This window comes from Ambystoma mexicanum, chromosome 11 (assembly GCF_040938575.1).
Source record: "Ambystoma mexicanum isolate Mex_15411 chromosome 11, UKY_AmexF1_1, whole genome shotgun sequence".
In the NCBI taxonomy this organism is placed as follows: Eukaryota; Metazoa; Chordata; class Amphibia; order Caudata; family Ambystomatidae; genus Ambystoma; species Ambystoma mexicanum.
The window spans coordinates 868,651,700-868,795,878 of record NC_090934.1 but is presented as its reverse complement, the minus strand read 5'-3'; the positions used below and the strand labels follow the sequence as shown (position 1 = coordinate 868,795,878).

General features: G+C 46.5%; 1 long non-coding RNA gene across 1 annotated transcript; it reads left to right on the top strand.

Moving 5' to 3' along the window:
- Positions 1-87,129: 87,129 nt before the first annotated feature.
- Positions 87,130-139,057, top strand: LOC138503858 (uncharacterized). The gene is made up of 2 exons (XR_011279723.1): positions 87,130-87,452; positions 135,830-139,057. It is a non-coding gene; the product is annotated as an uncharacterized lncRNA (long non-coding RNA).
- The last annotated feature ends 5,122 nt before the right edge of the window (positions 139,058-144,179 follow it).

Here is a 144,179-nt window from a genome sequence, read left to right as displayed (position 1 = left end):
GGGTACCGGGCTTGCAATCTCTCTCTGGTTCATTTGTGCTCTACCATCATTCATCTTGGGTAACAGGTTTATGGACTCTCTCTTATGCATTTGTTTTCCACCATCATTCCCCTTGGTTAGCGGGCTTGTGGTCTCTCTCTTGTCGATTGGTTCTTCACCCTAATTCTCCTTGGGGACTGTGAGGGGTCAACAATGTGAGCCAGACACAAAGTTGTTGTTTTCTCACTGTTTGCCATTTTATTACAATTAAAGAGGGGTGAAATAAATGCCCATCAGTCCCTATCCTAATGAGAGTGTTGCTACCTAGCAGACTAAAACTAAAGAAAGATGACCTAGTGACCCAAATGTATCTGACCCTCACACTAATACATATAACCAGTGTACAAGATAAATATATCTGATTTCAGTTTAACTAAATATTGCACAAGTTCAAACTTATAATTCCCCAAAGTACTCCTTGTGATCAAGATTTGGTTCCCTTCGCCTGGATCAATCCAGGAAGTCCTTTGCAAAGAGTTTGATTCAACAAAGTTTTATTCAGTTCAACGTCTTTGCCATTCAATGTGTCCTTCCACTTGGCAAAGTAACTGTCCCTTTCACAAAACACATGTTCAAAACCAAAGTAACTGTTTTCTCCACAAAGTGTTCTTCCCAGGATATAAAGCAGATATAAGGATACTACAATATTCTTCCAATGGAATACCTTTGTCAGGACAGCACAGCAAAAGTGTTTTGTTATGCAACAGTTTGTCAGAATGATGAAGTTAACAGTTTATTTCCAGACCTTTTTGCCACAACCACACTTCTTCAAAACAACTGTTTCTTGTCTGGTATACTCGTCTGCCAGGACTAACTACTACTGATCCCTTTCCTGGTTTACTCGCCTGCCAGGAAGAAAACCTCCTACAACTACAATTGGTCTTTTCTGTTAGTGGCAATATTTCTTCCAGGGTTCTCCATGTCAGAATCCCATGTGAGGGAAACTAAACAATGGCTCCCTCTCTTTATAGTCTCCTGACTCTTGGCAATGTGGGTTTCAGGTTTCCCCAAACTGGCATCGCCAGTAAGGAGAAATGCACCCATGTTGCCTCTTTACTGCTTCTTTATAGCCTCTTGGCTGTTGGCAATGTGAGTTACAGGTTTCCCCATGTTGATATCTCATAAAAGGAGAATTGTGCCCTTATTGCCTCATTACTCTACCTGTTTGGTATTCAAAATGATCTGTCACTGCAACATTTTCTGCTCGGAGCACCCCAGGGTTACCTTTTACTTCAGGCAACTCGCTGTTCTCCTTCAACATCTCTGTGTCCCTCCTTGCTGCTGCAGCAGACCTTCTGCAGTCTGACCATTCCATTGACAGCCCCCCGTACCTTCAGTGGACTGCAAAGCTCTTCTCTGGAGCTCTACAGGATCCGCTGGGTCTCTGTGTCCCCCTGCACACAAGAGCAACTCACGTCGGATTGGGAGCACATCTCCCACACGGCTCGGCTTCTCTCCTTGCTGCCTTCCATGACTCTGGTTCCTGCTGTGCATACTCTGCAAAACCGCACACCTTCTCTTCCCGCATCAGTTCCTGCTGGCACTCTTCCTTCTACTTCTGCGGCAACCACTTTTCAGCCGTCAGCGACCTTCCCAACTTCATTGGACTCTCTCCTGACTGCTTTGGCCTTTGCTACTCCTTCGCCCAGCTGTGCCTCATTTCCAAGTTTAAATGTCTCACTTAGGTGCCTTGGCCTCCAACAGCTAGACATCATATTCCTGTTAGAAGCACCTTTGATCCTCATTAACTGTATCCCACTTCATCGTCCCAGTACCAAAGGCATTATGGATCCTGAAGTCCCTAGCGTTTTGGTTCTTTTACATTTATTTAGTTCTGATTGATTTATGAACTGAGAGTTATCAGAGTTAGGATATGTTATATAAAAGGTTTGTGATTGTTTAGATTTTTCTTGGCCACGTGGGGGGAATCTCAGACTTACGTTTCCCCTGACGCTGACAAAACCAGTTATTGGACTCAGACAGGCAAAAAAAAAATCACACTTAGACCAATACTTATAGAAAATAAGTAAATGGCTCGTTATAGGCACTTTATTCACCTCTTACATATATACACATCACATAGATATATTATAGATTATACATAAAGAGAAATCATCATTATAATAGTTGCAGGAAGACAACTTCATCTTGGCCACCAGCAACACTGCTTAGTCCCAGAGCAGGTAGGCAGAGAGAGTCACGTGTTAACGGGACCTGGAGCAGAGCGTGTTCCCTCTCAGCGAGACTGCATCTCCTGGGGGTCCAAATTCTAACTCTCTTCTACAGAGGAAAACCTCTTCTCTTTATGTGGAAAGTCCCTGTCCTTTTAGTTATGACTGCCTTTGGCAGTTGGAGTGGAAAAAACCAGCCATAAGTGGAAAAACCCAACATCCCTCCCAGGACCCCCTATCACTGTATGTAAAGAGCGCTCATACTCCCTCTCTGGCTCGTCCTTCAGCGGACAATACAATAACTATTCTCCAGAGTAAGTCCACTCGGCAACAATATTTATGTGACCTTGCCTTGCCTTCACTGCCGAGATGCATGTTTATTTTACTAAGCTCACGAAAAATGGAGGCTTTCATTGCGGTGATGGAAGGTGAATGTCCAAGAATGCTGCGCACTGGCACCATGTTGTTTTAGCTCGTCTTTTCGCATAAGCATTACAATGATTTAAAAGTGGGATTAGGACTTCTGTCTAAGACAGAATCAATTACAGGATGTCACATTTGATTCATGAACTCCCAAGGTACAAACGTTATTCTGTCTGGAAGACTTTTCATAGAATGTTCTTTGGGTTGTTTCAAGGTATGAACTTGTACAGTGACATCATGCCATTCGGTATTTGGGGATTATTGGGTCATCATCCTCATAGGAAGATGAATGTTGCTTCTCTCCCAAAGGAGTCAGCACTTCCAATGGACATCCATCTCCTCCCATGTGATCCTCCCTCGTAATACCACCCCCATGGTAAGAAACAGGTAGCGGTGGCCTTCTCCTGACCACAAGGGAGGAGATTTTAGGCTGGGTTCAGTGATTACTCCACAGGATTCATCAAAGTACCGGGTGTTTGGTCTCTCTTTTAGCATCAGTTCTCCACCCTCATTTTCCTTGAGTACCATACTTCTGGCCTTTCCCATGTGCATTTGTTCTCTACACTCATTCCTCTTGGGTATCAGGTTTGCCGTCTCTCTCTTGGGCATTTGTTCTCCACCCTCACTCTACTTCGTTACTGGGCTTGTGTTCTCTCTCATGCATTTGTTCTCCACCCTCATTCTCCCTGGTTAGCAGGTTTCTGGTCTCTCTCTTGCGGATTGGTTCTCCACCCTCATTCTCCTTGGGTACTGGGCTTGTTGTCTCTCTGGTGTGCATTTGTTCTCCACCCTCATTCTTCTTGGTTACTGAGCTTGTGGTATCTTTCTTGTGTATTTGCTCTCCACCCTCATTCCTCCTGGATACCGGGCTTGTAGTCTCTCTGGTATGCATTTGTTCTTCACCTTCATTCTTCCTGGTTACTGGGCTTGTGGTCTCTCTGGTATGCATTTGTTCTCCACCTTCATTCTTCCTGGTTACTGAGCTTGTGGTCTCCCTCTTGTGCATTTGTTCTTCACCCTCATTTTCTGTGAGTACCAGACTTCCGATCTCTCGCTTGTGCACTTGTTCTCTACCCTCATTTGTTTTGGCTACCGAGCTTGTGATCTCTCTCTTGTGCATTTGTACCCCATCCTCTTTCTCTTTGTGTACTGGGCATGTGGTCTCTCTCTTGAGCATGTGTACTTCACCCTCATTCTCCTTGGCTTGCAGTCTCTCTCCAGTTTATTTGTTCCCACCCTTATTCTCCTTGGGTACAAGGCTTGTGTTCTCTCTCTGAAGCATTTGTTCTCCACCCTCATTCTCGTTGGGTACAGATGCTGTGGTCCCTCTCTCTTGTGCATTTGTACTCCACCCTAATCCACCTTGGATGCAGGGCTTATGGTCTCTTTCTTATGCATTTGTTCTTCGCCTTCACTCTCGTTAGGTTCTGTGCTTGTGGTCTGTCTCATGTGCATTTGCACTCCACCCCCATTCCTTTTGGGTACCAGGCTTGAGGTTTCTTTCTTATTCATTTGCTCTCCACCTTGATTCCTCTTGGGTCCTGGGCTTGTGGTCTCTCTCTTGTGCATTTGATTTCCACCCTTCTTATTCTCCATGGGTACAAGGCTTGTGGTCTCCCTCTCTGGTGCATTTGTACTTCACCCTCATTCTCCTTGGATACATGGCTTGTGGCCTCTCTCTTGTGCTTTTAATTTCCACCATCATTCTCCTTGAGTACCAGATTTCTGGTCTCTCTCTTGTGCACATGTCCTCTCCTCTCATTCTCTTTGGGTAACTGGCTTTTTGTAACTCTCTTGTGCATTTTGTTTTCCAGCCTCATTCTCCTTGGCTACCGGATTTATACTCTCTTTCTTGTGCATTTGTTCTCGACCCTAATTTTCCTTGTGTACCAGACTTCTGGTATCTTCCATGTGCCTTTGTTCTCCACCCTCATTCCTCTTGGGTACCGGACTTGTGGTCTCCCTCTTGTGCATTGTTTTATTTTTTTATTGTTGCGTCTATAGTTCACATAAAACCTTACACAACATTAAACAACATTGGCATTTATACAGAAACATTTAAAACAAGAACAATTTCTCAAAATAAACAGATAAAATATCTGTCTGATAACAATTTATAATCTCCATCTCTAAGAGGAATATTTTAAAATACATTCATCATATACAAATTTCTGATTCCATTTCATGCCTATATATTAATTTTTTTCCATTTCTTCCATAATATACTCTATCATTTTATATAGTGCCAAAATTAAAGAAATGTTAATGCCCCTCATTAGTCGACTCCAGAATAAATTGACTGACGAAACAAGGTCTCTATCAAATCTCCCTTCAAAACAAATTGCACGAATAGGCTCAAAAGAAGTGCAAAAAAGCACTAGATGTTTGAGTGTCTCTTTAGCAGCAGAATCCTTACAAAATCGACACCTCGTTTCCAGCAATCCCCCTCTGTTTCAGCTCTAGAAGACCAATATCTAGTCCTCTCCAAGGTTGGTATCTGATTCAATCTAAAACGCATGTATACTGATCTTACCCTCTCACATGGGAGACATTGGATATATAAGTGCAGACATTCTCTAGCATGGCCATGATGTGCATATTCCTTATAAGTAGAGAATTAATCAATCTTATTTGCAGTGCCTGCCCAATCCGCCCTCAGTAAGAACCTCTTCACCAACTCTGTGAGTTGGATAAGATCTTCAGATTTTAGACCCAAGGAGTCCACAATAAAATTAATTTTAAGGCTAAATTTCTTAATCGATGGGACCGTTTCTGTTCTTACCAACTTAGATAAAGTTTCGTACAATGAGTTATTGGGCGGAACCAAGATTTTTCTATATAACGACAACTGTTTCCATTTAAGTCTGGTTTCCAAGGAAATCAGACATAACTCGCTTCGAATAATAACATTGGGGATAGATCTTGATAAACCGAGTAAGTCCTTCCACAATTTCCCTCAAAGCGTATTCAGGACAGGACCCATTTCATGTGTACAGATGTCCAGGCCATACAGGAGTATTGGCTCACATTTAGCCAAGTAAAAACGCCTCAGGCGAAGAAGTGAAAATTTACATGTTCTTACTTTCAAAAATTTCATTTGTAACTTAAGATTATTCATTTTATCCTCGAGAATTTGTCTCCAGGTTTTAAAATTTACTTTATTAGTATGGTTATAACCTAAATAAGTAATGGCCTGGACCTGCTCCACCGGTTTTTCTCCCATAAACCAAGTATAATTTATTTTCTTTGTTTTTTTAGTAAATACCAATATTCGTGATTTCGAAGCATTCGGAGCCATTCAATGGCCACAGTACCCAGTCTAGCAGATGCAATAAGAGGACCACCCCAAATAACCTCCACATCACTGACGTACAAGTTAAAAATCAAAGGTGCCAATGAGAAACATTGCTTCATTCTTATGTAGGTGGGTATAATCCCTGATAGTGTGCCCTCCTTAGATAGACGAACCCTAATTGAAGTGTTAGTGTGAAGAAGTGCTAAAAGCTGTACAAGTTTACGAGGGCTGTTCATCTTCAGCATCTTTCTCCAGAGTCTCGATCTAATGACCCCATCAAAAGCGTTAGAAAGATCTAAAGATGCTAAAAATACCTCCCCTATGTTAAATTGATGGACATAATCTCTTAAGTGATCCAGTATCGTGCCGTTTAATTTTGTACCTAATTCTGCTCTAAAACCAACCTGAAATCTACTTAGGCAAGAATTTTCTCTCACTGTTTGATTAAGGTCTCTTAAGAGTAAAATACCAAAGACCTTACTTGCCGCGTCTAGGAGAACTATTGGTCTATAATTGTTAGGATTGATGATGTCACCCTTTTTGAAAACTGGAACTATAATACTTTGAGTCCACAATTTAGGTATAATGTGGGTCTCGGAAATAGAATCAAAGATAGGTTTTAACACTTTTACCCACAATTCAGGTTCAGCTTTCATAGCAAAAGGAGGAATACCGTCCGGGCCTGGTGCCCTTGACGGTTTAAGTTTATTAATCGCCCAAATGATGTTGTCCCGATCCCAGGGGCAACCACCCTTTTCTGGGATTCCCAAAAGTGTATCTGAACCTACAACGAAGACCGGTGATAGAGAACATTTTTTAAGAAAGTAAGCATACCAAACCTCCTCTGAAATAGGGCAATCTAGTTTATCTCTAGCAGGAGTTAACATCGAGTTTACTGATGCCCAAAATTTAGCCTCCTTTCCCTTACAAAGATTTTCAATCATGAGTTGATGGGCTTTTAAATAGTGGTCCATTTTCAGGGATTTAATAAAGTTTTTATGTCTCATGATGATTTTCTTTTTTTGAATCTGAAAAAGTTCATTCGGAAGGATAAGGCGGGTATGTTTTGCCAGTTCCCTTTGTTTGGTTCATTTAGAATAATGTATCGCAGAATCCCAGCTAACACTTTTTCTATTAAGCAACGTAGGCCTCGATACCTTGGTGATTTTATATGCACATGCTACCCTTATAAATCGAGTGTAAGACCTCAATTAGATGTTTCAAGATAAGAGAATTAAATTTTTTAACAGTATAATGGTTCCAAGTGACTGTTCTACCCTGATTAGATAAACCCAAGCCCATAAATTCAGGTCTTACATGTCTCACTTGTGTCTGCAACAAAAAAGGGAATAAAATAGGGATATGATCTCCCAAATCTGAATCTAAATGGAGCAAAGAACCCTTAGTTTGTTTCCAGGCATTAGAGACATAAAAAAGTCTATCCTCGAAGTCTTGTCCCCCCTCTCCCAGGTGTATTTAGGCAAGATGTAATTATCAGCATGGTCCACCAATCCCAAATTCCATGTTTCAAGGACATTTTCCCATTGAAACCCCTTCCTAACAGTTGGACAAATCTCATTAGGAATATCTCCCCTTTCGTTCCACCAGCTCCCTTCTGCACAGGAGGCATTGAAGTCCCCCCCTATCACAATACGGTTTCCCAAACCCTTCTCGTACCATTCCCCTAAAATCTCTCCCAATTTTTCTTCTACAATTTCAAAGGGAACTTTGCGCTCGTTCCAATAGAGGCTAAGAAGCAAGATCGAATCTAATTCACTACCATGCGACAGAACGATACCCAATAACCATTCACTAGAATGAAACACACTACAACAAAATCTGAGATTATAATCCACTGCTACAATCAGTCCTCCACTAGGCCTCCCTGTTATTCCCCTAGTAGCCGAGTGCGAGAAGATATGAAAACCTTCTATATCGCATTTTTCCATCAGCATGGTTTCTTGAAAAAGATAAATACGTGGAATCGTGTACAGGTTAATAGAACCACAAGAATTCCACAAAACCATCTTGATGTGAATACTGTTAGGGTCGCCCTGAAACCTGAGTGACCGTTTCCTGAGACGTTAAAGCAGGTTTAATCCAAAACCAATCCTGTCCATGATTTAAGAGATTAGATATCAAGGACATTATGATTTCAGTGTTCATATGTGGTTTTAACTCCGGATGATTGATATTTAGCATAGCAATATTATCGCCCTTAGACAATTCCTTATATGCTAAGAATATAGCCGCCTCATTTGAGTTGGGTATTCCAAATATTTTTCCTGAGCCCAAACCATATCGGCCGCCATATCTGAGTGGAAACTACTTACCATTCTATGGTTGTTATGTTCGGGAAGAGCTATAGCATCAAAATTTATAGCATCTATAGCATCAATATCGTCAGTGGATATCGAGCGAAGTAGGGGTATCTTTTTAAATAGATTTAAAAGATTAGTTCTATTTAATTTTGCAACTGAGTCCGCCTTATTGTTATTAATCCAACCTATAATTTTTCCCGATTTATTTGTTGAAACCTGCACTTTAGTCCCCTGATAATCTTTTTCCGACTCTACCGGAAGATTACCAACAATTTTTCCCTTGACATTTCGGAGTGTTAAGAGCCAATAAAGTATTCAAGAGTTTGGGGATATTTTGCGGTAGTATGGAAATAGATGGGTTAGTGGAATTATGTAGAGGCAAAGGGGCTGATTCATGGAATCTGTGCACCGAAAAACGGGGATTTGTGCGCCATTCTGCCCGCAAATCCCCATTTGTTAAACAGGGATTTGCGGGCAGAATGGCGCACAAATCCCTGTTTTTCGGCGCACAAATTCCATGAATCAGCCCAAATATGTTTTCAGAGTGGAACCCAATCTCAGAAGTACCCCTTAGTTGAGTCTCTTTAGTAGATGAAATAGTGGACTGCTTCACCTGGGATTCCCCACTTGTGGACGTGGGAATATTCCCATTTTGAGCCCCCAAAGATGTTCTAGCATGCTTGGTACTAACAATGTTCCTGAAAGCAGTGATTTTCGTCTCTTTCATTTGAACAAGGTCTAACCCTTCCCTAAAACGGTTACTCTCCCTAATTTCTTCGACGTTCACTCCTACTACCTTATTATGGGCCGAGTCAATACCCACTTTTCCAGTGAAAAGGGGATCTAAAATGTTGTTCTTGATGGCCCTCTCCTTACCCCCCGAATCCGTTTCATTAAGAGGAAGGTCTCTAATGTCTTTTAAATTGGAGTTCCTACCCGTAATTTTTATATCAGGCATATTTTTAGATTTCTTTGTCTTCTTACCCACTTGTTTCATCCTTTTACGTCATTTGACCAATGAGTTTGGGTTTTCGTTGATATTATAATTTGAAGTATCGTGCACAATTTCCCACTCCGTATGAATTTTACATACCTCCGATGTATCAACCTCTCTATGTGGCAATGATTTTTGTTGATATTTAGTTTTTTGTTTGCATTTCCATCCCTGTTTTTGTGGGATCATTTGAATGACAACCGAGTCATCACTACAGCTGTTCATTTCAACTTCCACCTGATTAAGTTCCCCCATCTGCCCTCCTTCCATTTGCTCTCCCATGTTCGTAAGAGCTTCTAGCAGTATCGTAGGACTGTCTGAGACACTTACTCTATTCTGATAGTCTTAGTTTGCTGACAACTTTCCATTTTGACCCCAGGATTCCCTATCACTTACTATACCCCCAGATGAGGAAGCACATTCCCCCGAGAGCACATATTCCAATAAGGTAGTAATTTTTGCGTCCATTGTTGACATCCTCAAGTTGTGTTCCTCTGTAAACTTCCCCCATCCAAACTTCCCGTTATTAGGAGAGTCCTGTTTTTTCCTCCCCTCAGTCAAACCTTCTAAAAATGCTAATCGCGCAGTTAATGCATTGAAGGCTGATTGTTGCCCCACCATAGCTCCACCCAACATTTCCTGTGTCTCTGCAAGAGTTTTAAGGGCTAAGTTCAAACTAACATGCAAGTTAGATAGAAGGGGTGTAATGTATTCGTCCTTATCCCCAGTACGAGTTGAAGTTTTTCCGGACATACCCCTTGTGATGAGGTTATTATCATTTTTATCCACCTGGGAGTCCGCAAATTTAATATGTAGCCTACCCACACCATCACCCCTTTCCCCTCCCTCTGTTTGGGAAAAGGCTTCTCCCCCCACCCCTAGATTTTAACCCCCCACTTCCTTGGGGCATATCTAACTCTATGATTTGCTTTAAAAGCTCACCCGTTGCATCTGCCATTTGAATGAAGGAATCATCCATTACCTCCCCATCCATCTCTTGATAAAGATTTTGTTCACATAACTTAACCCCTTCTCTAGGAGGAATATTGAGGGGACATACCTTGGCCATATCTAAGAAAGTCAAAGTACCTGCCTTGTTAGCCTGTTTATTCCCAAATACAAACACAGGGGGGACACTATATGTAGTAGCTGTTAATTTCTTAGATGTCCTGTCATTTCTGCCTACATATGTATGGGCCGAAAAGGAGTCTGAAAGGGGTCTATGCCTATGTTTGTTATTTTTTTCTCGAATAACCTCCTCCTGAAGAGGAGTAGAAGCATGAAAACGAACAACCCTTTTCAGAACATTCATACTCTCATGTAGACATTCAGCATCTGTAAGTTCATGTATACTAACCGATAACATATCTCTCAGAGAATCTCTTTCTATAAAAGAGGTGTTCACTTTTTCTAAATATGTGTCGTGTTCATTATGTGCAGATACAGACTTCTCAACCACTGATGACCCGCTCTCTATCCTCCTACTAAGTTGAGGTAGCTCGAAATTCTCAATCACTTCCAATATGGGTGCGTCATGTCCTGAACCAACTTGGTGTTCCCCTTCCCTTTCTCCCCTTATTTGCGAATTAAGCTGGGATATGTCTGTCCCCTTAGCCTCCCTGATCTCAGTCATACCAAGACCACTTCTCAGTACTCTTCTCTCCATATCCGTGAAAGGAAAAGAAGGGATCTACTCATTGTACACAGAAGATACCAGGACTAACTAAGGAGGCCTTATAAAAATACCAAGGTGTTAGTGTGAACCCCAGTGGCTCCCAAGAACACCCACTACAAAGGTTTTACAAATACACCACTAATAAGAGCAGTAACACTCTAAATAAAATTCATAAAATACTGCGAGTCTACAAAAATATCCCTTATAATACAGAAAGATGTTCTCCAACTTCCGCCGGGGGAGAGTTCCTGCTCGCAACCCCCGTAAAAGTGGGGTAGACAATCACTGGGGAGAGGCAACCTCGCAACCCCTTGGGATAGTGTATTACAAAGTTCAATCGTCTAAAAAAAAAATACAATAAAAAGAAACAACAAAACAGCTTCTTCGTACAACCAGGAGTTATTATCAAAATTATCCGAAACTTGATTGAAGTATGTAGTTCAACTAAAATTCCTCATAGAGATGGAACAACCCCAGGTCTAAAGTGCAAAATACGGAAGTCCGGAGCAAAGTTAAAGAAAAGTACTCTTGATCAAAAAATGTCCATCCTGGGCACGCCCGACAGCTTGGGGAGCTGCCTTAGTCCGTATCTCCCCCCAAGGACCGGTACCAAATTGATCACAATACACACTCTCCAAGGAGTTTCCAATCGTGCCGAGTTAGTAGAAATCTATATAAAGTCCGCCTCTAGATCTCTCGAGCAGACTTATACATGCAGCAGTAACGAACTCTGTTCTGCTATAATAATTAAAATTGGTAAATGCAAGAAACTCACAAGAGGGCAGGCTTCCCGACCTTCCCGCCGAACACCGCCAAACACAAGCACTTTCTTGTGCATTTGTTCTTCGCCAGCATTCTCCTTGAGAACCAGATTGCTGGCCACTCCGTTGTGCACTTGTCCTCTCCTCTCATTCTCTCTGAGTAACTGGATATTTGTAACTCTCTTGTGCATTTGTTTTACAGCCCCATTTTCCTTGTCTACCAGACTTGTGCTCTCTTTCTTGTGCATTTGTTCTCCACCCTCATTCTCCTTGGGTACAGTGCATGTGGTCTCTCTCTGGTGAACCAGTTCTCCACCCTCATTGTCCTTGGGTACTGGGCTTGCTGTCTCTCTGGTGTGCATTTGTCCTCCACCCTCATTCTTCTTGGTTACTGGGCTTGTGGTATCTTTCTTGTGTATTTGCTCTCAACCCTCATTCCTCCTGGATACCGGGCTTGTAGTCTCTCTGGTATGCATTTGTTCTCCACCTTCATTCTTCCTGGTTACCTGGCTTGTGGTCTCCCTCTTGTGCATTTGTTCTTCACCCTCATTTTCTGTGAGTACCAGACTTCTGGTCTCTTGCTTGTGCATTTGTTCTCTACCCTCATTTGTCTTGGCTACCGAGCTTGTGATCTCTCTCTTGTGCATTTATACCCCATCCTCATTCGCCTTGGGTACATGGCTTGTGGTCCCTCTCTGGAGCATTCGTTCTCCACCCTCATTCTCGTTGGGTACAGACTCCGTGGTCCCTCTCTCTGGTGCATTTGTACTCCACCCTAATTCACCTTGGGTGCAGGGCTTGTGGTCTCTTTCTTATGCATTTGTTCTCCGCCTTCACTCTCGTTAGGTTCTGTGCTTGTGGTCTGTCTCACGTGCATTTGTACTCCACCCTCATTCCTTTTGGTTTTGATTTCCACCCTTCTTATTCTCCATGGGTACAAGGCTTGTGGTCTCCCTCTTTGGTGCATTTGTACTTCACCCTCATTCTCCTTGGGTACATGCCATGTGGTCTCTCTCTTGTACATTTAATGTCCACCATCATTTTCCTTGAGTACCAGATTTCTGGTCTCTCTATTGCGCACATGTCCTCTCCCCTCATTCTTTTTGGGTAACTGGCTTTTTTGTAACTCCTTGTGCATTTGTTTCCCAGCCTCATTCTCCTTGGCTACTGGACGTGTGGTCTCTCTCTTGTGCATTTGTTCTTTGCCCTCATTCTCCTTGGGTACCAGTATTGTGTGCTCTCTTTCTTGTGCATTTGTTCTCCACCCTAATGTTCCTTGTGTACCAGACGTCTGGTATCTTCCATGTGCATTTGTTCTCCACCCTCATTCCTCTTGGGTACCGGACTTGTGGTCTCCCACTTGTGCATTTGTTCTTCGCCAGCATTCTCCTTGAGAACCAGATTGCTGGCCACTCTGTTGTGCACTTGTCCTCTCCTCTCATTCTCTCTGAGTAACTGGATATTTGTAACTCTCTTGTGCATTGGTTTTACAGCCCCATTCTCCTTGGCTACCAGACTTGTGCTCTCTTTCTTGCACATTTGTTCTCCACCCTAATTCTCCTTGTGTACCAGACTTCTGGTATCTTCCATGTGCATTTGTTCTTCACGCTCATTCCTCTTGGGTATCGGGCTTGTGGTCTCTTTCTTGTGCATTTGTTCTCCACCGTAATTCTTCTTGGTTACTGGGCTTTTGGTGTCCCTCTTGTGCTGGCACTCTCTTGTGCATTTGTTCTCCACCCTCACTTTCCTTGAGTACCGGTCTTGTGGTCTCTCTCTTATGCATTTGCTTTCTACCCTCATTCTCCTTGGTAACCGAGCATGTGGTCTCTCCCTTGTGCATTTGTTCTCCACCCTCATTCTTCTTGGGTACCGTGTTTGCAGTCTCTCACTGGTTCATTTGTACTCCACCCTCATTCTCGTTGGGTACCAATCTTGTGGTCTCTCTATCATGCATTTTTTCTTCCCTTTCATTCACATTGGTTACCGGGGTTGTGGTCTCTATCTCTTGTGCATTTGTTCTCCACCCATCTTCTTCTTGTTACTGTACTTGTGGTCTCTCTCTTGTGCATTTGTTCTGCACCGTCTTTTTCCTTGTGTACGGGGTTTGGGGTCTCTCTCTCGTGCATTTGTTTTCACCCTTCAGTCTCGTTGGGTACAGGGATTGGTTTCTCTTGCTTGTTCATTTGTTATCCCCATTCATTCCCCTTGGGTACTGGGCTTGTGCTCTCTTTATAGTGCATGTGTATTCAACCCTCATTCTCCTTGGATACTGGGCTTGCTCTCTCTCTCTGGTTCGTTTGTACTCCACCAACATTCTCCTTGGGTAACAGCTTTTGGACTCTCTCTTGAGCATTTGATCTCCACCATCATTCTCCTATAGTCCCAGATTTCTGGTCTCTTTCTTGTGCATTTGTCTTCTCAGCTCATTCTCTTTGGGTAACTGGATTTTTGTCTCTCTCTTGTGCAGCATTTGTTCTTCGCCCTCATTTTCCTTGCGTACCCGACTTATGGTCTCTCCGTTGTGCATTTGTTCTCCACTCTCATTCCTCTTGTGTACCGGGCTTGTGGTCTCTCTTTTCTGGATTGGTTCTCCACTCTCAAACGTGAGGGTACAGGGCTTGTGGTGTTTCTGTAGTGCATTGATTCTCCAGCCTCATTTTCCATAGGTACCAGGCCTGCAGTCTCGCTGGTGTGCATTTGTTCTCCACCCTCATTTCCCTTGAGTACAGGATTTCTGGTCTCTCCCTTGTGCATTTGTTCTCCATTCTAATTTCCCTTGAGTACCAGACTTCTGGTATCCACCATATGTATTTGTTCTCCACCCTCATTCCTCTTGGGTACAGGGTTTGTGGTCTCTTTCTTGTGCATTTGTTATCCATCCTCATTCTCGCTGGGTAACGGATTTGTGATCTCTCTCTTGTGCATTTGTTCTTCACCCTGAGTTTCCTTGCGTACCGGACTTCTGGTCTCTCCCTTGTGCATTTGTTCTCCACTCTCATTCCACATGTGTATCGGGATTGTGGTCTCTTTCTTGTGCATTTTTTCCTCACCCTCATTCTCCTTGGTTACCGGGCTTGTGTGGCCTCTCTCCCATGTGGATTGATTCTCCACTCACATTCTCCTTGGGTACCGGGCTTGTGGTGTTTCTCTTGTGCATTGATTCTCCACTCTAATTTTCCTTAGGTACCAGGTGTGTGGTCTCTCTGGTTTGCATTTGTTTTCCACCCTCATTCTCCTTGGGCACCGGGCGTGTGGTCTCTCTCTTGTGCATTTGTTCTCTGCACTCATTCTTCTTGGCTACCGGGTTTGCAGTCTCTCACTGGTTCATTTGTACTCCACCCTCTTTCTCGTTGGGTACTGGGCTTGTGGTCTCTCTCTCATGCATTAGTTCTCCCCCTTCATTCACGTTGGGTACTGGGCTTGTGGTCTCTGCCTTGTGAATTTGCTCTCCACCCTCCTTCTTCTTGTTTACATCACTAGTGGTTTCTTTCTTGTGCATTTGTTCTCCACCCTCATTTTCCTTGACTACCGAACATCTGATCTTTCCCATGTGCATTTATTCTCCACCCTCATTCGTCTAGGGTACCAGGCATGTGGTCTCTTTCTTGTGCATTTTTTCTCCACCCTTATTCTAGTTGAGTTCCAGATTTCAGGTTTCTCTCTTGTGCATTTGTCCTCTCTTCTCATTCTCCTTGGGTAACTGGCTTGTTGTATCTCTCTTGTGCATTTGTTCTTCACCCTCATTTTCCTTGCGTACCGAACTTCTGGTCTCTCTCTTGTGGATTGGTTCGCCTCTCTCATTCTCCTTCAGTACCAGATTTCTGGTCTCTGTCTTGTGCGTTTGTCCTCTCCTCTCATTCTCCTTGGGTAACTGGCTTGTTGTCTCTCTATTATGCATTTGTTTTTGAGTCTCATTCTCCTTGGGTACCGGACTTGTGGTCTCTCTATTGTGTATTTGTTCTTCTCCCTCATTTGTCTTGCATACCAGACTTCTGGTCTCTCCCCTGTGCATTTTTTCTCCCCTCTCTTCCCTTTGGGTACCGGGCTTGTGGTATTTCTCTTGTGCATTGATTCTCCACCCTCATTTTCCTTAGGTACCAGGCTTGCAGTCTCTCTGGTGTGCATTTGTTCTATAACCTAAGTTTCCTTGAGTACAAGATTTCTGGTCTCTCCCTTGTGCAGTTGTTCTCCACCTTAATTGTCGTTTAGTACCAGACTTCTGGTCTCTCCCATGTGCATTTGTTGTCCACCCTCATTCCTCTTGGGTACTGGGATTATCATCTCTCTCTTGGGCATTTGTTCTCCCCCTAGTTTTGCTTGAGTACCAGACTTTTGGTCACACTCTTGTGCAGTTGTTCTGCAGTCTCATTCTCCCTGGTTACGGTCTCTCTCTGGTTTATTTGTGCTCCACCCTTGTTCCTCTTGGGTGCTGGGCTTGTACTCTCTTTCTTGTGCATTTGTGCTCCACCCTTATTTCTCTTGGATACTGGCCTTGTGGTGTTTCTTTTGTGCCTTTTATCGCCACCCTTATTTTCCATGGGTACAGGGATTGTGGTCTCCCTCTTGTGCTTTTTTTCTCCGTCTTTATTCTAGTTGGGCACTGGGCTTGTAGTCTGTCTCTTGTACATTTCTACTCTACCCTCATTTCTCTACCGGGCTTGTGGTTTCTTTCTTGTGAATTTCTTCTCCAGCCTCATTTCTGTTGAAAACCAGGTTTGTGGTTTCTCTCTTCTGCATTTGTTCCTCACCCTCATTCTCCTTTAGCACTAGGCTTGCAGTCTCTCTCAGGTACATTTTTATTCTACCCTCATTCTCCTTGTTTACAGAGTTTGCAGTCTCTTCCTTGTGCACCTCTTATCCCCCTTCATTCTCTTTGGGTACAGGGCTTGCGGTTTCTCGCTTGTGCTTTTGTTATCCCCCTTCATTCTCATTGGGCACTGTGCTTGTGGCCTCTCTCTTGTGCATTCGTTCTGCCCCCTCTCATTCTCATTGGGTAACAGGCTTATGGTGCCTCTCTTGTGCATTTGTTTTCCTCCCTCATTCTCCTTGGGTACCGGGCGTGTAGTCTCTCTCTTGTGCATTTGTTCTCCACCCTCATTCTCGTTGGGTGCCGGGTTTGTGGCCCCTCGCTCTCTCTGGTGCATTTGTTATCCCCCTTCATTTTCATTGGGTACAGGACTTGTGGTCTCTCTTGTATTTTTGTATACCCCTTCATTCTCGTTGGGTACTGGGCTTGTGGTATGTCTCTTGGTCATTTGTACTTCACCCTCATTCTAATTCAGTACCGGACTTCTGGTGCCTCCCTTGTGCGTTTGTTCTCCACCCTCCTTCTTCTTGGTTAGTGGGCTTGTGGTCTCTCTCGTGTGGATTCATTCTCCACCCTCATTCTCCTTGGGTTTGGGGCTTGTGGTGTTTCTCTGGTAATAGAGTGGCAGGGGAACTGTTATTAGACTCCCCCTCTACATGCAAGAGGAACTGGGCCCTGGAGATCCACTGCACCAAGAACCGAGGACCCAGCCAGAGGACAAATTTGACTGCCGTTATTAGTAATTTAATGACTGACAGGGATTGCAGTATGAACCATGCAATATTCTCCACACCCGCTTATCCTCCAGGTGCCTGTCATCCAGTTTTGTTAACACATGACATCACAAAATGAGGTTACATTAAAAAAACCTAACAGGGGAAGGGATTGTTTAGTGTCGTTAATATCGTCAGGATTTATAGGTTCCTTGTTGGAGCTCACCTGTTGTTTCTTATGTAAGGACTTATCTTTCTTCTCCTTTGTGGATTTCTTTTTTGTGCTGGTCTCGTGGAGGAAGGGGCGAGCCTCCCCCGAGGCCCTCCCACCCAATGGTTAAACAATCAGGCAGAGTAACCCCGGGGAGACAACCCATTAAACAGGAAATAAAACTCTACAAGCTAAAAAAATAAAAACTGTACATGTTATGCGTTTGTAGTCCAGATGAAGATGAGGGATCCAGGAACTTTGGCGGACAGAGGGACAACAAAGTCCGGAAGGAAAGAAGAGAAGGCAGAAGAGCAACTTCGCAGACAACTAGGATCCAGGTGAAGGCAGCAAGGAAGAAGGGACAGCCAGGAGAGCAACGAAGAATGGGCGGGGGTGCAGAACAGGAAACAAGATAACTCACAAGGAAGCGCTGAGCTGGGCACCAGATTAGGCAAGCATTGAGACGCCAGGAGCTCCGGCTCTGTTAATGCATATAAACACACTGCACGGAAGAACTAGACCATGCACAGCAATGCCTGATTAAGCCGGCGGCGGCCATGTTGTGATGAAATATGGCACCCGCAAATTGGGAATGGTGTCTCCAGCTGGCCAAATGAGTCCTGGGATGGTAAATCATGACATATATACACATTCCATATGGGATTAGTATGATTGCTGGGTAGCCATATCTGGTGGCTCTGCCTGAGACCACCTCTTCATGTTTCAAATACAAAGTTACAAGTTAGCATGGGGTGATTGGCCAGTGCAACATAGTGTACGCTTAGTGTAGAAGATGGTTAGGGATTGGACAGAAAGTGTCTTCTCAGCCTTGGAGCTTTGAACAGTTACAAGGCCAAATGCAACTATTTAAGGTAGTAGGAACGGCCCCGAAGGTGCTGCATGTTCTCAATAAGTTACTATCTCTGATCTCCTAGGCCCTGAGACAGAACGTTCAGCTTGGAACCTGTATTATTATTTTATCTTCCTGCCTTCTGTCCGATGGGAACGGCCACCTCAGTCTGGCTCGAATTAATAGGCTCTGTCTTGCAGGTTCAGATCACGTGACTAGGGAGCATGAAATTGACTCCTCTTCCTTATAATTATGAGGATTTTCAGCTTGTGTTCCCTGCAGGTGTCCTATCTCTTCGGCTAACTTGAAACCTTTATCCCTGTGTCCTTGGCAGACTGTGTATGGTAGCCACGCTGGAAGCTTGGTCGGCGTGCTTCTGCAGAATTAGGCTGTCAGCCCTCCCCTGTGCTCTTTGGTTCATTTTGCTTCTCCCATTCACTCCAATCTACCTGTGGCTCACATCCTTATTTGCATGGCCACCCATGTTAGCTGCGTTTAAGCGTTAGCAAGCAGTTCATATGTGGTTTTATGTGTCTTGGGGTTTGCGCGTAGCAAAAGGTATATGTGTGTCAGTCCTCTAGCTATGTGCGTCATAAGCATATTCTTTGTATCTACCAGCAATAAAGATAAATGTCTGCATAACTTTGTGCATGGATGTCTATGCATCTACGTCATAGTGTCAGATCTGACATCATTGGTGTCCTCCGAGGTTGCGGTCAGTCAGCTTGTTCGATCGATGGTATGCCTGTCTTGTCTATGACATCATCGGAATAAGGTCTGAATGGCTGTCTGAGTGAATAGCGCTTCTCACACCTGCGATATATCAAGGAGGAGGGGCCCAGAAGCAATGTACATCTCTGGTTTATCTGTCACCTGGCTGAGAACCTGATGGGTGTAACGAGGGCCACATTTAGGTCCCCCTCTTCAATCCCGCCTCTGGTCGACAGGTCGACCACACTTCCTTGACAACTTTCTCTATTCACGTGTTGTTTTGGGATCCATATCTTTGCCACACCTCCCAGATGTCCCTGGTATTTCACTTGCTCGTCTAAGCTCCAGGTCATATAGCAGCAACCTCCATCGGGTTTGCACCACACCCACCTTCCCCAGTAATTGCGTGGATCCGGGGGAAAGGAGTACCTCATACCTGGTGAGAACAAAGGACACTGCTTCAGGTGTGATTGCAATACGTCAAGAGTCTGTGTCTCTCCATCAGTTTTCGTCTCTACGTCCAACAGTATTTTTTATCCCTATAGTCTTTTTGGTAGCCTTTTTCTATTGTGCTGTAGCTACTCTGATAACACAGAAGGATAATAATACTAGCACTAAGGCTGCAATCAGTACCTTCAGTCAACTAGCCAGCCATGATGGTATCCAAGAAAAGATGTATGTTGGCCAATCTTCATCTTCTTCCATTTGATCTGTCTCTGCCTCCATTTTAGTATGCAGGTCTGATAGTTGCATGATTGTATGATTGTCTCCGTTAGAGCCCCATTCTCTCCATCATGAGAAGGTACGTACGTACAGCAACAAGGCCCGATCTTGGTGAAAACACATTGTTCCATGGCTGTGAGGAGATCCAGAACTTATCTGCTCTGTAAGGTCATCAGTGTGACTGCGCTCAACTCTTATTTGATAGCACTGAAGCCCTTGATGGTCGAGCTTGTTGTCTGCAACAATTCCCAACGGGTGATCTGGAGCCATTTGGCGTTCGAGTTTGCCTGAATTCCTGGAATAACTGATGCAAAGAACATTTCTGCTCTGCTGAACAGTCTATGCTCTGGTGGTATTGCATCTAGTGCGTCTTCCATCCTCGTTGACATGCAGTTTCCTCTCTTTAGTCTTTCGAGTTTCACAGGCGGTTGTTGCATGTATGCCTTGGACCCGCATGCGCAGTAGTGATCCATTAGCACTGCAGTACCGACCTTCATGCCTGGTATCTTCGATATTTGTTTGCATCCTCTATTTTTTCCTTTGCTGGACCGTTATTCTGGAAACATAACTAAGCATTCTCGAGTAGTATGATTGGCATAGGACCTTATTCATTCTCCACCCAGGTGAGCAGTTTTGTGCTTGCTGCCTATTCTTGAGGCAATCATCCTTTTTTTTCTGTACCACTTCTACTGGAATTGTTAAGAGTGCATGTGCTTTGCACTCTACCATCTGTTCCTTCTATCCTTCTCCTGTGAATATCTGTCCATATACTAGCAGCTGAGGTCTTTCCCAGCATCCTGGCATCCCTATCTCTCTTTGTCCTGTCTTTGGGCATTGCAACTCTTGTGGCTTCTCCTTTGTTTGGGCCCTCCAGAATGTACTCTCTTATCTTGACAGTTCTCCAATAGTCTTCTATCATTTCTTGAGTCTTGATATAGCTATCTTCATATGGGAAAATCTTCTGTGACATCCATCTTAGTGTAGCACATCTTCCTTGGAATCGGCCTCTTGTTGTGCAGAGCGGCGATAGGTGCATAAGGCATTGTGCTCTGGCCGTTGGGATTTCTGTTGCATTGGTCATGTGCTGATGCCACACGTTAGACACGTGGGCCGAATCAGCTAGGTATGCGTTTACTTGTTAAAAATCTATATCAGCGCTTCACCTGAGAATTTTTACTTCTCAAGCAGTGCTGCTCACCTGCCCAGATATGGCTTCAGCCAGAGCAGGAATATGGGGTTGTGTTAGCAGGTAGCAAAGCGTGTGCATGAGACAATACAACATTTTGCAATGCAAAGGGGGTAAAGAGGTTGAGACATCAGAAAGCAAAAAATAGATCTCGCTGCAGCTTACGTTTTCTGTAAAACTGGATGTCTTTTATATTGCCCAAGAGTTCATGAGACCACTTGGAAAAGTCCTTGAAACGCATTGTTGTTACTTTGTTGTGTTAGTCAAGCTCTTCTGCAGTAATACTGAGCCAGTGCAGCAAGAAACAGTCATTCCCAAACCAATCGTACTTTGGCAGTATTAAGCAATGCAATAACAGATGTATCACCTCATGTTAATATTGGGTCAGTGTGTGCCACGTAAAGAAGGAAAGCATAAAAGAACACCTTAGCTGGTATAATTTTTCCAGATGTGGCTACAAGTTGCGAAAAGTGCTTCTCCAAGTTTTGTGCAGGTATAGGGTTATTGGTCAAAAATGAGTCCAAACTTTCACAATGATTACCTAGTCTAAGGAACGGACAGTGTGCCTAATCTAACTTTTCATTAGCTGTAGTCCTTGATCGTGTTTGGATTTGTTGCATTATTTCTTCTTCTTGCTCTTTTTTTTGTTCTTCCTCTTGCGTCAAATCGTCCACGTGTTGGGCATAGGAGGTCTCACCTCTGCAAGGCTTGACGTCTCCAATATAGTTCCACGCCTTTTTTCCAACTAACTTAACCACCTTGTCAGTTGCTTGTTCTACAGAATAAGGACTTCTCAAACCTGGGCGTGTACCAGGACCTGATGAAACTGCAAAGATGCACTTGGTCTGCCGGATAAAGAAGTGTTTGCTTGAGCAGTTCAGAGTCTTTGGTTGGTGTGTTGTCTTCCTCGTCCTGCTTCGACATCCCCCACCGGGATTGAAGCTGTTGAGAGAAAAAAGAAGCACTAGCCATCATTGAAGCGAAATATTTGTGCATTTCATCATCTAGGACAGTGGCTGTACTTTGGGCGTCTGTCAATGTTCTAATGGGAAGAGAAATAGGGAGTCACATGCGCCGTCCAGTCATCACCTCATGAGGGATCAAATGGTGGTTGGATTCAGGTGATTGCAACACCCAACACTAAAGCCATACTCCTAGGAGACACGAACCTCGGATTTAATGACACAAAAGACAAACACAGGTAAACCTTTGCTAAAGCCCTTCTAGACCTAAAATTCATCCAGAGAATTGACTCTGCCACTCACACTAAAGGCCGCATACTAGACTGGCTAGTCGACCACAACTGCAGGGTAGACATCAGCTCAAACACGTCACAACCATGGACCGACCACCATCTCATCCACTTCTACATCCCAACAAAGGCTCCTATTAGTCAAAACCTTCCCATGCCAGAGGCCATAGCCAGATCAAAAAAATTACTCACCAAAGACAGAATGTGTCCGCTCCTAGAAGTCTCAGCACTAGCATCACCCACTTCCCGAAGAACTAGTTGAACTTTACGACCCCGCCATTAAAGAGATCATCGACACAATTGCCCCACTAGAGACAAAAAAGCGAGAAAACTCTTCCACGCCAACTCATGGTTCAACCAAGACCTCTGTGACCTAAAAACACTCAAAAGACAAGCACTCAAAAAATGGCAATCCTGTCCCTCCGCCCCACTATGCGACTCATACCTAACTATTGCTAAACAATAAAAGAACGCTATTGCCAAAGCTAAAGCTGACACATACAACACTAGAATCGACAATGCCCAATCACATTCAAAAGAACTATTCGCTATCTTCAACGAACTAGTCATACCGCCCGCATCCAAACATCAAACAGACAAAGACGAGAAATGGTGCAATGACATCCGGAAGGCTATGCTTGACAAAATAGACCTACTCAAAAAGAAAATCAAAGCCAACCTTGACAGTCTACCCAAGTCTCCTCACAAAACGCGGATTGCCCCCAGCCCTAAACACCCTACCCAACACAACAACAATCCTCCACCGCCATTTACCTTCAGAAAGGTAACCGCTCCTGAGGTCCTACGCATCATGGAACACATAAAACCTTCTCTCTCATTTGTCCAGCAAACATAATCAAAGACTGCGCTGAGCCCCTAACCCAGTTCATCGCTACCTTTATTAACGCCTCATTCGCCACTGGCTCAGTACCCTCCTCCCTCAAGGAAGCCTGGGTTCGCCCACTACTAAAAAAGCCCACACTAGACCGAGACTCACCCAACAGCTATAGACCCATTACAACAGTGCCATTCTTGCTGAAAATCTTGGATAAGGCTGCTTGTCTACAGGTACAAGTCTACCTTGAATCTCACAACATCCTAGGCAAGAGACAGTCCGGTTTTCGCCCACGCCATGGCACAGAGGGAGCGCTACTCGACCTAAAGAACCAACTCCTAAAAAATATGGATAAAGGCAAATGTGCCATCCTCCTACTCCTTGACCTGTCGGCTGCATTCGACCTAGTCAACCATAAAACCTTAAAGACACACCTCACCAATACAGCTCACTTCTCGGATGAAGCTACAACATGGATCTCATCCTTCCTGGGGGGCAGAGCGATGAGGGTCTACTCAGACCAAGCGTCAGCCACTCCCTCCCCCATCAATTGTGGAGTTCCACAAGGGTCCTGCACCTCCCCCACACTATACAACTTATTCACACTCCTGCTATTCAATTACCTAGAAGAATTCGGCATAACGTTCACCAATTATGCCGACGATACTCAAATCCTTCTACCACTAACTGGTGACTAGAAGCAAGACCTAAAAACCCTACAAAACACTTATGCCATCATCCAGGCATGGATGGCAGCCAATGGCCTATGTCTCAACGGAGACAAGACAGAGATCTTACTGGTGGGACCTAAAGAAACCCTCAACAAACTAGACAGCAAATACAGCACCTTCCTAATTGAGAACTCAGTAATCTCTGTCTCCCCTGCTGTAAAAACGCTGGGAGTATACCTAGATTCTACCCTGTCCATGGACAGACATGTCAGTTACATCTCCTCCTCAGCAGCTCTAACAACCAAAATAATCAACGCAGTAAAGCCCTACTTGTCCACTACAAACCGCCTCAACATCGCCAGGGCCACCATAGGCGCTAAACTGGACTACTGCAACGTCCTCCTAGTAGGCACCTCTGCCAAAAACATTAACAGACTTCAGATCGCACAGAACAACGCCCTGAGAGCAGCCCTCCATATTCCAAGGAGGGAACACATCTCCCAAGCAAGACAAAATGCCCACTGGCTCTCTGTTAAAGAGCGCATCCAGTTCAAGACTCTCACCATTACCCACAGATGCATATCCCAATCTGCCCCTAGCTACGTTACCGAACGGATACAACCAGTCCAGTCACTCAGACCCAAAAGGGACTTGTACGCCAACCAACTTGCAATCCCCAACTCCACCAGAGTTAAAGCTGGCGGCTCGAGTTTTGAAGTCCTAGCGCCAAAAGCCTGGAACTCCTTACCGCCTAAACTAAGAGCTGAAACATCCCTCATAGCTTTCAGAAAAGCTCTGAAAACCACCCTATTCAAGTGAATCTCTCTTATAATACTACTGCATGCAACAATATCTGAATATTACAACTGTACCATGCTCACTGTTCACATTTAACCTCGGAAGTGTAGCCATGCCTGTAACCATGTCGCCATTTCTGTTTTGTCGTTATTTTCACCATGCCAAGCAAACCTTCTTGTAACAGCGCCACAATGGCCTAGGGCAGCTGTGCACTTTAAAAATGCAAATAAATAAATAAATAAAGTGACCAATGCTAAGGACAGGTAATACAGCCACCCCTTCTTTAATGTTGCCTTTATTTTGGCAATCTTGTCTTTGAGCAAGCCATTGAGGCATTCAAAAATCCATTCTCTTGCGGTTGATAAGTTCAGGAAAACATATGCTTAATCCCCAGCAAGTTTGCGATGTACTCAAAAACATTGTTTACGAAGTGAGGCTCATTGGCTGAACGGAGGACCTTGCACACCCCCATCATGAGGAATCCTGTTGCACTGAGGGCATTGGATGCGAGTATGGACCAGCTCGGATTCAGTGAGAAAAAGGGCATACAACTACGATCATGTACCTATACCCTTGGCACACTCGGATCATGGCCACATAATCTACACAGCGATGTTGGAAAGGCCCATAAGGGCGCGGTATTGCTCCTCGCACTATGCGTAATGTGTGACCTGTATTACATTTCTGACATACTATACAAGTGTCCATAAAAGTGGTGATATATTCCAACAAGTTGGGACTGAACCAATTTTCCCCAATATGTGCAGCAAGAACATCCTTACTAAGGTGAGTAGGGTAGTGCAGTTGCGTGAGCGCAATCTGCAATAATGCCGTGAGACTCACCAGCCTTCCTGTGCTTTTCTGTCAACACAGTCCATCTGCAGGGGATATTGAACACCATCTCTTTGCTCACAATTCTTTCTCTTCTGTTGGTGCTCTCCCCTGAAACTCTGTTATTTGGGTAATGGGTAATGAGCTGTAGCCTTCTCTCATTATCATGCTAAGTGCACACGTGCATGTGTAAAATGGGGTGTCAAACTAATTTATCTCATAAAATACGCTGCTTGCTTTGCTTCTGTGTCTGCGGCTTCATTGCCATGGGAGATTACATCCTCCGCCTTCATGTGTGCTTGGCACTACACGACCACTATGGCTGATGGGAAGTGTAGTGCGTTCATGAGTCTGGCCAGTAGGGGCGTGTGCTGCAATGGTGTGCCATCAGCACTCCGCTAGCTCCTCCTTTTCCAATGTGACAGTCCTGCATGTACTGTTTACATCATGTAGCCGGAGTCAGAGTACACAGTGATCTGCTTGTCCTTGTGTGCTTCTAATGCCATTATAAGAGCTACTAATTCTGATGCTTGCACTGAAAAATGTAAAGGCAATCTTGCGCTCGCCACTACTTCAACTGTTCCGCTTGGTTTTATTCTTACTACTGTCGTCCTAGTATGTCTTTACCCATTTCCTGGTCTATGGTTGAAGACCATTTAATAAAGAGTACTTCCCTCCCTTGAGGGCATTCTCCCCTGCTCTGGGGATGTTGTCATAGTGTTCTGTGTATGTGGTAAAGTCATGTACATAGTCTCCCTCCTCTACTGGCTCTGCTATAAATGTTGCTTGGTTGAAGATTCTGCATCCCACTACTTTTATCACCGGGTTTCGAGATTATCACCTTGTATCCTGATGCTCTCGCCGGGGTCAATGTGCTCTTGGGCTTTTACAGGATAGCAAAAAAGGCACGCTCCATGTAAAGGGTGGTGCTAAAGTCCATTTTGACGCTTGCTAACTTCTCTACTGCAAATGCAGCAGCAGCCAATGCTTCTTCGCAAGGGTAATGTCCTCTCAATACTGGGTCTAAATGCCCATTATAGTAAGCTATTGGTTTGTGCCCTAAGGTCATTTTCTATGTGAGCACCGCCATCATCACAGCTACGTTGGAGTGCAAAAACAAATAGAATTCTTCACTGCGATCAGGAATCCTTAGCACCGGGGTCACGCATATTGCCCATTTTAGTTTCTCAAATACTTAAGTCATCTCATGTGTCCATGTCAGGTTACTGTCCCCCCTCTGTGCCTCCCGGAACCCGCTCAAAAGGTGTCTCATGTATGTGCTGCAATCGAACACCCAGGCCCTACAATAGGTACAGAGACATACGAATTGCTGCATCTCCCTTGCAGTCCGTGGTGGTGGCATTCTGAAGATCGCCTCCACCCTTTCTGGGGTTACTTTCCTACCTTCTTGTGATATTAACTGTCCAATGTACAAGACCTCACTTTGGCAATATTGTAATTTTGCCATGTCTACTTTGCAATCCTTTTCCGCTAACACTGTCAATAACTGTGCTGAGTCCTTTCGGCACTTTCAGCTGATCTGCCACAAACCAAAATGTTATCTACATACTGAATGACCGTACTGTCCAACTGTGTGTTCCCTAGGACCATTTGGAAGACCTTATTGAATATAGAAGGTGATTTGCACTACTTTTGAGGAAGTCTTGTGAGTTTTCACCTTTTATTTCTATTTAGAAATTACGTCAGATCCTGTGATTCCTCATTAAATGATATAGAGAAGAAAGCGTTCTTCAAATCTATCACTGTAAAATGGGTAGCTTCCAGCGGAATGCTACATAGTATTGTCACTGGATTGGGAACTAACGGGAAATCTGCTTCAACAATATTGTTCAGAGGGTGCAAATCCTGAATAAACTGCCACAATCCCCCTGACGCCTTCTTCAACGGGCTCACAGCTGTGTTACACTGTGATTCTGATGGTACCAAGATCTCTTGCTGCACTAATGCAGAAATGTCTAAAAAATGCCTTTGTCTGCTTCCCTGGATAAAGGATATTACTTTGCCCTTGGTAAAAAAATCACCCCTGGCTTGAGCTTGATTTTGACAGTTCCCACTCCCCTTAAACGGCCACCCTCACACTGGCTGTTGGTCCTTAAGACACTTGGTACTTGTGCCAGATCTTCCACAAGAAATGGAACTAGTGCCTTTTTCAGTAGGGACATTTTTTGTGGTGCCTCCATTAAACAAATTCTCACCCAATAGGTAATGCTCATGAAGAACACTGTCTCAAGATGTGAACAATCTTCTTGGAACAATTACTTGTCTGTCAAGTCAGTCAGTTTGTGTCCTTCTCCTACCGTGAATACTGCTCTCCACGCCCATCCTGTGTCATTGGTCCCATGCAGTACTACTCTCTCGTCCCTCGCTGTCATGGTCATCGGGCCAAGGACGCAAACATTAAAGGGCCACATACACAGGGGGCCCAGATGGACACAGTCCTGGCACCTTTGGCGTCAGGCTCATGAATAAAAGTAAGCAAGAACATTTTATTTGGGACAAGAATGCTTTTATTTGGGATATAACACCTCATTTCGTGTGCACGGTGCATTTAGCATTTAACATGGGAACTTCTATCACTAAGGCAGCCCCACGTGTACTCTTGGGTGTGGCTGCTGATGCTACTGGGTTGCCTTGCACGTGCTGACTCTCTAGGAGTGGCAGGGTGTGGCAGGCAAGCCAGGCCTAGTGGGCGTGCCTATGATCGCAGCTATGTAAGCTGCTCTGATCCACAAGGCAGACGCTTTGAGTTATTCTGCACTTCCATGCAGCGTAACGCTCACTGCCGCCTGGGATTAACTTACCTTTGGAAATCCTGCTTCCTGCTTTCATACTTACCACCTCGGGAACCTGCTCTCACCTATGCGCGTCTTCGTTGATCCTGACATTCTTCTTCAAATCTTCCGGAACGCTGACATCTTTATCCTGGCACCGCAGCTCATCTTCAAATCTTCTGAGACGCTGAAATCTTCATCTTTGCACCGCAGCACGATGCGCTTCGTCAGCGACATCATCACCTGCAAATAAAACGAAAGGCAAGGTTAGACACTTAAAAGACATTCAGTTTAAGGTCATGCTACCACTGAACCTCGCAATTTGCCTAAAGTCTTCCCTCACTTGTTGTCGGACATTGCGGTTTCATCCATCTTCCTCCTGGCTGTGCTCCGCGCCTCAACTGCTGCTTTTGGGTCGCATTTCCATCTATTGGGAAGAAAGCAGAAGAGAAAACCTTATTCAGGAATTAACAGCAATATTGAGAGCAATAATACCAAGACAGAAAATGAGAAGAGGCAAAGAGAAAACAGAAATAGAAAGAGACAAGAGGAGAAGCATAGTCATAGCTGGACTGGACTATTACTTACCAGGGATCAGTGAAGGAACTAGATCCCATCGACAAGCGCCCCTGCTAGAAGTAGCAGGACGGAGAGCTTACCATCAATAATTAACAGGTGAGCCCTATGGGCTGGTACATGCCCACAGAAATCGCACCTTTGGTAGAAGGGTTTGAGAGGTACAATAGTCACCGATCAGCGCACTCACTTTTTCTCATATCCACGCAGGAGCAGTGTCACCATTTGCCACCGCTCACGGCTTATGCGCAGAGGGAAAGACTTGATTGGTGTGATTTAACTCCTGGGAGGGCTGCAACGGTGCCCCAATGCCTCCGCAGAGACCAGGTGAGCGTAACACTCACTATAGCAGTTTCTAGTTCCAGTAGAAACACTTGCCCCTCCTTCTCGTCTAAGGGGATCTTTGGTCTGAATAAAAGTTCATTGGGTAAACAAAACAGTCTGCCCTGTATCCCTGGAAGCCATGCTACTAGTATTGCTACTCCATATTGGAATACCTCAGGGTCTAAGGGCACCCCCTTCTGTACAGTCTGACTGCAAAATGCCTGAATGAATTCTTGTGTGTTCATATAATTAATTCCTGGAGTTGAGCATAATATCCCCTGCTCGGTGAATGAAATGGTCCTGTTAAGTCATCGGCTCATCATGTCCCTGCCCATTATGTTAAATGGTGTGTTTCGGGAATATAACAGTGGCATGGTAAAATCATGTTCCCCTAAAGAGAGTGGAAGTTTGTCAGTGAAAGGAACAAAGTCTGTAGCCCCAAAGAATCCTTGCGCATTCATGGAAATGCCTGACATCGGGTATCTCCCCTCCCTAATACAGGATCTGGTCGCCCCTGTATCCACGAGAAAAGAGAAAGTCACCTATGGTTTTCCCTACATATGGTTCCTCATTCGAGTTGGGTGTAACAAATAGGATTGAGCATATCAGATCCGTCTGTGGGTTATGCTTTTGTGGGTATAAAGTCACCCCTGTGTCGTGAAGGGGTTGCCCCTCACCTCGGTCGCTCACCCTAGTTCCCTATGGGAGTCTGCATTGTAAAGTCTGTGTGTCATGTGGCTACAACGTTCTGCTGTGCTGGTGTTTGCTGCACTGTTTGTGGTGGCTGCATGTACTATGTCGTTGGTGTGTACACCATGGGCTGTTGTGACTGTCCTAGTGCCTTTTTGGTTTGCGCCATTTGCGGCGCATGTGTCTGTGTGTGATCTTGGGCATAATAGTCTGGCTCCTCAGCTTGCTATCTCGATTGATATGTCGCCCCCTATTCTGCTCCATTCCACCTCTGTTTCTACACAGTTGTGCTATGTAGCCTACTCTTCTGCATGTCCAGCATTGCGGTGGACCCCACATGGGTCTCTGCTGCCCTCCGTTAAACACGTCTCCACCCTGCTGTATTGGAAGTCCAAATCCTCTTCCCTTTCCCCGTGGCCAATAGTTAGCATCTCCTCTTCCACCTACTACTGGTTGTCAATTTTGTGTGTTCTGAGTAACGACTCTTCTCCGCTCATCAACATCGCCCCTTCCATCATATACTTTGATAACTTCTTCTGAACTAACTTCACTTCCTCATGCTTCCTTTCCTTGTGTTTCTTTCTCGCGTTCTTCTGCATTAGAAGACAATAATGTACTTAGTTGATTGAATATCTAACCATGGCTTCACTTCCATCCCCACTAATTTCTTCAATTGCTTCTGTACCTGCTTTGGTAGCCCCTGGCTTAATAGGTGTAGAATAACCCCACTGTTTTATCCCATGGGTCTCTTGCCTCGAGATGCCAACATTCTTGTAGCTCCTGAATATATTGAAGGGAGCCTTCGTCTTCACGCATTTTGCATGCCATAATCGCACTTATGTCAGACATGTCCGGGCACTGTACTTTTAGAGCCTGCCACACGGCCGCTCCATCATGCGCTCTGTTCTGTGCCGCCAATCCGGGATATCCTGCCGCTTCCAAACGCTGTCAGCTACATCCTCAAGAATGGCTTAGAGTTAGCTCCTCAAGGCGCCCACTGTCAATGTTGTCCCTGCCGTCAGTCGTTCTGACTCATATATCCACTCCCCCGCTCCGGCAGTCAACAAGGGAAACTTGCACCTCAAGTTATCTTTGTCTATCTGTTGCCATGGTATATATTGTGGTCATGCACCCCCCTTTTCTAGCAACGGAAACTGTGTCAATTGTACTCCCCTGTCATGCTTCCCTACGTCTTTTGTAGCAGTGAACACTCTTGTCATTGTCATACTTGCTCTTTTCCATCCGGGTCAGGCTCTTAGCCTCTGTACATATGGGGTATATTCCTCTCTGCTATGCAATCTACCTATGGAATGCTCTAGGCATCCTTTGGGTTCTTGCTTACTTTTCACAATGCCTTCCTCTCCACCCCATAGTATCTCCCTATCAGGGCTTACTCTCCTGAAGGGGCGGCATGGCCGCCTCCCTTCGTCATTGTCACTTTCCCCTAGGTATTCATCTGACCCCATGTTTCCCCCACTATCATTGCTATCCCATTTTTCTTCATTTTCAAAATTAAGTCTCCTTAGCATGCCTTTCCCCTGTTTTTTCCCGCTGCTCTTTACAGTAAGTTGCTCTCCTCCCTCAATGGAGACCCTGCTATACTCCTGTGTGTTTTAGGGGCAGAGGCACTATCCCTTATACTCCTATGCAGTATACCTATTCTTCTTCATATCATCCCTTCCTCATCATCATTTAGATGTGTTGGTCCAGTCATGATATCTGCTCCCTCTTTGAGGCGTCTCTTTCTACTTCTCTCTCTTTCCCGTTCTTGTCTCCTGTTCCTCTCTTCCTCTTCTCTATGCTGATGCTCTTTAACAAGCCTTTACATTTCTAACTTCCTCTTTTCACTAATCACTTGCAGTGACCTCTCCTTTTCTTCTACCACTTTTCTCATAGCTTTTTCCTCTATGTCCTTCTGTCCTTTCCTCTCTTTCTTCCCTTTCGTTCTCTTCTGCTCTTTTTCCCTTTTCACCGCTCTTGTTCCTCTTTTTCTTCCCTCTCTCCTCTCTTCACTTCCTGCATTAACTCTGCTCATTCTCTGTCCTGTTCTTCTGTCCCCTTGCGTTTCTGTGCTTCCTCCTCCATACTTCTATGCTCAGCTGCAATGCTGCCATCCAGTTATGAGCAGTATCTGTTCTCCTACCCACTCGTCTGGTGGGACTGTCACTTCGTTATACCCACTATGTCCGGATATCCCCTTGCCGTCCCACATCAGCTTTCCTTGCAGATCACTACGCTACATGCGTTAATCACCTACAGCCTCTATTCTCTTGTTTGCCTGCTTCGCACCACTAAGCGTGTCCTTGCTGGTGGTGCATAAACAGGTGGTGCATAAACAGGATTAGTTTACCCTACCACTGCTTTTAGATCCATCTAGGGGTAAAATCCATGGCTTTCCGTTGTGGGTCTGTGGTTTGAGGAAGGGGAGGAGGAGCCGTGGGCGCTTCGCCCCCCACATCATGCTGGCTGAGCATCCACTCCTTCTTGAGTGGGTCCTCTTCCCCATCCTGAAACATTTTCCACAGCTCCAATATGGATAATCTGTTACTCAATTTTTTCCCCTTATAGGTGGCAAGTAAATATGTGGTCATGTGTGGCAGTACATATTTGGACAGACAGCCTTTGAGGGGCCATGGCTTTGCCATTTTGCAGTCTGTATGGCGAGTCAATTCCACGCTATGCTTGCATATCTTGTCTTGATATCATGGAAGGGACTTGCTCAAATGCCTAAGGGGTGTATCCCCCATGGTGGCATGTCAGCTTGAGACCGCCGATACTTGACTTCAAGTTGGGATTTTTTTACACGTTTCACCACTTATTCAATTTGTACATTTCAGAATTATCGTCATTTCTCACTCAAATTCTGAGAAGCCACAACAATTCTCAAAATATTCCAGCAGGCTCTCCAGCTCACCAACGTCAACAAAAGTGTGCTGCATGCACCGCCCACACTGTATTCTATGCCCTTAAAGGCCAAACCACAATTCCTTCACATGCTCTTCGAGCCCAACGCAAATGGCATAACACTCTGTGCCAATCTAATCATCACTTCATCACGTTAAAGCCCATAGTTCTTCCCGTCCCTCTCCCTTTTCTATTTCCCTTACAACCACGTCAGTGCCCCACTATGGGCCTTCACTCTCACATCAACACACCCTGTCCTATTCACCAACCTTATATGTGGTGTCACAAGCTTAAGGTGAAGATCCCACTACTTTGAGTGCACTCTCTAGTTTTACAACATGCCAGGACACAACAACACAAATAATATAAGATATGGCCATCTTCCCGCTTTCAAATCGCAGGGAATACCAAAACATGTGGTCCTCCTTCTATATTTTTGCATAGGAATACATCTCCATGAGACAAACTTAGAAACCACCTTCCATGACCTAAGCGAGCTACGCTAGTGCCTAGACACAGCTATACTTCTCTTCATCTGAAAGCTAAGCTGACTGTCTAGAAAACAGGTATACTTCTCTTCCTCCGTAAGATAAACTGATTGCCTAGAAAACAGGTATACTTTTTTGTCTTTGGTCTTTTTCATCTGCAAACTAAGCTAGCACCTAGAGAATAAGTATATTTTGTCTTTTTCATACGCAAACTAAGCTGGCTGACTAGATAACAGGTATACTATTTATTTATCTTTTCCTTTTCATCCGCAAACTAAGGTCACTGCCTAGATAAAAGGTTTGTCGGCTCTCAATAGAAACCAGGGGTTGCTTACAAGTCAGTGGAATTCAGTGGCTAAACCGGCCGAGTAGCTGTGGAATTGTACTGGCAGTGGACCTCTCTGGAAAAATACCAGGCTGTACTTGATGACAACAGAGGGAAATACATCAGACAGAGAGAGCAAAATCGAGTCACTTTGACCTCTGCTGGATTGAAAGAAGTAGACGTATTTCTGCCAGTCCGTTCCCGTGGCAAGTGGCTCTTTGCCAACCTGGGGTTTCCAATGAAGCGCTTGGCGAAGATGATGGGTTGCAAAACACAGCTAACAGTGATGTATGAAATTCTTGCTTTAATCCTCTGTTTTGATTCTGTAACATGTATTTCAGTTAATATAGAGGCCAGATAAGTGCTTGTTTTAAAATCTAAATAGAGTGTTAATGCATTCTTGTGTTCCAAAAAGCACACAACTTTTTTAAGTGCAGAGGAGAACTTCATAAGTGAAGAATATATCTGACTTACTCAGATTTGGGAGGGCAAAACAGGCTTGCATCTTTATTTGCATGGCCGCCCATGTTAGCTCTGTTTTTAGCATCAGCAGGCAGTTCATATGTGGTCTTATACGTCTTGCGGTTTCAGCGTAGCAAAAGGTATATGTGTGTCAGTTCTGTAGCTATGTGAGTCATAAGCATACTCTTAGTGTCTACCAGCAATAAAGCTAAATGTCTGCGTAACTCCCGGCATGGATGTCTATATGGTTCATGTCTAACGCATCTAAGTCATAATGTCAGATGTGATGTCATCAGTGTCCTCCGAGGTTGCAGTCAGTTGACTGGTCCGATCAATGGTATGCCCGTATTGTCTATGAAGTCATCAGATAAGGTCTAAATGGTTGTCAAAGTGAATAGCGCTGGTCACACCTGCGATACATCAATGATGGGTAGGAGAGGCCCAGAAGCAATGTACATCTCTCGTTTCTCTGTCGCCAGGCTGAGAGCAGGATGGGAGTAACGGGCCATGTTTAGGTCTCCCGCTTCACTCTTGTGCATTGATTTTCCATCCTCATTCTGTTGGGACGAACTCCCAGGTATGCCAGAATGATGCTGGAAGTCTGCGGACTTGGAGAGCCCAACTCTCTCCCCAGTATACACAGAGGACTCAGTCAACGGCAAGTTCAAACTGTTGTTTATTACAAATAAAACCAACAGGGATCGATACAAGAACACAGGTGGATTCCAGTGCTTCTCGATGCCTCCTGGCTCGCAGGCCAGTTTTACTCTAAAATTAGGTCATCACTCCGGCATTACCTGGGCCCTTCTCCAAAAACCTATCAGTGTGAGGGATTGGCTGTCAGGAGTCTATTGACCTGTATGGTCATCAATATGTGTTACTCTACTGGCTCTCACATGTCAGGTGACTGGCCTGTCCCATCCCCATGACGTTATCTACTACATTGTTGCAGAGTAGTGGGTTTACCATTGGTTTGTCCCCTTTGCCATCCACCCCATGAAACTAAACTGTGATTGACCAGCGCTGCTGCCCCCAGGCCTGGCACCCAAACTAGTTCTCAGTGCTCTGTGCACCTCTTCAAGGTGATGTAAATGATTATGTGTCTGTATTGTAACTTGTGTACAGCACCTTTTGCTTATGAGAATGTGCTCTGTACGTTGCAACAAATGTCGCAGCCTGCGTCTGCTTCTGATGGGATCGGCTCCCCTCTCCCACCACGGAAGACTGTCCATTGTCCTCTTTGGCTGTACCAAGTGTTTAGGGACAACGAAATTGAGCTTTGCAGGTTCTCATTGTGAGGATTTATTCCATTTCTCTGCAACTGGTCCCTTTGTTGTATGGGGATTGGAATGCCCCTTCATACCTCTGACCGTGGCTGTGGGCCATGTCTCACGCGCCTTGCTTCCTGTGCTGCCTGAAACAGCTTTGTTCATCTCATGCTGAGTGGTTTGAAGCCTGCTGTACTTTTCCTAAACCTGATAATACTGGTTTCTTCACTGTCCATGTTGTGCTATGTTCTTCAGAGGTTAATCACACTTGGTTCTGTCAGGTTCTATAGGTGCTCCTGCAGTTCCATAGAGTTATTCGCGTTAAGCATCTGTAAGCTTGCTCAGGATCTCTTGTTCCTTGCGGTTCTGCTTTGCTACATTTGGCCAATGACAAAATAATAAAAAGCAATGACAGTATGTATATGTATCTGTGCTCTAACTATAGAACTGTGCGCTCATGTTCTTCATGTATACCAGTGTTTGCTTGTGTGTTGCAGTGTGGACTGCACATGTGTTTCATGTCTAATGCTGCTATGTCTTGATAAATCTAATGATGTCAGTAACATGACTTCTTGGTGCCTAGTCCAGGCTGTCTACGTAGGTGTCTCTGACCATGGTCTCAGGCTCTTCTCCCACACATGGATAGATTTGTAACACACTCGGTCTGTATGGCTGACTGAGAGGGTACCTCTTTGTGTATTTATCAATCATTGGTGCATTTGGGATTCATCGGAAATAGAATGGGTGGTTGTGGGCTTTTCTGACCGTCCGTCTTGTCATGAACTTGGTGGGAGGGGGGTGGTCTTAGGATCCAGAATCCCTCTTCAGTACCCCCTCTGGTCGACCTGTCGACCACATCACAATAAGCTAGCCCTTTTGCTCTTGGCTGCCATATCTTAGTAATTCCTCCAAGGTGTCCATAGTAATTCACATGATCGTCGTAAGTCATTTTCATATAACTGCACACTCCTTTGGGGTTGCAACACACCCACTTCCCTTCATAGTACTTTCGCATTGAATGGGTTGTCCAACATCATTGCTCCAAGCGAGAACAATTCACACATTGCTATTCTCTCTCCCACATTGTCTCTTTCTGCCACAATCTGATCTGTTGCTCCTCCTATGTTCACATTCATCAACACCTGCATTCCAATAGATTCTTCTGCTGTCTTCTGGCACTTCGTGAGGCAAATCTTCACTTCACACATTGATACTACTGCCAGTATCAGTGCTCCCTTTATCAACTTTAGTCCATCTGACAGCTACGACAGCATTCATGGCCATATGTACGCTATCCAGCTCTGGTCCTTTCCTGTCCCCTTCGCTTCGTCTTCCATTTTGGCATGCATCTGGGATATCTGAGTACCGCTTCTGACAGTGTACCATTGTTTTCGGCATTGGCAGGTATGAACGTACAACAGGAACTCCCGATTTTTGCACAAACTCCTCCTTCCATCGCTGTGAGCCGATCCAGAACGTATCTATTCTGGAGCGCCACCGACCTCACTGCTCGCTGCTCTTCTTTTATTGTATCGGACCCATTTACTGTGGAGTTGATCTTCATCATCAGCTCCCAACAAGTAATTTTCAGCTATTTTGCATTTGTGTATGCCTGTACAGATGGTAATATTGCTGCGAAGAACATTTGCAGCCTACTGAACAATATGTGCTCTGCTGGAACTTCATATAGTGCTGTTTCTGTGCTCCAAGATACCCACCCTCCGGCACGAATGTCGCCTCTAAACAGACTACAACATTGAACTTCAGCCCAGTCTCAGAAGAGTATACTGCCACCATCCTAAAGAGCCTAAAACTCTTGAGGTGCAAAGGAGATGCCTGCCCAGCTACCATCATAAAGGATTGCTCAGAAACTCTTTTCCCGTTCATCACCAGATTTATAGATGCCCATTAACAAAATGCCATGCCTGCCCCTGGGCCCCCGAGCACCTCGCAACGCAGTGCTGATTTTGGCCGGTGGGGGGGGCTTGTGCAACAAACCCTCTACTGACAAAATCAGCTTCACACCTCAGCACAAACACACACACGCATTCACGCGTAGCATGCACTCCCTCATTCACACACACAACCATCATCATACACTCACTTGTTTCACACAACTCAAGCATTCACTCATACATACACATATTTTAATGAACATACCTTCTGCCCTGGTCCTGAAGTTTCTGCCCAGCGCTGCAGCTGGTGCATATCACGAACAGGAATCAGGAAGCAAAGAGCACTGCCTGGTTCCTGCACATGTGCACAAGAGCCAGAGTGCTGATGACAAAGTGCCTATTCCATTTGTATGTGCGGGGAGGCGCAAGGGCGCCCCCTCGCACATTTAAGCATGCAGTTCCACAGCCAGCATCCCCAATGAGCCATGCAAGGTTATGGAAGCAAAACACCCCCAGACTTTGCATGGCCCATTTGACATGCGTGGCTGGAGAACAGAGATTTCAAACTGAAACCGCGTTTCCCTTCAATAGTTGTATTGTATTGTATTGTATATGTCACTTATATAGCACCCTTTCCCATATGTATGGCCTCAATGCACTTTGTGGTTGGAACGGCCTAGGGGAACGAACTCCATGTGTGGGAGATTCTAGGAGTTCGTTTGTAAATTGCGTGTGTGCATATTGCCAGATTATGAAGTAGGTGGGCTGGCTAGGCTACTGTAAGCAGCCTGGAGGTCAGGCACGTGGGCGGGTGCTGTCAGTGGTTTAGGATAGAGTGCTAGTGCCGCAGACTCGATGTTCAAACCATCCTAGGAGTGGTCCCTCAGCTGGCTCCTCTGCATACCTGGCTACATTTGATTTTTTTAAAACAGAGGATGATGTCATGGCACGCCCCGCCCCATTTTCACTAAGAGCCCTACCCACCCGCGCTACCCACATTTATTTTTTTTAACTGCAGGTTTTACGGTTCCACCTCTGGCTCTGAGGTGGAAACGTAAAATGCATATAGAAAAGCTTATGGCATGCGCAAGCCTAGCACTTTGAGGTAGCAACTTACTGACAGGGGTCCAACAAGAGCCTGGCATCATGCAGCATTCCCATGCCATGCACTTGGTTTCAGGTAGGGTAGGCCAGGTATTGCCTTTACCTCGATGTGGTTGGCTACTATCAGTCAGTTTGTAACCAATCACATCGAGGTGTGGGGAGAGTTACTGGAAGGGCCGGAAATCCCAGATGCTCCACGCTTTTCCTCAAAGACACAGAGAAGAGCATAAAAACCCAGAGTCTCCGGGATAAACCCAGAGTCTAGGCAGGTATGCTGCTCGGGACCTCCACAATGGGAGAGGGTGCTTGTGGGTGGGGGCCCACCCGGCCCACCCGGCCCACCCGGCCCACCCGGGCCCACCCTCGCCCATTAAGGACAAGCCCCCACTAGTACACCCTCAATGAATCTATGCACAGGCCGGGTCAGTGGGGTTGGGGATGAAATACTGTTGACTCTGAAGTCATGTACATGAGCTAGAGCGTTGGAAATGTGGCACCCATGAACCCACCGTTTAATTCCAAGTTACTGCTGTCAGCTTAATAGAAACATTTATTTCTGATTAAGCAGTTTGTCAAGTATCTAACATATTTATAAATATACCCTGTGATGAAACACAAACGAAGGGGCACAATATCATAGGGTATTTGTGTGGTAGTCTGAGAAAAAAAGAAACACATTTTAAAGAAAACTAGGGAATGCCCCTTAACTGCCAGGCTATTATGGAAACCTATGCAAAAAGGACGAGCAAAGCATTTTTCTGTTTGAAGCTGTCTTTTTAGTGTTTTTCTCTGCAAGTGTAAACTGCACGATTGGAAAACAATAGTGTGTCCAGCAAGTAGGAGGTCTACTCTTAGCAAGGATAGCCCTCACCCCAGTTATATTCATGGTCCATTGATTCCCTAGTGTCCCTTTCAGGCCAGAAGAACACGAGCTAGGCAAATAAGGCATGCAAACGCATGCCTGCTGGGCAAAGGTACACCTTTAAGACTCCTGGAAAGAGTTCCCATAGGGGGTATACCTGCCTACATTAGCGAACCAAAAACCTGCAGAATTACGTCACCCAAGCACTGCCAACCGGCCACGCCCACATATTTTTAAAAAAATACAACTACCAAGAAACATATACAAGTTCTAAGAAAACAAGGGCAGTTTTCCCCCAAACTAACAATTGGAATAGAAACAGGAAACCCTGACAAATGAGTCAACTTTTGTTTTCTTCCTCGCCAGACAATGCATTTCTTTCCCTTTAAAAAGGGACTGTAACTTTATACACAATGCTCTGCACTCGCCCATGTTTACATAAATTCTATAACTTGACAACCAGGCCACTAGATTATCAGGCACAGTCATGTAACGGTCAGCGCAAAAGGCCAGAAAAGTGTATTTTTGCATGGTGTTCACGCCCAGGCAGCATTTTGCCCTTAGCAGGAATGTATATGGCTCACTCATATAGTGGTGTCCTGAACGGCCATAAACCCGGAGACTCCATGCTCTGCTGTCTCCAGGATAAAACGAGAGGTTTGGCAGGTATGGGGTTTGGGGTGGACACAGTGGAGTAACTTTGCTGAAAATGTTGGGGGGGACATGACATCTGAAGAAAAGGTGCCCAAGCCAAATGAATGGGGACAAAATGGTGCACCATGAAAGTTGGGGGGGGGGAACACCCCTGTCCCCCCCACCCCTAAAATTACGCCCAGGCCCCTCTTTTCTGTCTACCAACCCTTCCACCCAAATGGTCTACATAAAAACAAAGATCAAGTAATGGGCTAAACGTTACCAGCAGCATTCAGGAAGGCAAACCTCACAGAAGACAACACAGTAATGTAAGATATTAATTAGATGATTTGACCAGGATCACTGTATCGTCTGCTGGCAAATCCAGGATACAAGCATGAACGCTTTTGTTCCATAGTCTTGAATTTGGATACCTATTCACCTCTTGGCCTAACAGTTTCTGCCATCGTTGGAGGGGATTGCCTAGGTTTTACATCATCCCATCTGAACAAACCAATTTCTAGACCTTCAACATACGGATGATATGTTAGTTTTTATAGCAACCCCTATCTGGTGCAGGTACATTGCTCATAATGGTAGGTGTTGTTCTGCAAAACCAAGTACATATGTAAAAAAGGGGGGGTGAGGCGCGCACTCCAATTCCTCGCCAATATACTACCCGAAGAAAGAAAAAATATATAACTGGGTTAGATCCCAAAAGTGTCCAATTCACAGGGTTAGATCCCAATTGTTGCCAAAATGTTCAAAGGGTTGATCCCTTCTGCTGCATTTGTGCAGCTGTTCTCCTCCTAGCGCTTTTGTGTCCCAACAATCTTCAGGGAGGCTGTGTTGCCTTGCTTTTCAGGTGAATCCAATTAAATTGCTAATGCAGTCTCTAAGGATTATGGGAGCTGTAGTGAACAAATGTTGTTCAGTTCAGGTGACCAAGGAAAGACTCCCCTCCAGGAGCACACATCTTACCCTTAGCAGGGGGAGGGGGGAAAACCACAACTATGGTTCTCCATTGTAGGGCAAAATATCCCCGCTGCTGCAGCCTCTGGAGTCCGGATCTCCACAAATTACACGTAAAAAAGGGGGGTGAGGCGCGCACTCCAATTCCTGGCCAATATACTACCCAAAGAAAGAAAAAATATATAACTGGGTTAAATCCCAAAAGTGTCCAATTCACATGGTTAGATCCCAATTGTTGCCAAAATGTTCAAAGGGTTGGATCCCTTCTGCTGCATTTGTGCTGCTGTTCTCCTCCTCCTAGCGTTTTTGTGTCCCAACACTCTTCAGGGAGGTTGTGTTGCCTTGCTTTTCAGGGGAATCCAATTAAATTGCTAATGCAGTCTCTAAGGATTATGGGAGCTGTAGTGAAAAAATGTTGTTCAGTTCAGGTGACCAAGGAAAGACTCCCCTCCAGGAGCACACATCTTACCCTTAGCAGGAGGAGAATCATAGTTATGGTTTTCCCCCTTCCCCTGCTAAGGGTAAGATGTGTGCTCCTGGAGGGGAGTCTTTCCTTGGTCACCTGAAATGAAGTAATGATTTCACTACAGCTCCCATAATTCTTAAGAGACTGCATTAGCAATTTAATTGGACTCGCCTGAAGTGAAAGGCAACACAGCCTCCCTGAAGAGTGTTGGGACATGAAAGTGCTAGGAGGAGGAGAACAGCAGCCCAAATGCAGCATAAGGGATCCAACCCTGAGAATATTTGACGGAGGAGAACAGCAGTACCAATGCAGCATAAGGGATCTAATGGTGTGAATATTTTTGCAACAATTGGGATCTAACCCAGTGAATTGGACACTTTGGGATTTACCCCATTTATTAATTTTCTTTTTTCAGGTAGTATATTGGCCAGGAATTGGAGTGCGCACCTCACCCCTTTTTTTTTACAAGTACATATGTAAGCAAGTTTATCAGACATGGGAAAGGCTTACCCAGCCTTGCTGGAATGTGATATTCTAATTTTGTATATTAACACATATCTCTGCAATGGGTGATTCACACACTGAGCTAACTTCTGAACCCTTGTGGCACTCAATTTATCAACATGCATTTCACTATTGCCTATTGCTACAGAGTTGTGCCGCAAGGAACACACAAACTATGTATACCACAGTGAATGCAGAAAACAATACCTGATGAATTGATCAAGGCTGACGTGTGCTATTTGAGACTAGTGAACAAGGGAATCTTACTTATTTAGATCAGGCAGCCTGTGGGGCCCCCTACTAGGTGGGGGCCCTGGGCAAGCACCCCTTTTGCCCTCCCATAAAAACGTCTCTGTCAGGATGTCCCTTTTGTTGGTAGCAAGTTGCACCTATTTGGTTTGTGCAGCCTCTGGGGCACAGTCCAAGCCTCCAGACGCTGGTGATTATTGTGTAGACCTCTCTGGGTATGGGGCTGGTACAGCATAGGCCATCTGGTGCTGTTGTCAAACTCTACCACAGTCTCTGGCAGCATTGGGATGCTAGGCGCTCTACCAGTCCAGTACCTCATCATAGGCACTTCCTTTCCCACCTGACTCCCCTTGCTATTCGCTTGTCTGCTGTTGTCCTTTCTCATCTTTGCTCACCAACACCGAACAACGGTTGGGTCCTCTTCAACACGCCCTTGCCTTTCCTCACCACTTGCTTATACATTCTTCCTTGATCTCTCTTATTGCCTCCTTGCTCCCCTCCAGCCAGCTGTTCTCCACCATCTTCCTTAAGAGGCTATTTTCCCCTCCTCAACTCTCTGCCCTGCTCCACCCTCTGGTCCTCCACCTGCTTGTGTTGTTCCTTGACCCCTTGGTCTCTTTCAAAGACCTTTGTTCTCTCTCGTTCTTTCCTCTGGCTTCCTGCTTTTCACCAGCACTCCCTCTCCAATCTTTTCTGCTCTACTACGTCCAGATCTTTCCAAGCTCCTGCACGCTCCCTCTCTCCTCATTCCCACTTTCCTCCTCTGCATACTGCTCTACCACTTCCTGTCTCCCATGCTTGTCCTACTTCTCTATCTCCTCTCTGCACCGATCCACCACCTCTCTCTCGCTCAAGCCCCATCCTGTAACTCCCACACCCACACTGGCATCCTGTGAGCATTAATACTAACGCTGGCCTGCCCACGGATCCCATTATTTTCAAGCCATGCTTAGCTGTGTCTGTCAGTGAGCTGAGCACGGGATTGGCTCCTTGTATTGAATTGAATTTTTAGCTGATGGGGGTTGGCTTCCGTGGCTGCATGTGGAGCCACAGGTAAATCCCAGAGGTGGTTTATGGGCGAATGCTGTGTTTTCTTAGTCTGTGGGCACCCACCTTTGTTGCTCCCCAGCTAGGTTTCAGGGAAGCAACATTTTGAAGTAATTTATTGTTTTCGAAAGTCAACAGACTTCCAGGCCTAAAACTCTGAAAGTAAGCGATTTGCAGACCAAAGGCCATGGAAGCTGATTGATGGATAGAAGGTGGGTAGACAAGGAAGACAGAGTAACATTAGGATTTTTGTTCCAAACAGAAAGTAATATGTCTTGTCAAAGCAACAGCATAGATTCTTACAGATAGCAACAACTGGGAGCCAGAAGATGACAGACGTAGATACTGAGATCAACTCATGCTATGTGATAGGTCTTGGGAGGTTAGTTTAGCCACGTGCTCCCCTTGCAAGCAAGACGACACAGAGCAGCACAGGTTCGATCCCCGGTCCGCGCTTAGAACCCCCTGCGTGTTATAAATAACCTATCATATCATATCATAGTCTGTTGGTCCAATTTCCTCCTAAAACCCATCTGCCAGTCTAAACAGATGAATCAAATGTTGGCGAACCAGCCGAGGGTGGGGGGCCTTCATACAATCCCAGGGAATTGTTCTGCGTATGTAAGGAAAGGGGACCATATCCTGTCAAATGTACCCTCCAACCCCCAGGCAGGTAATTATGATGTGTTTCCACCACTGCCGTATCCCAGCACAACACAGTGCGCATGTGCCTCTCAGCCCAGGGACCAGGGAAAATCGTATAGTACGGAAAGCAAACTGACCCAGCCCAACACGGCGCTGCACACACACAAGCAGAAAATGAAACTCAGCTCACTCAGCCGAGTTTCATTTTCTGCTTCTGGCTGAGTTTCGTTTTCTGCTGTGGACAACTCAGAGGCTGGCACCAAAATGCAGCCCAAATAACTGGGAGGGGGGGGGGGGGGGACAATAAGGCATGACACAAAAGTTTGGGGGGACAAAACCCGCCCCCCCCTATAATTACGCCCATGGGTGGACAGGCCATTAATTAGGGTGGTGGGGGCTAAGCAGCCCGTTACCTGGTATCGTTTATGCCCCTCCCCTGGACCCTTCCTCATCTCCCCCCCCTCCGTCTCCTCAGTGGTGGAAATGGAAAAAATGTGGTGGGGATCCCACAAGTGCCGGAGTGGGGGAAGAGTTGGGGGGGGCAGAGGGGGCGTGGTCTAGAGGGGGCGGGGTTGGTAGTGGCCATCAGGTCAGATAAATACTTCAAAAAAGAAAGAAAAAAAAGCGCCCACAAAGGCAACATTGCCTTTTACCGCTGGCCAGGGCTTTAAGTGGGGTGGGGCCTGCTGGGGCTCAGCCCCAGCAGGCTCCGAAATTTCGATTTGAGGCGGGGCCTGTGGGGGCCACTAATCTCCCCTGCCAGCCCCGGCCACTACACGAAAAGGATTTTTTTCTGAAGCCTGAAGCTCTCCCTCGTGTGCGAAAGCTTCAGGCTCCAGAAAAAAATGTCTTTCAGCCATAATGGTGGCGTCGCACCTGCGAGGCATCCCTTTAATCAAGTGATGCACGTGGGCCGGCGACACCATTATGGAGAAAACGTGAGGCCGCTGGAAGCAGAGGCCTTGCTTTCCAAATACTGAAGCTCCCGCGGGGGTTTCAGTCTTAAGGAACAGGGCCTCTGCTTCCAGGGGCCTCACCTTTTCAGTCTTAATGGTGACGCTGCCCCTACCCAGCTGGCAAGGGGCAGCGCCACCATTAAGGCTGAATATGCGAGGCCCTGTCCCCTGCCAGGCAAGCCTATAGAAAATAAATGCAGAGATGAACACCCTCTCCCCAAGGGCGAGAGGGTGTTGATCACTACAAAAGGCTGCCTGGCAGAGGTGCCAGTGGCCCATTGAGCCGGGGCTCCTCGGGGGAGCATAGCCTAACGGGCCAGCAGGACCCCTGCAGTTAGGCCAGGCCCCCTTGATGAGCCCTGGCTCATTTTGTTGTGCCAAAAAAATAAAACGAAAAAAGAAAAAAACGCCCGCGAGGGCAGCATTGCCTTTTATGCTGCTCTGACACTTGTGTGTAAAGCACAATGCTCGCTACATGTACAACTGACTCCTTTCAGTCGTACATGTAGTGAACATTGTGAATTACACATCAGTGCCAAAGCTGCGGTAAACGCCAATGCTGCCGTCGCGGACGCTTTTTTTTTTCATTTTCTTTTTTCCAGCGCAGTTCATGGGCTTGGGCGGCTGACAATGGCCGGATCCCGAGATCCGGCTGCACATCTGGTGCCGGATCTCCGATCCGCCGAGAGAGCCGGCCCAATGACCAGCACTGCTGGCACTTATATTCTCGATCAAGGTAAACCCTCCACAGGAGGTATATGGCGGTTTATATCCAATCCCAGGACGGTTTAACTATAGCACCTCAGACAATACACAGATCCATTGAGCTTCTGTGCCATAGTCCCCAGCTATACTGAGCTTTTAACCCTGAGCTGTGGCCCTCGGCTCGGTGGCTCCTGGGCATTATACGCAGCCGCGGGAAGATTGACACCTATTATACTGAGCCAGGCATCCTCACCCCCACACGATATTTAGAAATAGTCTCCCGGGCGTTGTACTGGACTTTAGCGCCTCTCTACTTCCAGCAAAACATTGAGGCTTAGCCAGCGGCGTAACACAACATGTGGGCCCCTCTGCAAGCCACGTGCCACCACCAGGCATGGGCAATGCCCGTGATGATCATGCCGCTACAGGGGCACATGCACACTGCACTAGGGGAAAGATGTAAGCATGTTTTTTAATCTAATCTTACATCTTTCACCTAGTGTAGGAACAAGGGGTGGTGGCTGATCCCTTATTTATTTATTTGCATTTTGAAAGCATTACAAAGCCCTCAGGCATCGAGGCACTGTTACAGAAATTGTTTGTTTTTTAATTGCGTAATTGTTTTTTTTTGTATCTTAGTTGCGTATTTATAACGTGCTTAAATACCCAGAGGTTTCTTGACCCGGGGATCGAACCTGTGTTGCTTCGTGTTGTCTTGCTTCCAAGGCGAACACGTTGCCGCTGAGCTATCCTCCCGGGCTCCAAACTGTGCCAGGCACTAGTGGCGGCTTGTGATTTTTTTTATTGGAGGGACATAAATAGTTGCTGCAAGTATACAAGAACAACATAAAGCGCAGTGAGGATGCTCGAACCAACGAAAAGGGGCCAAGTGGTTATCCCATGAGACCATTTTTTAAAAATAATTGGATACATGAGGCATTATACTGCACACTTTCTGTGAACAATCAGGTAAAAAGCCAGACAGTTTGCAATCAGCTTTGTAGGGTAACTCACAAAATATGCAATAAGTACATGTCACCAGCAGTGCACAGGAGTCTTTCCCAACACATTTTTATGTCTTTCCCCAGAATATATGCCAGTATAAAAATATGTTCTTGCTGACTGTGCAACTGCCATGCTGGCTGCATCAATACATGCCAGTATTGTCATATAAGAACATACTCATGTTTGCTTTGTGCATAATGGCGGTAATACTACTGTAAGAAAACGTGTCCAACTGGTTGCACAATGTTATCCAGTACCCCCATGTCAGAACATACCCCTGTTACTTTGCCATTAATAATGCCATGCCACAATAAGAAAACATGTCCAACATGGCTGCACAATGTAGTCCTGTCTTGACAGGTAATAGCAGAATGCCCAGAATAAAATGACATGCCATAGTAAGAAATGTAGTCTGGCTGAACCAAAATGCCAATCTGCCCAGAATAAAATGCCATGTCACAGTAAGAAATAACTAGACTGGCTGCACCAAAATGCCAATCTGCCCAACTGATAACACTTATCATGCTTGCTTTATCATAGATGCCCAGTAAACAATGGCCTGCCACAGTAAGAAATGACTAGATTGGCTGCACCAACATGCCAGTTTAGCCACATAATTACACTCACCAAGTTGGTTTTACCCAAAAATTCCAGTAAAACATGTCACAGGCTTCATTACAAGTTTGCCGGTCCGGTAACTACGGTACCGGTAAGCTTGCCGGTACCGTAGTTACCGGACCGGCAAACTACAAGTTCTGCTCGCGGTGCCTTTTCTCCCGCCAGGTCTGCCCTGGCGGAATGGAAGGCACCCTCAAGCACAGCAAGCCTGTAGCACCAGCACTGTTATGAACCATATGGGGCAGAAATGGGGATATACCGGCGCCTGCGAAAGGGCAATTACCGGGTCTAGCGGGTGCCAGAATACCCCAGTAATTGCTCATTCGCGGGTGCCGGATTTTCAGTGGTATGGAGGTAGCCTTGCCGGTAAAACCGGCAAGGCTACCTCCAACCTAGTAATGAGACCCCATGTCACTTTAAGGATATGACAACAATGGCCCAGGGGGCCGCTCAAAGAAAAAGCTTCCCATTCTGAGAATAAGGACTTTCATGAAAATAGCATTTTCCGGGGGGTGCCAGGGTCCCGGAACACCCACGTACTCCGCGCCCCTGCCCACCAGTCACTCACCCATTCACCTTCTCTCACATTCACTCACACTGCATTCTACACATGCACACCATCCAGAACATTCACACACAATCGCATTCATATCCATTCACACACACTCAACCATACGCCTTCTCATACAGACTCACTGCATTCTCCACATGCGCACCCACAAAGAAGATTCAGACACTGCTTTCTCATTCATGACACACAAACTCACACCCATACATACATACACAACATTCACATGCATGCACGCACGTATATATACATATATACACATCTGGCATGCGCCATACACACATACCACATAGGGCCTCATTCCGAGTCCGGCAGTAACCCTACTGGTGCTACCAGCTTATCCGGATTTATAATATTTTACTGGTGCCTGATTTCCCGGTGCCATCAGGCTTTTACAAGTCTGGCGGCCCAGGAAGTCAGGTGCGGATAAAATGTAAGTCCCCATTCCCATAGAGTCCCGTAGGACTTGTCATGAGCACTGCTCCCGAGAAGCCAAGTCAAGCCCCGCATCCCCGGAAGCAGGCTCACGACCCTCGTCCCCGGCTCCAGCTCCTTTGGACCATGTCCTGGCGCCTCTGGCGCCAGGCTCATAAGGAACCTCAGGGGCGCCGGGCTCATAATTCTTGCAAAGGTGCTTGGGTGGACCTACCTGTAGCAGACCATGCTGCATACTCACCTTTGCAAATGCTGGCAGGATAAAGTCCCCAGCCTTCTGCTGGGAGGAACTATTCCCTGAACTGGGACTACTTTCTTACCTGGGTGGGGCTGGTGCCACTCCTTAGCTCTGGAACACAGGAACACTTTTACCTGGGCGAGGCTGAGGAAGAAGACACCCAATCACTCCAACACTATTTAAACCACACCCGATTGGGAAAACGTGCTTCGCGTTATTCTGCATCTGCAGCAGGACGCTCACCGAGTCAGCTCCAGCATTCCAGTGACATCTCCAGCTTCAGCTCAGCAACCTGTGGAAGAAAGACACGAGAACTATACTTACCATCCAGGAATCCAGACACTGGCAGAACCTGCAAGCAAAAGAAACATAAGGTTAGCAAGTTGCAACACGTTCGCAGCCGCGCTCGCTTACCTGATCCATCTGTGCTTTCACGGATTCTTCGCGGCCTTCTCTTCAGCAGCCTAACGGCACCTGTAAAGACAAAGAACATTATTAAGTAGGAATCGGGTGAAGGCGGCCGCATTTACTTTTCTAACCTGCTTTTGTGCGCGTATTACGATCTCTTCAACCGCAGCAGCCCGGCACCTGAAAACAAGAAAAGACATTATTTAAGTGCCATTAAAGACTGCAACAAAGCCTAACACTTACGTGTTTCCCCACGTGCATCCGCGACTGGGAAAACGCCCGCAAGGTCCCGACACCTGCAAATAAGAAAGAACATTGTTAGAGGTGCTATAATAAGGTCACAGATCATAATACTCACGTACTTCGCACGGGCAACGGCAACGGACGAACAACGCCCGCAACATCTCAAGACCTGAAAACAGAAAACAAGGGACATTATTGAGGTGTCATTGAAATTCCCATACCTACGTACTACCGCACGTGTCGCGCTCTCAGTGACCACGCCCTCAGCATCCAGGCACCTGAAAAAGACAATGCAAAGATTTCATTAAAGGTGCCCATCTCTTCAAGACTATAAACTCTTTATACCCACTGGCATCCGCTCGTGCAGTAACGGCGGCATCACCTTTTGGCATCTCAGCACCTGTGCCACTTCTAAGGCTACAAAAGACTTTGAGGACCTCCAGTGACTTAACTGGAACCCACGCACCCCTGCATAAGTCGTAGGATGGAGAGCCCAGCATTTATACGCCTAAGGTGAGAGCTCACCAGGACATTGGACTTTTGGAGAGTTGGCGATTAGTGAGGAGGAAGTCCAGCCAAACGGTCATTAACCCTTTTTTCTTCCACCTGCAGAAACCTTACCCTGCAAGTCAGACGGTCAATAAGAGGAAGCCCAGTCCAGAGAGTCATCCGAGCTCTACGCTTCTCAATTGAAGAGACTATAACAGTTCAGCCGGGACCAGCGCCTCTGTGGGAATCAGGTGAGCGTTACAGAACGCGAAGCCCTCCAATAACCTCCTACCCAGGCGCTATGGAAACTTCCGACACTGATCAACTGGCCCAGTTACTAGGGGAATTAAGAGCTGAAGTACATGCTGCCCGCCAGGAAACGAATGCCCTGAGGAGGGAATTGATTATGTCCAAAGAATAAGCTGATGACCTCGCCAGACAGTTATTACAAACACAAGCAGGGCAAACCCCTCTACCTAATTCAGGAGGCACCTATACCCTGGCGGCTTCAGCCAATCCTGTTCAAATCAATCTGCCCGGAAATGTGCCTTTGGCTCCGCCCGAACGCTTCTCTGGTGACCCTAAGAGGTTTGCGGTGTTCATAAATCAGTGCCGATTGCACTTTCTTTGTAGACCAGCTACTTTTCTGACTGATCAGACTAAAGTAGCCTTTGTGCTTTCGTATCTTAGCGGCAGCGCCGCTGATTGGTCAATCCCTCTGGTTACACAGGATGACCCGATTCTTCGCAATTTCCAGGCCTTCCAGGCCAATATGGAAAGACTTTTCGCAAGACATTCTCAGGGGCAGGCCCTGGACAACGAACTCCTTTCCCTACGGCAGGGCAATCAGGATCTTCTGGCTTATATTGCGTCATTTAACAGACTAATCGTAGAAACCAGATGGCCCGAGGACAAGAGGATCACGCTTTTCCACAGGGGTTTGCGTGGCGAACTCAAAGACGTCCTAGCCCAGGTCGTGAATCCCCCTCAAGATTGTTCAGAGTAAATTGATTTAGTGGTCCAATTGGATCACAGACTACAAAACAGAAAGGCAGACCGCTCCAGGTTCGAAACTCGAGTATTCTCTAAGCCACTAACTCACACCAAAGGAGTTGAAGCCGTAGAACCTATGCAAATAGGGGTCGTAAAGGGTCCCCTAACCCAGAAAGAACGCGACAGGAGACGACAATTGCAGCTATGTCTCTATTGTGGAAATTCAGGACATTTCCTCCGAGATTGCCCGGTGAAACCTCCGAAGAAGACAGTGGGAGCTTCTGATAAGAATTCCGAAAAGCCCGAGCCGGGAAAAGACCTCGCCCGACAAGTGTAGAGGTCCGCTTGCCGAGCGTAAAAACCAGTTCTTTGACCTCACACTTCATAATGTCAATGGTCCTCATAAATCCAGAACGACCGGATCGTTTGCATGCCATTAAAGCATACATTGATAGCGGAGCGATTGGAAATTATGTAGACCGCAAGATGGCTTCCAGGATGAACCTACCCCTTTGTCCTAAGGTAATTAAAGACGTCATTACCACAGTGGATGGTACGGAAATAGCCTCCGGACCGGTAACCCATACCACCACAGAAGTGACGTTATTAGGCCAAGATGGACATCAGGAGGTAATCGTGTTCGATGTGATCAAGGCCCCTCAGTTCCAAATAATTCTGGGGATCCCTTGGTTGGAGAAACACAATCCTCAAATCGATTGGCGAGCAAAGACGATACAGTTCCCAGAGTGTGCACCTACTTGTTATCCTCGACCCAGTATTGGCCTAGCGGCAGCAACTTCCGAAGGACCGCAATTGCCTCCAGAGTATCAAGAATTCCAAGATGTCTTTCAGAAGGAACAGGCTAATACCCTGCCGCCCCACAGATCTTACGACTGTCAAATAGACCTGATACCCGGAGCCACTCCCCCTTGTAGTAGAATTTACACCCTTAACGAGCCTGAAAATCTTCATTTGCGACAGTATCTGGACCAGTACCTGGCCAATGGATTTATCCGCCCATAAAAGTCTCCTGCATCCTCGGCTCTGTTCTTCGTACCTAAAAAAGAAGGTGACCTTAGAACCTGTATTGATTATCGTGCCCTGAACCAGATAACGGTAAAGAACAGATACCCCCTACCTCTGATTCCGGAACTCCTTGACCAAGTTAAGAACGCCTGCATTTATACAAAGCTAGATCTCTGGGGAGCCTACCACTTGGTACGGATTAAAGAAGGCGACAAATGGAAGACGGCATTTCGCACCAAGTATGGACTATTTGAATACCAAGTGATGCCCTTCGGACTATGCAATGCACCAGCCGCTTTTCAGTATTTTATGAATGATGTCCTCAAATAACTCATAGATGTTTGCGTAGTCGTCTACATAGATGACATCCTTGTGTACTCATCTTCAGAAGCAGATCATCGGAAACATGTTAGAGCCGTCCTTGAAAAACTCTGCCAACATAAGCTTTTTGCTAAGCTCGAAAAATGTGTTTTTCACGTCACGGAGGTTGAATTTCTAGGCTTTATTCTGACACCCAAAGGAGTCCACATGGACTCGAGAAAGGTGGACGCTATCATCAAGTGGCCATCACCTACTTCCGTGAAAGGTGTCCAAAGCATGTTAGGTTTCGCCAACTTTTACCGCAGGTTTATTCCAGAGTTTTCACGAGTGGTGCAGCCCATCACCGCCCTCTTAAGAAAAAACAAACGTTTCGAGTGGTCAACAGAAGCAGAACAGGCCTTTCAAGAGCTAAAAGCCAAGTTCACCTCAGCACCCATACTGAAACACCCACGCCCAGACCTCCCTTACATCGTTGAGACCGACGCCTCCAGCTTAGCAATGGGGGCGGTTCTATCAGAGAGAGATCCGGAAACTAACCAATTGCACCCCGTGGCATTCTGGTCTCGCAAGTTCTCGGTGCCTGAAATTAACTACACCATCACAGATAAAGAGCTTTTAGCAATTAAGTCCGCTTTCAAGGCCTGGCGGCACTATCTCCTTGGAGCCAAACACACTGTCACGGTAATCACCGATCATCGAAACCTACAATACCTGAAAACCGCCAAAGCTCAGTCCTCCAGACAGCTTCGCTTCGCTGGGCACTTTTCTTTGCCGAATTTGACTTTGTAATTACTTATCGCCCCGGCAACAAAAATGGCAAAGCGGATGCCCTTTCCCGGATTGGAATGGGAGATAATATTGTCAATCCTGAACCTGTGCCAATAATTCCAGAACAGAGAATCCTGGGCCTGATTTCTTCACAATCCATCGAAGATATCGAAGCAAAAGTTAAACGACTTGTGACCCCTTCGGACTTACAAAACTGGCAACTGAAGGGAAAGGACTTCATCATAAAAAAAGACCTGCCTTATTTTCAGGGACGACTATTCCTACCACATGCCGATTTACAAAAACAGGTAATCTCTTGCTACCATGATTCCTTGATGGAGGGCCACCCAGGCATTGCCAAAACCTCGGAAAAAGTCAAGAGACACTTCTGGTGGCCGTCATGGAGAAAAGAAGTAAAGGAGTTTGTGATGTCCTGTGGTGTGTGTGCCCAAAACAAAGGTCAGAAGGAAAGACCAGCGGGTCTCCTGCATCCGCTAGACATCCCGCCACATCCCTGGCATACCCTCTCCATGGACTTCATCACCGATTTACCCTCCTGTTCCGGATACAACACTATTCTAGTAATCGTAGATTTGTTTTCTAAAATGGCCCACTTCGTTCCACTAAAGGGCTTACCTTCAGCTTCAGTTCTAGCACGGGAATTCCTTGAAAATATTGTAAGATTGCACGGCTTCCCTTCGGTTTTGATCTCAAATAGGGGGAGCCAGTTTATCTCTCACTTTTGGCGAAGTTGCTGTCGTTTAGCTCAAATAGATGTGAGACTTTCAACCAGCCATCATCCCCAGACCGACGGACAAACTGAGAGGACAAACCAAACTCTGGAACAATATTTACGTTGTATGCTACAGCAGTCGGAAAGTAATTGGAAAGATATCCTTTGGATAGCCGAATATGCTTACAACAACTCGATCCATTCAGGAACCGGAAAAAGTCCCTTTTACATTTTATATGGGATTCATCCTCGAACCTCCAATCTCGACCCGCCCCAAGATCTTGGAACGCCTGCCGTGGATCAACTTCACAATGCTATCACTCAAGCTTTCAAAGAAGCGACAATCCACCTACAACAGGCTAAAGAACGGTACAAAAGGGGAGCAGACCAACACCCAAGAGACGCCCCTCAATACCAGGTTGGAGATCAAGTTTGGTTATCCACCAAACATTTATCACTTAAAGGACCTCACACCTTCAACCCAAAATATCTGGGACCATATCCAATTACAGCCATAATAAACCCTGTGGCTGTCAAATTGGGTTTGCCATCCCACATGAAAATACATCCGGTGTTTCACGTATCTCTACTAAAACCTCCAGAGCCTATTCAAGTAAATGGAGAACCTGAATTTGAGGTTAAAAACATCCTGGACTCCAAGATCATCAAGTCAAAATTATACTATCTGATCGACTGGAAGGGTTACGGACCTCAAGAACGATCATGGGAACCCTCTGACCACGTCCATCGTCTAGTCAGAAAATTCCACCGAACTTTTCCCAATAGGCCAAAACCTCCGGGGAAGACAAGTTTGGGAGGGGCCTTGAGGGGGGGTGCTGTCATGAGCACTGCTCCCGAGAAGCCAAGTCAAGCCCCGCATCCCCGGAAGCAGGCTCACGACCCTCGTCCCCGGCTCCAGCAAACCCCTATTGGGGCCCTTTGGACCATGTCCTGGCGCCTCTGGCGCCAGGCTCATAAGGAACCTCAGTCCCGGCGCCAGGGGCGCCGGGCTCATAATTCTTGCAAAGGTGCTTGGGTGGACCTACCTGTAGCAGACCATGCTGAATACTCACCTTTGCAAATGCTGGCAGGATGAAGTCCCCAGCCTTCTGCTGGGAGGAACTATTCCCTGAACTGGGACTACTTTCTTACCTGGGTGGGGCTGGTGCCACTCCTTAGCTCTGGAACACAGGAACTCTTTTACCTGGGCGAGGCTAAGGAAGAAGACACCCAATCACTCCAACACTATTTAAACCACACCCGATTGGGAAAACGTGCTTCGCGTTATTCTGCATCTGCAGCAGGACGCTCACCCAGTCAGCTCCAGCATTCCAGTGACATCTCCAGCTTCAGCTCAGCAACCTGGGGAAGAAAGACACGAGAACTATACTTACCATCCAGGAATCCAGACACCGGCAGAACCTGCAAGCAAAAGAAACATAAGGTTAGCAAGTTGCAACACGTTCGCAGCCGTGCTCGCTTACCTGATCCATCTGTGCTTTCACGGATTCTTCGCGGCCTTCTCTTCAGCAGCCTAACGGCACCTGTAAAGACAAAGAACGTTTTTAAGTAGGGATCGGGTGAAGGCGGCCACATTTACTTTTCTAACCTGCTTTTGTGCGCGTATTACGATCTCTTCAACCGCAGCAGCCCGGCACCTGAAAACAAGAAAAGACATTATTTAAGTGCCATTAAAGACAGCAAGAAAGCCTAACACTTACGTGTTTCCCCACGTGCATCCGCGACTGGGAAAACGCCCGCAAGGTCCCGACACCTGCAAATAAGAAAGAACATTGTTAGAGGTGCTATAATAAGGTCACAGATCATAATACTCACGTACTTCGCACGTGCAACGGCAACGGGCGAACAACGCCCGCAACATCTCAAGACCTGAAAACAGAAAACAAGGGACATTATTGAGGTGTCATTGAAATTCCCATACCTACGTACTACCGCACGTGTCGCGCTCTCAGTGACCACGCCCTCAGCATCCAGGCACCTGAAAAAGACAATGCAAATACTTCATTAAAGGTGCCCATCTCTTCAAGACTATAAACTCTTTATACCTACTGGCATCCGCTCGTGCAGTAACGGCGGCATCACCTTTTGGCATCTCAGCACCTGTGCCACTTCTAAGGCCACAAAAGACTTTGAGGACCTCCAGTGACGTAACTGGAACCCACGCACCCCTGCATAAATCGCAGGATGGAGAGCCCAGCATTTATACGCCTAAGGTGAGAGCTCACCAGGACATTGGACTTTCGGAGAGTTGGCGATTAGTGAGGAGGCAGTCCAGCCAAACGGTCATTAACCCTTTTCTCTTCCCCCTGCAGAAACCTTACCCTGCAAGTCAGACGGTCAATAAGAGGAAGCCCAGTCCAGAGAGTCATCCGAGCTCTACGCTTCTCAATTGAAGAGACTATAACAGTTCAGCCGGGACCAACGCCTCCGTGGGAATCAGGTGAGCGTTACAGGACTCGGGAGTGGGGGCTCAGAAGCACCAGCACCGTTGCTAACGGTGCCGGTGCTTCCTTGAACGGTCTGTATACCGTGGCCTCAACGCTCAGCAGGGCCAGACCTGTCGAGCACAGTGGCCATGGCAGGCAGACTCAGAGTTTGCCGATCCGGAAACAAGGGTGCCACTGAGCTTACGTGCACCCTTGTTTATGGACCGGCAAAAACATTTCTTACCTCTTTCCCATGTTGGGTCTGCCGCAATACTCCGGTACACATTTCAATGATGCATTTACACTTTTTTTAGGACAAGCCCCACGTAGCCCTCCCTTTTTTATTTTACTATACCACTTACCCTTTTATATGTCTGTTTTCTTGTACCCTGAAAAAGGAGGGAAACTGCTGTAAATGCACCAATGTTAAGACTGGTCACAGTTTGGGTGAAGCTTATAGCTCAGTATGTTTCCTATGTGTGCCTTACCTTGATGTTTATTGCCCATGGAGTAATTCCAGGGGGGGTCCCACCGAAGTCCGGGTGAGGGCTGTCTGGCGGTGCGGGAAGCGGCTGTCCACCTTTGGTTCCCCCACACACGCTTTTGGGCGTACTGCACAAAAATACCCAGATTTGCTTGAAGTGGAAAAGGTCGCTTTAATGTGACAGGCCAAAGCTCACAAATAAACGCTAACCTGGCCCCTGGCCTTACAGACTAAACTAACTGCTTTAACAATTTGCCAAAACATTAAATAAATAACTTGTATATCCCCCCAACAAATAAATAAATAAATCCAACTTCCTCCCTACCTATCTCCAGGTCCTTACATCCCCTTACCATCTTCTCAAGCCTTCGTTCCCGCTTTCTCTCATCATCTCCCCGGGGCCATGCCCCTCCATCTTCAAGACCTGTTCCCCTCTCTGCACCCCCGGGGTAGCCCATTCGTGCAAACAGCACCACCCCCATCCTTACCCGCGCTATTCCCCCATTGTGCTTGCCTCCCCCCTCATCCAAAGGGGCCATGCCCTTGGTACCAGAAAAAACCCTCCCCTGAGGTGCTCTTTTCTGCCCCACCACCAAACTTCCTACTACTTCCAACTCTTTACCATGTCCCCCACCTGCAATGTCAAATCCAAGAGGTAGTAGCTATTTCTATAAACCGACAAATGAACCCCATCCTCCCTGAAAACCTCAAAATTCTCATATACAATCTCATTGTGCTCCAAAACTTGCACTACTGCCAAACCACAAAACTTTATCATCTCCCTATTTATTTTCTTTCTTGTCCTCTCTACTGCACCCTCGCTTACTGCCCCCTCCACACTCTCCTCTGTTTCAACTTAATCCATATCAAACTTACCTCAGGCCATATCTCCCTAAGTCATACCAGGTCCCTTTTCAACTTTCTCCCCAAGGAGCTACACCTGTATCCTGTACCAGGTCATTCTCCCCGGCGTGTATGGTCAACCCATCCGGGACCCCGAAACGCTCCTTCATCTCTGCCAGCATGGGCAGCAGTTGATCCCAGCACAGCCCCCCCAAGACCTGACCACCTCACAATCGCCACCTTATAGCTGCAGCCCAATTGCGTGCCAGAAATCCTCTTCTCTGCCTCCCTACCCGCCCATTTCACAATAGAATGCCAGAGAATCCAGATCTGCAGAATCTGCCCCGCCTCCTCGCCGTCTCTGAAAAAGAAATTGCATTGTCACTCCACTATCCCTCGCCCCCTCAACCCTCCGCCCTTCCCGCGCACCCTCTACCCCATCTCATCCAGAACCTTTCCCCAGATCCCTAATATATCCCTTATTCTTCCCCGACCTCCAGCGGCCCAAGCTCTTAACCATGTTCTCTGATAGCCCCAAACGGTTACCCTCAGATGCCGCACCCATCCTAAATGAATGAGTTCCAAACTCCTCCGGGTTCTCCCCTACTACCATCAATGCCTTCCTTAGCACCCCCAGCACTTGTGCTGCTGACACTCCCGACCCATCCTCATGCCGGAAAACCAGCCCCAAAATGCCTCCGGGTAGATCCTTCCATGCCAACCCTGACCTGACAGGGCACAGCTCCTTACTTCCCCACCCCAGCGATACCCAGCAGCCCCTCCCTTTCTACCCCAAATCCGAGAAAGAGACATCTTCCCACTGCAACCCACCTGCTCCACCCTTTACCCCCACAAGTTCTGACACCCTGAACGCCCCAAAAAACAACCACGTAAAACAAACCTGAAACATAACTCCTTCTCCCTCCTATTTTCCCTTGCCCAGCCCACTAACATCCTACTCGTCATTTCCCCAGCACTCGGCTGGAAGCCCCAAAACCATTTGCCATAGAAGGCTATTCCCGCCAACTTCCCAGCTATAGTTGCCTTCAACCAACCCCTATCCATACACAACAAAAGGAAATTGACCACATCATCCCTTCTGTGCTCCTCAGCATCCTCCCTACCCCTCCAACTATGTGCTCCCCCCATCAAGAATTCTTCCCATGCCCTCCTGTAGGCCGCCTTAGACGCCACAGCCAGCGAACCCTCCACTAAGGACAGCACTCTCAACTTCCTATCTTCCATAGCTATACCGGGATCCGCTACCCCCTCTGGTCTGCTCCTGGTGCCAATCCACGGAATCTCTGCCACTGAAAACGAGATAATGCATCAGCGATGCCATTATCCTTACCCGGCATGTGTGTTGCCCTGAACACCACATTCCATGTGTGGAGAATCCCTGAACATCTCCAATAGCAGACAGTACTTCCATAATATTTGGCAGTGGATATCATGCCTGTATTATACACGTATTTAATGCTCTCAGGTTAATGCATAGTCTGAACTTCCCAGTGGGTTTTGTTATCACTACAATGGCAAACACCAAACCCACTACATTGATTCTTTTAATGATTCCCTGTTTCTCTAGTTTGCTAAATCCTTTTTTTACTTTACCCTTTATTGGTAGTAGGACGCTGTTCAGTTCATAAACTACAGATGTTTAACCTGGGTGTATTCTGATTTTATCTACAAAACCTTTGAGGCATAAAGTTTCTTATCTGAATACGCCCATCTCACTTATTACTTTGTAGCAGAACACTGTTTATTCTGAATTAGGAATCCGTTTAATATCTATTTATTTCTGTTGCAGCCAACTGAGTAATCAGGTGGTCCCTTTACTGGAGACATAGACTTTCCTTTAGGCTTGCCTACCGTTGACCATTAGTTCAACTCAGAACCAACCCATGACTTTTATCTTTACTCCCCCATATGCCACTGGTTTGATGTTGACTTTGTTTAACGTTTCACCTCAAGGTTGAGTTGAATGTTATTTTTAGCAGTAGCGTGTACTTTGCACCAGAATCTATCATCAATGTTATTAATGTAGACTGTGTCTTTTGGTCCATCCATGTCTTCGCCTGTTCCTATTGCAAAAAAACACCTCTACTGGCACATTGTGCATTTCTTCTGCTAGATAAATTACCACATTTGTCCTGCAGCACCCTGCTAGGTGTCCCTTACGTTTACATTTGCTGCAAACAATGTTGATTGCATGGCACGCTGGGCTACTAACAATGTGCCCTGGTGTATTACATCTGTAGAATCTGTGCTGAGTGGCTTCTACATTTCTTAGCACACCCAGTCTAAATATGCACGTACCTGGACGTATGAATGTTCTTCCCAAATTGAGAGTCTTCATTACAGTTTTGGCTTGTGGTTTCAATATAACTGCATTTGTGTCTGTTGTGTTTTGTTCTCCTTTCTTCCCAGATATTATTACTGTTTGTGAGTACTTATTTTCCAATGTTCGAACACACCTGTTAGCGTGCTCTACTTCTTTTGCTATCCTAAGTAATTTTTCTAAGCATTTGGAAGAACCATAAGGGTTGCCAATATATTGCATTTTGAAGAATTGTGAAGGATGGCTGGTACATTTCATTACGCTTAGATACATTGTGAAGGTTCGGCCAGGCATTGCATTTGGAAGATTGCGAAGGTTAGGCCATGCACTGCATTTAGAAGAATTGCAAAGGTTAGACTATGGGCCTCATCACGAGTTGGCTCACAGTTTTGTGGGATCGCTATTGAATTGCGTGCGCTATTTACCACTCTCGAATCCTAAATGAAAAGTCGGCAGCAAGTGATATACTTCCCTCAAGCTTCCCACAAAGCTTGTATCAAGTAAACAGACAATATCGTGGTTCGGGCGGATATCTTGCGCTCACACCATATACTTGTGCTCAAGTATCAAAAATTATTTTACAAGTCTAACATCCTTATTCATAACGTCATTCCAAGTCAATCCAAAAAAATCAATTGGCATAATGTTTGTCAATGATTTTAATTCTTCATGCAGAAAAACACACCCGACACGTGTTTCGACCACCGGTCGTTCTCAAGGCCCATATGCACTTCCTATATCTCTTTGATTTGAGATCTCAATGTAAGTTGATCTCATTTAATCTTTAGTTTCAATCCTGTCGGGATGAGTCTATTGAATAAGATATTAGGTGAAAATTATAAGCTCCAGTAATCTTGTATGTTTTTGGGTCCAAGGTTCAAAAAGACACCATTTAATGGGCTAGATCCCAGGCTCTGTTCTTTAAAATGCTCCATCGGTGGTCGAAACACGTGTCGGCTGTGTTTTTCTGCATGAAGAATTAAAATCATTGACAAACATTATGCCAATTAATTTTTTGGATTGACTTGGAATGACGTTATGAATAAGGATGTTAGACTTGTAAAATAATTTTTGATACTGGAGCACAAGTATATGGTGTGAGTGCAAGATATCCGCCCGAACCACAATATTGTCTCATCACGAGTTGGGCTGTATCCCGGCTGTAATACCGCCTGACCGTAATAGCCCTAGCACCGACGGGTCCCGTGGTATTACCGCCGGATCACAGGTTGGGTGTCAACAGTAAATCCCCATTCCCCATTCGGTCCATTGGATTCAATGGGGCATTTTCAGCGCTAATTATGCGGGCTAACACAGCCGGCAGTAATACAGCCTGAAAACAGGGGATTTTCACCTCCAAGGAAAGGCTGGAGGTAAAACAGCCCATTTAGCGCTCAACTCGTGATATGGCCAGCCCTTAAATGCGGCGGTAATACCAGTACGACCGCATTTAAGGGTTACAGCCCAACTCGTGATGAGGCCCATGTGTCGCATTAGATGAATTATGAGGCTAGCCACTGTATTGCATTTAGAGGAAGTGTAAAGACTAGCTAATATATTGCGCTTAGGTAAACTCCACTAAGCTTAGACAATTCAGAATGGCGAAGGGTCAGAGTCGAGGCAGTCATTTGGAATTAGCCTATGCATTTAAACTTGTCGCACTCCATACTTATGGAACTTTTGCCGAGGGCACGGCCGCTCTCCTGCATACACTGGCCTCCGTACACCAGGCAAACACAAAGCACAACCATCTCTGCCATCGCAGTGCAGCTACAACATACAACAAAATGCAGTCTAGCTGGACACATAACCACACTCTTGCACGTGTGCACTCTCCTGCCCACCTCCCACCGCCCATACACATGCCTGACCATCATGCGTAGTGGATTGGGGCACAGACAGCCCACCCGACTGCCTATCTCAGCCTAATGCCCACCTGCATTTCATTCTTACAATTTCCCATACATTGGACTGCAGTGCCCGAGGACGTTCACCCCCAAGAGGCGCCCTGAGGCCATGCTAATGGGATAAAAGCGCTATATAAATGACAAACTACTACTAATAAAAATTGAGAACCACTGGCTTGGGCTATTACAAGTAGGTATGCTTAGGGGTGTTATTTTTCTGCAATTGTTTTTAGATAGAGATCAGATACAGAAAAGCCCCTCTCTCTCTCTCTCTCTCCTTCTATCTCTGTTTTGTCACCTTCTTCTCATCCTCGTCCCCTGTAGCCACACACTTTCCCCCCTTCTCTCTCAATCTCGCATTCATCTCTCCTTTCCGCCCCTGTCATCTCCACCTGGATACAGAGACATAAAGCCATTGCTTCTGTTCCTTCTGTGCCTCTTGCTGCCTCCCTCTGCGATCCCACTTCCACCCCCCAACCCCTCCCTTGACCTCACCGTTTGTTCGCTCTCTGGTTAAATCACTGTTTCCAGTTCCATTTTCTGAGTGTTGTTTTCCTCTCTCCCCCTACCCAGGCCAGAGATCGGAAGATGGTGGCGGACCTGGAGGGAGCCCAGCACTATGGCGCCACCGCCAAGGTCTTCAACATCATTGTCACCGTGCTCCTGGTCCTGTGTTTGGTAGCGGCTGTGGTCTGCATTGTGTTCGTTGTTTAGTGCCCGGCCCTAGGAATTTCTGCCCCATCCCTTCTGCCTCGCTTAAATATTTCATGAAGCACAACCATTGGTGGTATCAGATTGAGTGAACACGAATCAGCCAATAGGGCTTCGAATGGAAAGTCAGACTCCCTTCTTACTTCAACTACATAAGCCACCCCTGATGTCCCACCGCTCGGAGTCCTGCTGCACACAAGGCAGCAGAGAGGAGCTGTGCGCAGTCACGAGGAGCTGCGAGGAGCCCGGAGCACCCGCCCAAGAACCAGCACGGGACCACGGCCTCTCGCCTGTGTCAAAGGCGGCACCATCTATCTTCTTGCTCACCCCCCTCTCTCGCTCTCCGTTTGCAGCCTCTAACTTTCATCATTTTCGAAACAAAAAACTCTTAAATATTTACCAATTCCAACTTTTTAAATGCGCAATAACTTTAATATCCTTCCAACACACAATTGAACTTTAATCCTTGTTTCGGAAAAAACGCCTTTAATATTTGTATACCTTTGTAACTAAGAGCAATACAACTTTAGGTATTTTCACAATCAAATGTACATATAAGAATCACTTGTTTTTTGATGTGTACCTTTTTTATGTCAAGTTTTATATTTTTATAAGTAGGTGAAATATGTTTCCCCTGTTTCTGGACCTACCCTACTCTACTCTTCCTCTAGGTATGCTCTCATCACATGATGCAAACAAGAACATCTTCATGTCGTATTAATACCTATTAAGAGTTAAAAAAAACCTTTGCGGTGTAAGAATGATACATTGAGGCTACTATGTTTTCAATAATGTATTTGAGCAGATGTGGCTTACTCTTGTAATGTTTGTATCTGCAGTGCACGCTTCCAGCCCTTCCTGGTGATGCTTCGAGGTTAGAGCACTAGAGAGGTCAACACACAAAAATCCATTTCACGTTCATGTGACATGTCTGTTATTTTACACAGTGTTCAGTAACCTGCGATCACGCCTTCTTGTATATGTTACATCTGTTTGTGATTAATCAAACACTGAGGTCTATTAAAGTGTTCCTTCTGTGATGATGGCTATCCTGCACGAGTGTGTCTTTTTTTTGTTTATACACATACAGCCTGTCATCACAAGGATTTGGGTCAGGGGTCTTCATGGTGTGACGTTCCGATACCAACTAGATGGAGGCGTCAGTCTTCCAGCGCCTATTTTCAGGGTTCTAGCCACAAAGCACTGTGCATGTCCCAATGCTAGTAGTCCTCTTTGTAACCGTGGCGCAGAAGCAAAGCCCTGTGAATGGTTCATCTAAAATGTGCCCCCAAGTCCATCAGCTTTCTATGGTCTTATGCAAATGGCCCCCTTCCTGCACTAGAATTCCGAGTTTTCCTCACAAGCCACTGCATCTGGAAGGACTGGTACAGGGTCTGTCAGGTGTCAACAGGCCTCATATAGGACTGACCTTGCTCCAGCCCTAATGCCTTTCAGATGGATGGGCTTGTTAAATAATCCCCTGACTCCCACGTTCTCTGTAGAGTTCAGATGGCTAGTGGGACTCTCTGACCTCTGTTTAGACAATTATGCCTCCACCTGATTACAGCACAATAGATTCAGTAACATTTCGTGAATGAAAACCAGCAAATATTTTAGATTTAATTTCAATAAGGTTCTGGTGAAGGGATACACTGTAAGATATAGTTGAGGATTTTTCGTTAGACTATCCATGAGAACACATTTCAAACACTGGCGGAGATGCCACATAAGTCTTTGTTGAAGCGATGATTGTGTGAGCTAATGACTGTAGCCATTCTTCTTAGTTTCTTAAAAGGTACGCACTTTTAACTCTAGCCATTGCCTCAAATGTTTTCAGATTCCATATTCTGAGGCTGTTCCTCACATATTCAGAATGGATTCAAAGACTCATTTAAAATGTATGTGGCTACTAGAAAGGGTAATGATAGAAAAAAAGGGTGTTCTGTCACTGTATGAATTTGGGTGTGAAAGGGTAGTAAATTTGCCTATTTTGTCATGTGTGTAGTAGGCTGATACCCTATAAATGAAACATTGGATGAGAAAGGCGGAAATGTAAAAGAGGGGTGGAAACCCCCTGGGTAAGCAAAGAGGACAGACCAGGGGAAATCCCATGCTCAAAAAACGGGAGAGTCCAAAGAATTTGACAAACACCTGTTTCATTTAACAAAACCGATATAACACAGGGACAGCATGAACATTAAAACAATCTCGGCGACTCATTGGCTCCAGGCTTGACAGTAGTTTAAAAAGGAGAATGACATCACAATTGATGTTTCCTCTTAGAAAACCTATGAGGTGTGGGGATTGGTTAAGGGGATCTCGACCCCCACACCAGACTGCAGTCCTCATCTCCTTGGTCATTCACCTGCACCAATGCCAAGAAGCCAGAACAGGCAAACAGAAGTAGTAGGATACCTGCTGTTTGTTCTTTTGGCCCAAGAGAGAGACACCCAGTCCAGAGGCATTCATGGCCAGGCACAGACAACAGAGATTGAGGAAGTGGGGGCCAGAAAATGCTGGTGGCCATGACAATGCCCATGGAAACCTACAAAAAGCAGCTTTGGTCTTGCTATACTCAGACTTTTGAAACCGTCTCACAAATGGACATCACCCATCGAGAAAGACAATGCCCCTTATTTAGGAAGGATCAGTTATCAATCACCACACTTCCCAGCCAACATCATTCACAGCAAGGAAGACACTACATCTCATGCAGAGATATGTATGGCAGAAGACTATTATTTCTGATATGTAAGACGGTGCTTAGGTGTCCTACTTATGCTAGATACAAAACGGTATTGCTCGGAAACAGCAAAAGAAAAGCTGAATGCGCATTTACTGAGCATTGGACTTGCACACAAAAAAATCGTCTCTCTTAATGCTATATACCTTAATGCCGAACATGGGGAGTAGGGGTTCCGGGGGTGTCCCCCCTCCCCATGTTCGGCATTATGTGCTTCGGGGGATTCCAGGCAATTGGGGGACAATAAAGACAAAAAAAGATAGAAGATTCGCAGCACACTTCTGTGTGTGCGGTGGAATAGGTAAGAAGGGGGAGGGGTGGAGTATGCAGGATGTCAGCGACCGTGATTTATGTGATCACTGAGCATCAGGATTTTGCGACTCGATATTTTCGGATTCGCAATTTCCTGCTTTGCAGTAATCATGTAGATCCTACAAAACCACTGGGACTTCTCCAACTTCTACCCATCTCCACCAGCCCATGGAAGAAATGAACAATGTACCCACCTTACTCCCATACAAGAGCGCACAGCTTATAGTCATTTCTTCACCCTTGCCTATCATTCTCACTGTCCAGACATTAGCCTCATTATTCCTGTCACAGATATTCAGCCCCATTGTCTCCCAGAACATATAGTCAATAGTCACTGACACAGGGAGCCAGGTGTAAAGACTGGTAGGGGATGGTCTGTACTTCTGCTCTCTATATGGTAGAGGAGAGGCACAGAGGACCCCAGCCAAGAGTCTCTATTTGGTAGCTATGGTCGAGCAATCAAGGCCTAGCTTCTCAGGAGGTTATGCAGGCTGGTTCTTAAGTACAGTGTAGTCCCCAAGCCCCCACAAAGGAATGTCCACACACTGTATTACTGAAAACACAGTCTTTATATAATTAATATTCAAAGGTTATGTACACTTATCACAATAACGCACTTTGTGCTCAGGAAAATCAACAATGGTAAATATCTACAATTCTAAAGTGGTACCACTAATATTAGACCTCATTAAAGTGCATTAACAATACTGTAGCAATGGCACACAGATCAATAAAGAGGAAAACCAGCAATAGAGAGGAAGGAAAGCAAGATGGTTGAAACAAGAAGCAGAATACTGGCCCCTATCAATGGACACAGTTCTGTGTGGGGGTCCCCCCACCTGGGCAACCTGGAAAATAAAGATATATAACACAAGCCCAGTCCTTATTGTTCAATAGTCTTATTCTCTCCTATAATGTTTTTACCCCCCCAATGTACCTGGTGGAGTGGAGTTTTTCGAAGAGGCGTCGACAGATCCTTCTTGAGTGACTCCCTTTAAAGCAGGAGTCACGGATCGTCGAGAGGCGTCGAGAAGCGTTGAGGAACTCAGTGTTCGGCGTCGGGGAATCGAATGCCCTTCTTGAGTGCCTTCCCTTTAAAGCGGGAGACACGGGTCGTCGAACGTCCGACAGTGAACGGGGTAGAACGGCGTCGATGAGGCGGTAGGCTTCGATCCGAGCGGTGCTCGTCGGCGTCGGAGCGTCGGCGTCCTGCAAGGAAGAGGCGTGCGGGGCACCTCGGAGACACTAGTTCTGGACCGCAAAGATTGTGAAGGACGGTGGCCCAGCAAGGGCGTCGTGTCGATCGAGTCTTTGTGGTCGTGAGGTGGTGGGAAACCCACCGGCAGATTCTCCTCGGCGCGTTGGTCGTGCTTGACTTTCTACGGAAGGGTAAAGCGGTCAACGGTGCGGACGAGGGAGTCCTTCGATTCAAATGTTCTTAGGCAAGGGAGCAGGCGGCTCCGGTCGTCGGCGGCACAGCGTCAAGCGGTTCCCTCTTCTGGAATGACACGGCTTCGACGGGCCTCCAGCGGTTACACGAACCTGTGAACCCTGGTCGACGGCAATGGACTTCGACGGCGTCGAGGTCCGGGTGCTTCACTTCGATCTCCTCGGCGGTCCCCTTCTCCGGTCGGCAGCCTTTCGAGGGTCTGGCGTCCAGGGAGCTTCGGCGAAGATTCAGCGGTGCTCGATGGTCCCTCGGAGCACGGGAAGAGGACGCCTAGCCAGGTCCTCTCTCGGGTCAGTCCTCGACGAACACGGCAGCCTTCGGATCGGGTCGAAGCAAAAGCAACAGCAGGGCTTCTTCTTCCAGCTGGGCGTCGAGGGTCAGCAGTTCCAGTTACTCTTAAAGTGGAGACTCAGCTTCTGAACAATTTCCAGTGGTGAGAGGTCCCCAGATATACTATTTGGTCTCCCATCCACACTGCTGGCACACACTCAGCAGCCAATCATACAGAAGGGCATTCATGCAGTCAGTCAGCCAATCAGGCATACAGTGTATTCAGGCCATCCTCCTCCCTCTCAGACACTCACAACAAGGAATGTGGATTGGGACAAGTACCCAGCCATTCAACACTACACACAGCATTCAGCCAGTTTCGGGCAGGGCTGTCTCAGTCTTTGTCTCTCATGCCAGAAACCAGACAGCCACAACAAGGAGTGCATATTGGTCACACCACTCCATTCACCCAGGTCCCCCCCACAGGGGTACCCACAACATACAGTCACTGGGAAGGATCCAGCTAGTCTGGCCTGGCCTTCACAACAACTCCATATATGGAACTTCCACCCATCAGCCAGGCAGGGGGAAGGGGCAGAGTCAGGGCTTCCCAGGACTTTGGGAAAACAAGGTAAGAGGCAATATAAAGCAAGAGGCCACAGGGGCCATCTTGTTTTCCATCAGGAATCAACTGATTCCAATGGCAGGCCCTGGGTATCCCAAAATGGAGGACACCCAGAGCACCTGTCAAATTCAGCATGGTGCTGTCACCAGCCTATACCCTGCTCTGTGGGTCACACACAGGTGCCCAAAAAACATACACTAGGGGCACAGGGTTGCACCCCCACCCATGGGTGCCATAAAGGTATCCCATGGGTCTGTACACCAAACAAAAAAGAGGAAGAGCTGCACTGCCAGGAGTCCCCCGTGGACTCCTGGGCAGAAAACAACACAGAACACAATATGAAAAAGGGCTACAGGACAAGGACAGGGAGGCCCTGTCCCTCCAATGCCTTTCCAGCATCACACCAGGTCATGTCATGCTTCTGGAGGGAGGTTAATACATGTCTGGGAAACACACTTAAGAACACCACAGCATTGCATCCCGAAGGTGGACAACGAAAAGGGCAAGCGAAACAGTGGGTCAGTAAGTACCTGCCGTGCCACACTACAGAAACAGCTTTTTGTGCAAACAGCGAGTCCAGATTTTGCCACCACACAGTGACTACTTAAAGGCTTGTTTTGTCTCTCCTTTTTAGTTCTCTTGCATCAGGCTTAGGGGAGTGACCCTGGTAATGTAACAAGCTCTGTAGCCTCAAGCCCAATGGCCAATCAGGTGCCACCTGCTCTTCCTTCTACCCAGCCTTCATTTCCGCTGAGTACCAGTCTCCTCCTTGTGAATTTGTTCTTCACCCTCATTCTTCTGGATTACTGGGCTTGTGGTCTCTCTCTTGTACATTTGTTTTCCACCCTCATTTTTCCTTGAATACCAGACTTCTGGTCTCTCCCTTGAGGATTTTTTCTCCACCAACATTCTGCTTGGTTACTGGGCACTTCTCTTCATGCTTGGACAGTGGCTCTCTCTAAGGGAAGGCGGCCTGCCTACAGTTGCTGTTGTTCTTTCTCATGTGTGGTTGTTAGTTCTCTGTGCAGTTCTTTCACGTTTAGTTTGCTTCCTGCTTGTGCAATGGTTCTCTTTCAGGAAGATGCACTGCCTACAGTTGCTGTTGTTCATTCTAAGGTGCGGTTGTTTGTTCTCTGTGCAGTTGTTCTTTCACGTGCAGTTCTCTTTGTGCTTGGGCAGTGGCTCTCTCTCAGGGAAGGTGCCCTGCCTACAGGTGCTGTTGTTCTTTCTAAGGTGCGGTTGTTAGTTCTCTGTGCAGTTGTTCTTTCACGTGCAGTTCTCTTTGTGCTTGGACAGTGGATCTCACTCAGGGAAGGTGCCCTGCCTACAGTTGCTGTTGTTCTTTCTAAGGTGCATTTGTTTGTTCTCTGTGCAGTTGTTCCTTCACGTGCAGTTCCCTTCGTGCTTGGGCAGTGGCTCTCTCTCAGGGAAGGTGCCCTGCCTACAGTTGCTGTTGTTCTTTCTAAGGTGCAGTTGTTTGTTCTCTGTGCAGTTCTTTCACATGTAGTTTGTTTCCTGCTTGTGCAATGGTTCTCTCTCAGGAAGATGCCCTGCCTACAGTTGCTGTTGTTCTTTCTAAGGTGCGGTTCTTTGTTCTCTGTGCAGTTGTTCTTTCACGTGCAGTACTCTTCGTGCTTGGAGAGTGGCTCTCTCTCACGGAAGGTGCCCTGCCTGCTGTTGCTGTTGATCTTTCTCATGTGCAGGTTGTCGTGTTTCCAGTGTAGACACCCACAAGACCATATAAATAAAAGCATCATCAAAGCACACGTCTCATATTTGGATGTTGTTTTCCAGAGATATTTCTTTATACATTATTGGGTTTAAAAGGTGGACATCTTTTATACTTTGCAAGCATAGTTATTGGAAATTCTCCTCTGTTGGATTACTTTTCCAGTGTTATGAATTCTTTTGAAGGCCAATGCTCATTTGTCTTGTCCACTTTTTTCTAAGGGGGAAAAGTCAGATTAACTAAACTCTAAGATATGTTATTGTACATATATTCATGGGTGCCAGCTTTTCATTTTCGCTACAAGGGCAGAGATTCCCATACTGTGTGACGTGAGGGAGCTGTACCCATCCCTCGGTTGAAACAACACATTTTGCAGAAGGAATTGGGGCAGAAAGCCATACGAGTTACAGGAATGTCTAAACATATAACCTCTCAGCAACAGGCACCTAACCTGCTGAGTTGTCTTTGCAGTAGTCTGCTAAAGGATCCCCTGCTTAACACAGATACTCCTACACCTGCAAAATAGAAATGTCCTGCCCCCTCCCGCCCTTCCCAAATCAAGGATCAGATGGTCCATGGATAAGGCCCCCTTCCCATTGTAAAGTTGGGAGCATTTGTTATATTTGCAAGAGGCATGCTAACACGTCACCAAGCCTGAACCCAGCAGGAAAGGAGACAACAATCATGGCACAACCCGTGATTTAGATTAGCATGGCAAGGGCAACGGGTGCAACTTCGCCCTCGGCCCCATGTACTAAGTGTCTATGCATATATCATTAAGTCCCACAACTTTTTTAAAAGCAGATTGCTAGTTTGGACAATATGGATAAATAGATACACAGTTAGCAAAACACAATCACCATACATATGCAATGCCTTCTGCAGTCAAACAAGAGTTACAAAAAGACTGTTTACAAAAATGATTTCTACCAATTACACCTGGGAAGAGATGTGTTGAAGTTCCTGAATTGCAGACTGGTCTCAAACCCCGGCTTCGGCACTTAACCAAAGTGTGTGCTTGGGCATACCCTTTTTTAAAATCTCACTATGCCTTCTCTGCCAAAATTAAAAGTCTATGGGCCTCATCACGAGTTGGGCAGTAGCCCTTAAATGCAGCGGTAATGCTATTACTGCCACATTTAAGGGCTGGCCCTATTATGAGTTGGGCAGAGAGTTTGAAGTTTTACCGCCAGCTTTTACAATCAAGCTTTCCATCCATTTTCGGCAGTTTTTGGCACTATTAACACTGGCGGTAATAGTGCCATGAACCCCCCCATTGGGCCCAATGAACCCAATGGGGAATGGGAAATAACCATTAGCCTGCTACTCGTGATTTGGTGCTAATAGCGCCAGACTGAGTAGCGGTAACGCTATTTGCACTAGAGGTATCCCAGCGGTATTACCGCCGGTATACCATCAGACTTGTGATGAGGGAAGGTATTTACCTCACACTGGGCCTCATAACGAGTTGGGCGATAAGCAGATGCTATTTCCGCAGAGCGAAAACAACGTTACCGCCGGGACCTGTGGCACAAATAGCAAGGCATCACAAGTATGTGGGCATGTGCACATGGCCCCCACGATAATGCTAAATGCCTCAGGCAGAAACAGCGCCGGAAAGCAGGCTATTGCCCAAAATCCCAGCGCTAATATCGGTACTGCTGTCGGCGCTATTAGCGTTGGTGCAATTAGCGAGCGCTATTAGTGCCAGCTGGAAATGCATCACCGCAGGAACGGGAAACATTGCAGCCATTTTGAAAAACACAATCCATCAAAAATGAGAGCCCCTGGCAGCCATCCACACTCCCAGAGTATATGAAATGTCTCAGGAGAGGATAAGGGGCAACGCAACACAATATCACCTGCGTAGGCCCAAATTTACTGACGCAGAGTTTGAGGTCTTGGTGGATGAGGTTTTGGCCCACCATGCATAGCTCTATGGGGCCAGACAGGGGAAAACTACATTCCAGCGCTGCACCGAAATCTGGCAGGCGGTGAGCCAGAGGGTTGGAAAGGTTGCGGCCAACAAAGCACTCCCTTGGCGACTGCTGTTACTAGTTTAGTAGAGAACAAGTGTTAGGTAGCTTTGAAGAGATACGCAAGGTTGTCAGCTTGGGTACTTCCCAGATACACTGCAAGTAAGTAAAGGATTGGAAAAAAGGTACTCACAGGTAGGTATGTTGAAATGCCTTGTTCATCTAAGAACATTTCCTTGGTGTAGTATTGATCTTCAATATTAAGTAAGTCCACAGTATCTTCGACCATTTTTTCTGTAAGTTGTGATGGGAATAGTGTTTGAGACTGTGTTTTTTTAATTATTGTTTCCTCAAAATATTTTTTAAGTTTCAATTTTCTGCAAAATCTATAAAGGTCCAATTGTGTTTGGAAGTAGTCTCCTTTATACATTGGGCTGAAAGAAAGCCCTCTGCTAAGGGCTGAAGTTAGAGCTGGTGTGACTTGATAGTCTGATAGGTTGATAATAAGCTCTTGTGTTTTGCTTCCTCCTCTCTTGCCTCTGTGATGTTTTGGTGAGAGATATTTTGAGGTTTTTGTTGTTTTGGTGGTGCACCATGGTATGTTGTGTTGCTTATTCGTGAATTTTTTCTGTGTCTCTGCACTTCCTCCAAAAAAGGACATGCTCTTATTTTTGGAGCTTGAATAATTTCTGGTGTGAGATCAATAGTCGGAGTTGATGTCGCTGAAATAGATTCTGCTTCGGGTACTTCCTTGTAACTTGATGTTTCTACATCAGAGGAAGTGTGTGTAGAGTAGTTGCTTTCATTAGTTGGTGTTTGACTTTTCCCGGGTTATTGTTTGGTGCTAGCATCATATTTTCTCTGAAATGTAAATATCCTATTGTTGATGAAGTCATTCTCATCTCTAATAAAGGTTCTTTGTTTCTTGATTTTAAGTTCTTTTTCATAATTGCCAAGAAAGTCATCCAGTATCTGGTAATTTTTAAAGGTAATCTCAGGAAATTGTAGGTCCTTAATTGCATCTTTAGTGTCTTCTATATCTTTCATAATTCTTTCATGTGTTAAAGCTGCTTGGTTTATCAATCGTATCATCATTTCTTTGGAAGTATTATTTAGTAGGTCTACCAAATCATTTAGAGCTGTTGTGTCATCATCATCATCAAAAGACGGGAATATAAAAATCTGGAGGCCTCTAGGAATCCGATTGACCTCCAAGTACATTTTGAGGGTTTTGATCTCCCACCATTTATTTAGTTCTTGTTTGCTTAAGTTCTCTAATTGCTTTCTTATCAGATATTATCTTTTCTCCTGATGAACCATTGACAGTTTCAATGGGAAAACATGTGTCAAGAGAGAGTTAAGGACATAGAATTTGAAGTACTATAAGGATCTGTGCATGTTAATTAATTTTAAAATTATAAGGTATGAAACTAGCACCGGGCAGAACGTTATTTGTGTTTGTTCTTTTCTTATCATATCACGAGAATAAAAAGGGGATTTCAAGAACATCACCAATACTGAATGAAACATTTCTTTCAAAATTATAATTTGGACCCTATTCCAACTATATAACACTAACTGGATGACTCACCTATGAATACTATAGGAATTAGGTTGGGCATGTGAGTACCTTTTTTCCAATCCTTTACTTACCTACGGTGAGCCAGAAGGTGTCTGCAGTCGGCTGCGACCCCCAGGACAGGGATGACTGCTGTAAAAATGTGGAATTACCTGCACAGACATGACAGACAGGCCACAGGTAGAGGCCACCACTGGAACTTGTCCTCACGCCATGGGAAGAGAAATGTTGCTCGGTCACCGACATGGAGGGGATCGAGGGTGTTAGAGGAGCCAAGGTGGGTGCTGGCAGTGAGGAGGCAGAAGGTGAGTCAACCCCCTCCCCCCAATTTCCATGTAACTACAACAGCCTAGCACAGAATTCCCCAGTTGAAAGAACCATTAGCCGGGCACTGCGACGGGTGGCAGTGTGTGTGAGCCACTACAGGCACCTACCGCAGCACCCATATGCCAGTGTACCAAGGCCAGCCCTGTGAGCACGAGCAGTGGGGAGGGCGGCCAAGGGACACATGCAAGTGTCATGCATCACACAGCCCTCACGGGGGCACATCAGTGCGACATTGGGACATGGCAGTGACAAGTACCAGACCCCCCAAATCATCATGTGTAACTGTGAAGTTGGTCATTGGGATCAGATGCATGCAAGTCAAGCAACAGCTAGGCCATCAATGTACCCCTGCCATGCCACTACGGCCAAATGCAATCCCCCAATGTCCCCCTTCCAGCACGTGTCCCCGTCATTAACAATCCACTACGAAACGCAACCAGACCAGGCCCACACATCAGTGCAACAGCCCGGGCTACAACAATAACCATGCCATCCATGGGCGCAAAAAAGGTACCCCGATACACCCAACTGCAACAGGAGCTCGCCTACACCATCAACCCAGCCCGCCAGGCGCACACCCATTGTCATTGAGGACACCACTGTGGCAATCCACACCACCAGGAAGGACACCCCTCTGCCTACTGTGTCTTTTGAGGAACAAGGGGAGAGCAGCAGCAGTGACAGCCAACATGCGACAGCATCCCCGACACCAGGCAGCAGTCTGCGCCGTCCACCATGCACCAAACCCGAGAGCGCAGTCCTTGCCATGGAGCACAGGCCCAGCCCACAGAGGCCACCACGCCGCCGGTGCACATAGCCCCCAACCTGACACTGACTCCAGCTCCTATGGTTCACCTGTTCCCAGCCACCTCAGGCAATGGAGCGGCTTAATGAAATGGAGGCAAGGCAAAGGCAAATGGAGAGAATTGCCACTGCACACAGTGACAATATGGAGGCCATCCATGACGCCATCCATGGGACCACGAGGAGGATGGGCCGCAACAATGCGAGGACCAGGAATGTCATCACGGCATGCACCGCTTCACTGTCTGGGTTTGGGCAAAGAATGCGTGAGTTGTGCAAGGGCGTTTCTGCCCTTGCTGAAGAAATCAGGGAGAGCAATGCCCTCCAACGTCAGCAGCTGCATGTGGCTGGAACAATTCCTTCAACTTCAACCACCCCCACAAAGGAATCACATCAGAGAACCCCTAGGCGGAGGTCCCTGCGCCAGCTGCGTTCACGTTCCCCGGATGCTGGAGTCGGTAGAAGAGGGAAAGACCTTGCAAATATCATGACTCTTGTTGGCCTGAGTGGCTTTGCCATGGACACGATGGTGGGTGGGGGGTGAGGGAATAGTGTGCTGGGGTGTTGGTAGGGGTGCAGGGGATTGTGTGCTGGGTAGTTGGTGGGGGTGGAGGGAGGGGAGTAGTGTGCTGGGGTTTTGGTGGGGCGTGAGAGTAGGAGGGATAGTGTGCTGGGGTATTGGTGTGAGTGAGGAAGAGGGGATAGTGTGCTGGGGAGCGGGTGGGGGTGCGGAGAGGGCGTGTAGTGTTTGAATAAGTTACGTTAAAATCTGTTTAACTGTTAACATGCAGGGACATTCATCATTGGGCCTCATTACAAGTCCGGCGGTAGCCATGCCGATAAAAGCGGCAGGCTGCCGCCGGACTTGTGTATTTTTCCAGCGCCTGGCTTTACGGAAACACCGGGGCATTACAGCACCGGCAGTCCATGAAGTCAGGCGCCAAAAAAAGTAAATTCTCATTTCCATTTGAGTCCCCTTAGGACTCAATGGGAATGGAGATGATGGTAGCACTCGCACCGTTAAAAACAGTGCCTGTGCTTCCAGAAAAGTCTGCGAGTACCCGCCCGCAGACTCGTAGTGTGCTGGTCCGGTAACCACAGTGCCAGTAGGCTTACCAGCACCGTTGTTACCAGACCGGCACACTTGTAATGAGGCCCATTGGGGGTCATTACGAGTTTGTCGGTCCGGAAACAACGGTACCTGTAAGCTTGCCGGTACCGTTGTTTCTGGACCGGCAAATTATGAGGTCTGCGAGCAGGTGCCTGTCAGCATGCTAGGTCTGATCTGGCGGGCTAAACGGCACCCACCTGCAGACCTTGACGGTATATCTGACCTCCCCATTCCCATTGAGTCCAATGGGACTCGAATGGGGATGGGGAGTCATTTTTGCCAGCATTCGGCAACGGGGAATTACCGGGTCTGCCGGGGTTGCCCCGGTAATTCCCCATTTCCGGGTGCCGGCAAAAAAATGACTCCAGCGGCAGCTGTGCCATTTCTACCGGCACGGCTGCCACCGGACCCATAATGTGGCCCATTTTGTTCTTGTGCACTTTATTCACACTGTGCTGGTTGTGTACTGAGTCAGGTCACTGTTCTAGAAGTAATTGTCTATTAGTGCCAGTCGGGCAAGTTTCCCTTTCCTCATATCATCCCTGTGAGCGTGTGCTCTGGCTCCTGCTACATGGTCGTCCTCTTCATCTTCCTCTGGTGTGGCCTGCCAGTGTCAGGGGGTAGGGACACATTCCTCCTCAGGTACCAGTACTTTGACTTTGTCTGGGGCATACATGAGGGCTCCACCAGTGTGATCTAGGCACCAGAACCGTGCCTTTAGGAGTCCAAAGGTGCGCTCTATGCATACATGGGTGCAATGTGGGCATGGTTGTAGGTCATCTCATGTGGTGCACGTGGGTCACGCACAGAGGTCATCAGCCAAGCCAGCTGCAATATCCAGAATCACCTGCATGGTGTGAAATACGGGCATCTGTCTTTTTTCTCATCCATGGGTCTTCAGTCTCAATGTATCTGCCCATTGTTAGCTGTGAGCATTATTATGTGCATCATGCCCATGCACTTTGTATGCGTGATGGGTGTGCATCCTTTGTATTTCATGCCACACATTCCTTGTCCTGTACATGAACCCTGTGTTGTTGTGGTGGGTGTTCTGTGGCATGTCCCAGGTGAGTGCACATGGCCAGATGGCTGTGGCACGGGTGGGGATGATATTGGGTGCTGCTGTGTGGATCTGCGATGTGCCACATTCAAGATGCATTGTGGTCCATGTGGTTTGATGTGTCATCATGAGGGCAGCTGTGTTTGTCCGTCAGCATGTATGTGGCCAGGTGTGTACAACGTGTTCATGCACCTTTGGATGCCTGCCTTCATAGGTGCAGGTGCTTCCTGGGTGCTGCCAGTTCACCATCTTGACATACAGAGCTTCCTTTAGTTGTGGCTATGCCCTCCCCCATTTCTGTTCTTGAGCTTCACTGTGCATATGTGGCTGCATTTGTACTCACCCACTATCCAGGTCCGTTGTCCTCTGTGCCTCTCCATATATCCTGGCAGCGTGATGTTGCGTAGGACAATGGAGTCGTGTGTTGAACCTGGCTAGCAGGTACAGCAGTGGATAATGATGAGGTCAGGGCCACATGCCACCTTCACGTTCAGGGAGTGGTAGTGCTTCCTGTTCCTGTAGGCAGCCTCACGGGCCTGGGGCATCACCAACGCTACATAGGTGCAGTTGATGGCTGCTATCATATTGGGCAGTTGTGCAGTGGCATAAAACTGTGCCTTCATGTCATTGACCTGGGCCTGGGGGCGGGCAGTGCAATGTGAGTCGGTGGGCATGGTGCAGAAGGGCATCCAGCACCTGGCCCAGGACTGCACTGAATGTGGGCTGTGCCATGCCATGCATCAGGGCCACAGAGAGCTGGAAGGTGCCGGTTCCCAGGAACTGCTGGACTTCCACCAACTTAAGCAGTAGGGGCACCACTGTGCGGATCCTGATCCCGATGTACTGGATTGTAGCCAGCAGTTCCGTGATTGTCTCCTTGTTCAGGCGGTACTCAGCAACCCACTGGGTGTTGCTGAGTACCCAGGGTGAGGGCCTAGTGCTGGGGATGGGTGCTCATCTTGCTGGTGCCATTCTCCTCCTCCTCCTCCTCATTCCATCCAGCGCCCCCGGTACTTCCTGTGTTCTGGCCTGGTTGACCTGCTTCTCAAGCTCCAGGTGCAGCATGAGCAGCTGCCTGTCCCAGCTTCCAGCAAACAATGGTTGCATGGTGTTGGAAGCAGTGTTTGGGGCCTTGGTGTGTCTTATGTAGGCCTCTGGTGTTCATTGCGTGCACCTCTCACTTTATTTATGGCACCTGGCTTCAATTACCTCCAGCTGTAGGCTGTAGGCGTTTCTCAGCTGTATTGGCGTTGGATTTCGGCGCTAACGCTGCCGTACACGCAGTTGTGATCTGACTAATAGCGCTGTGTGTTGTCAGGGCGCTATTAGCGCCGGCTGTAATTCAATTGCACCGGCTGCAACTGCGCCGGTTCATTTTGGGTCCGGTGCCAATTGCGCAGGGTCCAGATCTGGCAGAGCTGTATTAGCGGTGCTAATACTGTTACCGGCAGATTTCAGGCATATCACCCAACTCGTGATGAGGCCCACAGTCTGCTACTACATAGGTAAATATTAATAGGGACCATTCATATACTGGTTGTCACAGTTTATTTCTCTCCTGCCTTACTCATGGCAATGTGTTTTTCATTTATCTTCCCATTATTGTGCATTGAAGACTCATTCTACAAAATAATTTTCTACAATCTCACTAGGGTCATTTTTCAGAAAACAAGGGGGGCCCACACATCTTTTGGATGGGTACACCAAACATGAGAGCTGCTGGGCTGACTATGGTGGATGAGTGCTGGGTTTGCCTGTAGGATCGGAAAAACTGGTAGAGCTCTGACAGCAATGGTCGGCCTGTATCTTTTGCCATCTGCACTTCCTTGTTGATCGAGGACATGAAACTTTCAGCGTCCCAATTGGCTTGGGGTCAGTATGGTGTGATATGGTGGTGTCGTACTCCCATGTCATCGAGGAACACCTTGAATTCTCTGCTCCCGAATAGCGGGCCATTGTCACTTTTGATTGAGGATGGTATCCCATGAAAGGCGAACATCTTTTCCGGTGCTGTTGTTACGGAGGCTGCATCAGTACATCTCATAGGCTCTACTTCCGGGTATCTTGTGAATTCGTCCATGGCCACGACAAGGTATGTGTCATTTGCAATGGTGCAGAAGTCTATGTTGACACCGTCTCATCTGTGTTCGCTCCGGGGTGGGCTGGCGATTGGTAGAGGGGGCCCTACCCGGCGAGCTGCTTGGCACGACACGCAGGTTTCCACCAGTGCAATGACCTTTTGTTGGATCTGTGGCATCCACACTCTTGATTTAAGGAGCGCTTGTGTTTTTACTATCCGCTGGTGGCCTTAATGCGCTAGCTTGAGTGCTCTGTTCTGCAAGCTGGTGGGTACTACAATGCAGTGCCCTTTTAGTAATAGCCGTTTGGGGGAGACTGACAGCTTGTGCCTGATTCCGAAGAGGCTCTGCATCAGTTCTTGAGCTTGTGGAGTATGGTGGGCCACCGCTGTGAGGTAGTTCTTTCATTACCCTGTTAGTATGGCCTCTTTTGTGATCTGGAGCATGTGTCCTTGTCCGTTTCTGTTATCATTTTGTGCAAGTGCATCGCTTTTGGCCGGGCAGAGGCTATGATGTGACAGACATGTTCTTCCGTTTCTTTTGCAGCCTCACACTCCATCACATTAGCCGGTCTTGGGTGTCATACCATAAAGCCAGCCGAGTTGTCCACCCATGCCCGGTATTCCAGTTCGAGGTCGAATTGATGAAGCTGGAGCATCCAATGTTCTATTCTCGCTGGTGGGTGAGGTGCAGATCCCTTGAAAATGGGTACCAGTGGCTTGTGGTCCATCAGCACCTTGGCTGGGTGCCCTACGATGTAGACGTGGAAGTGTTGGCACACCCATATTATGGCTAACCCTTCTTTAACAATGTGTGCGTACTTCCTTTCCGTTGGTGTAAGGGCCCGGCTGGCAAACGTGATGGGATGTATGGTCCCGTTTTGTCTATTTGGGTCAGCACTGCTCCGAGCCTGGCCGGGCTGGTGTCTACTAGCAGTTCGGTCTCACGGGATGTATCAAAGAAAGCCATTGAGGTATCTCATGACAGTAAGTCTTTTATTCGTTGGAACGCTGCCTCGTGTGTATCATTCCATTCCCACACAATTTTTGTCTTCGTGAGCTCCCGCAGGGGTGTGGCCTGGTGGCCAGGTCAGGGATGAACCTCCCACAGTATCTCGCCATCCTGAGGAAGCTGCAGACTTTGGTGACGCTGGTGGGTGCTGTAGCATTTTGGATACAGTTTAGCTTAGCTAGATATGGCTAGTAGGACAGGATTGGAATTGTTCATCCTCATGTGGACTAGTTTATATCTGTAAACACACCCGTGCGTGTAAAATATCCCACTGTTTACCTATGTACTTTGAACAAAAACTGTTTTTGGTATGATACTTAGTATTCAGTTAATAAATACGTATAAATGTACTATATGCATCTTCAACCTATGTATAGGTAATTTTTTTTTTATTTCAGATTTTGAGTGGTGAGTTTATCATGTCTATATGCATTATATATATAACAATTTCTGATCATATTTGTATGAATTCTGAAGCATTTAATTATTTAGTGTGAGGTAGTAGGACCTATTGGCCTACATAATAAATAAAATAAAAATTGCTTTGTTTTTTATATTTACCCGTGTGCCTCCATACAGTAATGGCCATATCCAAATACAGATTGGCCTTTTGAGAATTAATAATTGAAGTGGTTCATTTTTGGGATCCCCCTTTTTGTGTTTATTGTGCTGCTCCTTTGTCCCCTTAATGCCATTTGAGCATATTTCCCTTGTGTGAGGCGTTTTTTATGTCCGCCACCTTGCTGGGGATACCCCGCTCTCATTGGAAACATACTTGTCGGAGCCGATTGTCGGCTTTCCAAACTCACACTTCTCCATGTGGAGGGTGAGTCTTCAGTCCACTAGCCGCTGGAGTACTGCTGCCATTCATAAATCGTGTTCTTTGTCAGTTTTCCCTATCCAAATACAGATTGGCCTTTTGAGAATTAATAATTGAAGTGGTTCATTTTTGGGACCCCCCTTTTTGTGTTTATTGTGCTGCTCATTTGTCCCCTTAATGCCATTTGAGCATATTTCCCTTGTGTGAGGCATTTTTTATGTCCGCCACCTTGCTGGGGATACCCCTCTCTCATTGGAAACATACTTGTCGAAGCCGATTGTCGGCTTTCCAAACTCACACTTCTCCATGTGGAGGGTGAGTCTTCAGCCCACTAGCCGCTGGAGTACTGCTGCCATTCATAAATTGTGTCAGTTTTCCCGTACACTAGAATGTCATCACTCACGTTTGTGGCCCCTGGGAGATCCTGTAACACCTTTTTGATTTTGGGCTGGAAGAATTCCACCATGGATGAGATCCTGAAATGGAGTCCCGCTATTGGAGCCAGTTCCTGGGAGTGGACCAGTATGGGAGGATCACCTGGATGGGGTGTCTTCGGGGAGTGCAAGTGGGGCACCGAAAGGTGAGACACGGTAACCCCTTCCTTATGACACCTTGTCCCCATCCTACCCTGTATGATATTGAGAAACTCTACAACCCCCCATTTTCCTACAGGAACACTTTCTTACAATGTGAAAGACAATGGACTAACACCAGAGCCATTTACATGAAATGTTCCAACACAAGGGTCAGGCAGAGTCAGGCAATTACGATAACTACACACACCTGACAGATCTTTCCCTTCCCCACAGGGATAAAAGGCAGAGCACGAGAGCACACTTTCAGCTAGGCCGAACACACAAGGAAGCAGCTATTCAGGGACGGCAGTTCAAATGGAGGAGAAAAGTGGTGGAAAGCAAAAAGGAAGACAAGGTGGGAATTGCCCTAGCCCTTTTCAACCCAGAGCCATGAACCCTTCGAGAAAAGGACAGTAAGACTGGGAATTGCAGCTGGTGATTGGTGTGGCAGATGTCAACAGTACACGGGGCCCTCCTGCACTGATAGCCAGGGCCGGGAAAAGAGCTTGCCGCCGTGGTACCATCCTTGACTCCAGCGGAAGAAAAGCCAATGAGTCCAGCATAGCCCATGAGTTGGAGGAAACCGATAGTGGCCTCGACTGTGTTAAAGCTCAAAGTTGCAGTGGCAACATTTGCATAAAAGAAAAGAAGATAATATACAAAGGTCTTTTGTGAACAAGCAAGTATTAAGGTTAGAGCGGTCTGGCGCCGTGTGAGCGCTCATTGAAAAGGCTCTAACGAATGCCTCTTTCCTCAGCAAGGAGGATATGTTGAGTTGAGAAAATCACAAGAACCAGGAGGTCCCAGGAGAGGCCGGCAAGAGATATCAAAGTGGTCATACAAGGGTTGAGTCAAAACCCCTTGTACAGTCGAAAGTCTTTGACACGTTGTGATTTGAAAAGCTTAGTGAACTGCATTGTGGTGACAAATGTGAACCTGACTGATGGATGTCCACAGTGAGCTGTTGGTCTGAGTCTGAGCCCGATTGAGGGAGGTTGACGTTGTGAAGGGATCTGAGTCCGGCTGAAGGGAATCCTTGGGTGAAGAGTAATCGTCCGACATGAAGAATAATAGAAGGAACTTTTGTTTGTTGTTTGTGATACATAAGGACCTCTGAAGCAGAGACTTTGCATAACAGAGAATTGGGCACAGGAGGCCCTGATATTGTAAAAAGGAACTGTAAACTCGGGCTGGAGAAGCCAAGAAGTGTGCTTGAGAGTCCTGCCAATTCCTGTGTGGAGTTGCTTCCTCTGGGCAATTCTTCTTTCTCTGGTGCAGTTGTTCTCCTATAACATTTTTCTTTCCCGTGTAGTTGTTGAATAGACTACACAGTTGGTTTCACTCTGTGCAGTTATTCTTAATCATGTGCTGTTATTTTCCTTCTATACTGTCCCTATGCAGCTGCTCGCCTTCTGCTCCTGTTCTTTACCACATGTACCAGTTGGTCCCCTGTATAGTTGCTCAGCTGTCCCATATACACACTCTTCACCAAGTCTTTGAGCGTTTCTGTTTTTCCCTTTGTAGTGGCTACGGCACATCTGCTCCCCTCCCTGTGCACATTTTCTTCACTTAGTGTAACTGTTTTCCCCTAAATAGTTGCTCACTTCCTTGCACAGTTGCTGTGTCACATGTTTGTTGCCGTGTGTATCTATGGAGCCATGTTTAGTTGCACATATGTTTCCTGCCCTGTGTACCTTTTTGTTTACCACGTGTATCTGCTGTCACTCTGTATAGTGCCCCAATTCTCGGGACACCCGTTTCATCGCGTGTACTTTGTACATGGTCCTCGCCGGGTATATCAGGTGTTCCTATATATATAATGTTTTACTTGCCGGCACATTTGCCCTCTCCTTTGTGCACCTCTTTGCCATGTGTGTGTATCTGTTCAGATGGTGACGACGGAAGAATAGCCCCAAAATGGAGGAGGCAACCCGATAACCGGGGCAGGGGCCTCTCTCCTCTGCTCTCTTCCCCCTACCGCCCTCGGGGTCAGGGGAGAGGGCAGGAAGCCCCAAAAGGGTGCCAAGAGCACAAGAAGCCCGCGAAGGGCGAACAAAAGGAATGGGCGGGGCAAGCCCAATATAAGCAGCGGGCGTCCAGCTGGCAAGCACTTGCAGCTCTTCCAGCAGCCGGATGCCCGCCAACGAAGAGAGGATTTCATTTTCGTTTTGTTTCCAGCTTTGCGACAGCAGGAAGGAGTTCGTTCGTAGGAGGAAAAGGGATTGCGGTACCTGCTTACTTTGTCCCGCGCTGCGCTCATCAGCGGAGGGTCGTGTGGTGGATCGTGCACCAGGGTGCAAGGACTGCAGGCACCAGGGACATCGCAGAAGCCGAGGAGACCCAACGCAGGACGGGACGCCAAAGAAGAGCAGCACGTACAGGAGAGGTCCCGCAGGGCGGCGAGAAGGTGCTGAGAGGCAATACGGTCGGGCGGCTGCACATCGCGGAGGACCAGGAGCCGAGGAACGGAAGTGTCAGTCAGCTGTGTAGGAGGAAGCCGGAGAAAAGGGGCGGTCCCGGAAAGATGAGATCTGGTAAGGGAGCCGGCAAGGGACAGCGGGACCGCCAGTGTGTACAGGAAGCTGTAACAGGCCGCTGAGGCATAGGTGGAGAAGCAAGTTAAGACTAACAAAAGGGGAGAGCTGTGCCAAGCGGGCTCTAGGGTTTTGCTAAATTTTTGCATTTTGACTGGCTTACTGGCAGGGGCACTTCAGTCCTGCCAGAACACAGAGGACAGCAATTAACAGAGGCACGTTTCAGTCCTGCTAAGGCCAGAGGCTGACACAGCGCAACACAGGAAAAGATCACTGTGTCCACAAGTGAGCTACGATAAGCAGGCGTTAAAAGAAGGATGGAGCAGCAAGGCCAGAGTAAGGGGCTGGAAGAACAACAGAAGGATCTGGAGGCCTTCCTCGCCATGGCACGGATGGCGGCGGGCAGAGGGTCCTACCACCTTGGAGATGGTTAGAGGTATGTTCATGCAATGTATGCAAGCATGGGGAAATGGGGCGACTGGACAGATGCTATGTAATAATATCAATGCTTTCAACCAGCTGGGTTGGGAGGCTGAAGCGGTCCATCAACATGGGGGTACCATGGCCACAAGTCAGGGGGTGGTGGCCGGGGGCCGGGCAGTTCCGGCATCTATGGCAGGCCAGGTGGTGGGAGCAGGGCAGTTGCCACAGGGGATGGCAACTACAACAGGCGTGCAGCCCTTAGGAGCACCTTGGTGGGGGTAAGGGTCCACAATAGAAGGGGGTAAGCCTGGGAATCTTCCAACGGGACGGATGGCCAGGGAAGACTGACAGTGGTGACACCAGCTGCAGGGCAGGCGCAAGAGCAAGGGGCAAACAATGTCACGGTACATGGGAGGCCTATGCCAGGCTGTGCACGAGCTAGAGTGGCAGTGAACACATTAGTGTGGCACATACCCTTAGCATACAAGAGGAGGGTATGGCGTAAGGAGTTCTTGGAAATCCGGGATCTAGTGGGTATGGAGCCGCAGGGTGAAGGTCTAAGGGAGTTAACCGAGAGGGAAAGGGAAAAGAAGGAGAGAGAGAGACCTAAGGTGGAGGCCACGATTCATAACTGGTTGAGGGCCTTTTGAATGTATGCTACCATCATGTTAGAGAAGTACCCACAGGATGGGGTGGCAATGATCGCGTATGAGCAGTACATTCATGAGCAGTACCTAAAACATGGGGGTGATGCTTGGATTAACTATGATAGGGGTTTTAGACTCAAGATGCAAGTGTGGCAGGCAATTACCTGGGATGAATTGGTTGTGGGCAGGTACATAGATAAAATGGTACCGGCCAGGGCACTGGGGGAGAAGGTCCAAGGAGAAAGGCCACAGTACAGGAAAAGCAGAGGGTCCTACTCTCACAGAGGCAGGGTGTCCTTTCGAGGGAACTTCTCCTGGAACAACCATTCCAGCTTCCAGGGGGAACAAGCAGAATGCTGGTTGTTTGCTGAGGGTAAATGCACCTACTGGAATGCGTATAGGTTTAAGCACACAAAGGGCAAAAGTTCAGGGGGGCGCAGGTTTTCAGCTGGGGAAGGAAAACAGAGGAACAGTGTCAAACCCAAAGAAAAAGCCAAGCATGATTAAAAATCACTTACCCACACCGGTACAATTTCAGGCCATGATTCCTTATTTTAAATCCATATCAAGACAGGGGTGATGCCAAAATTCTTAGGGAAGGTTTTAGGTGGGGGTTTAAGATCCCTTTCACCGGGAACAGGGGATCAAGAGAGGCATGCAATTTGAAGTCGGCGTTGGCAATGCCGGAGGTACTGGTGCAGAAAGTGGGGAAGGAATTGCAGTTGGGAAGGGTGGCGCCCTTTCCCCTCTCCTCCCCTGGAGAATTTTGTGGTATCACCTCTGGGTTTGGTGCCCAAGAAGGAAGTGGGCCAGTACAGATTGATTCAACACCTTTCCTTCCCCAAGGGTGAATCCATGATTGATGGCTTTTCTGAGGAGCAATGCAGGGTGCACTATGCATCATTTGATGAGGCAGTGGAAATGGTAAAAGCAACAGGGTGGGAGCCCTCGTGGGGAAGGCGGACATAGAGTCTGCATTCCGGCTGTTGCATATGCATAAGGATAGCTATCACCTGCTGGGTTTCAAGGTACTCCAGGAATACTTTTATGACAAATGTCTACCAATGGGTTGTGCGATTTCATGCGCGTATTTTGAAAAATTCAGCCGCTTTTTGGAATCCACAGTACGGCAAAGGTCCAAGGCCGGGGGGGTGCTACACTACCTGGACGACTTCTTGTTTATCAGTAAAAAAGGGACAAACGATTGTGAGGTGCTCATAGGGATATTTCAAGAGTTGATGGCTGAGTTCGGGGTCCCCCTTGCCAGGGGGAAGACGGTCGGTCCGGTCACAAAATTGACCTTTTTGGGGATTGAAATTGACACAATTGCAGGGAAAGGCAGGCTGCCGAGGGACAAAGAATTGAAACTGAAACAGGTGATTACGGGACTGTTGGGTAAAGAGAAAGCCACGCTGAGGGAGCTTCAGTCTCTGGCTGGCAATCTGAATTTTGCAGGGAAGGTCATCGCAGCGCATAATATGTTTGCAAGAAGTGTGGGCGGTAACCCACCTTTGGCGTGGCAGTGTTTTGGCGACCAATGATAAGAGATAGACTGCGAATGAACCATTGCAAAACCGGAAGGGGCTTCACTTGTTCGGACAAGCGCCTCCTGGGAGCCTAAAACGGCGGGGGCGTCTGGTGGTAGCAATGAGGGCTCAGCTTCCCTCCAACAAATGGCACTCCCCCAGTCCAGAAATACCTGCACGGGCAGGCGGTTCTCAGACTCGAGGGTCTTGGGGGAGTTGGGCCTATTATGGACATGGAGAAAATGGGGAGGAAACAGGATATGGAGCAGTCGCTGCACCTTTGGAGCTAGTTTCCTTTTTGTTTGCTGTGGTTATTAATGTGGGAATAAATCTGCAGCCTTTTTATGCCAAAAAGAAAACATGTCTCATTCTGCACCTTACTGGAGGGGAAAGAAAGGGGCATTTGCAAATGAGTAATTGGTGATGTATATGGCATAACAAATGGACAAATGCCCAGGTTATGAAGGTGACGACGGAAGGATGGCCCCAAATGGAGGAGGCACCTTGATAACTGGGGCAGGGGCCTCTCTCCTCCGCTCTCTCCCCCTTCCATCCAATCGGGGTCAGGGGAGAGGGCGGGAAGCCCCAAAAGGGCACCAAGCGCACAAGAAGCCCACGAAGTGCGAACAAAAGGAATGGGCAGGGCAAGCCCAATATAAGCAGCAGGCGTCCAGCTGGAAAGCACTTTCAGCTCTTCCAGCAGCCTGACGTCTGCCAACGAGGAGAGGATTTTGTTTTCCCACCCACCCTTCAGGAGGAACAGCTACGGTAGGGCCTGGCCGTCGATGTCGCAGGACGGCAAGGTGGTGTTTTGGCGACCAATGATAAGAGACGGACTCCAAATGAGCCATTGCAAAACAGGAAGGGGCTTCGCTCGTTCGGACCAACGCCTCCTGGGAGCCTAAAACTGCAGGGGCATCTTGTGGTAGCAATGAGGGCTCAGCTTCCCCCCAACAAACGGCGCTCCCCCAGTCCAGAAATACCTGTACGGGCAGGCGGTTCTCAGACTCAAAGGTCTTGGGGGAGTTGGGCCTATTATGGACATGGAAAAAATGGGGAGGAAACAGGATATGGAGCAGTCGCTGCACCTTTGGAGCTATTTTTCCTATTTGTTTGCTGTGGTTATTATGAGTAGGAATAAATCTGCGGCCTTTTTATGCCAAAAAGAAAACATGTCTCATTCTGCACAGTCTCATTCTGCACCTTACTGGAGGGGAAAGAAAGGAGCATTTGCGAATGAGTCATTGGTGATGTATATGGCATAACAAATGGACAAATGCCCAGGTTATGCCTGTGTATGGTGGCTCCCCCAATGGACAGTTCCGCACTCCAATGTGCGCCTGTTCTTACCCTGATTCCTATTGGTGGCCGCGGCTGCAGCTTCACTGTCCGGGTTATGCCCCATCAACCTTATTTTGTGACCCACACGCCTGCCCTTTGCCTCCTCCTTTTCTCTCTTCTACATTTTATCTACCGAGCTATCCTCCACCTGGTACCGTAGTACATCACCTCTCCTTTTTCTCCACCGACTCGTTTTCGCGCCATGTCCTCCCAACCCCCTCTACTCATAACTCTATCCTTCTATAACAACTCCTTCTGCCTTCTCTTTGATTCCGCGTCTTACAGTAACACAAATGCCCGCGCTAACGCGCGCCTCCACATATATCTCTCCCTTACCCGCCCCAGTCCGCCATGAACCTGAAGCTATCACCAGTGCCACCCTCTACCCTGGTATCGTTTATGCCCCTCCCCTGGGCCCTTCCTCACCCCTCCCACTTCCTCTCCTCCTGTAACTGCATGTCCCCACCCTTCTTTTTACTTATACGCACACCCTTCCTGGAACCGTTGGTACACACCTGCCGTCTTGTTTTGGGGTCTGCTAGGCCAGCCTCTAGAGATCTGCTCCCCCGCGCTCCTCGGCTGCGCCACTTTCTGCCCCGGGCGTATCGATATGGACAACCCCCCGCAGCCCGTCGTGTTGCAGCCCTGGGGCTCAGGGTACCGGAGGCTGTCGGAGGATGTGGAAATGATCTCGCTACGGGACCCTCCCAAGGACTTCGTGCTCTGGTCCCTTTTCAACACCATCTTCCTCAACTGCTTCTGCTGCCTGGGCTTCCTGGCACTTGTATTCTCGATCAAGGTAAGCCCTCCACAGGCGGTATGTGGAGGTTTATATCCAATCCCAGGACGGTTTAACTATAGCACCTCAGACAATACACAGATCCATTGAGCTTCTCTGCATTACACGGAGGCATAGTCACCATCAATGGCGTCATTACAAATCACAATTGGTTGGGGGGGGTGGGTGGAGGCGGGTACAATAAGCTTTAACAGGCCAAACTGGTTTAACTATACCTATATTTTACCAAGCTGGTTTAAAACACGTGACATTAAGCATGTTTACAGTAGGTTTAACACGAGTGCAAGGAAACCTACGTTTGGGGGTTGGGGGGCTAACTGGTTATGGGTGTTAGAAACTAGGCGGGTCAAACTTAGATGCTCCGCCCCCTCTGTTCTACCCCACCCAGGCTTGTCTGGCAGGAGCCCATGTATCCTATCCCTCTTTCCCCAGCTGTCCTGCTCCTACCAACCACCACACCCCCATACCCACCACCCGCCAGAACCAGCTCCTCGGTTCAGCATGACACATAAGCGCATATATATATATATATGTGTACACACGTACACACACACACACACACACACACACACACACACACACACACACACACACACACACACACACACACACACACACACACACACACACACACACACACACACACACACACACACACACACACACACACACTTAAACATCCCATTGACCATACACCCATTTACATGCACACCCAGCCCCCATATGTGTACACACGTACACACACACACACACACACACACACACACACACACACACACACACACACACACACACACACACACACACACACACACACACACACACACACACACACACACACACACACACACACACACACACACACACACACACACACACACACTTAAACATCCCATTGACCATACACCCATTTACATGCACACCCAGCCCCCATACATCATACACTCATTCACACACACTCGTTCATACATACTTACATTACATACACACTCCTTGCATACATAATAAGCTAACATGCAACACCCATTCACACTGCTTACTTTCAGAAAAGACTTCCCTCTTCTCTATGCCTAACAAAGAGCAAGTGTGCACATCAGCCCCCTCCCCTCGGATGTGAAAGAACACATAACGTTATGCATGCGTGGGAAGGGGGCTGATGTTTTTTAAGGAGTGCAGTGATGGAAGCCTTTCCGGAAACCAGCAGCTTTAAAGCTTTGCTGCGTTCTGCACGAACACAGTAAGACTAGCTTCTCTCCCCTCTCTAAGTAACAAAAAGCCCCGCCCCTCAGCTCACATTTTTTTTGGGTTGGAGGGCTGAAGCCCAGCCAGCTCAATGACGTTGTGCGCGTGCGGCTTAATGCAATAAAAGTTTTGCGTCAAGGTAAGATCCTGAAAAGTTGATTCATGTTTAACAGTTGTAAAATAACAGTTGCATAAATGTCATTGCACGAAGCGAGAGACTGCATTCTTTTAACTCAAGCAGACACCACCCCAAGAAAAGCTTCAAATAATGTGCATGTAAAAAGCAGATTCCCAGGGCACATAAGCAAGGTTCCTCAGGTAAGCTTTAGTCTGGTTACATGTTAAGCTGTGAAAGTGAACCACTGGGTCCCATCACCCAGGCTAGGCTTCTCCAACTGCTCACTCCTGGAACCTTCACCGCAAGGCGCGACCCTCCTACCTGGTGGGACACCATTCCCACACGCACACTATGGAAGGCGCAACCGTCCTACCTGGTGGGACACCACACCCACTTACACGTGGCGGAAGGCGCAACCCTCCCACCTGGTGGGACACCATACCCACTCACACACACTCTGCGGAAGGGGCAACCCTCCTACCCGGTGGGACATCATACCCACTCACACACAGACTGTGGAAGGCGCGACCCTCCTACCTGGTGGGACACCATACCCACTCACACACTGCAGAAGGTGCAACCCTCCTACCTGGTGGGACACCATACCCACTCACACACACACTGCGGAAGGGGTGACCCTCCTACCTGGTGGGACACCATACCCACTCACACACTGCGCAAGGTGCAACCCTTCTACCGGGTGGGACACCAAACCCACTCACACACTGCGGAAGAGGCAACCCTCCTACCTGGTGGCACACCATTCGCACACACACACTGCGGAAGGCGCAACCCTCCTACCTGGTGGGACACCATACCCACTCACACACTGCGGAATGCGCGACCCCCTTATCTCTCCACTTCGCATAAGTCACTGAACATGACAACACTAGACACATTCAAACACTTCTGCATTCACTTATAATGCACAACTCTAATGATAATGCTGAGAGAATGTTGGTGTGCCTGAGGGAATGTTTGGGTGTGAATACTGGCGTGAAGTTTCCAGGAGTGAGCAGTTGGGGAAGCCTAGCCTGGGCTATGGGACCAAGTGGTTCACTGTAACAGCTTAACATGTAACCTGCATTCACTCCAAGCACTATACAACAATGTAGTTAGGGTGTTAGGTCGAGAGACCTTTTTAAAAAGAAAAAAAACTGAATTAGAAAGACAGCTCTGCGACCGCACAGAGCGTTCTTTCTAAATCGAACTGTCCGCCTCTGCCGCACACAAGTGCACGCAGGGGCTGACAGGCATGCCAGGAATGGAAGCGGGCAGGAGGGAGAACGGGTATGTATGTGTGTGTTTGTGTGTGTTGGGTGTTTGTTTGTGAGCGTTTTGGTGGGGGGGTGTTGGGACAGGAGGGAGACAGTGGGGCCCGGGTTTGGGGAGATGAAACACCACGATTTGAACTAAATCTGGGAATAGGGGTTGCAGTGTTAGGGAGATCTCTGGGGCCAGCAGAGCCGTGCCAATGGTTCGCAGGCTCCCAGCTCGCAAAAGGCCCTAACTCCTTCCCAGGTCCCAAGAAGTCGAGGTCCACACAAGGAGCAAGGATCACTGTGGTTTATTACATGAAACGCACAGGGTTTACATGTATGAACGAAGCTCAGGTACATCTCGCTGCTCTCTGGCACGCAGGCCAGTTTTGTGTACTCATGACGTGATAATTGACGTCATCTAGCAGCCACCAACGAAAACCTATCGAGGCACAGGATTGGCCCCCCCGAGTAGTAGGGTTAGTATAGGATCCTATAGAGCAACTGGTCATAGGACGTTACCATGTCAGTTGGTGCACTTGGGTCATCCCTAAAAGTTGTTACTTTGGAGAAGTTACTGTGAGGGAGCCTAGTGATTGGTTTGCTCATCTTGCTATCTCCCCCCAGGTCCCTGGTGTCCTGATTGGTCAGGTGGTGGCCCCCAAGCTTGGGACAACCTTCATTCCCAGCAGCAAGACACCTGCTACCGGTGCAGGTCCCAGTGAACTGCAACTATGTGTCTGCGTATTACAATAGTGTGTGGATGGCTAATGCCATGAGAGAGTTCCATTCCCGTAGTACAAGATATGTGGAGGTAACCAATATGTTGCAGGTCGTCGTCTAGTCGTGGGACGGCTGCTTGTTCTCGGTCCTCGAGACTTGGCCTGTCCTCAGCTCGGCCGGGTCACGTGACTGGAGATCCTTCTCGCAGGCTGAATTTTCTCGGATAAATGTGTTTATTTGCACAGAATATTCCTTACTTCAGCCATTGTCAACTTGGCTCGAGGTGTGGAATGTCACTTACAACATGATGGCCTTGGCAGCCTGCTGCTCACGTCTGGGCTTGTTCTGCTAGCACAGCATCTTGTAAAAAAGGATTTCTTTGGAAAATAATAACATGCTAATAGTGTGTATGTGTTACTGTCCTCTAGCTCATCGAACTGTATGTGTTCTTGGTGTAGGTTGGTGCGTGTGTGTGTGTGTCCATCCGACGACTGCGCGTGTGCTTCATGTCTAATGGGGCTACGTCATCGGGGTGTCTCTAACGACCAGTAGCATGGCGTTTTTGGTTCGATGCCTTTAGTCAAGTCTATCCATTGTCTTTTCGTCCACTCTAGGCAATGTTTGTGGCGTGACAGGAACATATGGTCGACCGATAGGGTGTCTTTCGTAGTAGTTGTCCATGGCTGGAGCAGTGGGAATTGGCATAAGTTCATAGGATCGACGTCCATGATGCTGCTGGTACTTCGGGGGTCGTCCGGGACTGAGATTAAGTCTGGGTTCACTCTTCAGGGGTGTGGAGGTGGGGGTTGAACAAATGTCATTATTTTGATTTTTGTAGGCCACCTAAAATCGTCCGAAAAAAATCATCTTTTTGTTAGGCGACCTACAAAAATCAAAATAATGACATAGAACCTTAGTTACAGGTGATATTTAGCAGAAGAGATATCACTCAGACCTCGGTTTCAAATGATAGCCAAGGACACCCTCTTTAACATAGGAAATGTCACATAAAGGCTCTGAGTACAGGGGGGGGGGCAGCTTCTCCCTTCTTCCTTTAGCAATTGTTGCAAGAATCCCACTTTGCTGCTGTAGAATTGTTGCCAGTTTTCAGTTTCTGGCTGTGCCTCCCAGTGGTGGTTGGTAATTGTTTTTAGTTGGAGGGATGTAAATATTTGCCCCAAATATACCTGTGTGATGGAGAGTAGCGAGGATGCCTGAACAAATCAAGAAGTGTTGATTGGTTCCCCACACCCAAGAACATTTTTAAAATAATGGCTTAAAATGTTGCTTTTTACAGCACACATTTTTGGGGCAAATTGGGTAAAATACGAGAAAAAAAATTGCAATTGGTTTTGTAGTGTAACTCATGAACAAAATCCAATAGATGCAAGTCACCAACAGTGCAGATGAGCATTTCACTAACACATTTTCATGATGCCTTTACCCACAGTATATGCTATTAAAAAACTTTTTCACGCTAACTGCACACATACATGTCCATGCTGGCTGCACTAATAAATATGCCAGTATTCCAATACAAGCACATATTCATGTTTGCTTTGCACATAATGCTAGTAATGAAGATGCTATAAGAAAACATGTCCACTCTTTTTCTGGCAGTATCCCCACATAAGAACATACTCCAGTTGGCTTTACCATTAAAAATCCCATGCCACAGTATGAAAACATATGTACTACTCCAGTTATTAACATAGTACTACTCCAGTGATTAACATAGCTATTTGTTTACCCTTGATTTAATTTTCCTTTTTTTATTATTGGATCTGTTGGCAACCGGTTTCAGCGGCATCTCATTACTTTGTGCTTTCTTCAAGACATATACTGATTTTAGCGTTACTGGTTTCAATTATTAACAACAGAATAGCAGGGCAGAAAAACAACAACAACAAGAAGAATGGTGACTATTCTTGTCCTGTGTGGCCACATTTATAGTTTGTGGATCCTTTTCGCCAATTTTCTGTAGGCCGGGCATTCTGGTCACGTGCCCTGTCTTCTCTTTTGTACAGATGATCTTATGTGACCTCTGTTGCCCTTTTGCTCCATACTTCAACTGTTAACTCAATCCCCTTCTCTTCCCTTGCACGCACAACCTTCAGTTGCCCACATTACACCAACTCTTAGCCACGCACGCCCTTTAATTGCCCATCACACCAAGATTATTCCTTACCCTTCACCACCTTCCATTGCCCTGGCTTACAGATAGACAGTAGGCCACCTTGATTTGCCAGTCAACTTTGCCAGACACGACAAGAAGCCGTGCTCAGGATCTTGCTGGTAATTGTGGCTAAGGTCTGCACTTGGACAATGCAGAGCGAAAGAAGGTGAGAGGACATGTCTTTTTTTGTGCTGACACGTTGCACTTTCTTGGAAAGTCAGCTGTATATTTCAATGGAAGCAGAGAGAACTGCAAGCGGAATACGCATTGGACCTGGTGATGGAGAGGTTGTGACAGTGTAAGGTATAGTTGGAAGGATGCATCTGTGTTCATGTGACTTTGTATCTATCTATCTGAATTTGGTGTCGATTTGCATGTGTGTCTTTTGTTGGTCACGTACTAGATGAGTGTTGTGGACAAGACAATGGAAAATGTTCACAGACGTAGGTGGTCATTCAGAGTTGGGTGATTAGGGCTGGGCATAATTGTTAAATTTCTTTCTGACAGCCACAAGAGCGAAATCTGTAAGATTTCAATCTGTTTCACTGCAATCCACTGGTCTGTCACCCCTGCATATCGAAAAGAGCGGCACAAAGTTTCTCGTGTCATCTTGCGAACGAAACCCGCCACACAAAGTTTCTTGTGCCGCTGTGAGAACCTAGCACTAATCGAAAAGAGTGGCACGAAGTTTCTAATGCCGTTGTATGAACCTAGCATAAATAGGAAATAGCGGCACAAAGTTTATCGTGCCACTGCATGTACTCAACAAAATGCTACACACAGTTTCTCATACCACTGCGCAGACCTAGAACTAATCAAAGAGTGGCATGAAGTTTTTTGTGCCGCTGCATGAACCTACGAAGAATCAAACAAAAAGCTGTGCAAAGTTCCTTGTGCCACTGCGCGAACATGACACAGTTTGAAAAAAACTTGCAAAGTTTCTTGAGCTGCAACACAAAACTAGTACAGGTCTAAAATAAGCCAGTGCAAAGTTTCTCGAGTTCCTGCGTGACATTAGCACGGACCGTTGAAAACCATGCCAAGTTTCTTATGCTGCTGCACGAAACTACCATGGATCGAAAAAGACCAGCATAAAGTTTCTCGTGTCACTGCACAAAACTAGCACGGATAAAAAAAAAGGCATGTGCAAATGTTCTCGTCATGTTAGACAAAACTAACATGGGAACTAAACACAATACTATGCACAAAACCGTTTAGAAATTTCAGTGGTGGTGGTACCGTAATGCTGATTTTGTGGAACAGGGTTGAGCAGATTCCAGTGCCGAATCTGCATTTTTTTCACTTTGCTGGAGAGTGTTTTGCTCACCACTAGTGATCAGTATATAACACATACTGTTAATTTTACCATCCACCCAATTCAGTGATTTATCAAATACCATCAGTGGTATTCCATGAGAACACCGGCAGTGGTATTTTAGTTTTACTTTTTGCAGAAAATCCACCTAGTTTTACCTCCACCTTGAGGGTGGAGGTGAACAAATTTAAAATGTCTGCACATTTTTTATAAATCTTCAGTTTTGCACAGTTAAAATGGAAGCACAGGTGCTTCCCTTCAATAGAGTGAGAAAATATTTTACAATTGGCCATGGTGAGGTGGCAAAAAGGTGGGACTCTGAATGCCTCCTCTCACCACCATATCCATATAATGCACAAAAGGCCAGCATGGACTTTTTGTGTATTAACAAAATCAACAGTAGTGGTATGAGCCATCCCTGTACATAATGTATTTCTCCCTTCACATTGATGCTGAAAATGGCCGAAAAAAATGTAAATAAAACTGTTTACATTGCCACTATCATAGGTGGTATTCCTGAAATAGTACTGGAGATATTCCAGAAATATCAGCTTTGCTGGTGGTAAACTTTGAGTACAGCAAATTATCAGAAATACCACTGGCGGAGTTGGTAACTTTCTTCAACGGTATTAAAAAATCAGCACAATTCTGAATGACCCTCTTTGCTCATAGTTTGTAATAATTAATTTCTGGCTATTACATCTTTCTATGTGTGTTTTTCAACTGTGTCCAAAAATAAGTACCACAAACAGGTCAAAAGCTATTTCGATAACAACTCATCCAAGTAACATCCAGGGTGCAATTTAGGGTGCTACTAAACTATTTTTGTATGAACACACTGGTGATCAAGAAATTCACCAGAATATAGAGTTAAACCGAAGACAAACTCTAATTCGATATGGACACTTACTTCCTTTGCAGGTACGCCTTTGGGCTAGGCTGCTGTGGATTTTAAAATTCCTATGGTGTATGGGGAGCAGTGGTTCGAACATTACCATCCAGGGTCACATAATCTGTTATTTAAATGCATACATTTTTACTGGGCGGTATGAACACGCTGCTGCAGCCTAGGCTCCTCTTCCTCTCACTTACTGTGGAGGCCCATGTGTGGAGGGCCGGAAATTGCTGAAATCCAAACGTGTGCCTCCACCTTTTACACAGAATCTGAGCAGGCTTAGCAGCACTCGCTTCCTGTTTGGCAGACTAGATTCTGAAGGATTTCGTCTTTTTCAATAACTGCTTTTACATCTTGGAGCTCTGGCCCATGGAGCAAACTCTCAGTCAGCCTAGGGGACAATTGTCCCTTTGCACCCCTTGCCAGTCCGACCCTGACTCTGGTAATACCACTAAACTCTATTATTACCACAAGGGGTAAATAACAATTACTACCCAATTCAGAATTAGCGTTGCTCACCATTTGTGGCATCCCATTGTCTCCATTGGAGGTAGGCAGTATTACTGTATGCAGTACTGTCCCCAACCATCACCACCTCCAATACCTCTATAAACACCACCTATTTTACCTCCACTCGCATGCAGGTGATTTTGCTGGGTTTGTGTTCCCAAGCCTAAATCAGGTGGAACAGTAAAACAGGCAGTATTTACCACTTCGACCAGGCTACGTTTTGACAGTTACCGTTATATTTCTAATAAGGGCATATATGTACTAAACCTATTATCTATGTTTACTCTATGACACCCAATAAATATAATATACAGCATAGTGTATAGGAAGAAAATCAAGCAACTGAGAGCAATATGTTTTGGCCTAAAATATTCTAGCCTCAGTCTTGGTGTATTTTTAATGTGCACTGTAGTTGCTGACATCGCCTATAATTCACATGTTTTTATATAATACTTTAACGCTTCTACGCACTGTAGCCAGAAGAAATATTAGCACATGGAGATTATTATTGAACTCCTCTCAACCAACAAGATTGTTGAAAGTGCAGTCAATAAGTACTGGTATTGACTGCACTATTCTGAACATTCTGTCTTTAGAAGCAGACAGTCAAACAACAATGCAATTTCCAGGCAAGATTGTTTTCAACAAGACACTTTCTCTCTGAGAGTACCTGTTTTTTGCTGCAACATGCTATTTAACACACAAAAGAGAAAGATAATTGGAAAATGCTTTTACTTTCTTATAGAGAAACCGTGTACTTTTACATGACATCTAAAAAAAGCGCATGTTAAAATGCTTAACCTATGAAGACAACCGTGTAATTTAAATAATTAAAAATAAGCCACATTTCATGTATTAACTCAGTCTATTTACTCACTCTTAAAGTAACCTTTTTTACTTCACTTACTTCACCACCAAAACTCTAAAATGTATTGCAAATACCAGTATGTGCTAATAACCTTATAGACCTCGGCAGGGGTCATTATCACTTGGGATAATCACCCTCCGCCACTGTAGGCTCTTAGCGATTATCCCCCGATAATGACCCCTCCGTGCCCCCTTATTACGAATTTAATATCACTTAATTTCTCCACCTTAGAAGGAGGAAGGCTTGAATTTGCACTGCCTAGATTAAAATGTGGGTGTTGCCAAACACTGTAAATCATGCCACGCCCCGCTGTTTTAAGAAACAACTGTAACATGCACCATGTCAGTTAACATGTTGGAAGAACATGCAACACACTGACAAACATAGAGGTTTGGGGGTGGTCAGCCACACGTTTTCTAATATGAATGGATGCTTATTAAGAACACTCCTGTTTTATGGGACCCATTCAAATCATTTGAAAGATGTAGTGAAGAAGTGGCAGAGTATATGACATTGATCAAATAACTGTATTAATTAGTGTTGTGTTGATGTAGAGTTGGAACCAACGAAATTATTATTTTTCCTTGCCATGCAAAGGAACATGTTCCGCATTTGTGTAAACAATTCTTTGATACTGTTAGCAAATAAAAAGCGCAGAGAAGAAACGTTAGGTTGTGCTTTCAGAACATTGTATGACATTTGTTAGACATAAGCAGGTAAAGTGCCTTGGAACTGTTGTACTTCTTTGCAGCCAACTATAAACTTTATGATTATAGTAAACTGCAGAGCTCATTATAGAAATAGAGTGCAACCACGCCTGTAGTGTACCTGCCTAGAGATTAGTTGGCTTTTGGGTTAAACCCTATTCCTGCAAATTGCACCCATATTTCACCAGCAATCGCTTAATTCGGGGGGCTATTTTACTGGCTTCCATAACTATATTCTTGTTTTTCTTCTAGCACTTGTCTCCCTCAGGCGCTAAAGCACAACTATATAACCTATGCTGTAGGCGCTAAAGCAGCATCTAGGAGCCAACGTTATGTTACTTAACTAGGTGGCACCACAGCGCAGCCTAGTTAAGTAACAATACGTCACCTTTGTGCTACAATGTTGTAGCCTTACTAGTCGACACTAAAGCACCACTCTGTAGGAGCCAAAACGAATGGTAGTTTAGCACAAACGACAAGCCAACATTGTATAGCATTAGGGCATCTGCAGACTTTTTACACAGGCAAACAGACTCTTGCGCTCTTTGTCTCTCTCTCTCTCTCTCTCTCTCGCTCTCTCTCGCTCTATCACTCCACACACGCTGTATAGCAGCATTCTTCTGGCTTGGTGGCACTAAAGTCAGAGGAGGACTTCTGGAATTCTGAGATGCCTAATGGGACAAATCTTCTGCTTCGCCTCCAGCACTTCACCCCTGGTGCTAAACTGAGCCAATTCCATTGGTTTCCATGTCCACATCCCTCTCTGCAGACTGGCAATGGTGCCCCGGCGTGCAGAATGTCTCAGACAGGACCCACCACAACCAGCGGAGTTCCACTTTCAGGCCAGAATGGGAAGAGTGGACACGCTCAAGATTGCCTGGAGCATTCCGCATGGCATTCCCCTGAGTACTGCTCTCCAAAAAGCGCTCAGAAGCCGCAGAAAGATTTGCTCAACAAATCTCCAAATTACCAACAGCCTCTCTTTTTTTATAAAGGTACTGACCATTAATGCAGCAATAAAAGTATTAATAAAGCTCATTAAGGTATTTCATACCTATATTTCATGTTGTTAGCGCTTCCTACCTTCTCAATACAAACAGACTCATCTAAAAGAGTGCAGGACAGAAGCTGCTATAACTGCGCTCTACCAGTTGAACACGCTGCATGCGCTCATATGGTTTCACTGATCCATGAAAAATGTTGGCTAGGGAAAGTGGGAGTAGCAACAGATAATACTTTACTATCTCTGCACCTTTGTAAATTGGCTGTTTGTAACAGAGGGGCAAAAGGCGCCACCAGTGTATGTGTTGTTGGAAAGGAGGCAGGGTCTTCCCTCCCCCCAACACGATGCTGAATAAGACACAACCATTAGGAGATGCATTCGGGGAACAGGGGGGAGCAGGGCACTCACAAAGGGGGGTGAACGATCACTGTAATGCTGTATTAGGAGCTATAGAAGAAACACAAATGCGAATGCCATGTTAGACACATTGCATCCACCCTAGAGCATAGGCCCAAGCGTGGCAAATAGTATGCGATGCTTGAATATTGGGTCCCTTGCATGAGCATGAACAACACCCTCACCGCGCCCAGGTCTCACACATCCCATGACATCCTCCATTGTTCCAAACAATCAGAGGCCCTCACACACAGGAAAGAATGCACCCTGCAAGGTCATGAGAAGGGATCAGGGTGCCTCTTGGCAGTACCATCCCAAGAGACAGATAGCAAGGCCCCCTACCCCAATTATCCCGGGATGAAATGCTTTTATCCTGAGACCCCCTCATGCCACAGTATCATCCAAGCCCAGACCATCAACCATAAAATGTTTACACCCCTCGATTGATCACTAAGATCAGAAGGCAAGGCTATCGTGCCTTCAGAAATGGATCACCTGATTTGTGCAGCTACGTGCAGGGTAGCAACTAAATTACAGCCCAAAACTAAGGTGGAGGACCTTGGGAGTTGCTGAGCTGCCTGGGAATGAGTGAAGCATGTGAGTTAGTTTGACCTCGACTTTCCTACAGCCCATCGATATATCTGCCAGGTGTTTACAAGAATGATAAGTTAACATTGCATAACAAAGTAGCCAATTAATTGTTAGACTAGCCCAGCAACATCCATGTGGACGGAGATGGACAGATGATGGACCAATGGCCTGGCATCCCATATTGAGCCGACCCTATACGTGTAGTGCCCGTCCAATTGAGATGGTAGAATTGTACTGTATAGTATGATGTCATGAGTGATGCTGTCTGTAGTCATAAGGTACTGCATATGCTCCCAGAGGCCAGAGCGTTCTCGTGCAGCAGAGTCCTTTGCTAATATTCTTTCTGTTTTGTGGAAATAAACACTCGTTACCTTTGCAAGCACATCTTGGGCCTTCTTCCCTAGTAGGCTGCATTTTTTTCTGGTGTGAGTGTACAGGGGCATGCCTTCATTTGGTGACCCCGACGTGATCTCAGCAGCCCGTGCCTGCAGAGGCTTCCAGGCCACTTCTCTGGAAGGGTGCGCCCACCTACAGCAACCAGTCCCCCAAAATGTGTAGGAGAATATTATGGAAAGAAAGACGAAGTGGTAGGGAGCCTCCCCGAGTGAGGGTAGACGTTGATAACACTGATGTTGTGTAACGGAGAAAAAAGGAAATGGATAGGAGCCCTGCATAATTAGTGGGCTCAGGAACAGTGGTGTTTGTTGTTTTAGGTTGTTATTTTAGTTTATTGTGTTTGTGTTTTTATTGCATAGCGTGGAGGCCCAAGGGGGGCAGTCTGTAAATGGTGTTGTGCGTTGAGTAAGCGGAGTGTAAGAGTGGGTATGTTTGAAGGCGAAGGTAGGGAAAGTAACGTGGGCTGACGGGGAGTAGGGAACCACAATTTGATTTTTTTGGCTGTGAGTTTTGCAGTATGCGCAGCACGTGATTAGGGGCATGTAGACGCTTTACAGCGCGTATCCCGCTGCAATGGGAGGGGAAACACCTTTAGAATACACGTAGAAGGCCCTGTCCTTGTACCAGGAAAAGATTGAGAAGCATCACAAACAAAGGTGACAGAAGCACGAGGGGGATGCCTAACGCCTGGCCAGAGCAGGGCACCCATAATAAGAGAATTCTGGAGCTACTGACCACGTTCCTAGCAGCAAAATATAAGGGTAAACAACTGCAAAAGAGAAATGAAATTCTGGACTTATGGAAAATGATCCAGGAAGTAGAAGAGACCAATGAGGGAGGTGCACAGCACGCAGAAGCAGAGGAAACCCGAACTAAACACAAAGGGCTATACCCATTAGTGGCACTCATGGCGAGAGGATATAGCAACCCAACCTATGTATTCATGCATGCCACTGTCCTCCAACCTCATACAGACCCAGAATAGCAACAGCCCTTCCCCAAGATTGTGCAGGACAGAAGGAGCTAGAATAAGCACAAGCAGAGTTAGAGCGACTGGGGGCAGTGCAAAGCGAAACAAAGGAGAATGGGTAACATGAATGGAGAGCAGGAGACATTTTTATCTGTGCGTACAGTACGCCACTAAAGGACGTACTTATAGAAAAGAAAGAAGATGGGCGGCAGCCAATACTGGGTACAGAACTGGGAGATATGGGAGAGGGCTAGGTCGGGGGCAGAGGATGGGTGGAGCACCGTGGATGAGTTTGAGGATGATGGAGAGGAGGAAGCACAACAAGCACCTGACATAACACCTCAGGTGGAAAGCTTGTGGGCTGAAAGGGTACGGAGATATGGCCGCATGGTGGTGGCAATGAAAAAGGGAAGTATCAAAAGAAAGGACAGGAAGGGAGCAGGTTTACAGATGCCCCTGATACATAAAGGTGTAGGCAGAGCTCAGTATGTGCCAAGGGTGCAGATGGGCAAAAACATTCTGATAAATGCACTCCCGCCGTTGACAGTCGGAGGGAGCAGGGAAGTTGGATATACGCATTTGAGAAACAGACTGCGGGTGTACCCCTTGCAGTTGGAGACATGAAAAGTTTGTTAGTATCGATAGTGCGAGAGCAGACGGGAGATGTGTGGATTAAAGCAGGATATCCAACAGTGAGGTTAGATGATGATGATGATGCGCCTTTCAACAATGTCAGGGCACGGGTGTGGGGCGCACTTCAGCGCACCTACCCAGACATGCCTGATTTACAGTCCATAATGCAAAACACTATGGGTGATGACGAAGACCCCACGCATCACATTATTAAGATTCAGAAGATGTGGAGAGCGGAGACGGGGGACCATTGGGATAGATCAATTCCTCTTTTCTATTTCATCATTAGGCAGGGTTTGCTGAAGGAAGTACTGAAGGAAGTACAGAAGGCTCTAGATAAAATTATAGGCATCGGGGCGAAGAGGTGGGTGAAAATACAAACGATAATACACCACTCCAAGCGAATAAAGGAACACGAAAGGGAAGCTGCACAGCAGCTGCAGGCAAATGAGGCAAAACTAGTGCAAAACAACCTGGGCAGCTTCCCTTTCATGCTCCTTTGTTCGGTAGCCACACTGACACAAACAGAGGGAACAGGGAACGCGCAGGGACCCACGGAGGTCCGAATGGCAGCATTTGGCCAGAAGGAGGACAAGGGCAGTGGGGAGCACGACAGCATTACCCCACTCAGGAGTGGCAACAAGGAGGTCAGCAGCATGGGAGGGTGGGTTTGGGGGGTTTGATGGGGCTTTGGAGGAATGGGGCCAAGAGGAGCGGGCATGGGTCCTTTCCAGTGTTGGAATTGCAGGAAGTAGGGACACTTCTTGAGGGAATGCAGAAGCAGACATGGGGGCGGATATAACTTGTACAACACTTACCACCCACCACCCCAAAGCGCTCCACAAATGTCAACACAGAGTATGATCTCTATCCCCTATGAGATACGCCAGGCATATATGCAACTCCCGCCCCAGACCCCAGGGGCACAAGCACCACAAATACAGCCCCAACAGCAACAGTATCCACACCAGCCTATGGCCCAGCAAGGAGGCAGCAATATGCTCACACCCAACAAGGTCCTGAATGGCACCATAGTACCATACAGAGGGGTGAGCATGATGGGTACAAACCTGTTCACGTTCCCGGGGTCCAATACCTATCCAGACTAGGAAAGCCCACAGAGAGCGCTTGCGTGCCCAGTTCTATCTATGACAGTTCACCCTGATGAGAAACCCTTGGTGAGCACAGAGATGGGAAGCAAAATTTCATTTTTATTGTTGACTCTGGTGCCACAAAATCATGCATCACTGAGGGGGATTTCCCGCTCTCGAGCAAAACTCCTGACGTGCAGGGCTTCTCTGGGGCTGTATCCACGGTTCCATACACTGAAGAGGTTGACATCAAAATAGGGGGGGAAGGTACTACTGTATTCCTAAAGTTCGCCAGTTAACTTGTAGGGCAGGCTTAACATGACAATTCCATTCAATGACAACGGTAGAGTTTGTGCCACACCAGGGATGTGTGCCATACAAGCAATGTTGATAATACAAGCAATGGTGGTAGAGGTGGTGGTTCAGGGAGTTCCCATCGACCTGTTTATGTTATTTATGGAATAACTGTGCTTGTGGAGATGGTGCCTAAAATTGGCAAAGGCTTTTGGAGAGTGCCCTCAAATTTCATTTTTCACCCTGTTATGTTGCCTGAATTGGCACCAGGTACAATACTGTCCCTAGATTTACAAGGATTGGTGGTCTCTGCAAAAAGTATTGTGGTGATAGGGACTGACCAACAGGGGTGTGGGTGATGCACAGTACTTTGCATTGACCCCACAATACCTGTGAAGGAGGTTACAGATGCAGAATTGTTTGAGGATAAACCAGAGGACAGAGACATTGGGTTGGAAATATGTACCCCTTGTGAGATCCTTTTGCAGTACAGGAAGGTCTGGTGTCCCATAATGGCCCTCACAGCCCAGCCCCCATTTCTTGATGGGGACCTAGAGCAGGTGCCCCAGAGACTGTGGACCACTAACCCCCAAGACGTAGGGCTCCTGCAGGGATTGATTCCAGTGCGCATTACACTAAAACCAGGAGTAGTGCGGCCACAAGGAAAACAATAGCCACTTTCAAGGGAGGCATAAAAGGGAATAAAAGATGCCAGCAGTGCCCTGCTTGCCCAAGGGATAATTGTGCATTCCACCTCTCCATGTAAAACAGCTATATACCCTGTGAAAAAGGGAGCTGTGGTGAGTTGGAAGATGATCCAGGACTTGCTCCCCCTCAATGATATTGTACAGCAAGAATTTCTTGTGGTTCCCAACCCTGCCGCAATCTTATGTAGCTTCCCCAAGGTAGTGACGCACTTCACGGTGGTTGACCTAAAAAATGAATTGTTCTCCATACCATTACACCCAGACTCCAAGTATCTCATCACCTTTACCCATGAGGGAATGAGATTCAAACACAAAAGACTGCCTCGGGGTCCTGTGAGAGCACCAGTTTCTTTAACAGAATATTACACGCAGACTTAGGCAGCATCCAAGTGCCCAGCATGATCATTCAGTACGTTGATGACTTGCTCATATGCAGCGACTGTGAACAACAGTGCAGGCAGGACTCCCTCACACTCTTACAACTCCTAGCTCGCAAAGGATACAAGGTTCACAGAGTAAAATTGCAGTACTGCCTCTAAGAAGCCTTATAATTAGCGCAGTTCATATCAGCAAATGGGAAAATAATAATACCAGACAGAGCAGCATCTGTGGGTGCCGACCCGCAACAGTAAAGGAGATGCAAAAACTCAGAGGGATGTGCAACTACTGCGTGGCATGGATACTTGATTATGCAGCATACACAAGGCTGCTCTTACAGGGCCTCCAAGAGGCACAAACGACTGACAAGGTGGTATGGACTGAAGAGACAAACTTGCAGCATACCTCCCAGTTACCAATGTAACTGAATATATCATCACAACACCTGCCGCTGATCATCCCCCCTACGACTACAATGCCCTGCCTAGTGAGCAAATTATTGAAGTACAGGGCAGTGCCCCAGACAAGGAAAAGCAATTGTGGGTAAAAAGAGGTGGCACACAATCCCCTACAGATCTATTGTGGAGGCATGAATTCACAGGAAAGATAGCAATGCAACACAACCTGCTCATAACCGCATTTGATCATCTCCATCACCCCTCTCACAGCTCCAAGCATCATATTGCCACAGGCATGCAGGAGGATTGGTTTGTTCCAAATCTCCAGGAACACCTAACAAACGTGGTCATTCGATGCACCACGTGTCAAAGTTTCAGGACCGGCATGGACCTACGAATGTTGAGAGGCACTCTGCTCTGCCCCACTGGGCCATTCCATGAGTTGCATATTGACTACACGGACATGGGGGAGAGGTGCAGTGGGTCCAGATATTTAATCGTTGCTGTCTGCCCCATTTCACGTTGGGTGGAGGTGGGTCCATGTGCACATCCAGATGCCAAATACACTGCAACATTATGGTCCGCGAAGTGTTTCCCCAATGGGGCATGTGCGATGTTTTAGGGTAAGATAATGCAAACACTTTTTCAATGAATTGTTTAGGATATTACTGCACTGCTTGGCATCAAACACTGAATGTGTACAATTCATCACCCCAGGCCAACAGGGTGTGGAAATAATCAATGGACTGCTGAAAAGTAAACTCTAAGCTTGGCACCACGTTAAAGAACAAATTTGTGCATTGCCTAGCCTTGGCCCTGTTCAGATTGCGCACACAGCCCAGCAAGGACCACCATCTATTGCCCCATGAGGTGGCAACTGGTCGTCGTATGCACACACCAATATCTCCCCTCAGAAAAGCTTTAGACACACACAGGGCAGCAGCGGTTCTAGGTGATGGGTTTAAAGACTATTTAACAACCCTAACACACGCCGTTAAATATATTTCCCAACAGATCGCACCACCATGATCAGAAGATGTCTCAGGCTTCACAACTGACTCCACGACTGATTCCCCACCAACTCAACCGCTGCTGCCAGGAGACATTGTCTACGTTCGGTCCTTTGTCCATAGGTGGAACAGCCCCATGTTCAACGGACCATTTGAATTGGTCTATGCCACTCCGCTTGCTGTCAAAGTGAAGGGCCTCCGGTACTGGATCGACTTGTCCAACATTAGGAAGGCCCTTTCAGACGCTACACCAGCACTTTAATAATTGGCAGTGGGCATCTACCTCATTAGCACCAGCACCTTCAAATCATTCAATACAGGTTAGAAAGCGTTATGTTGGGTCTAGATGTTTGTATTCATACATGAGTGCTATGCATTTTGTAGCTATTGTATTTGCTATTTCCATGGTTAGCATGGGAATGTATTTAGTGAGGTTTTTTTATATTAGAGGGTAATATAAAAGAGGGGAGGGCAGGAAGAGATTATAACCTTACAGTAGATAGTGTTTCACATGTAGAATCAGACGAAATCAAACATTCCACAATGGTAAAGACATATGTATTGTTCCGAGTGCCCAACCCACAAGCTAATGCATCACTCCCAAATTCCAACTCCATGCCCCAAAATGATAATACCCCACCCCCTTCAGCTGGAATGTTAGAATATATTGCTAGGTTCCTCTTGTTTTCCAAATGTATCAACCCCACTGATGTAAATAATGCAACCGTAATCATAAATGGATATAATGGGGTACCCATAAGTACAAAGGGACAAGCTCGAAGGCAAACACATGATGCATATAGTGGACTTGGATTAGATGCTATAGAAGATGTACATCAAACGGAACTGTTTAACAGTTGGTATACTAATATTAGTGTGGTGGGAAGAAATTGGTGAATGGAAGCTGTTATGTGTGTTCATTGATACTGCATGCATCAGGGGCACCCAAGGGGCACATCTTGCGCTGTGTAGGCTCAGAGACACTTTCCAGGCACACAATGTAAGACCAGAAGTGGTGGACGCAGATCACCTGGGAAGCAACAACAATCCAAAAAGCAACCAATGCCTAAAGATACCTTATTTGGTAATGGGAGGACTGAAATACTCCAATAACAAATGGCAAGAAACAACAGGGAGCTGCATGGCAGAAGGTCTCGTGGGATACGAAGAAGGGGTCCTGGCAAGTATGGAAGCTGCATGTACACAATTCTGAACTAACCTAACATGGATTGAAGCGATGGAGAAATCAGTGAAAATACACAGAGGAGAAACTTATGAACTTTGCTTTTATAGTGCTGCAACAGTACCTGTACGGTCAAATGAAAAATGCAACAGAACTATACTAATTCCTGATTTTAAAAAAGGCAGTGATGGATTACTACTGGGTGTGTAGCCAACAAGCCTACTTGCACCTCCCACACTAATGCAGGGACTATTGTTCACTGGCCACACGGCACTCAGCTCTACTTATAATCCCAGAAGTACATTTGCAAGGGGGGGCCATCAGAAATGTTTGACCCTGCCCCCTGCCAACTGCTGAAGAAGAAACAAGAAGTACCTAGTCAACACCACAGTTTCGCATCCTCCCAGAAAAAGAAAAGTGTGAACCCCTAAAAAGGAAGAAGAGATCAAACTACCTGTCCCAGGACTTAGCAACCCTGCTCAGTGAGATACCAGACATTGTTAGGTAAGATTATCATATCAATGATAAATCCTCCTGACCTGTGTCAACCCCAGAACCTTTCGCTGGACTGGTAGATTATTTTTTCCTATACCTCAGTGAGTGGGCACTTTTTTCACGCTCAGAGTCTTTTACTCTTGTTATGGATGTCATTTTAACTTTCTCTGGCTAACCTTGAGAGTACTACAGATCCCATGGGTAAAAAGGATCTTTGGATTCCTTTTTCATTTTATTAGGTGAGACAAGCACCCCCCCCTTACCTTATGTGGAGTGCTAGGGAGATACAAGGTATCCCTGTTCTCATTCTAAATGTAACATTTATGTTACAAGGACAAACATACCTTTAATGGTTTGTGGCAGTGAACCTTTTTATTAATTGGGTGCACTTTTACTGGAGGCTGTTTCCACAGCCCCGGTAAAGGCACCTATGGGTGCTCATTTTACCAAAATGGCCCCTGTCTACCTTTTTTGCCATTTAAGTGTTCATTGTCCTTTCTTTTTCCTTCCCCTGCCATTCAGGGCAGGACCATCCTTTCTGTTAACTTTATCTTCGGCGGGAATCCTGTGGGTTCACCGCCGAGGCTCCAGAGTGTCTGTGAAGGTAGGAAGCGAGGGAGGAGTCCAAAACTCTGCAGCCCTCTGTCTTCCAGCATAACTGCGAGAATCCAGTTCAAACTGGGTGGCTCGCTGTCCTGAAAGGACTGGCAACCGGCCAAGTTTGAATGTTGCATGGCTATTTGATTGGCTGGGTTCCTGCATAAAAGTCTGATCCTGGAAGCCGAAGCGGTAGCTGACCACTGGAACTAAAACCGAAGAGGATGATGAAGAAATTGCAGCCAAGACGATTTCCAACGACAGAAGAGCCAGCTGTGTAACCAGAGCCTGCTGTTACCCTTCCTTCCAATCAACCTGGGGACTCTGAAAATGACAGCCTCCGACCCAGAGACTGGTGAGAATCAATAGAATCACAGAAGACCTGCATTTTGAGCCATCCCATGTCCTGCTGTGGCCTTGCAGGCTTCAATACCCCAATACCCTGGGACATCAAGCTATTGTGCGGTTCACGGCCTTCCGAATTCCGATCTTGAAACTTTGTGGGCATCCTGCCGGACCTCCACAGATGTAAATCAATTCCAAAAGGTCCCCTCACCAGAGTGCTGTATCTTGCAAACGACGAGAATCTGATTGGAAATATTCTGTCTTCTGTGCTCCTGAAAAGGCGCCAAATCCACAGAGATGCACCCAGTCATGAAGAAACCCTTGCCTGAAGCCTTCTCTGTCAATCCTTGCTGAAAAAGCGCACCCAAGGTCCGGTCTCCTGTCCTCCTGACAAGGAATGCAGTGCCTGGGTTTTTGGCTACAGATCCTGAAGTCCTCTGTGTGTAAAACGTCTTCTGTGCTGAGATACTGTGCTGGCTTGGGTATTTGCTTTCCTTAAGTCTCTTGTGATTCCTGTGTAGTTTTGGGGTTGTTTTCTGTGATTGGGAGGCCTCTCGTCCAGTTCACCCAGGCCCACTTCTGGAATCCTCCTAGGGTGGCTTGTCTGATATCCCTGGACCCTCCACTTACTTGTTTGAACAGTCTTCCACTGGAATTCTGAACTTTGCCTGGACCTGAGCCCTATCTCACCCTGCCTACAATTGCCTACTAGACCACTAGGGTCCCTCTTCTGCCTCTGAGATAACTAGAATTGGGAAGGGCTGGATACTTTAAGGGGTCAGCCTTGAAAAGTAAAACAAGTGTTGAAAAGGTGAGTTACTTGTAAATTATGTGGTTGGTAACTTCAAACTCTCAGAGTGAATACTTACAAAAGTGTATTACTTACCTTAGATATGTTCTCCCACTTTGAAAAGTATGTGTAGGATCTACTTACCTTGAATAAGCTGCGTGTCTTCTTAAATAAGTATTCTCAAATTCTTACTTTCCTTAGAAACTGTCTTGCCATTCTAACAGAAAGTAGATAGGTTAAATTACGCATCTGTGAATTGGGTTCCCTTCTTCCCAAAAGTAATGCCATTGGTTTCACTTTATTATTTCTGTTAGGATAATTGTACGAGTTTCCCCAATTGGGTCTTGCTTCCCCTGACTAGCTGATAGCCTGTCCATAATAAGTCTGCTTAGGTCATACTTAGCTTTTAGGTAACTGGTACCTCCTTACAAAAGTATATAGGTTTTACTTAACTTATTTTTGGATGCCAAACAACTATGCAAGTTAACAAGCTATTGCTTCCCTTAGTCTATGAACTGATAAGCAACTGTAATTGAAAATTACACAAGGGGTCTCACTAACCTGGTATAACTGTGTTATCCAAAACTTAGTTAAAGATTGATACTGTTCCTAGAATCTGTGTTTCACTAGATCAGAAAAGTATATTTTTCAGTTGAATTACTATGTGATTTCTCACTGAGCGTCACGGTATAACTGCTAGGGCCTACTACCCTGTATTACTGTAAGTAATCCAAAAGTAACTATTGATTTTGAGTTCCCTAGAACTACTGTTAGGTGTTTCAAATTAGGTTATATGCTTTGGTCCATGTCCATGTGAAAGCATAGTGTTGTGTTTTATATATAATGTGAAAGTACTTATTTACTCAAGATTTACCTTGGTCTGCTTGTATTTAAATAAACCCTTTATTTTTACAATAGATAGTGTGTTAGTGTTTCTTTAGACCATTATTGTATTACAATGTCTTATGCCCTCTCTCAGTCCTAAAATGAGCCTGGCTGCTCTGTCTACGCAAGCCTGAACTCGGGTGGTACAGCCTTGTACTAAGAGTGGAGTCTTGTACTGTTTCAGTTGTATGGTTTTGATGAAATCAATGGTAGGGCTTCAGAAAAGCTGTCCTAACACAGACGAATACCGGCTCTTCAGCAGAGCAGAGACCTTTTTTGCTTTATTGATGCTGCCCGGGGTGTAAGCAGTGGCCAATGCAAAATGGCTGCAGATTGTCAGCTGGGAACTTATAGAGCTAGAAAACGACACTGAACAAGGGTTCAACGTTATAAAAGTGGAACTTTGTGCCCTCAGACTGTTGACAATGCAGAACAGGTACGTCCTGGACATGCTTACTGCCATGGAAGGAGGTGTGTGCAAGAAAATTGGTGATTCTTGCTGCACATTCGTGCCTTACGAAGATGCTGAGAATGGCTCACTTTCACACATCATCAAGGCGGTACACAACTTGGAGGTACACATGAACAAGGAAGCTGGCATACAGGATGAATATTGGTTTGATCTGGCTTTTTCTTGGGCTCCGTACAGGGTGGGGGCAATAGTGAAGATGCTGGTGCCTGTCCTCCCTTTTATTTTGGTTATTTGTTTTGCACGTGCCAGGTGGGATTCTGATGTTGCACCAAACCAGTGCCAAGTAGCGCAATGCTGATGGTCTCGATTGGGGTAGCTCCCAGAGCACCTTGTGGTACCACAGGTTATCCCCAAACAGATGACCCAAACAAACCAGGTATGGTTGAGATTTACCACCCCTTACATCCCCCTGGCACTGTCACCAAACCCCCACCCGACCTCGAGAACTACACTGAATACTGGGTTGACTTAGCTGGGAATAGGCGTTGCATTTACATGACATATACCCCAGAAGAATACGCCCAGTCTGGAGAAAACATGTGGGATGTGTGCAGAGCATGGGCCCCAATTAAAGGCTCACCCCTGTACATAGGGGCCAAAAGATCAGAGGAAGATAAATCCAGGAAGAATGCTGAAGGAAACAGACAATCTCACTGGCCCCTAGGGGAACCTATTGGGGAGTTTGGTACTGTAGAAGTAATGAAAGGGGGGAATGTTGGGAAGGAGACAGGGCCTTCCCACCCCCCCAGGTGATACTGAATAAGGCACAACCATTAGGAGACACATTCGGGGAGCAGGGGGGAGGAGGGCGCACACAAAGGGGGGTGGACGATCACTGTAATGCTGTATTAGGAACTATAGAAGAAACACAAATGTGAACGCCATCTTAAACACATGGCAGCCATCCTGGAGCATTGGCACAAGTGCGGCAAACAGTATGAGATGCTTGAATATTGGGTCCCTCGCATGAGCGTGAACAACACCCTCACCCCCCCCAGGTCTCGCACAGCCCATGTTGCAACAATGATAAGGTAACCTTGCATAACAGAGTAGCCAATTCATTGTTAGACCAACCTCACCACGGACGACGAGCCCAGCAACACCCACGTGGATGGAGATTAACAGATGAAGATGGACCAATGGCCTGGCATCCCATATGGAGCAGACCCTATATGTGTGGTGCCCATCCAATTGGGATGGTAGAATTGTACTGTGTAGTATTACTTCATGAGTGATGCTGTCTGTAGTTATAAGGTACTGCACGTGCTCCCAGAGGCCAGGGCGTTCTCGTGCAGCAGAGTCCTTTGCTGATATTTTTTCTGTTTTGTGGAAATAAACACTCGTTACCTTTGTAAGCGCATCTTGGGCCTTTTTCCCTAGTGGGTTGTATTTTTTTCTGGTGTGAGCGTACAGGAGTGTGCCTTCATTGTAAAATACCTTTCTGCTACATACATGGAAACTCGTTTTATGCACTTGATGATCCCTATTTCTAACAAGCAAAAACCAATTAACCTAAACTTATATTTTCAAGGTACACCTACAAGGTTTTTCAATTTTTAAAGAGGAAAAATACCCATTTGCTTATCAGTCTGGTCCCACCATCAATCCAGCACCAAAATGCTAGGCAATTCTCCTCTGGATAAGAGCATCATCAGCAACCTCATTTTGTGACTACATGGGTTACTATTGAGTGCACAGACTGTACTGAACAATTTCAGATGAAAATGATAGGTGCCGCATTTGCAGTCTCGGGTGTCGATGATATGACATAGAACCCTTTGTTCTATCTTCGTGTTCTATCCTTGCCAGGGACAGTGGCCGGCTCAGGAGGATGGAGATGTGTATTACACAGTGAAAAGCATGGTATCTATCCGTAGCGGCTCTGCCCATGTTTGAAACACTAAAGAGCTATAGTCACGTGTGAAGATTTTCCTCCACCACAATGTTTGCATTATTCATAATCATTTAAATAACTCTGGCCCCATACTACCAACACCAGCTTACAGTGTGAAATACAGTTCAGCTGTATCCAACTGCGGGTGGGGTACTAGATGCTGAGCAAGTGTTTATAGTTGTATGGGGTCATTTTGGCACAGTGGCACTATACACCGGTTTGGGGTCAAGTACATCACCACACTGGTGCCTCCAAAAATGCAACCCTGGTTCCCAGTGTTTTAGGCGCTACTTTTGTGGCTAAATAGGAGACTGATGGAGTGGTTAATGCCCTCCTGGTTATCTGTGTGCCTGATTGTCCACTTAGAACTGGCTTAGTGCAGATGTCCCTCCCTGTGCCTCACTAGACCGTCTGTGCGCTACATTACCTCCAGCTGTCTCATTGAGCAGAGAGAGAATGTTCCTCCACAGTACATGCTGCATTTCACTCTCTCTGGGGGAGGGGATCCTATTTATTTCCATCATTCTTATTGTGAAAAGACACAGGTTCTATTCTAAGGAAGGTTTCCTATTCTGGGGAGAAGTACTGTCAGGAAAGAAAAGGGACTTCATCTCCTCTTCACTCTTCTCATCTGAACAAGTTAAAGAGACATGACACTCTAGTCTGTGGGGCTACAAGGTCAATATCAGCATTTTCCCATTCCTTAAGTCTCCTACCTCCCCTATGTGCCCTGGGCACCCCAGAGATCTGCCACGGGCCTCTCTCTGTTAGGCAGAACTTCATTTTTGTGCAATATTCTTGCCACTTATGAGTCCCCCAGCACTTTTTGCTGGACTCTTGGATTTTTTAAATCAGTTTTCCTGAGTGAGTGAGACACCTTTTTCACACTCACTTAATCTTTTACTCTACCTCTGGGAACCTTTTTCAACCCTTTTGGTTGTATCTTTTTGGAGTCATGCTTTGCTCCACTTCTTAAGGGATCTGCAATGTATTATTGCATCACACAGTACTTTCTGTGCAGAGTTGCTGGGCACTCTTTGAGCTGGCCTTTTCATTTTCCTTGTGATAACTACTGTTTCCAAGGGCATAGGATATTTTTTATCTTACCTATCTTTATTTTGTGGAATCAGCAGACCCCTCCTTATGTGGAGTGCTGAGGGGACAATATATCAACTTTTTCACATCTCCTGTAAGTTTCTAGTTATATTGAGCTAATCTGAGCGGCTGGTGGCAGTGGATATTTTCTGCTGACTTTCCAGGATTTTTACACGCAGGCTGCTATCGTAGCTGCGTTAAGGGACACATGGGTCACCATTGACCTAAAATGGTGCCTGTCTTCTTTTTCCGCCAACTCTTGATGATGTGTCCTTTCTTGAGCCTTCTTCTGCCCTTTTGGGTGGGAGAGGTCCTGCTGACTCTCTTGTCGTTGCCGGGCTCCCATTGGGAAGCCCACCCGAGGGTGCAAGCATGTTTAGGAGGACTGGCTGGTTTGTGGTTGTTCGTTGTTTTGATATTTGATGGTGCCTTACACTGCCTGATGGTCATTTAGTATCTGGCTGGTTGGTCTCTCCGGGACTCATGTGCATCTGATGCTTCCTGTAGGGTTGTGAGTGTTTAATTGTGTTTCTTGAAGTCTGGTTATCTCACAATTCATTTTAGTCTCTAGCTGACAGATGGTGTCTGTTGGTCTCTGAGTGACTTTGATATTTTCTTTAGGCCTATGGCTGTATCTTTGTCTGGGCGGCAGAGAGTGTCTGTTTGTCTCTGTGTGCTGGTACTGTCTTTTGGGCCTCTAATTGAGTAGATTGGTCTTGATGTCTGTTAGACTGTAGGTGTCTGGTGTTATCCTTGCTCTACAGGTGTTTGAGAGGGCCTATCTGTTTCTGGATGCCTGCTATATTGGTCAGGTTACCTGAGAGTGTATGTAAGTGTCGGTGTGCCTCGTATTGTCTTTTGCTCTGGGGGTATGTTGCTCTGCGTATCCGGGAATGTGTTACTTTCGGCGTGTCGGATATTATTTGTTCGTCTCTCGGTTCCTGATCTGGATCTTTTTTTGCATATTCAGTTTGTCTGTATTTCGCTTAAGTTTCGTTTCTTTCATTTCAGGAAGTGGCTTTCAGCTCTGCCACACACACCCTTTCATTGCCCTCCCACCCATGCTCTTTTCAAACACGCCTGCACACTACCTTAGGCGGAATTCGTAGCTCTGGTCGCTCGTGTTGGGTTCTGTTTTGGTCCTTGGCATGTATGGCTCTTATGCAACAAGAGAGCCACTGTTTGTGCTCGGGAGGGAGCAGCCAGGCATTCTTCTCATCCTTGTGCTGTGGCCTGATACCCATGGGCTGTAGTGAGATGTTGTTCTAACCGCCTTGGTCTGCGTCCAGCTGTTTGCTTGGTCCCAGGGTCTGCAACGTTCTAGGGGTTGCATAGACATACCAATATAATGCATACCATTAGAAAGGTGCCCACCCAGGCTTGTTTATTTTTTTTCTTTTATTGAAGTTTTGCTTTTCCTATAATACAAATCGATGCCTGTAAGTCCCAGACTGCTGAGAAAAATCCTAGTACTGGGTGAGCATCTCCGGGCTGACATGCTTAGGCTTGGGGTCCAGTGTTGTGTAGGTCCCGGGATCTACAGTCTGGTATAGATGGGAGCTTGTGGTGTGCAGACCGGTATTGATCTTGTTCCTGGGTTGCAGCTAGTCCTATTTGGACCCCAGGGTGTGCAGTCCATCATTGTGCTAGTTCTGACATGGCAGTTCCATGGGTTTACGGACTGGCATTGTTCTGGTAGTTCACTTAGGCCTACATTATTCTTTTACTGTCAACATAAAGGGGATATGCTGTTTCATGGAACTTTCAGGTAGGGCGTGCCAAGGATACATAGAGGCTGCAGGCCAGGGAGGTAGGGGCAGGGTCTGGTCCAAAAGCTTGTCACCTAAATTAGGTTTTCAGATCACTGTGGAAGTTGCCAATGGCAGCCTCAAGACAAAAGGTTGTGAGTGGGGAGTAAGATGGGGAAGAACCTCTTGTACCTCACTGGTCGGACAGACGGGAGCTTTTGCAGGACGATCCTTACCAGAGTTTCAGCAGCCTTCCAACCCCTGGAAAGCATTAAGCATTTACTTAAGACATTCTGGAAAGTCTGTTGTTTATTTTTATTTAAGGTGTAATTTGAATTGTTCTAACTATAGCACCCACCATGCAGTCCATTAGGGTCGAGACCCACCCAATCCCACCAATTCGACCTCGGATGATGGTACAGACTGAGCGCATCCCTCAGGGGGGGTCTCTCATCGGAATCACAAAACATCAATTGCAATGAGCATTCCAAGCCTCCAAGTTTGTCATAGGCTCTCTGAGGCCTCTTCTCAATACTCTATGCCACTCTACGTATTCTGCCGTAGACAATTGCTGCATATCTCCCCCCACAACCTGTATAGCGGGCCAGTGTCCAGCCTCCACGACCTGGCAATCCTCCTTTTGGCCAACACGCAAGCCAGGTCCATTCGTTTCACCACGTGTCTAACGTTTTCAGGATGTGAGTAGATACCCAGTAGGCATTCAGCAGGGGTCCAGCTGTATTAACACACACACCAATCCCCTCCAATAGCTGTCTGATCTGTAACCAGAAGGCCTGGGTGACGTGCACAGCCAAAACGTATGTAGAAAGTCAGCAGGTTTGGTTCCACACCAAAGACAATTTGGTGAAGCCTGTTTATAAAATTTCATGAGTCTACGTGGGGTCATGTAAGTTCTATGCAATACGTTCAATTGTAATAGGCCGAAGCGTGCATTTCTGTCGACCTGTTTCACAAACACCATTGCACAATCCCATTGCTTATCATCCAGCTCATAACCCATATTGGCTTCCCATGCTACTTTGATCCGCAAGGATCTACTGCTCGTAGCAGTTAACAACATCTGATATATTCTATAAACATGCCTCCATCCATCTTTCAGCTCTTATAATAGGTACCTGTCTTTTTGCTTGGGCTCTGTGTGCCACATCGGCCACCTCATCTTTGCAATTTTAGTGAGTCTCATATCTCAGAAATTGGCCCCTGTGTATCCCATAATTCTTCACCACTTCAGAGAATTCCATGAGAACCCCATCCTTGAAAACATCACCCGATGTAGCAAGGCCGGACTCCTCACATTTTCTGAAGATACCAACATCGTATTTATCCAAACTCATGCAGGCTGACATAGGAATGTGTGGGGGGTATGCATTATCAAAATTAAGGATCCCTGTTAGGCTACCCCATATATCTCTGCCTAGTATCAAAAGGTAGGGTCTATCCTGGAAGCAACCCTCAGAGATCCACAGGGCCTCCTTTAGTACCACCGATGTTAGAGCGCCCTGCATCAGGACAGTATTCAGTGTCTCATTATTTGCCAAACACCAAGTACTGCAATTGGGCAGCCAAATAATACATCTCAAATGACGGAAGCTGTACCCCACCATCCTCCTATCACATGCATAGCATTGATAGAGCAATGTTGTGTCTCTTATTGCCCCATCAGAGAAACACCTTGACCAGTGAATCCAAAGTTCTAAAGAAGGAGCTTGGAACAAGAAACATGACATTAGTAAAGTAGTATAGTAGGCACGCAGAACCATCATTTTAATCAGTGCTAATCTACCCATCACAGAGAGCGGTAGTCGGCTCCAGAAGACCATCAACTTCTTTATCCCATCCAATGCCCTGATCTTGTTTTGTGTGTGCATATGCTTTGGCTGGTGCCTAATGTTTACTCCTAGATATCGAAATGAATGAACCGCCCATTGGAGACCATGTGATGGAAGGTCTTCAAACTTATATTTGCATATTGTCGCCAGTGGGAAGAGGGAGGACTTTTCTCTAGAGAAGGAGATACCCGAGAGTTTTGCTAAATTATCCAGCACCTCCATCACAAGAGGGAGATTGTGTGCCGGCTCCTGCATATATATATGAGAAAGTCATCTGCATAGAAAGAGAACAGATGGTGTGTCCTGTCAATTAATATATTAATATACCCATTGCCTCAAATTCACTGTGTAGGCAAACAGCCAACGGTTCCAACGCTACAATGAACATCATTGATAACTGTGGGCATCCCTGCCTGGTACCTCTTTACATAGACCATGAGGAAAATATAAGTCTACCCGTTCAAACTCTAGCAAAAGGCTCTGAATAAATTAATTTTACCCATCGAATGAACCCTCACCAATCCCAAACCTACTATAGGATGTGCAAATCCACAATTAAATATTGGAGTCTGCACAGATTCAGTGAGGTATTCCTGCCAGGCACAAAACCAGTCTGATCTTTGTGAATCAGAGAGCAGATCACTTGCTTAAATCGACCTGCTAGCAGTGTGGTGAGGATCTTAACATCATGGTTTAGCATTGATAATGGTCTATATGATTTATAGAGATGTTGAGACTTCCTTGGCTTAAGTAATGGGACGATTATAGATTTGCGCATACTGGCAGGCAGGCGTCCAATACTATATGCATCTTCATATGCCTTAAGCAGCATGGGCATCAAAATGTTGCCATACGATTTATAGAATTCAGATGGCAACCAATCTCCTCCAGGTGTTCTACCAGTTACCAAGGATGCGATCACCCCTTGCAACTCCACCTCAGTTATGGGTACATTTAACATGGCCACCTGCTCTGCCATCAACTGAGGTAAGTCCGTTGGATAATGTGAAGTCAACCAAGTCCATATCAACTGCCCCATTCACATCATAGAGTGACTGGTAGTATCTACTAAAGAGTCTGTTCATTTCAGTCTGGGATCTCCAGAGTTCACCACATCAATCCTTGATCTCAGTAATCGCATGTCTGCATTTCTCATTCTTACAGAGCTAAGCCAGTAACCTACCAGACTTATCACCCTCACTATGTATTCTAGACAGATATACCCTGTAGTCAAACTTCCTATGTTGCTCCCATGTCGCTGTGCACTGTAATCGAAAATATCCCAGATCAGCCTCTCCAGGGCCCACCTGAGCGTCCATGCCTTCCAGGTATTGTATATGATCTTCTAGTGCCCCCAGTTCCGCCACCAGGGCTTTCCTGATACCACTAGCCTTGGCAATCCTCTCACCCCTTACTACAACCTTAAGTGCCTCCCAGACAGTGCCCCACCAATCCACATTCCCAACGTTCTTATCAAGGTATTTGACTATCATATCTTCCAAGTGCTTTTAAAAAACCTCGCCATACAAGGCATTTGTGGGCATACGCCACATCGGTATTGGTGGAACCAACACTTTCAGTGTCCAAGTAATAATTAGTTGGGAGTGGTCAGAGATCAATCTACCAGCATACATAGCCTCTGAAAATTAATTCAGGAATTCCTGTCCGTAAAAAAAGAATCAATGCAAGTATGGACTCTGTGCGGCACTGAGTAGTACGAATTGCACATATAGGGCCTCATGCTAACCTTGCCGGTCGCAAAAACAACAGTACCGGTAAGCTTACCGGCATCGTTGTTTCCAGACCAGCAAAGTACAAGTCTGGTGGGCGGGTGCCCTCCTGCCCGGCAGGTCTGACTTGCCGGGCAGACCGCCACCCACCCACAGACCTTCACAGAAGCACCAGCACCATTATTACCGGTACCAGTGTTTCCATGGTCCCCTTTCCCATAGAGTCCTATGGGACTCTATCAGAATGGGGAACAACTATATACCGGCGTCTGACTTTCTGGTCGCCGGGGTTGTAATACCCTGGTGTTACCGGCAAGTCAGGCGCTGGTAACTGTTAACGGGTCCGGCAGCTACCTCCCGATTTTACTGGCACGGTTACCGCCGGACCCGTAATGAGGCGCATAGTTTGCATAAATAGCCCTCCAAACATCCAATAATGAGAGGTTATCCAACATGTTGCTGAGGGTCTTGGCCACAGCGAGTGCTGCTCAAATGTATGATCTGACCTATCTAATTTGGGGTTCAACGTACAATTGAAGTCACCCCCAAAATCCATAAAGACCCTCTGAGATGTGTCATTCACCGATATGGTGAGCAAAAATAAAGAGTTTACAGTGCAGACCGCTTTATGTTCAGTATAACCCTGTATGATCACTAGCCTACCCTGGTCGTCTGATTCTGCTTTCATCAATTTGAAAGGCACTGATCCAGCTATCCACACCAAAACACCCCTTGCATAAGCCGAATAATGAGAGCTATACCCAATCCCACTTAGCGACAATCTTATCAAACTCATCACCCACAGGTGTGTTTCTTGGAGGAGGGCAATTGTAATCTTTCTTCTACACAGATACCAGCCAATCGTAAGGCGTCTCAGGGAGGTGGATATGCCCCTGACATTCCACGCTGCAATCTTAAGGGTATCCATCTACACAGGTGTCAGCCATCCACCCCATCTCAAAACAACCTGCCTTCATAAATTACCATCATCCCTCAGGTTAGCTTCCATCGCAATCCAGCCCAAATCCACAGCCATCTCAATTACGTCAATTATGTCCCATCCTCCATGTTCCATCTCTAACACCCAGAGGTGCCCACTGATACCCACTTGCACCACTCCATTGTCCTGATGCCAAACAAAAAGTTGGAAAAAACAGTAAACCATATCAACAAGAACAACCAGTCCGCTGAACAGCACATCGCCATTCAAGCCATCCTGCCCATCAAGAGCGAGACCACTCCAGAAGTTAGCAGGAGCAGGGGGACCTACAACGGTGGGATACCCCAGTGGTGCCACCACCTTGGGACCGTTGGCCACTGCAAAATGTTATGAGCATATAATCCTCTGAGAGGTGTGAGGGGTCAGCAATGCGGGGCAGACAACTGTTTGATGATTGTTCAATGCATGCCATTTAAGTATAAATGATATTAAATGCCTCTCTATCCCTACTCTGCTGAGGATTTCCCTGCCTAACTAAAACTAACGGGAAACACTCTAATACAGGATGTCTGGCCCTCACACTAAACATCAAATACAAAGAAAAATATATGGCAATTCAAATACCATCAACAATATTCACAGTTTCTTGATGACTTCTCAATAACCTGGGCAAGTTCCCTTCCCCAGGATTCAAAGTGAATTCAACTCCAATGTTCAATAAAACAAAGAAACAAGGAAATCCTTGTAGGTAAGATAGTCTCAGATCAGTTCTTGATGTTGCAATGTCAAGGTAAAGTTTTGTTAAGCAAAGTTTCCAACAATAGCAAATCTTTTCATTTTGGTGAAATATGGACTTTCCGCTTCCTTAGAACTGCACCAATGCTATTCCCAGCCACGATACTTTGCCACCACTTCCAGTAATCCAAGAAGACGAATTGCCATGGTTCAAAGGAAATGCAACTTCTAAAAGTATCAGTGAAACACAGTTTTGGTTAACAGCATGTCATTAGTTACAAGATTAGGATTCACAGTAGGTATCTTTGTCAGGATGTCTTCAAAGTGCTGCTGCCTCTTCTTCAACGACCTCACTTCTACTAAAGTTTACCATGAGAACATTCTCCTTTGTCTCATAGTGCTCCACTTCACTTGGGCTACTGTAATGTTGCAACACTGACAACCAGATATACCACCACAGCTTCAGTACTTTGTGATTCAAAACAGGTTTAGTTCTGACAAGATGTAGGTTAAGGCACCAACTGGCAAGGCACTCTTCCTCTGACTATCTCTCTTCAAAAAGGGCAGACTCTTTGCCTCTCTTGTCTGTCTGCCACAACAACAACTTAAGTTTGCCTTTATGACCCACTTCTCTCTGTTGCTTAAAGTCTTTGGCAATTTATATTGTGTCAACTTCAAATAATATTCAGATCAACAAATTACCAACCAGCCATTCTGTCTTTGTAAATGTACTGACGATTAATGCAGAAAAGCAGTATTAATAAAGCTCATTAAGGTGTTCCATACCTATATTTTATGTTGTAAACCCCTCCTACCTTCTCAACACATATAGACTCATCTAAAAGGGTGCAGGACAGAAGCTGATGTAACTGCGCTCTACCGGTGGTACACGCTGCATGCGCTTAGATGGTTTCACTGATCCATGCAGTGTGTTTGCTAGGGACAGTGGGAGTAGCAACAGATAATACTATACTATCTCTGCACCTTTGTAAATTGGGTGTTTTTTACAGCTGGGAAAGAGGCCACCAATGTATGTGTAAAATGCCTTTCTGCTGCGTACATGGAAACTCGTTTTATACAATTGATGATGCCTATTTTTTAACCAGCAAAAACAAATTAACCTACACTTGTATTTTCAAGGTAAACCTACAATGTTTTTTAATTTTCAGTTTTGGCAGAGGACTGCCACCATTCCCCTTTGTCAACATGCAGAGCACTGGGACAATATCTTTGGTGCCTATATGTAGGGGACTGCCACTATATCCCCCGTGCCAACATGCAGAGCACTGCCACCATCTCTCTTGTGCCTATATACCCACAGAACCTTTAAGCCCCATTTCCCCTCCCAAGTCAGTATATAAACCTACAGCCCACTTTCCACAATATACTGATCTACACCCATAGAGCTTTCTGGCAATTTTCCCTAAAAATATCTGATCAACTGTCTAAGTCAATCACCACCCCCACTTCCTCAAGAATCCTCTATACCTTAAAAGCATACAGCCCCATTCAACACAGATGCAGAAGAAGAGGAATTTGTGGTAAAATGCCCTCCATCAGAGGACCACAATTATGGAATAAATATCCTCGAGCCCTCTGGCTCAAAGCAGACCACCTACATTTTAAGGAAATGCTAAAACGCATCTTTTCTGTGAGGCCTACCCGACCTACAAACCTATCGAACAGGCCCGATAGTTTAATATTAACAGTTAAAAGATATATTCTTAGGGCATCGAGAATGGAACTTCACTGCATGATCTTGACGTTAGCAACACAAACGAGGTGATGGCTGGAAGGTTTAGAATTAATATTAACCACTGGCATTACTCTGGACAACCGTCAAGACCATTGTTCTTCGCCCGCCAAGCCATTACAGAAAGGGGAAAGACCTTGTGCAAATCTGGCTTGGTCCCACCCCAAAAGGAGCAGTCCACCTCTAAGTGATTGGTCCCATCCCTTCTGCATGAGACCACAAACAACCCCAGACATATTTTGGCCTCATTGGACGTCATCGGTGAAGTGTGTCTTTGCCAAGCAGTTCAGATGGTCTGGGGGTCCCCCAGAGCAATGTCAGAGGTTTAGATTAATTCAAAAAACCTTCAGGCCATCACGTTTTTTTTGCTGATCTAGAAGTTTACCAACTCTTTGTGTTACCTTTCTTCTTCCCTGTCTCCTATCTCATAATAAGCGAGTGTGTATGCATGTAGTGCATTATTAAACTCCACTAAATTGCTTCCAAGATAATACTCTAACCTATGGCCCTAATTGGTCCAGATACTGAGCTTGATCCTCCACCCGGGAAATATAATTAATTATAAGCTTTTACAATGATCTATACTGACCGATTACCCCCATTCCAGGGAACCGACCGAGTTATAGACCTCCAAAATAAAAATGCTTCACTTTAACGCCTGTATGCTGAATGTTTGTCCCTTCAGCTGTAAAATATATATTTGCTCATCTCTGGAAAAAATAACTAGCAGGGGGGCGGACATGACCAGTAATGTCCCTTCAGCCCAAGCTATGGTAGACACGAGCAAAGTAAGGGCCTCAGCTTGGGCATGTTCCGCTCTAAAGAGAGGAACACACAAGGAGAGAGATCGAGGCAGTATGTTGACTACCTTTGCTGGCTGTGATGGAAGGGGCTGGCTTAATAGTAAAAGGGCTCCAGAATGCATAGGAAGTGTAGAGAGGATCTTGGCACATGGTGAAAGGGTCAGTGTTATTACCCACTGAATAGACTGTCAGCCCTTAAATTAGATCAAGACATAGGCATTTTAGAAGGGAATGCCAAGCCCTGCAGGGGGAGGAGAAAATGCCAGTCTTGTTCTGTATTTGGGTGAAATGGGGATCTGTGTAGGGATTTTGGAGAAGGCTTTTTGTCTGTGGCTTGTCTCTGGCTGAATTAATTTGTGCGTGTGTGTGTGTGTGTGTGTGTTGCTTTGTGCCTAGGGGTGCAATATGGTTAGCACTGAAAGATGTGAGGCAAAATGTGAGTGACTTCCTCCTGCTTTCCACAGAGTGCCACTGCAGGCTGAGTCAGGTTACGGTAGGAAGAGTAGGAGTGACCGTTGGTGTGCAAGTGACTCTGAGTGATGTAGTCTTCCAGCAACAGTGTTAAGATCAAGTATGATTGATTGATGTAGGTTGTTCACAAGAGTAATGACCTCCCAGGAGATGAATGATTTGATATATGATGTCATTTATAATGCGCCTGTACACAAGAGTTTCTAGGCGCGTCAAGACAAGGAAGGGTAGACGGATGGAGGACCAAACAAACGACTTTACTAGGCCTTGTGTCTTTCAGATCGTGCAAGTACTAGGGGGAGGGAAGAGGAGAAGTACCAGGTGGATAGGGGGAGGGGAGAGTGCAGTGGCAAGAACGTAGTAAGTGCTGCTAGGGTGGTGGCTCAGTAAGTGCAAAGAGGTAGGGGACTGTAGGGTTGCAGATACAGTCCCTGAGTGGGTGTGAGGCCTGGAGGCAGTGCAAGGGGCTATTGGTCACAGGTAGTGCAGGAGCCTGGTGCCCGAGGGGGGGAGAGAGAGAGATCTTCAGTTGCTTCTGGAACCTTAGGTGGTCCTACTCAAGTTTGAGAGAGGCAGCAAGGCTGTTCCAGAGGGAGGCCCCAGCTAAGGACAGAGATCTACCCCCCCCCACTCTCTGCTGGAGAAGTGAATGAGCGGAGGGCTTCAGAGGAAGGGTTTTGTTTGTCTTTGTGGAAAGAACAGAATCACTATGTGGGTAGGGGGCATGTTATTGTAGCTGGTAGAAAAGTAGAGGATGAAGGGGAAACTACTGATATAGGCTGGTTACTTTGTGGAGGTATAGCACCCAGGCCTAAGGCAGTGGTGGAGATTAGATGCCCAGAAATCCAGACTTAACAGCCCAAGTGAAATAAGGGCTGTTAATGAAGGCTGAGTCTACTTGATCCCCAGCATTGCCGATCCAAGTGTGCTACAGCTATTCGAACCCATTGTCATCCTGCACATGACCCTCAGAAGAAACGCATCCAATGAAAGAAAGAGCAGGTGCATTGCGCTTTACGTTGGAGGCCCTTACAGGAAGGACTGGCACAGAGCGGAGAGAGAAGGGGCTGGTGTGGCACTCCTTCTCCACAAAGGAGCACCTTCTTGCTGAGCCCACACCCATGGAGGTGAAGTGAGCGGCATCACTCTTGCTCATGGGGCACCAAGAGCATTAGTAAATGTCCCTGGGTCATGGAACTGACAAGTGTGGCGCCCCTCTAGAGCCGCAGTGCTGTATGAACAAACTGAGTCTGGTCTGGTGGTGGTGATAATATTAGTGCACCAAAGACTCACAGTGTGCCATGATGAGGAATTCCTGCCAGAATTAACCAGGCACAGAACGTTGGGCTTAATTCACCTGGGTAGGTTGGAGAAGTGTCTTTAATTTGTTTGCAATCCCCAATCCTGATGGGCTGAGCCAATCCAAACTTATTTATGGTGCTAATTCCAATATAGGATGCACTGAGAGGTGAAACTGAGGAACACAAAGGTCTCCCGGACCTCGGAATGGCACAGATCCTAAAATAGATGGTTTTGAGGTGCAGCTGTCTAAATCTGAATGCACTGAGGAAAGAGTTGGTATCACCTGACCTGAGGGGCAGCTTAGATATGACATTAGATTAGAAAGGGCAATGTTGGTGAACTCAGGAAAGCTCTAGCCATGGGCATGGGATGAGATTCCACATCCAACCGCAGTGCAGGGGTACCACTAATCTGGAGTTCATTGTCACAGTTCACATGTTCAACCTGGTTAGATGAAAGTAGCAGAATTTAACAACCTCATTAATTTGTGCTATAAAAAATATTTTGGGGTCCATAGGAAAACACTGATTTTCAATGGGTTTAGCAGAAGGAGGATGAGATGAAATATATGGCGCAAAGGGTATCACCAGTGGAGGGCTAATAACCAGCATACAGTAAGAGCCTTGGTTTTTACCACGGTTAAGGCAGGGACCACTGTTGTCCATCCAGCTTTTGATGGCGTTTAGGCAGTTTTTCAAGGGATCATATGTATTAGCAGATTATGCTATGCAAATGTGCACTGGATTGTTCTCAAGATATGACTGAGGCATATGTGAGGAGTCAGGAATGAAACTCGGACACAAGTTATCTATGTTTTTGTTTAAAGACTTTTATTAAAATAAAAGGGTTCCTCTCTGATCCTGCGCTAAGAGGAATTTCCCTACCTAAACCAAAACTAAGCATCTTTCTGTGTCAGGAAGTCAAAATCAACTGTCCTGTGTCCAAAAGTTCAATTCTGACCCTCACACTATAAACAAAACAAAAAGATGAAAAGGGAAATGTCTTTAACCTTTGATGCCCTTTGAAAAAAGGTGTTTATAAAGAAAGAATAAGTAGCTCCAACTCAAATGTTCTCCAAGGATAGAGCCCTTGTTCCAGAGGGTGACTCCCTTCCCCTGGATTAGTCTTTAATATAAACAGTTCTGATGCCTCGTAAAAGAAGTGTCCATGAAAAAAGAAATAAGTGACTCCAAGTCAGAATTTCTTCAAGGGTAAAAAGAGTCCTTGTTCCAGAGGGTGACTCCCTTGCCCTGGATTTATCTTTACCACAAACAGTTCTTTATACAACAGTTACTTATATCCTATTGGCCACACAGTCATACTGTCACACACAAAGTTCTATGGCTCTATTCACTTCAAAGTTCTGTGGCCAGCATTTTGCTCCAGCTTGTCTGGCCAACACAGTCTTACTTAGGACCTCTTGTTGGCACATATTTGCACTATTCACTGGATAGCTCCGGGCAACGTGCTTGCCTTGGAAGCAAGACGACACGGAGAAACACGGGGTCGATCCCTGGGTCCGTGCTTAGAAACCTCTGGGTATTAAGCGCGTTATAAATAACCTATCATATTATATCAAAGTTCTGTGGTCAGGATTTTCCTCCAGCTTGTCTGGCCAACACAGTCCTGATATCCTTGCCCAGGACATCTTGTTTACATACATTTGCAAATTGCCTGATATACTCTCCTGTCAGGGCTTCTTGTATTTTCACCCTTATGGTTGCCTGGTATACTTTCCTGCCAGGGCTTCTTGTACTTCATACAGTAGAAACTACCTGGTATCTCCTGCCAGGGTTTCCAATATTCATCCACTTCCAGAATTGAACATTTATTTGGTTGGATAGTATATCTTCTTGATATATTATTTGTTTCTGTGTTTCCATGTGTTTGCATTCTATAAATTCACATACTGGTAAAGGCTTCAGTTTCGATTAACTTTTCCCTTCTTACAATTAGTCTCTTCGCTTTCTCTTGTTCTTCAGTCTGCTTTACTATTATTTGCATTTTTGAGAACCTGAAGATACGCCCTGGGGTCCCCACTAACCTTGGGTTGACTCACCAGGTTTTGTTGGTGTTCTTTGGCTCATTCGAGGTCATTCGGTGAAGGTACTCTTCCTGTTTGCCCTTCGTGACTGCTTACTTGGTGCCCTGTCATCTCCTGTGGCTTCCCTTCAACACGCTGGTTTTGGCTTGTGCTCTCTCAGGTAAGGGTCTGATTTCGGCGGTCAGTGAATGCCCAGGAATCGCTCTGTCTCCTGGCGTCTCTGCAGTGCACCCCTTTTTTGCAGTATTTCCCTTCTGCCTCTGCTCTGAGCCGTGCGGCACCACCACACCTGTTTGTTACCTCGAGCCTCGCAGAGAGGCTGACCTTTCTCTCACCAACCACAGCAGCCTTTGAGACTGGGCTGCCGGTCTTTACATTTCCCGGGCATAGGTATTTTCGGCCCAACAGATAAAGCATTTACTGGGTTGGAAGCTTCTTCCATTCTGCACTGCTCTTCTCTTCTTCGTCCCAGTATTCGGGGGATTCTGGTAAAATTAGTCCATTGTTGATATTTGGTGAGGATAATCACTTTCAACTTACTTGGATGGTAAAGTAGTTCTGTATGATGAATAAATGGGACTCAAAGAGAAACTCTCGTCACTTCCACATGATAGACCAAAGTTGGGAGTTTGGTTTATACGCTTTGGTGAAGAGTCTTTTCTATTCTTCCAAGGAGAAGGTGTAGAGGTATGGCAATAGGCCTTAATGGTATTGTGCATGAGAGGATTAGCTTCAAGGGCAAATGGTGGATACCATGTCTCATCCAATGAAGCCATGACATCACCCTGAAAGTTGTCTTCTCCCATGTGATCCTCCCTCAAATAGCTGCCCCTAGGGTCAGGATCAGGTAGTGGCTGCTGTCTTCTGGCCACATGAGAGGAGGATACCACCGGGGCATCAGTGATGAATCCAATGGAAAAGAGATAAAAGGTGATGAATGCAAATATTGAATACTATGGGGGGACAAAAAGGAGCCCCTTGAAAACCCCTGCAACTGAGCTTAGTGACATAGTGAAAAGATACCCATTGGAAGGCAAGGCTCCTGCCATGTCGAAACAAAGTAAACGAGGAAATGGACTCTGCAGAGCACTGAGCGCTGATGGAGAGATGCACAGTGCTGAATGCTGTAGAGAGAACAAGATGGGAGTAGCACTGCCCTCATCAGTTGCTTTAAGAGCATAGCCCAAGACAGTGAGCAGAACAGATCCGGCCACACAAGACGAAAGGCAGATTGAAGGGGACCAGAGAAAAGATAATTAAGAAGAATCTTGCCAAGGGCCTATTTTTTTTTTTAAGATTAGAGTAAAAGAAGAATAACAAAAGGGCTAGAGCAGCTTGGCTATGAAGGCAGCAGTTTGATGGATTGAAGTATGAGAAGGATAGTTACCATATAGACTTAAGAGACTAGAGCCCAACATCTAGAGAAGGTGGCAAGTCAGTGAATGATGGTTAAGGAAAGAGTAATCATGCAGTAGTTATTTTTATGTGAATCACAATCTTTGCATAAAGCATGACTGGCTTGATAACTTTGGAGATGACATTCAGCTACAAAGAGGCCTGTGCAACTTTAATATAGTGTTAACACCCCCATTCCAAGGGCTGGAACAGGGGGTATCGGCCTGTTAGCCCAAGTTATCGGCCCGAGCAAAGCGAGGGCCTATAACAGGGGCACTAGGCTGTTACCCCCTGTCCCAGCCCTTGGAACGCTATTAGCACTCCAGGTTGGTGCTAAAATAAAAGTATTTTCCGTCATTCAACGGGACGCTGCACACATCCCATTTAATGAATGAAAATACTTAACCAAAATGGCTGCCATGGTTATAGATGGTGGGCTCCATATGGAGCCCCTCTTCTATGACCATGGCATTTTGAGAAGGGAAGCTGCTTCAGCGGTGGGCAGGGCTGCCGCCAGCACCGCAAACAGGTAAGTGAGGATGGGGAGAGGGGTTGGGATTTTAAAAAAGAATGAAAAGAAAGATATACAGGAGTTCTGGGGGTAAGATTGCAGCCCACAGGAGGGGGAGGCAGCCTGCAGGTTCTGTGAAATGTGGGCTGAGATTACAGGTTTCAGCCCGCGATCCACAGAACCTGATTGGCTGCGCCCCCTGCCCTGGGTGCTAATAAGTTTGCCAGAGTGGGAATGTCCACAGAAATATTGAAGTTAGCGGAGCATCTTATGGTCAGTGGTATAGGCCTGGAACTTCTAAGACAGAGGTCTTCAAACTGTGGGGTGTGCACTGGCTCCTGGGGGGGGTGGGAGAGACCCCAGCCTGAAATGTAAAAAACAAAAGATTTTTTTTTAATGGACGAAAGAAAAAGCGGGGCATGAGGGGAGTCCTGCCCAGGGGTGGCTTGACCATAATGGGCGAGGGGGTGTCGACCCAGTGACACCCTTACCCATTATGGAGGAGCCAGCCCAGTGAAACATTGAGCGCTCTGTGAGAAACCAGAAGGTGTCTCACCCACTAGTCCCCGGGGATCTGTCATCCAAGTGGGTAGGACACGGCCATCGCTTTTGGATCCAGGTCCTAGGGGTGGACGAGTGTGGGAGGATCATCTGAGTGAGGAGTGGGAATGGGACACCAGATGGTGAGACGCGGTATCCCTTTCCTTGTAACACCTTCACCCCATCCTACCCGGTAGGATATTTAGAAACTCTACCCTTCCCCTTTTCCACCCTTCCCCTTTTCCAACACAAACACTTTCTCACTGACAGGCCGCTCTAAGGGAAAACAGACTAACACCCAAACCATGTACCTGACATGTCCCAATACTATGGTCAGGCGAGGTAAGGCAATTATCGACAATCACTCACACCTGACTTCCATTACGCTTCCCCACACGGATAAAAGGCGGAGCTCGAGAGCACACACTGAGCGAGGCAAAGCATGCGAGGAAACAGCATTTCCGAGACAGCAGCTGAGCAAGATAGGAAAGGTGGCAAAACCGAATGGGATCGCAAGGAGGCAAATTCCCTTGACCTTTTCAACAAGGAACTGTTACTTTCCCGAAGCCTTGAGAGAAAACGTAGGACCAGGAAACCAGGATGAGGAATCCTGCATTGTGTGGCGGAGATACCCAGGGCCCTCCCACATCAATAATAAAGGTGGGGAAAATCACCAGCCACCGTGGTACTGTTACGCTCACCTGGTCTCTGCGGAGGCGCTGGGGCACGGTTGCAGCCCTCCCGGGGGTGAGGTTGCTCGGGTCTGACTTCGCCTTCTGCGCTTATGTGGTGACTAGTGGTAATAGGTGATGATGCTGCTCGGGACTGATCCTGTTGATTAGTTTTGGCGAGCACTCCGTCCTGCTGCTTCTGGCAGAGGCGCTTGTATGATATGGACTGAGTTCCGTCACTGGTCCCTTGCACGTGGTAGTCCATTCCTGCTGCGACTAAGCCACTATACTTCAGGTAAGTGTTCCTGTTTGCCTTTCTTTCCTCGTCTGTTTTTGTTGTATTGTAAAGTTCGTTATCTTGTATTGCTGTCTGTTCCACTTTTGATGTTTGCTATTTTGCTTTCTTCCCTTGCAGGCGATGTTGCCACTTGAAAAAACTTTAAGAGACTAGAGGGAATATTTATCTGGACCTCTTTAAGACAACCCTCAAAATGTCAAAACCACTAAACATACCACACTAATGCTTAAAGGGTCCCTTGCCAGCCACGGCAGAAGCTGCGGAGCTCGAGGCGACAGCCGGAGGGAATGAGGAACGAAGCTGCAGAGGTACAGTAGCTGGTAAATTGTTAACTATGGGGTGCGTGGGGTTCAAATGTGGCGCGGCCCTAGGACGGGTGTTCTAACCTTGTCTTTCTTCTTCTTCACAGGGTCCGAGTTCATGGATACGGAGTGCGGTGCTGCGGCGTCGGGATCAAGATCAGTGGATGTCAGGAGATGAGTCTGCAGATGAAGCGATGAAGCACCGGTTTCCTGGAGGTGAGTATGCAGGAGAATGCCCGGTTTCAAAGGTAAGTAAACTGGTCCAAGCGGCGGTGAGCGTCACATTGCACGCGAGTGCACAGTAACGCGAAGCACTGGCCTTAAGGATGGGACAGCTTATATAGCTTAGCTTCTGAAGCCACGGCCCCCAGGTTCAGCCTGCCTGCCACACCCGATGAGTCAGCACATGAGGATGCTCTCTGGAATAAAGGCTTTCAGCTCCTAAAAAGTTATTTTAAAATAAAAGCACTCCTGCACTGAAATAAAGTGTTCCTGCTCACATCTCTATATGAGACTGGCGCCAAAGGCACCAGGACTGAGTCCAGCCAGGGCCCCTGTGTTTATAGGTCCCAAAAGGACATAAATGAGTCAAGTGACCCATTGCCCCCGTCACTAGATGGTGTGGTTTTTGTGTTCTGGGGCCTGTGGCCATGACAGGTACCATCCTTGGCTCCAACAGCAAAGCTGCTTAAGTGAAAGCAATACAGCTGGTGAATTGGGGAGACCGATCTAAGACCGGTCTATTTTGAACCCAACGTTGCAAGCAGCAACACTGTATGGCGAGTGCTGGAACAAACATTGTTAAAATGCGTATGATAAAAGACACAAGTGAAATGAACTGCTAATGAGTGATTGAACTTTAAAGCAAACTACAATAGCTTTGACAGAGTGGTCCGGCACCGCGTGGGTGCTCAATTGAAGGTCTCTGTAAGGCATTGAGCTGAGAAGTGACGAAAGTAGATACATATGATCTGAGCCCGGCAGAGGGAGATAATTTGAAAGTGAATGAATAAATGTGAATCGAAGTGGGCCTGCGACGGGTCAAGCAAAATCCTGCACACAGTCAAAAGTCTTCAATTTTGATATCATAGAGAAAGTTTGGAAAAGTATGTGAATTTGGTCCGAGCCAGGCAGAGAGAGGCCGATTGAAGGGTTTGTGATCAAGTGGGTCTGAGCCCGGCGTAGAGGGACCTGGGGTGAACAGTAAATCACCTGAGAAGTTGTATAAGTGAACATCCTGAGAAGATGGGAACTTGAATGTTGTTTGTCGCATCAGGCCCTCTGAAGTAAGAGACTTTGAATGGCAAAGAGACTTCTGCACAGGATGACCTGATACTAAGATTTTGAACTGAATCCTCATGCTAGAGAAGCCAGAGAGTGTGCTAAGCTCGAGTGTGCCACCTTGTCCCATACTGAGAACGTGGGGAAGGGAAGCCAATGGCTTGCATCCTGACATATCATTTCTTGAACATTTTTCTTTTGCATAACATTGTTTCCCACGCTATTTGTATTTAGAAGTAATTATTGGCAATAGGTTTATTAGTATAGGTCCTTTTTATTTTGACAAGACACCACACTAGGACTGCATTATTATTTGATGGTCGTAGCTTGCTCCCATCTTTAGATTTATGATTAGATAGGTGTTTTTCAAACCCAGTTAAAGTTCAATAAACACCCTTGAACTGTGATCACTTGTGTCTGTCTTACTGTTTGTTACCATGCCTTCCTTAGAGCTCCCTCAGCTGCTTTTTCCATCTGAGGGAGCACTCCTGGGCTGGCTGAACTGTCAAAGGGAAACACTGTTTCCCTTTGACAGTTCAGTTTCCCAGACATACATGCTCAATGAGCCATGCAAGGTTGGGGGCCTTGTATAGCTCATTGGAAATTCTGGCTGGGGAACTGCATGTCTGTATGTGCGAGGGGAGCTCCTTCTGTTCTCGCACATACAGAGCAGGCTAGAGCAGCGCATTTCAGCAGCCATGTCCAGGAACCAGGAAGCTCTTGCTTCCAGATTCCTGTTCATGATGCAGGAGCTTGGGCGCTGGGGAGGGGCGGGGAGTGTGTGTGTGTGGGGATGGTATTTTTTTTTTTTATCGGACATCTATCATAGATGTCCAGTCAAAAATACCATGCTTTCCTCCTGGACTCCCCAGTGGCTTGCATACACACATAATCACGTTTGTTGTGTGAATGTGTTAGGTGCTGTGAAGCCCAGGGGCCCGGCATGGTATTTTTTACTGGACATATATGTCCAGTAAGGCATGGTATTTTTTGATGGACATGTATGTCCAGTAAAAGAATACCATGCCTGCTTCCTAGGCCCCCCTGTGCCAATTGCAAACTGGCTTTTCAATTTCTTTTTTTAAGTATGCTCTGAAATGCAACATTTTAACCCATTATTTTAAAAGAATTCCCAGGGGGAGACCCCATCCCACCACCCTTGATTAGTTCAGCTCCCTCGCTATGCTCACTCGCTATGACATATCTATGGGAAATATTTAAGCCCCTCCATTAAAGAAATTCACCATCCACCACTGGCCCAGGGACTGTGCTAGGAATGGGGTGGGTGGGGAGTCCAGGGACTGCAGTGGAAGCAGGATATTGGCGCAGCCATGGAATAGTTGTGGGAGCAGAGGCGGGGCGCCCAGGGACTGTGGTGGGGTAGGGAAAACCCAGAGACTGGGTAGGAGTGGGATGAGGGAGCCTAGAGACTGTGATGGGCACAGGTGGGGGAGCCCAGGGACTACACTGGGAGTGGGGTGAGGTGAAGGCACACAATCGCTCATAGCCATTTGGACTTAATGTCCATTTGGCATTTTTTGGGGGCCTGGCCTGCTCACGTTTTGTTCAGGAGGGGCCCAGGCCAAAAAAGTTTGAAGACCACTGTTCTAAGATATCCTGCAGAAGACCCGAGGAGCTGAGGGACACAGGAAAAGGAAAATAACTAGAAATGCTGGTGACACAAGTGTTCTGGGTCAACAGCAATCTACTTATGTGGGGTGGAAATTTTAGCAAGCACCGATGTCGGCTGGGGTACACACACACACCATACCACACCATATATTTAGGGGACCTAATCAGAATACCATAATCTTCCACCAATCTACTGCCATTGCCTGATGAATGTAACCTCTCAAAAATGCTACCTACATGAAGAAAAGAGACTACTGCAGTGTCTCGTGTCTGGCTGACCTCCTGAAAGCGGCTCAGCACCACAAGATAATATGACATTAAAAAATGAAAGGTCACTGTGCCATGCGTTTGAGTCAATGCTTCTAGGACTCATCAGGTGAACCTTCACCCCAACAAGCTGGCAAACGCTTCCTCTGCTTTGTTTTTTTGTTGAGCTGTGCCTGTGCGGTGTAGAGGTTGTCATAGTGGTGCAGTGTTTGGGAGGGTACCGCAATAGACCAGGTGCATGGGCCCTTGAATCGCTCTTTTGCTTCTTCAGTGCCTACAGCAGTCTTTGACTAACTAGAGTCATAGGTTGGAACCTTGGTGATTGGTTATCTCTGATTCTACACTGGATCTCTGGTCCCATTTCACCTTTAATTGCATCCTACATACCCAGGGACTGGGCTGTTCACTCTGGGGCACTAAGGGCGGCTCGTTTGTCTGTGCCTGGTTCATACATGCAGTTTTGCTCTCTCTGATGAATGATTTATATAATTTGTTTCCCGGATTCCTGTTTTTATCATGGAGATGTGTGCTGTCAGTTTTCCTCCTGGGAGTTTGGGAGGGCAGGGCGCCCTCAATATGTTTTTTTTGTTTTGGTGTGATTTTCATGGTGCTGGCTGTTGCTTCGTCCATGGTCTGCTCTTAGGGGGATGGCATGTGTAATGTGTGCTCGGGGAACTCCCGGCCACCAGTTCTTATGCTGGCCTTGTTTGGCGTGTGTTATTGTTTCTTTTTACTTTCTCTGATCCTTAAATCCGAGTCTGGCGCTTCGGTGGCTTTGTGGATGAGGTGTCCGGAACAATTTCAATGTGATCTGGCGGGTTTGATTGGGTCTGAGTTAATGAAAGCATACTCTTAACCAGGGCCAATGCAAGACCGCAGTTCTCGCTTGACATGCAAGCGAGGGCATTCAGAATGCAAAGTCCAAGACGTTTACACTTCCTTAATGAATACTTGCCACGGCTGTTAGGGCACTCTGTGGACATGTGTTCAAGCAGGGTACTCTCTACCACGATATGTGCTTCTATTCATCCTCTTGCCTGTCGCCTGGTAGATCCAGGCACACTCCTAACAAGCATTGGCAATGCCAAAAGGGCTTTTGTGTAGGCATGGGGAAGGCACTTGCCAGGCACAGTGGCAGGGGTATTAACTACCCATTGCTGGTGGCAGGTAAAAGAAAGGGCAAGTACCTGGGCATCTAATAGCTGTACCTGGCCAAAGCTTAAAAAGTATGCACAAGCCACAAATGTCGGCTTTGACAATGCTTGTTTTTAAACAGGACTTCAGCGAAAGACAGGCAGAGTGCTTATAAAACAAGTGGCTGAAGGCAGATATGGTTGACAGAAGAGTGTTTACAACACCAATTAAGTTATCAACTCTCATAAGACTGCTTTGAACAAACTCTAGCAGCCACTTTGAATGCAAAGCCTGATAGTAAGGCTCGATTAAAGTGAGCTCAAAGAGCTCTCATGAGGAAGTGTTTAGAGTAGGGAGAGGCAGGAATGGGTGGGAACGGCCATAGGGATTAGCATGGACATGGGCAGGCAATGGGTGGGCACATAAACAAACAACACCCAACAAACTCCCTCCTCCTATGTTATTCCTCCCTATCTGTACTCCAATGCAATAGTTTTGGCTTATAGGTGTCGCAAACTAAAAGTGACTGATTATTATCCGGCCACCGCTTAGCAAGATTGGTGACCCGTGAGGGTACGCCTACCGGCAAAGGGTTCTATGTGTTTTTTACCGCTCATATTTTCAACGCAGCTTTTTGTCGTACTGACATTTCTACTGCAAAATCCAGGGGGAGACCCCCACACCCCTGTCTAAGCCCCCATACTCTATCCGCTCCCCAGTACCCCCAACACCCACCCCATGTTACCTTACCAAAGCCCACCAACCTCCCCACCCCTCCCTGCATTTTGCGGCAAAGATCTGGTAAAATCGCCTTGGTGGGGCGGGGGGGGGGGGAGCGAAGCTATGAAACAAATGTGGTAATAAAGACTGGCTAGCTCAGTGCCAAAGGTTGGTGTCTGTTGCAGGTAGTTCAGGATTGTTGCACTCAGGTGGTTGGTGCCATCCTCCACAATGTAAGAAGAGCTTCTGTGTACCTTATATCATCTCTGCCACACGCCTGCTTCTTCATAACCATACTTTCTCCATACCCAAGAGGGCGAAGCCAGGTGTCCTATTAAATAATGAGAGCATGGTCCATTATAGAATTACGTTTTTTTAAATTTTTATTATTAGTTTCTCCCAGAAAATATACAATTTCTAGCTTGAGCTATTCCAAGTAGTTATGCATAGGGGTGTTCTTTTTCTGCAGTTGATTTTAGATTAAAAAAGATGAGATACAGAAAAGCGTTCCTCTCCCACCAGCTCTCCATCTTCCTTTCTCTTGCTGTCTCTCTTTCTGTATTGACAACCTTTTCTGCTTATCCTCTTCCCCTGTACTCGGACACTTTCCCTCCCCTCCTCTCTCAATCTCACCTTCATCTCTCCTTTCCTGTCCCCTTTCATCTCCACCTAGATAGACAGATAGAAAGCCATTTCTTCTATTCCCTCTGTCTCTTGCTGCCCCCCACCACCCTATCGTCTGTTCCCTCTCTGGTTAAATCAGTGTTTCCAGTGACATTATCTAAGTGTTGTTTCTTTCTCTCCTCCTACCCAGTCCAGAGATCGGAAGATTGCGGGGGACCTGGACGGCGCCCAGCACTATGCCAACACCGCCAAGGTCTTCAACATCATTGTCACCGTGTTATTGGTCTTGTGTGTGGTAGCTGCTGCCACCTGCATTGGGATCGTGCTTAGTGCCCGGCACTAGGGATTTCTGCTCCTTCCCTTCCTTCGTCCCTTTCTCCTTCCCTTCCATATTGCATGGAGCACCACCATTGGTGGCAACAGATTGATCGAACATGAATCAGCCAATAGGACTTCGAATGAAGAGTCCGATTCCATTCATACTGCAACTACATAAACCACCACTGATGTCCAACCCCGGGCAGTCCTGCTGAAACCGAGGCGGCAGAGAGGAGCACAGAGCAGTCATGAGGAGCTGTGAGAAATCTGGAGCACCCCCCCCCCCAAGCTCCCAGGAACCAGCATTGGACAACAGCATCTTTCTTGTGTCAAAGGCGGCACAGCTAGGGGGGCATAGAACACCTGATCAAAGAGGCAAACAGATGGACAAATATTATGATTATTGTTCCTGCCAAAATGCTAACCTGGCCCTAGGTGTCCCGTGACTTCCCTGCTGTGTCAGTTGAGGAGCTCACATTATCTCTCTGGAGCATACACCTGCACATTCTACCTGGAGCATGCGCCTGCACAGTCTGTCTGGATCATGCACCTGCACAGTCTGTCTGGATCATGCACCTGCACAGTCTGTCTGGATCATGCACCTGCGCAGTCTGTCTGGATCATGCGCCTGCACAGTCTGTCTGGAGCATGTGCCTGCACATTCTGTCTGGAGCATGCGCCTGCACATGCTGTCTGGATCATGCACCTGCACATTCTGTTTGGAGCATGCGCCTGCACATTCTGTCCACCCAGAGGTCTAATTCTGCTGTGCGAGTCCCAACCTTGTTAAATCTGCGGAACCCAGGGAATAGCTCGGCCGCCCAAAGGGATAAGCATGTACGATCGGAATAACGTGAAGTTAGCACCACCATCTGAGGTCTGAGCCTGTAAAATGTGTGTAACCCAGGGGCTCATCGGATGACCAAGGCAACAGCCTGTATGATCTGAGTAACCTAAGGATAGCTCTACCATGTGAGGTCTGATTTTAAGATCTGAGTAACCCAGGGACGCCTCAGGTGACCAAGGCATCAGCCTGTATGACCTAAGTAACCTTAGAATAACTCTGCTGTATGAAATCAGATATACCCAGGAAGTTGGCTCTTTTGGTTGGGACTGAGCCTGGCAAATCGAGTGTTCCCTCAGGTGCCTTTAAGATCTGAAACAAAGCTTTCAGACGATGCCCAGGCCAGTGATGTTTCTTATTGGCCACCTGTGGAAATGACTCGATGGTGGACACATCTGGGCCCTCCCTGGGAGAATAAGAAAGCAGGAGAGGGGTAATAGTGCTGACTAATTCAGAGGGCCCATTGCACTAGTGGCAAGCGTGCTATGTTCTAAGCAATGGGGATAGCAATTTCGCTGCATGGCATCATTTGGGTATGTCTACAGTTCTGCTGAATGTTTCGCTTCTTGACACAATGATATGGCGGAGGTGGGAGGGGAGGGTTTGGTGGGGGGGTCCCCTTAGTAGACTGCATTTCCTGTTCCCATATGCCACCTTTACTGCAGCTGTGAAACAATGACAGAGAGGAATGACATGAATGCGATGGGCGAGCCCGTGCCTCAGGCCGCCCTGTACTCGCACACAAATAACCAATAATAATAATAATAACTTCCTCTCTGCCACACAAGCACGCCCCGCCTTGAAGGTCCCCACAGCAGCATGGTTTGCAATACTACGTGTTCACGTGTAAGGTAAGTGGTTCTCTAAAGCGCTCTACTGCCACTATTGGCGGCCTTGCTGCCACTGCAACAGCAAGTAACAACTCTGGGGTCCTCATCGATCCCTACTCCCCAGCTGTGTCATACTGTAGCAGCTATACAACAGCAGTGCATCCTACGGCTTGCCGCCATCTTCTGTGCAATGCATCCTGCTGCTTGCCACCATCTCCCGTGCAGCGCAGGCTGGGCCGCATCACCCCTTCTGGAATTCCTCTGCCCGGCTGGCAGAAGCCTCCAGGCTACTGAAAGTGAGGCACAAACTTAGTGTGTCAGTGCACCCAGGTTCCACGACTAAGAGTGGCAAAGCTGGTAGAGTATTTACAGGCAGGACATCCAAGTACACACTAATACTGTATAAAGGAGAGTAAAATATAGGCAAGTTTTTTTTGACAACTTAAATTGTTTCTCTGAAGTGCCCAATCCGAGTGAAGACTGCAAGGCTCCTAAACCGCATTGCTCCCTGGGATCTGAAAATGGTTGCATGGGTTCCGATCCAATGGATGCACTGTGGGGATATTTCCTGAAGAAGAGATAGGCTGCGGAACAGATGCTACTGAGGGTGCATGCACTGGGGGTCCAGAGGGATGGCATTGAGAGTCTGTCATCAATCACCATCTTGGTAGTAGAAGCACACACATCCAGCTGAACCACAGCTGACAGATGAACCAGATGTGGGTATATTGTGCACACAATCGAAAGAGAAATGATACAATCTTATGCGGTAATAGGCAGTCATATACATGACTGCTGGGGGGAGAATTGGGTAGACAAACTGCCAGCTCAATGGAATGAATTGAAAGGCGTGTCCTAGGAAGGGCTGTATTCAATGTTTGACGTTCTTCCTACCAGACAATAAGCAACACTACTTGTTTTTTTCCTGCTGTGATCCCTGTGTGGCGAAAAGAAGGGCATTACCCACCCTATGAAATTTGAATTTTTAATATCCTATAGTATTTCCTTTTACAGAGAAAACATATTGGCAGAAGTTTTAATTAGAATGCCATTTGTTTACACCAAACTATTTTATTATGGTGTAGCTAGCAATTCAGATTTATTTTAAAACCCACACTTAAAAAACGTTGTAATTTATAATCCCATATTTTATAACAAATAAATGACACCCCCAACATGTTCAAAATCCCTAAAGGACTTTAGAATAATCCAAATCCAAAACTTCGAAAGCTCAGCAATGTGTTCCTATAGCTTTTATGTACGATTTCCAACTTTTTAATCTGCAAAATAGCTTTTTATAATTGTTTAATCAAAAAATCCAAACTTTTTAAAACTCTCAAATATTTACCAATTCCAACTTTTTAGTTGCACAATAAATTTATTAGCGCTGTAACACACAATTAAAACTTTCACTTTTTTGTATTAATGCTTCTGATAAATGCCTTATTTTTTATAACTTTGTAACTTGTAACTTTCAGTTTTTTGACAATGAAATGCACATACAAGAAATACTTGTTTTATTCAGGGGTACCTTTTTTATCTCTAGTTCTACATTTTTAGATTGAATCAATCCAGACAAAAGAGATTTTTTTTGTTTGCCTGTATGCCAGTAGGTGAAATATGTTCCCCCTCTTCTGGACCTACCCTACTCTGCTCCTCTAATTTTCTTCTTTTTTTCCCCACCTCTCTTTCTCTTTCTCTGTTTCTCTCCCTCTCTCTCGCCCTTCTTTCTCACTCTCTCTCGTCCACTCTCTCCCCTCTCCACCTCTTGCTCTCTCTTTCCCTCCGTTTGCAGCCTGTGGGCCTCATTACTACCCTGCCGGTCCATAAAGAATGGTGTCGGTAAAACCGCTGCCACCATTGTTTCCGGACCGGCTGATTAAGAGTCCTGCAGGTAGGAGGTGTCACTTTCCGCCAGGTCTGACCTGGCGGGATTTACACCACTCACCTGCTGGCGGACATGGAAACACTGGCTCCGTCATAGACGGAACCAGTGTTTCCATTGTCCTCATCCCCATGGAGTCCATTGGGACTCCATGGGAATGGGGATTCACAGAATTCCGCCTCCGGAATTCCTGGTTCACCGGGGTCGTAGTGCCCCGGTGATTCCGGGAATCACAGAGGCGGAATGGTAATACGGGTCTGGCGTTAACCTGCCGGTTTTTCTGGCACAGTTAACTTTTATAATTTTTTTTTAACAAAAAATCCAAACTTTTTTAACTCTCAAATATTTGCCAATTCTACCTTTTTTATTACACAATGCCTTTTTAGCATTGTAACACACAATTACATTTTTAATTATTACTTCTGAAAAATGCCCTAAATACTTGTGCAACTTTGTTACTTGTAGTTATCTTGACAATCAAATGTACATATAAGAATCACTTATTTTTAATGTATACCTTTTTTTAATCTCAAGTTAGAATCCAAGCAAAAGAGAGATTTTTGTTTGTATACCAGTAGGTGAAATATGTTTCCCCTCTACTCTTCCTCTAATTATTTCCCCCCACCTCTCTCGCTTTCCTTTCTCCCCCTTTCTGTTTCCCTTCCACTCTCTCCCCCTCACACACTTTCTCTTTGTTCGCATCCTATGGAGGTGGCGGTGCATGATGGCGTCTGTGTTCTGTGCAGCTCTTGTGGAAGTGCTGTGAGGAATGCTGTGGTGCTGTCAGTCTGGGCATCTTCTTCACTGCAGGCGCTCTGTGTGGGAGAGCACCAAATGATGCTCTCATCACATGATGTAAACAAGAAAATCTTCATGTCTTATTAATACCTAGCTAATAGTTAAAAAAAACCTTTGCGGTGTAAGAATGATACATTGAGGCTACTATGTTTTCAATAATGTATTTGAGCAGATGTGGCTTACTCTTGTAATGTTTGTATCTGCAGTGCACGCTTCCAGCCCTTCCTGGTGATGCTTCGAGGTTAGAGCAATAGAGAAGTCAAAACACAAAAGTCAATTTTATGTTCATGTGCCATGTCTGTTATTTTACGCAATTTTGAGTGACCTGCGATCAAGTCTTCTTGTATATGTTACATGTATTTGTGATTAATCAAACATTGAGGTCTATTCAAGTGTTCTTTCTGTGGTGGCTATTCTGCATGGGTGTCTTTCTTTTGTCTAAACGCATGTAACCTGTCACCACAAGGATTTGGGTCAGGGGTCTTCATGGGGTAGCGGTCTGATACCAACCAGATGGAGGTGTCAATCTTCGTCTTCCAGCATATTTTCAGGGTTTTCCCACAAAGCACTGTGCATGTCCCAATGCTAGTAGTCCTCTTTCTAACTGGGGCGCAGAAGTGAAGCCCTGTGAATGGTTCATATAAAAAGTGCCCCATGCATCCAAGTCCATCAGCCTTCTATGGTTTTATGTAAAAGGCACCCTTCCTACACTAGACTTCTGAGTCTTTCTCACAAGCCTCTGACTCTGGTATGACTGTGTCAGGTCCTGTGCTGGGAATGGAAATGTGCAACTGTGGGATCACACCAGGGCAGGGTTGGGGTGTGTGGGGCTCCATGAGGGGTCGGGGGGGCATCCAGAGACCTTTCTCAGCCCCCCACCCATAAATAAACATTCCCTTTAAGCAGTTAAAACATGAATATCTGTACAATTACCAAAGAGAGGATGAGCGTTTTCTGTGGAGAGCACAGTTCTCATCGTTAACACTTCAGCTTCAGTCTTTTCTGTTCTATCATCTAGTCCAATAGAGCAGCGGTGAAGTGCCCAACCTGGAGATTGCGGTTCTAATCCTCACTGTTGTTCGAATGAGTAAACTCTTAATATTCCCCAAAACACAGATGCCTTGATTCATGATTCATGGAATTATTTGTGCTGAAAATAGAGAACTTGCGTGCCAAACTGTGTGCAAATCAATGTTAGTAGATTCATGGAACTGTCTGCGGGACATACTTGGGACTTGCATGGATTACGCGCAGGCCTGGCAAGTCTCTGTGAGTCGAGAAGGGTCTTGCACGAGACTCCACACACAGTGTGAGCTGGGCTTGCACATCGAACAAAAAAAGGGGCGGAACATGCAGAATGAGGAAGAACATGCAAAAATGTGGACGTATTGAGGGACGGTACACGGCCCAAGCAAGTGCACGCCCATCACCACGCAAATACAACCGTAGTCATGGATTTGAACAGGAAAGTCAGGTTGCAAAAAAAGTACACGCAAATCCCAGAACCCATACGCCACATGATAGCAGGTATAAACGTCAACGCGCATAGGAACAAATGTTATGTTATTTGTTATGTTATTTGGGATTTATATAGTGCTATATATTAATGGTATGACCTCAAAACGCTGGTAGATTGCACACCCTCTGGGACCGTAGTCCAGGTCAGTCGAGAGAGTAGGTTGTCATAAGGTGCTTGGGTGCACCGATTATGTGTGCAGCAGATGCAATTGCTTTATGGTAGCTGCATCCTAGCCTTAGGTGTGGTAGTATTTCATATCAGTTGAATGTGTGCAGTCTGAGGGTTGGTTACCAAGACTGGGTTCTGGCTGCATTAGGACTGTGTAGGATGCTTATGTGTGCAGCTAGGCCGATTTTTGTGGGGTATAGCTGCATTTTATTAGAATGTTGAGGTGTTCATGGAGTATTGTTCGTATGTGAGCAGCTAGGCTGAAATTGATTGAGGGGTGTAGCTGCGCTCTAATTGGGTGTTGATGTAGTGTAGAAGGTGAGCATAGTGATAGAGGTGAGTGTCTGAGTAGAGGTTTTGAACTGACGAGCTCGCTATTCTGGATTTCAAGTGCACGTTTGCCGTTGTCGTATCCAGAGTAGACTTATTAGTGACTTGATAGTCTCATTCAGTGATGTTATTGCTCAGGATCTCTTTGAACATTAGTCAGCAGGTTGCTCGGTCTCAGCAGCCTTAGATGGGTTTAATCAGCATTATGGAAAGAGCCAGGTTTTTAGAGCTTTGCGGCAGGCCATGTAGTCTTGGGTGAGTTGAATATATGGAGGGAGGGAGTTCCACAGAGTAGGGGCCAAGGTTGAGAAGGCGGATCCTCCAATCCTGACAGAATTAGAGGATGGAATTGCTAGAAAGAGGGCAGTGCTTGATCTTAGGGTGCGAGATCGGAGGTAGGGTTTTATCGTCTTTTGTAGATATGTTGGCCGGTCTTGTGGACTGCTCAGTGAGTAATGCATATGGTCTTGAAGATGGCCCTTCGTCCGACTGGGAGCCAGTGGAGGGTGCGGAGAGCGGGTGAGATATGGTCTCTGTGTTCCAGGGCGAGGAAGAGTTTGGCTGCAGCGTTTTGGGTTCTTTGGAGTTTGAGTTGTTATGCCGCTGCTCCCAGGTATAAGGAGCTGGCATAGTCCAGTCTCGGAATAACCTAACAATAGACATAACAGCAGCGAGTCTGGTAAGAGGTAAGGAAACATGCATCTAAGAAGTTTGAGGTGGTAGTGACAGCATTTTGAAACATTATTGATCTGACGGAAGAGGGTTAGGCCTGAGTCCATAGTGCAGCCTAGGTTTTTTACTATATTGGCGGGGGCGAGGGAGGGCGGTCAAGAGAGTGGTTGTGGGAGAAGGGCAGCATTGCAGCACACCAAGATTTCAGTTTTATCAGGGTTTAAAATGAGGTGGTTACATTTTGTCCATCGGTCAATATCACGGAGACAAGCTTCAAAGTTGGGACGTTGGTTGGTGCTTGTCTTGGGGATTCTTGGGATAATTTGGGTATCGCCGGCATAGTTGTAGCAGGAGTGGTTGCGCGCACGGATGATTCCTGGTAGAGGGGTCGGATAGAGTTTGAAAAGGAGAGCAGAGAGGCATGTGTTTTGGGGTACTCCAGTGTTCGCAGCGCAAGCAGTTGAGACAAAGGGGGAGAGGAAGGTGAATTGTTTCCTGTTGCTGAGGAAGGAGGCAATCCATTTGAGTGCCGAGCCACGGATTCCTATCGAGTGGAGGCAGTCAAGGAGGATTGAAGGTTAACAGTGTCAAAGGCTGCAGAGAATGCATATAATGCACGCAATACTCACCAAATGGATGTCTACAGCCACGATGAATCCAGAAGTACTCAGAGCCGTTGTGCACGGAAACCGCAGGAGGAGAATGCCCAGGGCCCGGATCTTCACAACACGTAACCCACTTTTTGGGATTCCCGATGATCAGCTCTATGGCAGGTACAGGTCTCCCCACCCCATATAATCCTAGACCTTGACAGGGAGTGGGAAGATGGCCTAACATCACCCACCATTTGCTCCCAGCACCTTGCCCTGCTAGAAAAAGTGCTGACTGCACTTCATTTCCTTGCCACTGGGTCCTTCCAGCAGACCACTGCAATAGTTGGTGGGATATCACAGGCCACCCAGTAATGCAGTCTACACCAGGTGCTGTCCTGCATAACAGCACGTGCATGTGTGCACAGGCAGATATACATGCCCCGAACACCAGCAGAAAGGCAGACAGTCATGTAGGATTTCTATGTAGTGACACTCTTCCCCCGTGCACTAGGCACCATAGACTGGACACATGTAGCGCAACGGCCACCCCGGTTGACAGAGCACATCTACAGGTACAGAAAGC